We start from the raw sequence: 122,355 nt of genomic DNA, 5'->3' as shown, positions 1-122,355 counted from the left end.
AGTAGAGTTAAGAACCTAAGATGGAGGTTAGGCCTAAAAGGTTGTCTAGCTGTAGACAGTAGAGGTAAGAGAGGTGGTATTGTTTTTATTTTGGGATGAAAGCATCCAGGTTAATTTATTATCGATTGAGGAGCGCTATATCGATGTGTCAATTGTTGATGATCCTAATGGAGCGCCCTGGAGGGCTACTTTTATTTATATGGAGAACCCCACGTTGCGGACAGACACTGCATGTGGGAGATTCTGCAGCGTCTTAAAACTAGATCCCAAGAACCATGGGTGGTGATTGGTGATTTTAACGAGGCAATGTGGCAATATGAGCATTTTTTGAACACTAAACGAGGGGAAAGGCAAATGGCGGAGTTCCGGGAAGCTCTTGATCTCTGTGGACTAACTGATTTGGGGTTTTCAGGTATTCCATGGACATATGACAATAAAAAATCGGGCGCACAGAATGTAAAAGTTAGGTTGGATAGGGCTGTAGCTACACAAGATTGGGCTAATCGCTTTTTTGATGCTTCAGTTACCCATCTAACATCCCCTTGCTCTGATCATTGTCCCCTTCTTCTCTGTGTTCAACAAGAACAGTCTCAGCGACGGGGAGGAAAGCAGTGCTTCTATGAGATTATGTGGGAGAGAGATGCCTCCTTGGGTGAGCGCATTTCTCAAGCATGGGAAGGAGAAGGCAGCAAGGGTGATCTCGGCACAATTAGTTCTGCACTCAGGGGTGTAATGAAGGCGCTGAAGGAATGGAGTTCCGTGCAGTTTGGTTCAATACGCAAAGAGCTGGAACGGCTCCGCGCTCTGCTTGCTGAGCAGCAAGCTAATGGGAATGATGATCTAGCTGTAAAAAATACAATTAGAACAATGAATGAATTGCTCTATAGAGAGGAGATGATGTGGCTGCAGAGATCACGCGTCTCCTGGCTAAGAGAGGGCGACTGTAATACAAAGTTTTTTCATCAACGAGCAGTGTGGCGAGCAAGAAAAAAAAAACAAAATCAGGAAACTCAAAGGGGCTGATGGAAACTGGTGCTCAGATCGGAGTACCATGGAAGGTATGGTTAATAACTATTTCAGCAATTTATATACTAATGACCCTTCAGTTTACCCGCAGGAAGTTGTGAGCTTGTTCGACCAATGCATAACGCCAGAAATGAATGAAACATTGTGCAAGGAATTTTCAGATGAAGAGATCGGTGACGCCTTATTCCAAATAGGGCCACTGAAAGCACCTGGGCCGAATGGGTTCCCTGCCCGTTTCTTCCAAAGGAATTGGGGGGGGGGGGTGCTCAAGAAGGATATCGTTAACTCAGTAAAACTCTGTTTTGCAGAAGGCCAGATGCCGGAAGGGGTAAATGACACAGCCATTGTGCTAATCCCTAAAACGTCTCACATAGAAACATTGAAGGATTATAGGCCAATCAGCCTCTGTAATGTGGTTTATAAAATTGTGTCAAAATGCTTAGTAAATAGGCTTCGACCGTTGCTGGAAACTGTTATCTGTGAGAACCAAAGTGCTTTTATTCCGGGCCGTTTAATTACTGACAATGCTTTGATTGCTTTTGAGTGTGTGCATGCCATCCAACAGGACCGCGCAGATCGGGATAAGTTTTGTGCCTATAAGCTGGATTTAGCCAAGGCGTATGATCGAGTCGACTGGAGTTACTTGCAACAAGTTTTGGTGAAGCTAGGCTTTCATCGTACATGGGTACAGTGGATTATGGAGTATGTTACCACTGTACGTTACTCAGTACGCTTCAATGGTGTCCCTCTGGATACCTTCCAACCGCCTCGAGGACTACGGCAAGGCGATCCGCTTTCGCCCTACTTGTTCCTTTTTGTAGCAGATGGACTGTCAAGAGTGTTGAAGCACAAGGAAATGTCGGGAGACATGCAAGGTTTAAAGGTATGCCGGCGTGCCCCTGCTATTTCCCACTTGCTTTTTGCGGATGATAGTTTGTTGTTCTTTAAAGCCACAGTTGAGCAGGCTTTGCAAGTGAAGTCTGCATTGGCAACCTATTGCAGTGCTACAGGGCAGATGGTAAATTTTGATAAATGTTCACTTATGTTTAATGACAAACAAAATGATAACACTATTGCCTCTATAAAAAGTGTGCTGGAAGTTCACAAAGAAGTTTTTGAAGCAAAATATTTGGGCTTGCCGACACCTGAAGGTAGAATGAAAAAAGAGAAATTTCAAACCATTACTGACAGAATGATTAAAAGGTGTCATGCTTGGGATGAGAAATGCCTGTCAAGTGCTGGCAAGGAAATTCTTATTAAGACTGTTGCTCAGGCGATTCCTGTATATGTAATGAGTGTGTTCCGTCTCCCTGGATCCACTCATGAAGCTATGACAAAGTGCATAAGAAAGTTCTGGTGGGGAGAAGCGCAGGGAAAGTGTCGAACACATTGGATAAGCTGGGATAAATTCACCAAGTCAAAAGGCGATGGAGGATTGGGATTCAGGGATCTTAAGCTTTTTAATCAAGCACTGTTGGCACGGCAAGCATGGAGGCTAGTGGATAGACCTGATTCCCTGTGTGCTCGGGTGCTGAAAGCGAAATATTTCCCTAGTGGCAACCTGATGGATACTACGTTCCCATGTGACCAATCACAGACATGGAATACATGGCTTAGAGATACTAAAGAAAGGTGTTTTATGGAGGATTGAGTCAGGTGAACATGTAAGAATATCGAGGGACACATGGATTCCACGGAGCTGGTCACTGAAACCCACTGGCAAGAAACGTTCTAGCCGAGAAATGGGTGTCCCAGCTAATTGAACCAAATAGTATGGAGCGGAAGGAAGAAGTAATTAAACAGGTGTTTGGGAACATGATGCAGAGCACATTTTGAGTATTAAGATCCCATCCAGGCCCATGGAAGATGTCTTAGCATGGCACTATGACAGAACCGGCTTGTTCTCTGTCAAAAGTGCTTATCGTTTGGCTCAGGCACTGGAGGAGGAAGAAAAAGGAGGGCGTCAAAGTAGCTCGGCAATTTCAGAGGGCAGACCATGCTGGAAGGCCTTTTGGAAGATTCCCATACCACACAAAATCCTTATTTTTGGGTGGAAAGCTATCAATAATGGTCTGGCTACCCAGAGCAACAAAAGAAGGAGAAGGATAGTCATGTCCAGCTCTGCGAGGTGTGTGGTGTGGAGACAGAGTCAACGATGCATGCTCTTATCAGGTGCTCACATGCAACGGCACTCAGACAAAGGATGCGACATGAATGGAATTTGCCGGACGAGGAACAGTTCAATCTCCTCACGCCGGAGAAGCTACTAGACTGGTTTTTGAACTTGGGAATTGATGTAGGTGCACAAGTTCTACTGCTGTTCTGGAGGACGTGGTATGTTCGAAATAAATTGACACATACTACAGACAAATTATCTATTGAGGGATCTACTCGGTTCCTTGGTAAATATTGGTTAGAACCGTGCAATGTCCGGCAACAGAAAAGCAGCTTCGATAGCAAAGGAAAAGAGCCGGTGCTGGACTCTCTGATTACAAAGAAAGAGGGCATGCCCATGGTGGCAGATACTTCCTGGGAACCACCCCCTGCTGGATGGCTAAAACTGAATGTGGACGGAAGCTTCTTACCTGAATCAGAGGAAGGAGGAATTGGGATGGTCATCAGAGATCAGAAGGGAGCTGTTCTCTTAACAGCATGGAAGTATATTAGAAAGGGTAGAGATGCAGAAGAGATGGAGGCCCTGGCTTGCAGAGAGGGTCTGCAACTTGCACTGGACTGGTGTAAGCAAAGTCTAATCTTGGAAACAGACTGCAGGTCACTCGTTGGAACATTGAAGAAGCGGGAGCGGAACAGATCGCAGCTTGGCTTCATCCTGGAAGAAGCACTGAAGTTGGGCGATCAGCTCCCGGAGTGGAAGATAATCCATACAAAAAGAGAGTGTAATGGCGTTGCACACGAGCTCGCTCAGTTTGGCGTTTCGCAGCTCCCACTGTTGTTGAGCAGTTGATTGCTCAGGATTGTAACTCTTTCCCTGAGTAATAAAAGCTTCTCTTTTCATCGCAAAAAAAAAACATATATGGAGTACTGAACCAGACACCAACTAAAGTAAAAGTAGAGTATAAAGCAAATGTGGAAAGCGTCAGATTTATTAGGCCCTTCACGTACGCGCGCGGCACGTAATGGCAACTAATAATGTCACGTACTCCTATCTATGCCCTACTTGGGCGTAAACTTGGACTTGATGCTCTCCACCACCCCGGCGTCGGTCCGGAACGCCCGCGCCAGCACGTCCGTCGGCACCGCCGGCGCGGCACCGAACAGCGCCGCGGCGGCCGCCTGCGTGCCGGGCAGCTGGCTGTCGAACGCCGAGACGGCCACGGCGGGCGCCGCCCCGACGCTGCGCTGGAAGTGCACGAGGCCGCGCGGGAACACGAACACCTCGCCCCGGGAGACGGTGCGGCTGAGGAGCCGGCTCGGAGCCGCCGCGGTGACGAAGCCCACCTCCAGGGTGCCCTCGAGGACGAAGAGGATCTCGGTGGCGCGCGGGTGCGCGTGCGGCGGGTTCACGCCGCCCCACGGCGCGTAGTCGGTCCGCGCCATGGACACGCCCAGGGTGTTGAGCCCCGGGAGCGTCTCCACGTCCGCCGCCGTCACCGCCGACCCCATCGGGTTGCCGGAGTACACGTCGGCGGCCTTGGCCAGCCCGCCGAAGAAGAAGTCCTCCGCCGTCACGTTCGCCTCGCGCTTGCACGGGAACCCGTTCACCCGCAGCGCTGCGTGACGAGCACAAGTTAATTACTGCTGCACGAAATTTTAGTAATAATATGGTGATGGATCACTCACGGCCCTGAAGGGATTTGTAGTCGGCGACGCAGATGTCCTGGAGCATGTCGGGGTCGCCGGCAACCGGCGGTGCGGCGAGCGCCAAGAGGACGACGGCGAGGAGAAGGGTGGTGAGCTTGTTGGGTGCCATGGTTCTCGTGATGCTTTGCTTGGTTGGTCCTAGATTGCTAGCAGCTAGCTGATCGGAGCTGTGTAGTACGAATGAGCTGTAGGTACATATATGTAGTTAAGGTCGCAAGGATGGAGCTTTCGATCGGTTTGATGCAAAAGATGCTAGTATTTATAGGTAGCCAGCGTGACCAATGGTCGATGGGTGTATCATATCGGTCATGTAACCAGCAGTTCGAATTAATAGTGTACGTGCTGCCCAAGTGGTACGGGAGGGAGGGGGAGAGAGAGAGAGAGAGAGAGAGAGAGAGAGAGAGAGAGAGAGAGAGAGAGAGAGAGAGAGAATTGAATAGTGTGTTACTTCTCACGTCAAGCATCAATTTAATCCAATTATTATCGAGTTAAGCAATGGATTGATAGCTTCCCCGGCCCTACTTAACTGATCGATCGGTCCCCGGCCGGTTAGTTTGTACCGGCATTTTTCTACAAACTTGTACGCTTTATATTCAATTCTTTGCACGTCCACATACATATTTCGCTGTGCAGACATTCGCGTGACTCATCAAGGTACGTGAAATAGACATATAGTATATACGTAAGTGGTTTATGACATGAAATCGACCCTAAAAGTAGACGACGAATCCCATCAAACATTGCTTCATCAGTTTTAATTATATTCACTTTTCAAGTGTTTGATTGAATCCAAATTATTTTTCAGTAACCTTCCTTATGGGCAAATAATGCTTTTATTGCAAACACGGTTGCAAAAACTCTTTTGGAGCCATTCCTTTTGTTTTCTTTGTAAATTCCCCCCACGACAACTATTTTAGACCTACAACACATACTGAGGAGTTTGTACGTGCACCCTTTTGAGAATGAATTTGACGAAGGTACAAGCAGTGAAGCACAAATCAGAAAATGATTAGCAAGGTAGGTTTTCAGGGCTGTACGAAATCCTTTCTTTTCTTGCATTTCTGTTTCATTTTAGTCGCTTGTCACCAGCTTGACAATGCATGCCAAATTCTGATGGCTGTCGATCTTGCATTTCTGTTTCATTTTAGTCGCTTGTCACCAGCTTGACAATGCATGCCAAATTCTGATGGCTGTCGATGACATGTACTCCTATTTTTATTTACATATCACATTAGGTTTGTCCTAAATCAAATTTGGCTAACTTTGATCAAATGTATAATAATGCCGAATTTTTTTCATTGAATCCACGATGAAATATTTGTTGATAGTGCATATGTTGGATAGTATAATTGTTGCTATATTTTTTCTATAGACTTGAACAAAGTTAGTTAAGTTTGACTTAGACAAACTTAACACGGCATTTTAATAAAAATGGAAGGAGTATATAGTATTGTAGGCTAATTTCACAAGAACTTGCAACCAAACTATGAAATATTATTATGGAACCGTTGACCGGTTTTCAGATGAATATTGTGGGGAAAAAAACAACAGTAAAATAGAGACAATCGGGGCATTCATCATTTTCTTGAGTTGATGGATAGAGTAGTATGTAGCACACCTTACACAAATGGTTCACGCCGAAATTGAAGAGCAACAACAGTGAAGTGTCGAGGCCCCCATGAGGGCCAGGCCATGCTTGACCACACACGAAACAACCCAACCAATTATTGACACAAGCCCTATCGGAACGAAATCATCACCATCTGCATGGCAGTAGTAAGTGCCTACATGGGTGGAAACTTGGACTTGATGGCCTCCACGAGGCCGGCATCGATCTGGAACGCCCTGGCCAGCACGTCGGTGGGCACCGCCGGCGAGGCGCCGAAGAGTGTCTGGGCGACGGCCTGCGTGCCCGGCAGCTGGCTGTTGAAGGCCGAGACGACCGCGGCGGGGGCGCGGCCGTTGTTCTTCTGGAAGTGGACGAGGCCGCCGGGGAAGACGAAGACCTCGCCCTTGCGGACGGTGCGGGCGTAGAGCCTGTTGGCGGTGGTGATGAAGCCGACGTGGAGGGAGCCGTGGAGGACGAAGATGATCTCGGTGGCGCGCGGGTGGGTGTGCGGCCGGTTCACGCCCCACGGCGCGAAGTCGATCCGCGCCATGGACACGCCCAGGGTATTGAGCCCCGGGAAGCTCTCCACGTTCGCCGCCGTCACCGCCGAGCCCGCCGCGTTGCCGGTGTTGCCGGGCTTCGCCAGCAGGCCGGAGAAGAAGTCGTTCGCCGTCACGTTATCGTGCCTCTTGCACGGGAATCCGTTCAGCCTCAGTGCTGCATGCCGATCGACACATGCATGCAGAATAATGTCATCAGAGTTCTGACGCACCATTAGTATTTAGGGGTATTTACAATAGGGACTTCTGCATGCCGGAGTACATGTTTCATGGCATTTGACCAGTTGGTGTCATCAGAGTTCTGACGCACCATTAGTGAGTGTCGCTTTAATTTGTGCGCTCGATATGTATAGGCATCGTCGTACTAGTTGGTCAGCTATTACACGGTCGATCTTAAACCTACGCATGCAGATCGAATTGAATGATATCCATGCCTTGCTATTATTAGTGCGTGCTTTGATCTTGGCATCTTGTACTGGCCGTGTAAATTAGACAGAGGGTGTAGCGCAAAAAACATATTGCCGTGGCAGAAACTGCTAAATTAAATACCATTCTTATTAAGTCTTTGAAACCAACTTGTTTTTCAATAAGCATTATTATTTAAAGTAAACAACTCATTTTTCCATAAGCATCCTTAACGACAAATTCCTTTGTTGCAACTGTCATCAATCAAAGAGTATACTGCAGACCTTTTACTAGTGGATATCGATAAAGATAAAAGAGTTCAAAGCTGATTCATAAAAAAAAAAGCTGATGCTAAGAGGGATACGGGGAGGAGCATGTGTTTGGGAGTCAGGGATACGGATGTTGACAAGGTGAAGAAAGATACGTGCTTGTAACAGGATCTGAGCTTTATATATTTGTGAGCAGTAGCGGATCTAGCGGTGGGGCGGGCGGGGCTATAGATGGCCAAATGGGCTGGGTCAAATGGTCACACTAGGCACGACACGAAAAAAACCCTACCCTAACCCAGCCCAGCCCACGACCTACAGGGTTAGGGTCGACCCGACATGATGCATAGGGTAGTGCCTGGGTCTAGACTCCGACCCATAGTGCTGACCCTGACCCGACACGACCAATGGATCTTACCCGATTAGACACGACTAATTTTGTTTCTAGCATAATTTGGCCCATACTTACCCACCCAATCCTAAATTTCTACCCATTTTAAAGCCCATCCAACTCTCTACTGTACATCACTCCCTCTCTTTCTCCCTTCTCTCTCCGCCCGCACCCTCTCTGCCTCTCATCTCTCTCCCCCCGCACCCTCTCTTCGTGTTGGCGTGCTCAATGGGCCGGCGTGTTGGCGTGCTCGATGGGTTAGATGGGCTGGCCCGGCACGATCCAGCGACCTTAGTGACGTGTCTCGGCCTCTGGCTCAGCCCATGAACCAGCCCAACACGACACGGTTAATTAAGCATGCCTAAGTGGGCTGTGTCAAAATTGGGTTAGTGTCAAAATTGGGTTAGTGTCGTGTTGGGCTGGGCCACACATTTGGCCATCTATAGGCGGGGCTCCCCCCTACCGCCGTGATTTCCATAGAGCCTCTCCTAAGCCCCTCCTATAAATTTGAGGAGGAAGAAGAAGGAGGAGAGGAGGGGCGAGAGGAGGAAGAAGAGGAAGCAACCCCTTCTGCTGGTCATTTCTGTGTTCGCCACTGTTTGTGAGTTAGCTTTATTTATATCTTTGAGTTAGTTTTATGTCTGAAAGTTCATATCGTTGCCGCTGCTTCAGATGCATCGCGTGCCCGCCTCCTTCCTACCCTACGGTCAAGAATGGCATCGACCGGCGCTCGCGTCTCCGTCTCCATCGCCGAGACCGATCGCCTAATCTGCTCTACCGTCGGGGCGAGTAGAGGTCGCCGTTGCTAGGCGGCAATCAGTGCGCGCGGCCTCGTCGGCTCCTTCGGCGCCGCCTTGCAATATTATTAGGGGTCCCTTTTAAAAATTCGGATCGCGATTATGGATCCTCTTGTAAATTATTGGATCACATATTTTCACAAAACCCCCTATTTAGGGGTATTTTTATAAATTTTCGTATCAAACAGTTTTAAAAAAAAACACCTGCTTGCTTCAGGAGTCACGCCCGTTAGCCCACCGGCGGTGACATATATAGTACTTGTCTGTTCCAATAAAAAATGCATATGTATCTTGACAAGTCTATGTGCATACCCAGAATAAGTGGTTTACTCAAAAGTTGAAAAGCAGCAACAGTGAATAAGTGTGGAGGCCATGCAGGACCACACGAAACAACCACCCAATGTAGTAACCAGTTGACTTTATTACAGCATACAAGCAACGTGATGATGTACTGACGGATATATATAGCCAGCGTATGTACAGTGGCGGATGCAGGATGAGAGGCAAGGGGGGCTGAAACAATGGAGATGTTGATTTATGTGAAAATTTAATAGTAATTTAATGCTTTTGCTACAGTGTTTTACGTATAATTAGGAGAGCTTAGGGGGGCTGGAGCCCCCTAGCCCCCCTGCTGGATCCGCCGCTGCGTATGTATATACGTATATCAAACGCGGGGCCTACTGGGGGCGCGGGAACTTGGACTTGATGGCCTCCACGAGGCCGCCGTCGATCTGGAACGCCCTGGCCAGCACGTCGGTGGGCGCCGCCGGCGAGGCGCCGAAGAGTGCCTGTGCGACGGCCTGCGTCCCCGGCAGCTGGCTGTTGAAGGCCGAGATGGCCGCGGCGGGGGTGCCGCCGTTGTTCCTCTGGTAGTGCACGAGGCCGCGCGGGAAGACGAAGACCTCGCCGCTGCAGACGGTGCGGGCGTAGAGCCTGTTGGCGGTGGTGACGAAGCCGACGTCAAGGGAGCCCTGGAGCACGAAGATGACCTCGGTGGCGCGCGGGTGCGTGTGCGGCGGGTTGACGCCCCACGGCGCCAAGTCGATCCGCGACATGGACACGCCCAGGGTGTTGAGCCCCGGGAGGTTCTCCACGTTCGCCGCCGTGACCGCCGACCCCGCCGCGTTGCCCGTGTCGCCGGGGCTCGCCAGCAGGCCGGAGAAGAAGTCGTCGGCCGTCACGTTCTCCGGCCTCTTGCACGGGAACCCGTTCAGCCTCAGAGCTGCGTGCATGTTTAATTTATTATCGATCGATCATGCATACCATACGCGCATGCATGGTATATACGTCTACAGTTGGCAGCTAGAAATTAATAAATATATATAATGGTCACTTACGGCCGTTGAGGGATTTGTAGTCGGCGACGCAGATGTCCTGGAGCATGTCGGGGTCGCCGGCGAGTGAGGGCGCGGCGAGCGCAAGCATCAGGACGGCGGTGAGGGGAAGGGTGGGGAGCTTCTTGTTGGCCATAACTAGCTAACGCTGGCCAAGGCAATGCAAGTAGCTAGCTGTGGGTAGTTACAAGCAAAGCAAGCAAGTAGTGGAGGTGCTGCCTGCTGTGTTGATGGTCTGATCTGAGGGACGGAGAAGATGTATGGGAGCTGCTGGTGTTTTATAGCCAATCGAGGCGCGCACCTAATTAAGAACAAGGTTAATAATTCAACCGATACTGGCTGTAAGAATCCTTGCAGCTATCTCTCAGTCTCAGTCCACTTATACAGTAGTTAGTTCTTCATCATTAATATATAATTCACTTGTCTCTCCTATTACAAAGTTTTTTATTCTTTTGTCGAAACCGACTGTAAGCTTACAACCCTATACTTCTATCCCGTCTTCTCTCTCCTCCATCTCAGCATTTAGCATGTTTATAATATATTATAATACTTACTCTTAATAAACTACTTACCATTAACTAGCTAGCTACCGTGTGTAATGAACACATTACATTCATTACATGACGGACGGATCATGCATCATCATTGCACTTGCATTACATGGACGCCACACCATGCATGCACACGCATGTGACTATCAAGTTTAATTAATTGTAAAGACGATATGCACACACAGTGCAAGGTAGCTAGGCTCTCTCGACCAGCACAGGCTGCACAGCACAGGTCGTAGTACGGACGTTCTTGGATTGCCCCGTTGGTTTTCTATCACATCCATTCCAAGCAATCCAATAATCCAACCCAGCGATCTCTCTCGATCACCTCCGTGTTCTCTCCCTGCGTCTGTTTCCGGCCAACCATTGCACTGGCCGCTGCTACTACTAAGATTATATTTGGAAAATCTTCGTGATGACTTAATAATGCCAACACACTATAAATTATCTATCTATTATCTTATTATTTGGCCAACAAACGGAGCCTCCACGTTCGCTCTCAAGGCCTAAAAATTCCCACGTTAATCGGAGAAAAATAGAAATTTAAAAATTATCCACCACTGCCATTATGATAAAATTAGCCCAAAATACCCCTGTGCCTAATTAAAAATCACACATCAATGCCATTATAAAAAATTAAATATAAAATACCATTTAGCTAACAACAATTAATCAAAATAAAACAAAAATAAGAATAATTATATGCATAATATTATTAAAGCTCAACAAAATCAAATTGTTATTATAGGTAGATCATATTTGAATTGTTTTAACCGACAATAAGATATAATTTACGATAATGAACAGAGTGATGTATAGTAAAAAATAGTATAATCTTTAAGTAAAGATACAACGATATGCGAATTTTTGAGCTTTCAATACTAGCCGCGCAAATGCGCGGGCTGTACGCCTAGTTATCTTATTATTTGGCCAACAAACAGAGCCTCCACATTCGCTCTCAAGGTCTAGAAATTTCCACGTTAATCGAAGAAAAATAGAAAAATAAAAATTACCCACCACTGCCATTATAATAAAAATTAGCATAAAATACCCCGTGCCTAATTAAAAATCACCCACCAATACCATTATGAAAAATTAAATATAAAATATCAATTAGCTATGTATCAGTTACAAACATATACTATTAATAAAAAATAAAGCTAACAACAATCAATCAAAATAAAACAAAAATAAGAATAATTATATGCATAATATTATTAAAGCTCAACAAGTCAAATTGTTATTACAGGTAAATCATATTTGAATTGTTTTAACCAATAATAAGACATAATTTATGAAAATGAACAGGGTGATGTATGATAAAAAATAGTATAATCTTTAAGTAAGAATACAACGACATGCGAATTTTTAAATTTTTAATACTAGCCGCGCAAATGCGCGGGCTGTACGCCTAGTTATCTTATTATTTGGCCAACAAACGAAGCCTCCACGTTCGCTCTCAAGGCCTAGAAATTCCAACATTAATCGGAGAAAAAAAAGGAAACTTAAAATTACCCACCACTGCCATTACGAAAAAATTAGCCTAAAATATCCCTGTGCCTAATTAAAAATCACCCATCAATGCCATTATGAAAAATTAAATATGAAATACCATTTAGCTATGTATCAGTTACAAACATATACTATTAATAAAAACTAAAGCTGACAACAATCAATTAAAATAAAACGAAAATAAAAATAATTATATGCATAATATTATTAAAGCTCACAAAATCAAATTGTTATTATAGGTAGATCATATTTGAATTGTTTTAACCAACAATAAGAAATAATTTACGATAATAAACATGGTGATGTATGGTAAAAAAAATAGTATAATTTTTAAGTAAGAATATAACGACATGTGAATTTTTGAATTTTCAGTACTAGCCGTGCTAATGCGCGGACTATACGCCTAGTTAAGATTAAGATCTAATCTTACTCGATCACGGGCGCGCGCGCACACACTACTAGCTCGTTTGGATTACTTTTTAAGTACTAGTATCATTACTTTGGATTGACTTTTGTAGTAATTGCATGACGCAGACATGGCGCGTACTACGTGCTATTAAACCGCGAAACTTGCATTGCGTCCTCGTTTATTAATTGTCGCTTCGAAGCTCTCCATCATCGTTCGTCGAGAAAAAAAAGTCATATATGGTAGCTACATGTACACTACATTAACTATATATATATATGGTAGCTACGCGTGGCCACATCATGCATGCATGTATAGCATCATGCACGTAACAAACGTTAACTTGATCATCTATCGTATACCGTACGTCTACAGTCCTTGCATGTGTCGTCTAGGCATCTAGCCCTAACCGTACCGTACCGTACCCTAGCCACCAGCCACCATTGCCGGCTCCTATTAATTAATCGCTGAGGTGCACCAGTCCTCCATACACGCACCGCGTGATGCTTATTAATTCGAGTGGTTATTACCTAACTAGATGCGCGCAGTATAGTACTGTTTATATGTGGACAAAAAGTAATTGTGCTTTTAACACCGCTACTGTTTGCATTGTACAACAATTGTGGTCAGTAATTAACCTAGGAACATTTAGAACTAGGAGTACGTACGTAGGAACATCGTCCACACATGCATGTCCTTAGTTTGGAGCTCTCAATTGTCATCGTTCGTGCCAATTAAAATCAATATAAATGTCCTTTACACATTATTATATTACAAGTATATAACCTTTTACGCATCAAGGCACGCTCCTACTACATATACTCACTGAGATTGTTTTGAAGGATTTTCTTTTTAAAAAACACGATGGAGATGCTCACTTGTATATATCTATGTTAGGTTCTAAGTAGCGAAGCCCACATAGAACAGGAGAAGGTTCGATGGCACAACAGAAGCAGGATGCGAAAATGTGCTCTATTTTCTTCAAAAAAATCAACCTTCTAAAGTGAAAACAGGAGGGTGTATTTATACTCCCGACCTCTGTTACATGTTTCCCAAAATACCCCTACCTAATCGAAATCTGCGATGGTTATTCCTCAGGATGTAGGCAGGTGCGGGCCGGCCTGGTTGCCTGCAACCGCCGTCCTGCAAAAATCCCATTCCAAACACCTGCCACAGCCCGTATTTTGCAAATGGGCCTCAAATGTGCAGCCCACCAAGCCCAGTGGGTTCTGCAGGGCAGCCTTCTTCCTTTACCCCCCCTGTGCATCGGGGGCTCGCGGCGACGAGCAGACCATCGGCATCGCGCCTTGCGCGCCGCCGCCGCCGCCCCCTCCCTCCCTCCCGGCTCCTGCAGTCCGCGCCGCCTCCTCCCTCCCTCCTGCAGTCCGTGCCGCCTCCTCCCTCCCTCCTGCAGTCCGCGCCGCCCCCTCCCTCACTCCGACGATGCAGAGCTCTACAAAATCCGTGGCGTCGCCCTCCCTTCCTACCTCCCTGCACTGCGCGCCGGCCATGTCCCTCCCTCCCTCCCCTGTAGTCCGCGCGGCTACCCTAGCATCTGTACCCGCGCCGTCCCGTGCGCACCAAGCCGAAGCACGGCCGCCTCTGATTCATGGCGCCGCCATGCCCTCCGGACCCGCGCCGCCATTACCGGTTCAAGAACGGGTAAGTTAGTTTGTGGATGCGTGGGTTCTTAGATGGGTGGATTCTTTCTCTAGATTTTTGAGATCCTAGATTTAATTTATATATATATGACAATACGCAGTTTACTGAATTTTTGAGGATCCATTGGAAGCATGATAGGTTAGTTTTCTGTGGTCCTGTGCAACTGGCCAAGAATCGTTACTTAGGGCCTGCTTGGTTCAGCTCCAAAATTTACCTTGCCAACATGAGGGCATGCCAAATTTTTTTGCCAAATCTTGGACAAGATTTTTTGGATGGCACTTGGTTTGGTGCCAAAATGTGTCAGCCAATATTTTGGCCACCGATTGGTTTGCTATTAACATACAATTGCCAATGCCCATGATTTATGCTATCATATAATATTAAAACATGCAGCTTGCATAACAACAGTTCATTACTGATAATATTTTTACATATAATACAAATGAGTTCATCAAGTGCAGCCAACATTCATCTGAGATCAGCACAAAATAATATCCCCTATGTTAGGAGTACATGTTTCTTGACCACCTTCGACAGTTCTACACTAGCACAAGTTATAGCAACATGTTCCTACCGTCATCTGACAACACATGCAAAATAGCTTAAGCAAAAGCATGGATATGCTGTCCACTTAGAGCACCTCCAAAATACCACATGCTTCAGGATCCATACTCACTCAGAGCTGCCATATTCACCTGCATACTCACTCATTTATGTATATAAGTTGTTAAAAAAATGTCCATGCAGTGCTGAGAGTTACCTCAAAATGGATGGGATTGCTTCAGTCATGCTACCAATGCAAGTACTAATAACTGAATTTTCCCTCGTAAGTTACTACCCTGTTTTTGCCAGTGGCGGCACATTAAACATTAATTGCTAGCTATTAGGTCATGTTAGTGCCACTGGTCCACTCTAAATTGATCTGGATATTACATAATTGCTGTAAGAGTTTGCTGATAATAAAAGCCTGCAAGACTGCTAGATACAATAAATGAGCTTTTAGATTGTTCTCCCTAGCTGATGGTAATGTTGCATTTTCTTCTTTGCAGATGGAGTTGGCATCACAATCTGTACCTGAAGAAGTTGGGGGCTCAGGTGGCGCACATTTGATCAGCTCTTCAGCAAAGAAGCATAAAAAGCCTCCTGCTATGGGAAATCAGAAAAGGCACCTGGTTGCAAAGCGGGCAGAAACGAGTCAAAAGAAGCAATCGGCTAAAAAACGAGTGAATTCTCCTACAATGGGAAATCAACAAAAGTACCCTACAAGCTCTCCATTAAAGAGGCATGCAGAAATAAGTAAACAGAGGCCTGCAAAGCGGTTCAAGTCTCCAATGGTGGGAAACAAATCTCCGCTGGTGATAAGGTCTCCGCTAGTGACTGGTTCTCCAATGATGAGGTTGGTTGTGTCACCTGTGGTGATGGGGCCAAGGTCGACATCACGCAGCCCGACGAGTCCTGTATTGGCACCACATGCTCCAGAGAGGTCCCCATCCCGTTCCACATCGCCATCGCCAAACTTGGATGATCAAACAATATCAGTGGATAATCCTGGTAATAATAACTAGACTAGCTTCCATGTCATGCTTTATCACTATCTAATCAATGTGATTGTCTAGCTTCCATCCCATGCTTTCCACTGACATCTCTCTTACACCAATGCTACAGATAATTCCACTTCTTCCAGAAGCAAACCACGCAAATTGAGATTTGAAATATGGAATGATATGGATCCTATTTACAATGGTGGAAAACTTATGCAAGCGCGATGCAAGCATTGCAATGAGGTATTTGCTGCAGCCCGTAACTCAGGAACTAGTCACATGCGTAGACATTTGGTTGTGTGTGAACCAAGGCTTAAAATGCATGATATGGTTGAACAATTGAAGTCTTCAGAACTGTCAACGGAGACAACAGTTCTAACAAATTGGAAATTTGATCGCACAATCACTAGGTGTGAACTTGTTAGACTGATTGTTCTTCATGAATTGCCTTTCTCATTTGTTGAATACGATGGGTTCCGTAGCTATTCACTCAGCTTGAATCCCCTTGCTGAAAAAGTATCTAGGGTAACAATAAAAGAAAACTGCATGGAGGTTTATAAGAATCAAAGGGCATCACTAAGAGATATGTTTAAGGATTATAATTACAGAGTCTCATTGACAGCTGATTTGTGGACTTCCAATCAGAATAGTGGATACATGGTAGTTACGTGTCATTATATTGATGATGAATGGCGAGTTCAAAAGAAGATAATTAGGTTTTGTGTGGTGAATACACCGCATGATGGTTTTAACCTATACAGTGTGATGCTACAGACACTTAGGTATTACAACATCGAGGACAAACTTTATAGCATTACACTTGACAATGCAAGTGCAAATAAGTCAATGATGGATCTGCTACAGCTTAATTTGGTGAAAAAGTCTTTGTTGCATTGCAAAGGAGACCTGTTTCATGTTAGATGTGCCGCCCATGTTCTCAACCTTATAGTACAAGATGGGCTGCAAGTGATTGAACTTGTCATTGATAATATTAGAGAGAGTGTGAAGTACATCAAGAGTTCTCAATCTAGAAAGGAAAAATTTGAGGAGATAATTGTCGAGATGGGCATATATTGTAGGAGTCGGCCTTCACTAGATGTTCCAACGCGTTGGAACTCAACGTGTGATATGTTAGAGTCAGCTTTCCCATTTCAAGAGGCTTTTCATGAGTTAGCAGAGAAAGATAAAGACTACCTATACTGTCCAACAGCTGAAGAGTGGCAAAGAGCTTGTGCAGTTTATAAGTTTTTGAAGGTATTCGAGTCAGCAACTAGAGTTGTTTCTGGTACAAGGTATCCTACCTCTAATCTATACTTTCATGAAATTTGGAGTGTGAAAGTAGCATTGGAATCGAAAGAATCAAGTGGAAACAAAACTGTTGCATCGATGGTTCATCGAATGAAGAACAAATTTGCTAAATATTGGATGATATCATACTTATCTAATTGCATACCAGTAATACTTGATCCACGGTTCAAGTTTCGGTTTGTTGATTTTCGCTTAAAGCAAGCTTTTGGAGACAACGCCAGTGTTCATATTGCTAAAATAGATAGAGCAATAAGAAGTTTGTTCAATGGTTACTCATCTGAAACGGGAGAGTCCTTGCAGTCTTCTACTCAAGGAAATGGCACTGCATCTTCATTAAAAGGTCACTGGGCTGATTGGAGTACACATGTGAGTGCTGAAAGTAATCAAGTCACCGGGGAACTCGACAGATATCTTCATGATGATCTATTTCCATGTGACGATGACAGCTTCGATATCTTGCACTGGTGGAAGATGCACACAACAAAGTACCCTATTGTAGCTCGTATGGCCCGGGATGTATTGGCTGCTCCTGCATCAACGGTACCTTCTGAATCTGCGTTCAGTACAGGAGGCCGAATCATCTATGACCATAGAACTAGGCTGTCAGGCAACACTGTGGAAGGTTTGATTTGCTTTCAGGACTGGCTTAGAGAATCAGGTTATAATTTACTACCTTTTTGAATTGGTTTATTTATTTGAGATTAAAAACATACTAACTTTTAAATTCTGCAGGTTCATCTTACTTTGACATCATAAAGATTAACAGCTCCAGTAGCAGCATTGAAGAGCTTGGAGTTGCATGATAACTTGAAAGACAAGGTCAGTCTCTGCTGGTGAAACTTTTGTAAACTGTTGGTGAAACTGTTGTAAATTTTTTTATTGAATCTGTCATTTGTGATCACTATTCACTATAAATGCTGGCAAAACTAAGCTGCCTTGTTTTCTTTTCAATGAGATCTGTCTTCCACAAACTTGAGTTATATTTGATATCTGACCCTTTGCCATGTGTTTGTTTCATCACAGGATGGCACTACAAACTACTTGAAAGGACTTATGCTGGTCTTGTGTTATCTGATCGTTGCTGCCAGTTTCTTTGTTCATGTTGATCCGCAATCAAGTGAGTAGCATTTTCATAGTTGGTCATGTTTTTTGCTACTTTCCCTATTCCAGTTAGTTTAGTTAATTTACATGTAAGAAACTAATGAACTGTGCATGCCTTTTTGCAATATACTGTGCCAATTTGTTTTGGCATCTGCAAGTATGCAATAGACATATTCAAGTATACATAGGCTAGCTGCAGGGGCATCTCTGAACATCTGTGCTTGTTCATGGATTTGCATGACGTCAGCACAGAGATTGCCTAGTATGCAGTAAGATGCTCGATCAAAATTAACTGAACATTGCGTTAGGAACTGCATGAGCTGCATGCTAATGATGCTGTAGCATTTGCCATTTCTTTTGTACTGCTTGTCTTGGAACATTGAAATGAACTTGCATTTATGCACAAACAACACAAGATTCCAGGTTTTGCTACTTTCCCTATTCCAGTTAGTTTAGTTAATTTACATGTAATGAACTAATGAACTGTGCATGCCTTTTTGCAATGTACTGTGTCAATTTGTTTTGGCATCAGCAAGTATGCAATAGACATATTCAAGTTCTTTTCCTTCTAAATATTTCAGTTACAGCTCAAGAGGAGGAAGTATATCAAGATTGTTTTCTTCTGAAGATTTTGGTGATCCTTGCACTACGTGGACACTTGACTACTAGAGAAGGAAGTGTTCTACCCGGAAGAGCAGAACGGGCTTCTTTTTTTCCTTTTTTTGGAGATAGAAGAGCAGAACGTGCTGAAACTACATTAAAAACTCTGGAGCCAAGCTGTACTTCAGTATCCCATTCACTGTCTTTGTTGTGATAATCAGGAAACCTTCTCCATTGGTTATCTCCTTAACGTTGATGCAAAGTGTTGCGCATCTTGTAAGATTGTTGCACAATATTGAATGTTGACTCTGACCTTGTGGATGATTTCTCCTAATTGAGTGCCAAGTCTTATCTAACTTGCGGTTGCGGCGGTTGACCAAGTCTTATCTAGCTTGCGGTTGCGGCGGTTCAGTGCCAAGCCTTATCTAGCTTGCGGCGGTTGCGGCGGCCTGCAGGTGTCCGGCAAGGCCTAGCGGGTCAACGCAGGATGAAAGTTTTTAGCACACGGGCTCCTGCAGAGCAAGCCGCATGTGCGCGCGGCAGTTGCGGCGGCCTGCAGGCCCTCTGCAGACCGGCCCGCTTACATCCTGAGTTATTCCGGTCCAATGGACATTTCCAGAGCTTGGAGTGGACAAACTGACTACCCCTAAGAACTCACGCTTCTCATGTGATCACGAAGGTGACCTCAGGCCTCAGGCTCATGTTCCTCACGTGTCATCACCTTCGGGCGGTCTCGAGTAGGACATAGCATCTTCGAAGGTCGCAGAATGATTCTGTTGCCTTTCGGTGATCGCCCAAGGACCTTCGACCATCGTACCGTGAGGTCTCTGTGCAACGCCGAGCTCTGTCCTCAGGTTTGGAGGTTCTAGAAAACCTCCATCCCTTACGAGGAGGTCGCCAATGACCTTCGATCGTTCATGTGTTCCATCCTGCAATGAGAAACGATGGAGAGAAACCATTTCTGAGGGGGTTATGTCACCGATCGGGTTGTTGTCATGAACTTTGGTGCACTCAAGAGCTCCACATAACCTTTAGCTAGTCCCCTTCGGAGGTGGCAATCCCCAACATCTACAAGTGTACTCAGCTCTACGAACGCGCACACATCAACACGTAATCTTTGCGAGTACCTCCAAAAGACGACCACGGTACATTAATATTGACAAGTCACCATATATAGGTGTTTCGCTACTAATGGGTACTTCCCCTAACACAAAAATAATAATATCATTTATTCACTGGGTAAATCCAGAAAGAACATGGCACGTGCTAGCAGCTAGAATTTGAAGCCAAGTGGATAAATTCTACCATAAGAATTTTTTTGTTTGATGCCTCAACCCTCCAAGTACAAGCTGTAGTATCTAAACTCACGCACAAACTCACACCACCACACTCACGCCCACACGCACACACGCTGTGCGTAAGCTAGACCTACAACCTATAGTTAGGAAATTTCACGTGGCTGAGAGATATCTGAAATCGACACCAGACTTCGAACGTGACGGGCACGTCACCCTCATTGTGGCGCATCCACACGTGAGGCAACAGCTGCAGTACCTGCAGGAAGAGAAAATGGGGGAAAACCCCTATGGGAATCGTGAGTTGAGCGGTACTCGAACCCACGACCGGCAGCTCCACCACCCGGAGCACTTGCCAAACGAGCTACGGCTCGTTCCCTCTACCATCAGAAATCTGACCGTATGAGGTACAATTAGGGGTTTAATTAGGCAACGACTAAGATTGCGTGCACGGAAACCTTCAAATTATATTTCTGGAACTGAAAGCAAACGAAAGAGTAACTATATAAAGGTAGCTCCTAAATATAGTTGCTTGCACGGGATCATGACGTGATGCTGCATTCACATTTTTGTACCGAAAAGTAAGGATCAAAATTGACTACCTAATTTCCTGAACATGTCCTTCTCCTAATTAACGACCTTAAGATGACAAGGCACAAGGCAATTGCCAAGATTATTACACTCTTGCTGATTGCTGAGATTAGACACCTAGCAGCTCATATTAGTCAGGACACATTGCTCCACACGTCACATTTTCCAAAGAGAATTGGTACAGGCCTGCTGCCTAATAGCATACTCCCTCTGTCCGGAAATGTAGGACATTCTAGAACTCAAAATTTGTCCTCAAATATAAGGCATTCTAGATTGAAAGTGGACCCAATCATCTTAATTGTGCATCATTTTCAGATCTTTCTCAATATAAAGACATGCATACAACCATGTAGAGGAGGTGCATGTGGGGGAGCTTTATGAGAAAATGACATGCTACCTTAATTAGAACATATTTAATGACCCAAATAGAGTTCCAATGCATAATAATTAAGGGTAGAAGAGTCTTTTCTACACAACCATAATTTGTCCTAAAAACTATAGAATGCCCTACATTTCAGGACGGAGGAGTATACATATTGCTCCACACATCATGTTAATTAGGCTCATTAGATTCGTCTCGCGATTTATAATTCATCCGTGCAAAATATTTTACAAATAGATTTCATTTAGTACTTTGAAATAGCAAGATTCTGTTTTAAAATTTTTACCCTAAAGATCTAAATACGGCCTAGATTATTTATTGGGCCTGTCTTTCACATTGAACTAGGCGTATAGCCCGCGCATTTGCGCGGCTAGTATTGAAAGTTCAAAAATTCGCATGTCGTTGTATCTTTACTTAAAGATTATACTATTTTTTTACTATACATCACTCTGTTCATTATCGTAAATTATATCTTATTATCGGTTAAAACAATTCAAATATGATCTATCTATAATAACAATTTGATTTTGTTGAGCTTTAATAAGATTATGCATATAAATATTCTTATTTTTGTTTTATTTTGATTAATTGTTGTTAGCTAAATGATATTTTATATTTAATTTTTTATAATGACATTGGTGGGTGATTTTTAATTAGTCACAGGGGTATTTTGGGCTAATTTTATCATAATGGCAGTGGTGAGTAATTTTATATTTCTATTTTTCTCCGATTAGCGTGAGAATTTTTAGACCTTGAGAGCGAACGTGAAGGCTTCGTTTGTTGGCCAAATAATAAGATAATAGATAGATTGTGCTGGGTAAGGCCCAACCTCCACATTGGCTCGATCAGGTCCCCAACTGTGAAAGGAACGAACCAACTGACCATATCGCAGATCGGCGATGGCCATGGACGCCAAGATCGGCAGGTTCTTCGATGCCGTGGGTTCCTTCTTCTCCGGCGGCGAGAACATCCCTTGGTGCGACCGCGACGTCATTGCCGTACGTGCCGAACCGATTCACTCTCTCTCAACCCCCCCCCCCCCCCCCCCGCCGTACTCCTCACCCTCTGTCGACGTCGACGACGACCCTAGTGGCCTAGCTCTCTCTCAGTTCTGTTGGTTCAGGCAAAATGCAGGCGCTTCCTTTCATCCATGTGTTTGTTTAGCCTGTTGATTACACAATGCTCGATACAATTATAAACATCTTGATCGAGGTCGTCTGATGGATCCGTCAATTCGCTCTCCCGTCCATCTATTTATCTAGGGATGCGAGAGGGAGGTCGCCGAGGCCGCGACCGAGGAGCACGAGAAGCAGAGCATCATGAGGCTGTCTTGGGCGCTCGTGCACTCGAGGAACCAGGACGACGTGCTCCGCGGGATCGGCATGCTCCAAGGTACGCTGCGCCGGGCGCCGGCCCTGAATGGAGTTCATGCTGTTCACTGTTCAGATTGCATCCGCCTCCGATCTGCCTCTTGGTCACCACACCACATTTCTCTGCCACTGTACATCCAGCATCTCTGCTTGGTGCTGAGGAATGTTGAGTACTCTATTCTATTTGTGATGAGTGAATTGTCAACCGTGCGGTGTGATCGTGCGCTTGGTCTTTGGATTGCAGGTACACGGGCGTCGAGTGTCGACGGGAAGCTGCCGTGGAGGTGCTGTGACCGATGGACCGTGCGGTGGACGGCGGTGAAGGGCAGCCGGGACCGGAGCTCGGACCGGGCGGCAGCTGTGGCGTCCACTCCTGAATCGAGGGCGCAAGCGGCGACGGAAGGCGGGTTTCTTGGTTTGCGCCACAAAACCAAGGAGGCGGACGGCGGTTGAAGACGCCAAGTCGTGGAGGCACGGGCGTCGGTCTCGGGACTGACGGAGGCGACGGGCGTCGACGCCGTCTAGGGCCTCGCTGCGGGCGAGGAGGTGACGGGCGTCGGGCGGCGTTTAGGGCCGTCAGAAGGCCGAGGCGGGAACGGCGTCTAGGGCCACGGCGTGGAGGCGGGAATCTTCCCGCGCGTGAGGTTTTGGCGGTTTTCTCAAAACCGGCCACCTATCCGGGTTTCGCGGACCCTCCAAAACCGCGGACTGGATCTTCATCAAGACGGCGGCATCGCGGAGAAGACTTCATTTCGAAGAAAGAACCTCGGCCGTCGGATGAGATCGTTGTACAGGGGGTGCTGCAGGCCAACCGGTCTGACCGGTCCCTGGCACCGGTCTGACCGGTCTAACCAACCGGTCTGACCGGTCCAGCGTACCGGTCTGACCGGTCCCGCGGGTATAAATACCCCTTCTCTTGTGTTAGGTTAATTGTGGCTTTTGTAATCTGTTCGTGGACTCTCTGTTTCTCCAGGCCGCCGCCCCTGCGTCTCCCTCCCTCTGTTCCTCTCGTTTGAGTTGTTTTTGTCCATGGATTGTTGAAACCTTGTAAGGGATTTGATTGGGAAAGGAGGCCCTATCCTCCTCGTGCCCTCTGAGCTTTTGATTTGATTCAATCCCCTGTTTTTGTGCCTTGTGCAATGGATTTTCGATTTCGTTTTTGGCACACTTGATTGAGAGGAGGCTACGAGTTCTTTGCTGTGATTCTCATGCTCCCAACTCTGATCTAAACCCTCTGGAATCACTGGCGTGTTCGAATCCGAGTTCTTGAGTGTTTGAGAAAACCCCAATCCCTTTTGATCTCCCCCATAATTCTCGCGTTTCGTTGATCTTTAGGACGAGATCTTTTGGGGATATGTTCACGGGGTAGGGGCGAAGCAATCCCCCAAGTTTCACCGATTTTCGTAGTCGTTTGCTCGAGATTCAGTTCGGCGTCTGCCTTTGTGCGCGCTACCAGGCTTCTCCGCGCACCTCCCACAGGCAGGTGGTGAAACGCATCTTCAGGTATCTGAAATTCACCCCTGAGTTTGGTCTTTGGTATTCTGCGGATTCTTCTCTGGTTTTGGTGGGCTTTTCTGATGCCGATTTCGGTGGGTGTCGGTTGGATCGCAAGTCGACATCCGGCACTTGTCAATTTCTCGGTACATCGTTGGTGTCTTGGTCCTCTCGCAAGCAGGCTAGCGTAGCGCTTTCTTCCACAGAAGCTGAGTATGTTGCCGCTGCTAGCTGCTGCTCCCAGATACTTTGGATGAAACAAACCTTGCAGGATTATGGCTTGAGTTTCGGTAGGGTTCCCATCTTTGTAGACAACATGTCAGCCATTAGCATTGCAAAGAACCCTGTCCTACACTCCAGAACCAAGCACATAGACTTCCGATTCCATTTCCTGCGAGACAACCATGAGAAAGGACACATAGACTTGATCCATGTCCCTTCTGAGAGGCAAACTGCAGATATCCTCACCAAACCGCTAGAGCAGGACACCTTTGCTCGCTTGCGAGGGGAGCTTGGGGTTTGTTACCCCTTTTGATCACTGACTTTTGTTTTGGTTAGCTTGGTAGGTCTTTGTTTTGCTTCTCTTTGTTTTCTAGGTTTGGTAGTTGCATTGTGCATATACATTGTACATGTTTGCATTTTGCATTTTCTCACTTGCACTAGCATTCTTGTATACATTGCTATGATCTTCTAGTGCCTGCTAGTGTGAGTTGATAAACTTGATCATGTATAGCTTGCTCCATTGTGTATATGACATCATCTGAGTTAAGCTATTTTGATTTGAAATTCTGAAAACATGATCACCCTGTCTTGGTTACTAGCATGTTAGGGCGTGTTGATATGCTTTGCTATCTTATTTATGCTAGTGTGGCCTTTCGTTCAGCAATTCATATTTGAAATGATCTAGATCTGATAAAATTGCTTGAACTGTTCTGGAAATGGATGGAAAAGATCCAGGTGGGATTGCTTGTCGCACTGATCGAGCTTTCGGGACGGCTCACTTTGCACTTGTGAGAACCCGGGCAAGGCTGTGCATGACTGAAACGAGTGCTTTAAGCTTCTGATTGTCTTTTGGCATAGGTTTGGCCTCATTGCTAAGTGAAGCATGACAAGCTTTCAACCCCTGGCATTAAGAATTGATTTGAGATAAAATTGATTGAAAAATGAATGTTAACAACTTGTTCTTGGCTGAGTTTGGCTCACCTGTATGAGTTTGAGTAGCACTGCTTTCTATTCCGTACTTGTTAGTGCTAGATCATGGGTGATGCTTTTATTTCTCCTAAACTGAACTTGCCTAGCTCTAGACTGATTTGATATACCCTGTTGAGTTAGATGCAGGTCTGGTTTATGGATGCACACGTGCTTGAGACTAGATGTTGCTCATATCTTTGTATCCCTGAATGCTTTCACTTACACCTTCTGCATTGTATTCATGGCATAGCATCTGTTCAGGGGGAGTTTTTGCTTCAGGGGGAGCTTTAGGTCTTTTTAGGCTTGATGTGTGCATGTGCCAACAAGGGGGAGAATTTTGAGAGAAGTGATCGAACAAGGGGGAGACTTGTTTGATTTTTGAAAAACTTGTTGTGCACAGGGCCTTGAGAGTGCATCATTTTTGAAAAACTTTGCTTGGGGAGTTTCTGCTTTGGTTTTGGCTCCTGGTTTTCTCGTTTTCCCTCTGCTGCTTGCATGACTGCGTCGAGCATTACCTCTGTCTTTGAGGAGTCATGTTTTGGCTTTTGATCGATTGCGTCGAGCCGTTGCCCTTGTCTTAGGGGATCGATCTTTGCTTGAGTAAGTGACTGCTCTTGCTTTTCTGAGTTTTTTTGTCACTTGCTTGAGTTCTTCTCTTTCGTGCTTCTTTGTTCTTCTTTGGTTTCACTTCTCTTGGTTCGTTTGTGGTGTGTTGACAATACACTCATCAAGGGGGAGATTGAGGAATGTTGAGTACTCTATCCTGCTTGTGATGAGTGAATTGTCAACCGTGCGGTGTGATCGTGCGCTTGGTCTTTGGATTGCAGGTACACGGGCGTCGAGTGTCGACGGGAAGCTGCCGTGGAGGTGCTGTGACCGATGGACCGTGCGGTGGACGGCGATGAAGGGCAGCCGGGACCGGAGCTCGGACCAGGCGGCAGCTGTGGCGTCCACTCCTGGATCGAGGGCGCAAGCGGCGATGGAAGGCGGGTTTCTTGGTTTGCGCCACAAAACCAAGGAGGCGGACGGCGGTTGAAGACGCCAAGTCGTGGAGGCACGGGCGTCGGTCTCGGGACTGACGGAGGCGACGGGCGTCGACGGCGTCTAGGGCCTCGCTGAGGGCGAGGAGGTGACGGGCGTCGGGCGGCGTCTAGGGCCGTCAGAAGGCCGAGGCGGGAACGGCGTCTAGGGCCACGGCGTGGAGGCGGGAATCTTCCCGCGCGTGAGGTTTTGGCGGTTTTCTCAAAACCGGCCACCTACCCGGGTTTCGCGGACCCTCCAAAACCGCGGACTGGATCTTCATCAAGACGGCGGCATCGCGGAGAAGACTTCATTTCGAAGAAAGAACCTCGGCCGTCGGATGAGATCGTTGTACAGGGGGTGCTGCAGGCCAACCGGTCTGACCGGTCCCTGGCACCGGTCTGACCGGTCTAACCAACCGGTCTGACCGGTCCAGTGTACCGGTCTGACCGGTCCCGCGGGTATAAATACCCCTTCTCTTGTGTTAGGTTAATTGTGGCTTTTGTAATCTGTTCGTGGACTCTCTGTTTCTCCAGGCCGCCGCCCCTGCGTCTCCCTCCCTCTGTTCCTCTCGTTTGAGTTGTTTTTGTCCATGGATTGTTGAAACCTTGTAAGGGATTTGATTGGGAAAGGAGGCCCTATCCTCCTCGTGCCCTCTGAGCTTTTGATTTGATTCAATCCCCTGTTTTTGTGCCTTGTGCAATGGATTTTCGATTTCGTTTTTGGCACACTTGATTGAGAGGAGGCTACGAGTTCTTTGCTGTGATTCCCATGCTCCCAACTCTGATCTAAACCCTCTGGAATCACTGGCGTGTTCGAATCCGAGTTCTTGAGTGTTTGAGAAAACCCCAATCCCTTTTGATCTCCCCCATAATTCTCGCGTTTCGTTGATCTTTAGGACGAGATCTTTTGGGGATATGTTCACGGGGTAGGGGCGAAGCAATCCCCCAAGTTTCACCGATTTTCGTAGTCGTTTGCTCGAGATTCAGTTCGGCGTCTGCCTTTGTGCGCGCTACCAGGCTTCTCCGCGCACCTCCCACAGGCAGGTGGTGAAACGCATCTTCAGGTATCTGAAATTCACCCCTGAGTTTGGTCTTTGGTATTCTGCGGATTCTTCTCTGGTTTTGGTGGGCTTTTCTGATGCCGATTTCGGTGGGTGTCGGTTGGATCGCAAGTCGACATCCGGCACTTGTCAATTTCTCGGTACATCGTTGGTGTCTTGGTCCTCTCGCAAGCAGGCTAGCGTAGCGCTTTCTTCCACAGAAGCTGAGTATGTTGCCGCTGCTAGCTGCTGCTCCCAGATACTTTGGATGAAACAAACCTTGCAGGATTATGGCTTGAGTTTCGGTAGGGTTCCCATCTTTGTAGACAACATGTCAGCCATTAGCATTGCAAAGAACCCTGTCCTACACTCCAGAACCAAGCACATAGACTTCCAATTCCATTTCCTGCGAGACAACCATGAGAGAGGACACATAGACTTGATCCATGTCCCTTCTGAGAGGCAAACTGCAGATATCCTCACCAAACCTCTAGAGCAGGACACCTTTGCTCGCTTGCGAGGGGAGCTTGGGGTTTGTTACCCCTTTTGATCGCTGACTTTTGTTTTGGTTAGCTTGGTAGGTCTTTGTTTTGCTTCTCTTTGTTTTCTAGGTTTGGTAGTTGCATTGTGCATATGCATTGTACATGTTTGCATTTTGCATTTTCTCACTTGCACTAGCATTCTTGTATACATTGCTATGATCTTCTAGTGCCTGCTAGTGTGAGTTGATAAACTTGATCATGTATAGCTTGCTCCATTGTGTATATGACATCATCTGAGTTAAGCTATTTTGATTTGAAATTCTGAAAACATGATCACCCTGTCTTGGCTACTAGCATGTTAGGGCGTGTTGATATGCTTTGCTATCTTATTTATGCTAGTGTGGCCTTTCGTTCAGCAATTCATATTTGAAATGATCTAGATCTGATAAAATTGCTTGAACTGTTCTGGAAATGGATGGAAAAGATCCAGGTGGGATTGCTTGTCGCACTGATCGAGCTTTCGGGACGGCTCACTTTGCACTTGTGAGAACCCGGGCAAGGCTGTGCATGACTGAAACGAGTGCTTTAAGCTTCTGATTGTCTTTTGGCATAGGCTTGCCCTCGTTGCTAAGTGAAGCATGACAAGCTTTCAACCCCTGGCATTAAGAATTGATTTGAGATAAAATTGATTGAAAAATGAATGTTAACAACTTGTTCTTGGCTGAGTTTGGCTCACCTGTATGAGTTTGAGTAGCACTGCTTTCTATTCCGTACTTGTTAGTGCTAGATCATGGGTGATGCTTTTATTTCTCCTAAACTGAACTTGCCTAGCTCTAGACTGATTTGATATACCCTGTTGAGTTAGATGCAGGTCTGGTTTATGGATGCACACGTGCTTGAGACTAGATGTTGTTCATATCTTTGTATCCCTGAATGCTTTCACTTACACCTTCTGCATTGCATTCATGGCATAGCATCTGTTCAGGGGGAGTTTTTGCTTCAGGGGGAGCTTTAGGTCTTTTTAGGCTTGATGTGTGCATGTGCCAACAAGGGGGAGAATTTTGAGAGAAGTGATCGAACAAGGGGGAGACTTGTTTGATTTTTGAAAAACTTGTTGTGCACAGAGCCTTGAGAGTGCATCATTTTTGAAAAACTTTGCTTGGGGAGTTTCTGCTTTGGTTTTGGCTCCTGGTTTTCTCGTTTTCCCTCTGCTGCTTGCATGACTGCGTCGAGCATTACCTCTGTCTTTGAGAAGTCATATTTTGGCTTTTGATCGATTGCGTCGAGGCGTTGCCCTTGTCTTAGGGGATCGATTTTTGCTTGAGTAAGTGACTGCTCTTGCTTTTCTGAGTTTTTTTGTCACTTGCTTGAGTTCTTCTCTTTCGTGCTTCTTTGTTCTTCTTTGGTTTCACTTCTCTTGGTTCGTTTGTGGTGTGTTGACAATGCACTCATCAAGGGGGAGATTGAGGAATGTTGAGTACTCTATCCTGCTTGTGATGAGTGAATTGTCAACCGTGCGGTGTGATCGTGCGCTTGGTCTTTGGATTGCAGGTACACGGGCGTCGAGTGTCGACGGGAAGCTGCCGTGGAGGTGATGTGACCGATGGACCGTGCGGTGGACGGCGATGAAGGGCAGCCGGGACCGGAGCTCAGACCGGGCGGCAGCTGTGGCGTCCACTCCTGGATCGAGGGCGCAAGCGGCGACGGAAGGCAGGTTTCTTGGTTTGCGCCACAAAACCAAGGAGGCGGACGGTGGTTGAAGACGCCAAGTCGTGGAGGCACGGCGTCGGTCTCGGGACTGACGGAGGCGACGGGCGTCGACGGCGTATAGGGCCTCACTGCGGGCGAGGAGGTGACGGGCGTCGGGCGGCGTCTAGGGCCGTCAGAAGGCCGAGGCGGGAACGGCGTCTAGGGCCACGGTGTGGAGGCGGGAATCTTCCCGCGCGTGAGGTTTTGGCGGTTTTCTCAAAACCGGCCACCTAGCCGGGTTTCGCGGACCCTCCAAAACCGCGGACTGGATCTTCATCAAGACGGCGGCATCGCGGAGAAGACTTCGTTTCGAAGAAAGAACCTCGGCCGTCGGATGAGATCGTTGTACAGGGGGTGCTGCAGGCCAACCGGTCTGACCGGTCCAGCGTACCGGTCTGACCGGTCCCGCGGGTATAAATATTCCTTCTCTTGTGTTAGGTTAATTGTGGCTTTTGTAATCTGTTCGTGGACTCTCTGTTTCTCCAGGCCGCCGCCCCTGCGTCTCCCTCCCTCTGTTCCTCTCGTTTGAGTTGTTTTTGTCCATGGATTGTTGAAACCTTGTAAGGGATTTGATTGGGAAAGGAGGCCCTATCCTCCTCGTGCCCTCTGAGCTTTTGATTTGATTCAATCCCCTGTTTTTGTGCCTTGTGCAATAGATTTTCGATTTCGTTTTTTGCACACTTGATTGAGAGGAGGCTACGAGTTCTTTGCTGTGATTCCCATGCTCCCAACTCTGATCTAAACCCTCTGGAATCACTGGCGTGTTCGAATCCGAGTTCTTGAGTGTTTGAGAAAACCCCAATCCCTTTTGATCTCCCCCATAATTCTCGCGTTTCGTTGATCTTTAGGACGAGATCTTTTGGGGATATGTTCACGGGGTAGGGGCGAAGCAATCCCCCAAGTTTCACCGATTTTCGTAGTCGTTTGGTCGAGATTCAACGTTTGAATCCAATTTCTCGGGGGTTTTCTGGGTGCTACCGGTCAGACCGGTAGGCACGACCGGTCAGACCGGTCCAGCGCACCGGTCAGACCGGTATAGCGCACTGGTCAGACCGGTCCAGGCAGCTCAGTGCTGCAGATTTTCCAATTCGCTTCCAATTTGCTTTGTGGTTTCGCTCGCTCGTTCTAGGCCTTTTGCGTTGGGTTAGCTTTTCAATAGCTACTCCATACTTTAGTCAGAACGCTTGAGGGTTTGGGCAGTTTTGGGATATATGCCGACGATTCGAATTTCGAAGAAATTTTGATCGGCTCCCATTCACCCCCCCTCTGGTCGCCGGCTTCGGTCCCACAATTAGTATCAGAGCTCAGTTGAGGTTTTCAGTACTTTAACCGGTTCGAAAACCACTCGGCGACCATGGCGAGTCTTGGTAAGATCCCGGTGTTTTTCGGCGAGGATTATGCCTACTGGAGGGTTCGCATGAGAGCCTTCCTGCAGAGCATGGGAGCCGAGGTCTGGGAGATTACCAAGAACCAGCTTTACGAGGTGCTGGCTGTTCGGACCACGCCTCTTCAGGTGACCCAGCACGAGGCTAACGCCAAGGTCGTCAATGCCTTGTTCGCTGGCGTTTCTCGTGCGGAGTTCTCACGCGTCCAGGGTTTTCAGGAAGCCCACAAGATTTGGACGTGCCTTGAGAACTACCACGAGGGTACACCTCAGGTGAAGGCCAGACTGTTCGAGACTCACCGGCGTGAGTACGAGAACTTCACACAGGAGCCGGGTGAGAGCATTGACCTGATGTTCAGTCGTTTTCAGTCGATTGTGAACAAGGTCAATGCGAACAGATCTGCTGATGCCCTTGAGTACACAGAGCACGAGAAGGCCCTCAAGTTGCTTTACGCACTTGATCGTTCTGTGTGGGATCTCAAGGTGAACACCATCATTGAGTCTGCTGGCTATGAGACTCTGACGGTGAACGAGCTTTTTAGCAAGCTCAAGGCCACGGAGGTGGATAACCAGACACGAGCCAAGCTCAATGGTGCCCCTCCTTCCAAGAGCGTCGCTCTTGTGACTGGCCCAGGTGGATCGAGCTCTAACGCTAACTCTGCTCTTGGTTTTTCTCTTGCCTCTTTGCCTTCTGTTTCAGATGAGCAGCTGGAGACGCCGGGCGACGACGACTTGTGCCTCCTCATCAGCAAGTTCCTGCGCGTCTACCACAACAGGCAGAGGAAGAAGAACCCCGGGTGCTACAACTGCGGCGATCTGAACCACTTCATCGCCGATTGCCCCAAGAAGTCCGGCGGTGGCCAGAACAACTCCTTCGACTACTACCGCCACCGCGACCGCGACGAGGGAGGCTCCAACAAGGAGCGTCGGCGCCACAAGCACCGCAGTCGTGACCGGGGAGGACGCTTCGACAAGGAGTCGCTCAAGAAGCGCTTCCAGTACAAGGCCAAGAAGCGGGAGAAGGCCTTCCTGGCGCAGCTCAGCGACCTCGACAAGAGCTCCGACACCGACCGCTTTTCTTCACCGACCTCCGATGACGACGGCAAGAAGAAGAAGAAGAAGCGGGACAAGGAAGCCACCGGCTTCATCGGCCTTTGCTTGGCGGCCGGTCGGCGCAAGAGCTTCTGCACCATGGCGGGCGAAGCTGATGGTGCTCGTGCGTCTTCAGGTGGACACGCTACACCGATGCACTCCGGCTCTTCTCCTGGATCCGAGAGCGATTCAGAGGTAAACTCCACGATCGACCTGCTTGATACAGAGGTTAGGGAGTTGTACGCCGCTCTCGACAATCAGAGGAGGCTGCTTAAGGAAGCAGCTAGAGAGCGCAGAAAGCTTAGGGCTGAGCTGGCTTGTGCTAGGGATAAGTCTAGTGAGGATGAGTGCGCTGGCTGCATATCTCACATGAACGATCTTGTTGCTCTCCGTGCCAAGCATGATGAGAATGTCGCGAACCTAGATGTTGCTAAAACTTCGCTTTCTGACGTGTCTCATGAGCTAGCCAAGGCCAAGCATGAGCTTGAGCTTGTCAAGGACGCTCCCATTGTTAGTGATGTGCTTGAATGCGATGAGTGTCCTATTTTCAAGTCTGATCTAGCTTCTTTGCAGTCCAAGTTTGCTACTGTTGTTTGTGAACTAGAGGAGCTTAGATCTAGGCCTGTTTTGCTTGGCGCTTGTAAGATTTGTCCCACGCTTAGGTCGGAGCTAGAGGAGATTAACGCGTTGATAAAGTCTTTTGGAAAGACTAAGGTCTTAGAGTCTAGCCCACCTATTGACTGCTCTGTTTGCCCTGGTTTGATTGCTGATTTAGATAATCTTGCGGTAGAGAAAGCCAACTTAGAGAATGAGAATACCTATCTTAGGGCGATTCTGAGTTGGGTTTCTAGTAGTGAGCCGCAGTTGGGCATGATGATTAAGCAGTTCAAGCGTAGTGATGGCTTTGGGGTCGGTTACACGTACACGAAGTCAGACTTTGACAAGTTGTACGGTAAGATTGGCAAGGCTGCTGGAAACACTGCTAGCACGAGCACGCACGAGCACGCAGCCTTCGCTTGTTGACCCCGCGGATGGTGTGCTTAAAGAACCACCGAAAGCACCTCCGCAGAAGCAGGTTTGGGTTCCAAAGCCCAATGAGCTGAGGAACTCCCTCGAAACGCTCCCTGCTGCCACAGCCCAGGTTGCCCAGAAGAAGAGGGCTGCTCCTCCCCGTCCGCAGGCTAGGCCTCCACCTCCCAAGCGTGAGGTGAGGTACCACTGCGAGTTCTGTGACAGGGAAGGTCACCTGGAGGAGTTTTGCTTCAGGAGGAAGCGGGCTGTGAGGCGAGAGCAGGAGAGACGGAACGCGGACATGTACTCTGCTCGGGTGCATGGTCCTTCTCGGCGTGGTGGTAGGCAAGATGCTAGGGCGCGCCGTGTAGGTGGAGGTCAGGGAGACGGTGGTGGTTACCGTGCTCCAGCAGGTGGTCGCTTTGCCGGTCGTGCTCTTGGTCGTTTTCAGTACGGCTATAGACCACGGGACCGAGGCTTTGGAGGAGGTTTTGAGGCTCCACGCTTTTCTCGCGGTGGTGTTCGTCAGTCACGCGGTAGACGGGATGAGGGATACGCTTTGTCTGGTTTTGCTAACCCTTCTGTAGAGCAAATGGCTCGACACTGGTTTGCTTCTCACTTTGCTAACCCCAGTGTTGAGACATTTGCTCACCCTTTGTCTCACTACTGATGTGCAGGTCGGAGGCTTGGAGAACAGGTGGATCATGGACTCCGGTTGTTCGCGCCACATGACCGGAAATGACAAATGGTTCTCCAGCCTCACCCCGATGCGCTCAAAGGAGTACATTGTGTTCGGGGATAATGGAAGAGGAAAGGTACATGGACTTGGCGCTGTTCGGGTTTCTGATCGCTTTACCCTGAGAGAAGTTGCTTTGGTTTCGAATCTTGGTTTTAATTTGCTCTCTGTTTCGCAACTTCTTGATGAGGGGTTTGAGGTTCGCTTCAAGGAGGGCTGTTCGCGTGTTTTGGATTCCAGGGGAGATTTGGTTTGCCGGATTACACCTCGCGATCGAGTTTTCTTGGTTGACTTCTCTGGAACTCCTTTTGGCCCTTCTCATTACTTGATGGCAGGTTCTTCTTCTGATTTGTGGAGGTGGCATAGGAGACTAGGACATTTGAGCTTCGATTTGTTGTCGAGACTGAGCTCACTTGGCCTGATCCGAGGATCGCCCAAATTGAAGTTTGAGAAGAACCTTGTTTGCCATCCGTGTTGCCACGGGAAAATGATTGCCGCTTCTCATCCGCCTGTTAATCAGGTGATGACTTCTCACCCTGGAGAGTTGCCACACATGGACACTGTTGGTCCTTCCAGGGTGATGTCTGTTGGTGGGAAGTGGTACGTGCTTGTGATTGTGGACGACTTTTCTCGCTATTCTTGGGTCTTTTTCATGAGAACCAAGGATGAGGCTTTCGAGTTTGTTCGAGACTTGATCTTGAGATTGAAAAACGAGCTACCCCAGGCCATGCGAGCAATCCGCTCTGACAATGGCACAGAATTCAAAAACGCTCGTTTTGATGCATTTTGCAGTGATCAAGGTCTTGAACACCAGTATTCTTCTCCCTACACTCCACAGCAAAATGGAGTTGTAGAGCGGAAGAATCGGACGCTGGTTGAGATGGCGAGGACGATGCTCGATGAGCATAGGACTCCTCGCAAATACTGGGCTGAGGCGGTTAACACCGCTTGTTACGTGTCCAACCGCATTTTCTTGCGTGCTTTCATGCACAGGACTTCTTATGAGTTGCGGTTTGGACGCCAGCCCCGTGTTGACCATCTCAGAGTTTTTGGTTGCCGGTGTTTTGTGCTGAAAGATGGAAATCTTGATAAATTTGAGTCTCGCTCGTCTGACGGTATTTTTCTCGGATATGCTTCTCACTCTAGAGCGTACCGTGTGCTGATTATTGATACTAACATCGTCAGAGAGACTTGTGAAGTCACTTTCGACGAGACTGCACCGTGCAATTCTTCTGTCTTTGAAGTTGCAGGAGATGACGAGCTCGGCACCTCCATCTTTGAAGATGAGGAGGAAGAAGCTGCAGATGGCGAGGCTGTGGCTACCACGCGTGCTGTGGACCCAGCTATCTCTGCTACGAGCTCGGATGATGACGACGGCCCCGACCCGACTACGTCTACTTCCCGGGGGCTGTTTGAGGAGGTGACTCAGGCTACACCAGCTGCACCTGAGGAGACACCAGCTTTGGTCGAGGAGGAGGCGACTTCGACACGGGAAGCACCGCGACACATTCAGCGTCGCCATCCACCTCAACAGATGCTAGGTGATCTCAACGAGCGAGTCACCAGGTCCAAGGTAACGAGTATCGCTGGCTTTGCTCATTCAGCGTTTGTTGCCTCTTTTGAGCCCAAAGATATTAGACATGATCTTTCTGATTCTAATTGGGTCAATGCCATGCATGAGGAACTTGAAAATTTTGAAAGAAACCAAGTTTGGGTTTTGGTCGAGCCTCCACCTGATTGTAATCCCATCGGAAAGAAGTGGGTTTTCAAAAACAAGCAGGGTGAGGATGGTTTGGTTGTTCGAAACAAGGCTCGTCTTGTTGCCCAGGGGTTTTGCCAAAAAGAGGGTATTGATTTTGAGGAGACTTTTGCCCCTGTTGCTCGTTTGGAAGCTATTCGAATCTTTCTTGCATTTGCTGCTTCCAAAGATTTTAAAGTTTTCCAAATGGATGTGAAATCTGCCTTCTTGAATGGTTTTATCGAAGAAGAGGTTTATGTGAAGCAACCCCCTGGTTTCGAAAATCCCAAGTTTCCAAACCGTGTTTATAAACTTCAGAAAGCTCTTTACGGTTTGAAATAGGCGCCTAGAGCTTGGTATGATAGATTGAAAACCTTTTTGCTGGCTCAGGGCTTTAAAATGGGATGTGTGGATAAAACTTTGTTCCTCATGCGATCTGGCACTGATTTTCTCTTAGTTCAGATATACATGGATGATATTATCTTTGGTGGCTCTTTTCACGCTCTTGTCTCCAAGTTTTCTGAGCAGATATCCAGGGAGTTCGAGATGAGCATGATGGGTGAGCTGCAGTTCTTCCTCGGGCTGCAGATCAAGCAAACTCCTCAGGGCACTTTTGTCCATCAAGCCAAGTACACTAGAGACTTGCTGCGGAAGTTTGACATGAGCGACTTGTCTCCTCAGCCGACTCCGATCAGTACATCTACGGCGCTTGATGAGGACTTGGATGGCGAGGCGGTGGACCAGAAGGAGTACAGGAGCATGATCGGCTCACTCCTGTACCTGACGGCGACGCGACCGGACATTCAGTTCGGCGTCTGCCTTTGTGCGTGCTACCAGGCTTCTCCGCGCACCTCCCACAGGCAGGTGGTGAAACGCATCTTCAGGTATCTGAAATTCACCCCTGAGTTTGGTCTTTGGTATTCTGCGGATTCTTCTCTGGTTTTGGTGGGCTTTTCTGATGCCGATTTCGGTGGGTGTCGGTTGGATCGCAAGTTGACATCCGGCACTTGTCAATTTCTCGGTACATCGTTGGTGTCTTGGTCCTCTCGCAAGCAGGCTAGCGTAGCGCTTTCTTCCACAGAAGCTGAGTATGTTGCCGCTGCTAGCTGCTGCTCCCAGATACTTTGGATGAAACAAACCTTGCAGGATTATGGCTTGAGTTTCGGTAGGGTTCCCATCTTTGTAGACAACATGTCAGCCATTAGCATTGCAAAGAACCCTGTCCTACACTCCAGAACCAAGCACATAGACTTCCGATTCTATTTCCTGCGAGACAACCATGAGAGAGGACACATAGACTTGATCCATGTCCCTTCTGAGAGGCAAACTGCAGATATCCTCACCAAACCGCTAGAGCAGGACACCTTTGCTTGCTTGCGAGGGGAGCTTGGGGTTTGTTACCCCTTTTGATCGCTGACTTTTGTTTTGGTTAGCTTGGTAGGTCTTTGTTTTGCTTCTCTTTGTTTTCTAGGTTTGGTAGTTGCATTGTGCATATGCATTGTACATGTTTGTATTTTGCATTTTCTCACTTGCACTAGCATTCTTGTATACATTGCTATGATCTTCTAGTGCCTGCTAGTGTGAGTTGATAAACTTGATTATGTATAGCTTGCTCCATTGTGTATATGACATCATCTGAGTTAAGCTATTTTGATTTGAAATTCTGAAAACATGATCACCCTGTCTTGGCTACTAGCATGTTAGGGCGTGTTGATATGCTTTGCTATCTTATTTATGCTAGTGTGGCCTTTCGTTCAGCAATTCATATTTGAAATGATCTAGATCTGATAAAATTGCTTGAACTGTTCTGGAAATGGATGGAAAAGATCCAGGTGGGATTGCTTGTCGCACTGATCGAGCTTTCGGGACGGCTCACTTTGCACTTGTGAGAACCCGGGCAAGGCTGTGCATGACTGAAACGAGTGCTTTAAGCTTCTGATTGTCTTTTGGCATAGGCTTGACCTCGTTGCTAAGTGAAGCATGACAAGCTTTCAACCCCTGGCATTAAGAATTGATTTGGGATAAAATTGATTGAAAAATGAATGTTAACAACTTGTTCTTGGCTGAGTTTGGCTCACCTGTATGAGTTTGAGTAGCACTGCTTTCTATTCCCTACTTGTTAGTGCTAGATCATGGGTGATGCTTTTATTTCTCCTAAACTGAACTTGCCTAGCTCTAGACTGATTTGATATACCCTGTTGAGTTAGATGCAGGTCTGGTTTATGGATGCACACGTGCTTGAGACTAGATGTTGCTCATATCTTTGTATCCCTGAATGCTTTCACTTACACCTTCTGCATTGCATTCATGGCATAGCATCTGTTCAGGGGGAGTTTTTGCTTCAGGGGGAGCTTTAGGTCTTTTTAGGCTTGATGTGTGCATGTGCCAACAAGGGGGAGAATTTTGAGAGAAGTGATCGAACAAGGGGGAGACTTGTTTGATTTTTGAAAAACTTGTTGTGCACAGGGCCTTGAGAGTGCATCATTTTTGAAAAACTTTGCTTGGGGAGTTTCTGCTTTGGTTTTGGCTCCTGGTTTTCTCGTTTTCCCTCTGCTGCTTGCATGACTGCGTCGAGCATTACCTCTGTCTTTGAGGAGTCATGTTTTGGCTTTTGATCGATTGCGTCGAGCCGTTGCCCTTGTCTTAGGGGATCGATCTTTGCTTGAGTAAGTGACTGCTCTTGTTTTTTTCTGAGTTTTTTTGTCACTTGCTTGAGTTCTTCTCTTTCGTGCTTCTTTGTTCTTCTTTGGTTTCACTTCTCTTGGTTCGTTTGTGGTGTGTTGACAATGCACTCATCAAGGGGGAGATTGAGAAATGTTGAGTACTCTATCCTGCTTGTGATGAGTGAATTGTCAACCGTGCGGTGTGATCGTGCGCTTGGTCTTTGGATTGCAGGTACACGGGCGTCGAGTGTCAACGGGAAGCTGCCGTGGAGGTGTTGTGACCGATGGACCGTGCGGTGGACGGCGGTGAAGGGCAGCCGGGACCGGAGCTCGGACCGGGCGGCAGCTGTGGCGTCCACTCCTGGATCGAGGGCGCAAGCGGCGACGGAAGGCGGGTTTCTTGGTTTGCGCCACAAAACCAAGGAGGCGGACGGCGGTTGAAGACGCCAAGTCGTGGAGGCACGGGCGTCGGTCTCGGGACTGACGGAGGCGACGGGCGTCGACGCCGTCTAGGGCCTCGCTGCGGGCGAGGAGGTGACGGGCGTCGGGCGGCGTCTAGGGCCGTCAGAAGGCCGAGGCGGGAACGGCATCTAGGGCCACGGCGTGGAGGCGGGAATCTTCCCGCGCGTGAGGTTTTGGCGGTTTTCTCAAAACCGGCCACCTACCCGGGTTTCGCGGACCCTCCAAAACCGCGGACTGGATCTTCATCAAGACGGCGGCATCGCGGAGAAGACTTCGTTTCGAAGAAAGAACCTCGGCCGTCGGATGAGATCGTTGTACAGGGGGTGCTGCAGGCCAACCGGTCTGACCGGTCCCTGGCACCGGTCTGACCGGTCTAACCAACCGGTCTGACCGGTCCAGCGTACCGGTCTGACCGGTCCCGCGGGTATAAATATCCCTTCTCTTGTGTTAGGTTAATTGTGGCTTTTGTAATCTGTTCGTGGACTCTCTGTTTCTCCAGGCCACCGCCCCTGCGTCTCCCTCCCTCTGTTCCTCTCGTTTGAGTTGTTTTTGTCCATGGATTGTTGAAACCTTGTAATGGATTTGATTGGGAAAGGAGGCCCTATCCTCCTCGTGCCCTGAGCTTTTGATTTGATTCAATCCCCTGTTTTTGTGCCTTGTGCAATAGATTTTCGATTTCGTTTTTGGCACACTTGATTGAGAGGAGGCTACGAGTTCTTTGTTGTGATTCCCATGCTCCCAACTCTGATCTAAACCCTCTGGAATCACTGGCGTGTTCGAATCCGAGTTCTTGAGTGTTTGAGAAAACCCCAATCCCTTTTGATGTCCCCCATAATTCTCGCGTTTCGTTGATCTTTAGGACGAGATCTTTTGGGGATATATTCACGGGGTAGGGGCGAAGCAATCCCCCAAGTTTCACCGATTTTTGTAGTCGTTTGCTCGAGATTCAACGTTTGAATCTAATTTCTCGGGGGTTTTCTAGGTGCTACCGGTCAGACCGGTAGGCACGACCGGTCAGACCGGTCCAGCGCACCGGTCAGACCGGTCCAGGCAGATCAGTGCTGCAGATTTTCCAATTCGCTTCCGATTTGCTTTGTGGTTTCGCTCGCTCGTTCTAGGCCTTTTGCGTTGGGTTAGCTTTTCATTAGCTACTCCATACTTTGGTCAGAACGCTTGAGGGTTTGGGCATTTTTGGGATATATGCTGACGATTCGAATTTCGAAGAAATTTTGATCGGCTCCCATTCACCCCCTCTGGTCGCCAGCTTCGGTCCTACAGGTGCGACCACCAGCCCTTTGCAGGCGAGGGAGAAGCTCTACCTGCTGGCCGTTGGGCACTACAGGAACGGCGACTACCCCAGGAGCCGGCAGTTCGTGGACCAGTGCCTGGAGGTTGTTCGCTTCATCCATAACATCTCTTCTTGCTGTAGGAGGGGGAGCGCGCGCCACACACAGAGTTTTAACACCGGGGTACAATGCAATGCATGACTGAATTGCTACTAGAAGTGCCTTAAATCTGTAAGAATGCCAAGTTGCTAACCACCTTGTATTATCAACCATAATGTCTAGATAGGTTGCTCACCTAAAGTTTCGAAACCAAAACCCTGACGCATAATAATGGAGGGCACTGCTCCGATCCTGATCTAATTCAGCAACCAGTGATCTGGGCAACCAGAGTTCTTTGATAGAAATTGATAGTCTTATCTTAGCGTGGCCGACTAGCCTCATTTCCTAAATGGATGGCCAAGAACTACAGCAACTTGCAATTCTTGGAGATTTTTCTCAATATCTGAATTAATTTAATCAGTTTTATTTCGTGTTTTGATGTAGATCCAACCTGATTGTAGACAGACCCTGGCTCTGAAGAAGATAGTGGAAGATAAAATTGCTAAAGGTGAGGCAAAAGTTAGACCAATTACCAGCAATGCAAATGTTCTTATTCCGTTAGAGCATCTCCAGTAGTTCCCCAATAATCCTTTCCCAATAACTGGTATTGGGAGATGCCTCAATAACAGTTTATGAATTATTGGGGGAGTTGATTTTGCAGTTTCTCAATACTCTTGTCCCAATACAACAATATATTGGAAGAGCATAAACCCTCTTTTTATTTGAGGGGAGATGTGGTGAAATATCGGGATATCCCAATAGTTATTGGGGAAAGGGGATGTATTGGAAAACTGCTGGAGCACATTCTTTTCCCAATAATAGGAGATTACTTGGGAATGGAGGACTGTTGGAGATGCTCTTAGTCATTCTCGATGACCTTTCTTTGAATTCTATGGTTGTTTATATTGAACTGATATACAGTCAAGACAGAGGATCCCTAATTGTTATTCATTGATTTTTTTTAAAGATAACAAACAAACATTCATTGATGCAGATGGCGTTATCGGTATTGGAATAGCTACAACTGCTATTGGTGTGCTCATTGGGATCGCAGCTGCTGTTGCTCGAAAAAACTGAGATGGTTTTATTTTCATAGCTATTTTTAGGATACTATGTTCTCTATCCTCACTCCACGGATCAAGTTTATTGAGTTCATTTTGGTCTTCTTATGTAAACCTCAGCACGCTTCCGGCTTCCTTCTTGAGTGATACAATTGTGTTCCTGCTTCCTTTCAACAAAAGAAAAGGTAAACCAAGCATACTGTAACTAGTTTTCAGTACAATTTCCCAAAGACTTGTCACAAATGGCCAACGATTAGTATGTTTTTGGTTAATTAATCACAAAATTACTGTGGCCAAATGAGGTTGTGGTGGATTATATATGTTGTTGGCAATTTGCCAAAACTGTAGGAAAAATTTTCTCAAAAAAACTGTAGGAAAATTGAAGGTAATAAATATATTTGAAAACTGTTAGCCACTGGGGAAAAATACTAGTAATACTACAGTATTTTATCTTCAAATTAATAATCTATTAAATTGGATCAGGTCCGGCCCGGAGTGTTTCACCGACTTCGTATCGGAATTGTAGTTTCCGTCTCTATTTATTTAAGTGCGTGCGTGCTGCAGAGTGCAGAGTCGACGAGTCGTATCAACAAGGAATCTCATTCTTGCAGCCGCTGCTCGCCTCGGGAGCTCGCTCTTCTCTTACGAATCGTATCATCGCCGATCGATTTGACGTGCCTCGGAATACAATGATGGCCGGGGGGAAGCGGCAGCGGAACCCCGCGTCGTACCTCAGCGACGACCTCTTGATCGAGATCCTCGTGCGGCTGCCAGCGAGACCGCTGGGCCGCTTCAAGTGTGTCTCCCGGTCATGGCGCTATCTCATCTCCAGTCCTGTCCACCACCGGAGGCTTGCGCACACTGACGCCGCGTCGGGCTTCTTCTACCAGCGTGTCCCCGACGATGGCTACCCGCGGGTCCGGGCGCCGGTGACGACGGACTTGAGTTTCACCGCCCTATGCCCTCCCGATGGAGAAGGAGGCGGAGGCTCGCCGTCTCCGTTCCTCGATCAAGCCTTCCCGTTCCTGCCTTGTTCGAGCAATAGAGCCCGGACGGAGCTGCTGGACTCGTGCAACGGGCACCTCCTCCTACGCTGCCACTGCCCCTCCGACGACCACGAGCTGGCCTCTCCGCCGCTCTACATCGTGTGCGACCCCGCCACCCAGGGCTGGGCGGTCGAGCTGCCCGTGTTCTTGCCGGAGCCTAGTCGTCGCAGAGGAGACCTCGGTTTTGTTCATCATCAGCAGCGGCTGGAGCAACAGAGGAGAGAGCATCCGCCCTGCCACTCTGGCCTTCGACCCGGCCGTCTCCCCGCACTTCCACGTCTTCGAGCTGGTGGAGGACGACGGGCGGCGGCGCTACAGCTCTCGGTACGGCGCCGCCGTCAAGGCGGTGCGGATCTACTCATCCGAGACCGGCGAGTGGGTTGTCAGGAACAGCGAGTGGAGCTACCGCATCTCTTGCGCCGGCGAGAACGCCTGCTTCAACGGCAGCGAGTGGAGGTATAGCCTCGCTTACGCCGGCAAGCACGCCTACCTCAACGGCTCCCTTCACCTCACCACCACCGACACCGAGAACGGCTTGGTGGTGGTCGCGTCGGTGGACACCAAGGGGCAGACGTGGAGGGCCACCCGCGTGTGCCCGGCAATACACGGCGCCCCCGGCGTCATCGACCAGTCGCAGCGCCGCCTGCTCTACGTGGACGCCGGCTCGGTCTACAGTCTCGAGGGTGGCGGCGGTGGCTGTTGGGATTAGTCCCACATTGGTTGTAGGAGGAGAGTTGAAACAACATAAAAGTGGGGGAGTCTCTCACCTCTTAGGGCTAGCTTTTGGGGTGTAGCAAGACTTCCTCCGGGTGTGCGCCCATTGGGCCGACTCTCTTGGTTTTTGGGCCGACAATTGGTATCAGAGCTGGGTCCGCAATCTCCTGTACCCGTGCACACTCGGGTGGTGTAGGCCCGAAGCCCAGTGACCTGTGGGTGTGAGGCCCGTGTGTGCTCGTGTGTCGAGCCGGTCACTGGTGGACTGTGGTGTGGGCCCAGTCAGTGCTAAGGGGCACCAATGTGTAACGGGAGAGATTGTTGGGATTAGTCCCACATTGGTTGTGGGAGGAGAGTTGAACCAACATAAAAGTGAGGGGAGTCTCTCACCTCTTAGAGCTAGTTTTTGGGGTGTAGCAAGACTTTCTCCGGGTGTGCGCCCGTTGGGCCGACTCTCCTGGTTTTTGGGCCGACAATTGGTACCAGAGCCTTGTATGCCCAAGATCCTGCGCTACTACCTCGAGCAAGAAGACATGGCGCTGGTTCCGCAGGGCGCCGGAGGGAGCTCGATGTCCATGGCGTACCCGGTGTTGTCGCCGGCGGGGTACACGGCGTGGGCGATCAAGGTGGAGGCGATCCTCGACGCGCAAGGCCTCTGGGAGGCTGTGTCACCGTCGGGCAATAGCGTGGTGAACGCGCACAAGAACAAGACGGCGCGGGCGCAGCTACTGCAGGCGCTGTCTGAGGACATCCTCATGCAGGTGTCGACGAAGAAGACGGCGAAGGAGGTTTGGGAGAGCCTCAAGACAAGGTTCGTCGGCGCCGATCGTGTCAAGACGGCGCGCCTCGCCACGCTCAAGGGGGACTTCGACAAGCTGTGCATGGTGGACGGGGATGCGCTGGACGACTACGCCGGGAAGATCAGCGGCATGGCCGCGAAGTTCTCCGGCCTCGGGTCCATGCTCGACGACGCCGCCATGGTGAAGATCCTGCTCGACACCGTGCCTGATCACCTGTACCCGGCGGTGGCGGGGATCGAGTAGTTCTGCGACGTCGCCACGATGACGTTCGAGGAGGCGCTCGGGCGGCTGAAGGCCTTTGACGAGCGGTCGCGGCGGCGCGCGCAGATCACTGGCGGACAGGCGCCGTCTGGTGGTCACAGTGCTGGCGGGAGTCTTCTGCTCACGGAGGCGGAATGGAAGGCGCGGCACAAGGCGAAGTCCGGTTCGGGAGGTGCTTCAACTGCGGTGTGCGCGGTCACTTCGCGCGCGATTGCCGCAAGCCGAAGAAGGAGCAAGTCATGGCTGCCACGGCGGACGTTGAAGAGGAGGCAGCGCTGCTCTGAAGATTCGGCGTAGGAGGCGCTGGGTTTAGGGGGAGATTGTTAGAAATAAACCCAGCTTCGTGTGGGTGCACGGCTGGCGGGTGGCTCGGCCTGATCTGTGTGCACGCGGACGACGAGCTGGTAGTGCGTGTGTGTTGATCGTGTGGCGATTTGAGCCTGTTAGCATGTGCACGTCTGTGCGGCGCGTGTGCAGTTGAGTGAGTCTTCAGGGTAGCCAGCTTCTAGGAAGTGACTGCATGTCGATGGGATGGATGGATAGCTCTGCATGCACGTTGGAGCGTGGCTTGCGGGCGGAGTATGACCGGATCGTGGGCGTTGGTGCGCGTATAGCGTGCGGCCGGCATGCGGATCAGCGACAGAGTCGTTGCAGCGTGGAGTACGTGCTCCCAGAATCCGCCAGCTATAAATCCTTGTACTGCCCATTTGTGTTAGATAGAAGAAGCATCAGAGTGCAGCGTGTGTGCGCTGTGGCATTTGGGCGCTACTGCTTGTCTCCTGCTTCTGTTCTCGAGCGTTTGAGTTTCCCACCTCTGTTCGTTTTATGCTCTTGAGTGTTCTGTGTGTGTGAGCGCTAGATTTCTAACAATTGGTATCAGAGCTGGGTCCGCAATCTCCTGTGCCCGTGCACACTCGGGTGGTGTAGGCCCGAAGCCCAGTGACCTGTGGGTGTGAGGCCCGTGTGTGCTCGTGTGTCGAGCCGGTCACTGGTGGACTGTGGTGTGGGCTCAATCAGTGCTAAGGGGCACCAATGTTTCATGGATGCAACGGCGAGCAAGTACCAGTTTTTCCCGTATGTACCATTGTACTTGCAAATTGCAATAAGCATTGTATATCAAGGTTGCCTGGGTGACATTGTAATGTTGATGAATGTGTAGAAGATCGAATATTCGAGTGTATGGTTGTCTGAAGAATGAGTGTGCAGACTGCTTAATTTGAACAATGAACGGATGTTACAACAACCTGTCACTTATATTCGTCTGTTCATAATATTTCCCTTTGCTCACGAATGATTAAACCCTTTGCTTGGATATACTAGATGAATGGAGCATGAATGAAATAGTGTAGTTCTCATGTCAATTCCGTTTGGGAACCTTTGGAGGGAGCCAGACGTGCTTGGCAATGGCTTTATTACCTAGCTCCCCGCGCGCTTATTCTGACAGGGTTCGTGCAGGCCTCTGCCTCCTGGTTGAATTGCTGCTACTGCAGTTTCTCGATCAAATCAAATCAATATGAAATTTTGCTATATGGTTCGGCGATCCGCTTCACATATGCATGTTTTTTGCTAGAAATTTTGGGAAACCTTGTACCTACTACTGGCAAATGAGAACATCCCGTGGGCGCGGGGTGGTTGTTGTTTCATTTACAGACCACCCCGGACTGATTTTTCCGTTCTCCTCTCTCCATCTACAGATCACATAAGACATTGAGATTTGTGGGATCATGAGGGACTCAATTTCCCCTCTCTCTGATTTTTTTTGTGATTTTTGTAAGCCTGAGCTACCAGCAAATAGGCATGGAGATTATTCCTTATTCGCGACGACGGGTAGACGGTTTTTTATTTATCGTCCACCCCAAGCAAAATTTTCTCCATTCATTTCTCTTTCCACAGATTACGTGAGAGTCTGAATTTTTGTATGGGGTTTCTAAGATTAGTTCCGCGTCCCATTGATTTTTTTTTTTAGAATTTTTCCGCATCTGTGCCGCCGGCAAACAGGGCTATGACGGTTGCTCAATTCACTGACCGGCTGCGCCGAAGTGTTGACCGACATTGGGGCTTGACCGCTTTGTTCGGGGAGACGGGAGTCCCGGCCAAAAGCTGGGGGAAGGTCACGAGATAATTTTATGAATAACCCGTGTATATACTTTAGCTGTACGACACCCCCTAGATTGGATCGCGATTAACAATCACGATCTAATCCGGGCATTCATCGACTGTGTTAGATAACTTAGATCTTTTGTGCGGCCCAGATCGAGGCGGTGGGTGAATTGGTCACGGTTTTTTTGCGCACAGATCCTTAATGACGACTAGTAGAGTGCACATACGGCACGCATGTGTTTAAAAAAATTATGACAAATAAGAATTTTACATTTATGGAAAGGCATGTGCGGCACCAACATATTCAATACAGCACCACAATAACTTTTATGGACATCGAGTTTTCAAGAAATGTTGAAAAAAAGAATTTTTATTGACATCAAGCATTCATGGAGCAAACCAATGCAAGAGATCGCCTAGGAGTGCCCTCGCGATCAGCACCGGCATGGCGTACCGGTCGTCTCTGAATATGCCTGGAATTTTGTTTGCTGCACACCATGCAAAGCTTGGTGAGGATGTTGGGGAAACATTCGGCCATTAATTGTTACAATGCTGAACGATCAACTGTCTGCAACCAATAAAGAGTTTGCAACCAGCAATAAATGAAATTTTAGAAGAACATCTTGAAGTTACTGTTTAGTAACTGATACTAAATAAAATAGTAAGAGTAACAATAATCATGAAAGGTAGCTGATAGATATTTAGCATTAACAAATGCACATTAACAAAATTAGCAAGATTTTCTAATTAGATCGACCAAACAGTGTGCAAGACAATGAGTATTGCAAATAAACTTACCCAATCAAAATCAGATGGCACGTTCCATTTTTAAGTTTTTAACTGAAAAATGAAATGATAGTGATGACGATATACAGAGCACACATTCAGATTATTTTATTATGTTCATAAAAACAAAAGCACCATATACAGGAGTATAAAATCTTTGATACAAACTTCCAGCATATAATACCCCTATTTCACAGTAAAAATGTGTGCTATGCAAATAATTTGCATGTCGTGACCAGATAGAGTCGAAGCAATTCTTGAATAGACAATAGTGTCATGGATTTTTATCTGAAACAGCACAGCACCCGTGCATTGGAAATCAAAAGAATAATCATGCATGAGCTATGCATCCACTATTAGAGATATGTATAGTTGACTTGACCTTGTACTCTAAGTCTTGTAGACTCTTGTACATCAAGCCGTCTCGGCTATATATATGAAAGGTCACACCCCATTCAGGGTGTGTGGTGTTTGCCCAATCTCTATCTCTCTACATCCACCATGTGTGTGTGTGTGTGGGGGGTGGGGGGGGGGTGGACCAAGGCCTCACCTGGTTTGTGCACATAAATCACAAGCACCAGGACAGATTTTGGCAGGTATAAAAGGCAGTCATTATTAAAACATGTCATCCAAAAAAACAATAAAGATTAGAAGTGACCACCTTCAGAAAGTTCAGAGTACAAATATAACAATTCACAATTACAACCGTTTGTCCTACAAATAAATATGGTTATCAAAACTGAATGTAAATAAACAAGAGTGCTATCACCACTACCCATGTATGCAAGCTGCAGCTTGTGTGATCTACTCTCATCCAATTGTGTCACCCAAGCACTCTTCGATCTACTCATATCCAATTGTCATGCACAAGCACGAAAACATGTAGCTTTGATTCAAGAAAGAAGGGAAAAATGGTCACCTTGGCCGGTAGGAGAGAAGCTGTGCTTGAATACGAAGATGCGGCCATTAGTGCCGGAGACTTGAACCAAATGATTATAGGCCCTAGATCATCCATCTCCCAACACGTGTGCAGTATCGCTGGAAATGACAGAAATTCCCCATGGCATGAAGCAGGCAGCAAATGAAGCACAACATGAAGACAATGGCCCAAAATAGCATGCAAGGGAAGCACACATGTTTGGGATTTATTGGGTGGTCCAACACTGAAATCAATTCCTTCCACTTGCAGGAATGATTAGTCAAAGCATCGCAACTTGCGAACCAAAGGAAGCATTCTACATGAGGGCAACAAAGAAAACTCATATCATATCTAGCTCCGTCTCCTTGGAATGAGGAAATATCTGCTGGTGTTACCATCATCATAATTCATACAATATAAACAAGCATGCACAAGTGGACACAATGATTTCCTACTTACTTGAAACATCATAGGATAATTATGTCCTTAAAGTATGGCACTAACACCATGCAATTTGTCCAACCAACATGCTTTACCAAATGTATTTGAAGTACTTTGATCCACGAAACTGAAAATGAGTTCACAAGTGTAACCTGACATATAAAATTTATATATTTGAAACCAACACCCAAATTTATGCAAAATGAACTGAGGTCATGGGGATTACCATCTGGTTCTTAGCTCAGAGCATGATGATTCAAGAACATCCCCACATGATGACATGACCATCGATCCTGATTACCCTTCCAGCTCCATCCGCTTACACTACAGCAAGAAGCATCAGAAATCTGAATATTGTTGAATAGAAGTGATATTATGCTGCATCCCATTCAGAAACCATCTACCAAATTTTGAACATGTAAAGATCATGACAGAAAAATACTAAACAAAATGATGTGCTGAAAACCACACCAGGGGATGAGTCGATAATGCAGAACCACTTCTCCTCCGGCGGCGGCACGACCACTTGGCTCGGCTCCACGCCCAGTGGCGCCTCCTCGACGCAGAGGCGGCCGGTGTGGGCAGCGCGGGGGAGCGAGGCTGTCGCCTTCCCGGATCCGGCCGCAGCCTCTGCCGACCGCCGCGCCAGCGCAGCGTGCTCCCTTTCTTCCCCGCGGGATCCCGAGGCGACGGCAGCGGCGGCGGCTAGGCGCAGCACCTTCCTCCAGGTAGCCGTCGACCCCCGCCTTGCTTTACAAATATTGAAAACCATTATCCTTGAAATTGCAAAACTGCTAGGTACAAGGTAGGACCATCCACAAGCATTACACATTAAGATTGTATATATTTTTTTTTGTGGGGCACATATTAAGATTATTTAGTAAACAAAAAATATCCTCAAATGTAACTTTGATGTACTCTTTTTTCTAGCTTTACTTGGAAGCACATAATTAGGACTAAAATACAACGGACTATTCTAACTTCTGATTTAGACAAATCCTCAAAAGAAAAAAAAATAGATGTACATGCAGCAACACACATGGAAATTATAAATATATTTTTGCTGACATTTGGGGCATGTACCAGAACGACATGAATAAAACAATACAAATTTCGATATTGATGCATGCAAGATTCAAATATCAATGCACACAAAAATCTGCACTTTATGAAGCCACTACTTGGTGCGATGTCTGCTGCCTTTTCCTCCACGAAAGCCACAAAAAATAGAACAATATTTATTTATACTCATAACAAATATATATAGAATTCAATAATCTTATTTTGTTTATTTCCCAAAACAGAGAGAACCAGCTACAAGCACTGTTCATTATAGCAAACATCACAGGTTTGTTCACAAACAATTGCCGGTTAAAATATTGCATTGTCAGAACTCAAACAGAACAAATATTTTTCACAAATAGAAATGTAAGGTAGTATTTGCTAGCATCTTCTTTCATACCTAGTCCATTTTCCTGTAACAAAAATCGAGTTCCCAACATAGAACAAAAGGACCTCAAGCAAGTGCGGAGCTGGTCGGTCACTTGACACCCTGGCCAGGCATCCCAACATCTAACATCAAGAATTATGAAAAACAGAACGAAATAAATAATATTGCGAAACAAAAGCTAACGAAAAGTTCAGTCATCGGCAAAATTCTATCCAATTTTTTTTCCTTTCATTAACATTTGAGTAGAAGCTAAGCAGTAACTATTAGCAAAGGCAGGGCACTCATTTGCAATCTGGGAGCTAAGCTAGATATATATTTGGTAAACTTTTACGTGTATATGTATAAAAAGCCCGAGGTCCGACAGCCCAGCACAAGGCATGATTTTTTGGCCTGGCCCAAACTTTGCACCATTTCATTGTTCACAACCCTAAAGAAGTAGTCTAAACCTGGACTAAATAGGCTAGTGAGAAACTATCTATCTTTCAAAACATACACCTTCAAAGACCACAACTCCACCAACTGGAGTTACGGAGAAGAAAACAAGGACCCCCTAAATTGTTCATAGTTTTATGAAGAAGTACATCCTGTTTGCAGATTATGATGTCAAATGTCAATCAATTATTGACTCAATAACAGAAAGTGGAACACAGGAAGAAGAGCCAGCCACGGCCTGCCAGAACTCCGAGCACCCATGGGTACATCGACAACCATGGCATTGTGGAGCCTGTAATTCTTGATCTTGTTAATGGAACTTCAAATGTAATATTTATCTATTGCCTTTTGGAATTAACAACACAATGGCAGTGTTCTACACAGAATGAACATCAAGTCTGCTATAGGCCATTCGTTAGCTACTTTGAAGGTCCTGAATTTTGCGCGAACATGATGTCTATAAATTCTACCTGGCCATTTTTTATCTAACTATTAGACCTGAGTTGGTCAGTCCCCAATGTTCAGTAGAATTAGGCAATTTGGGCATCTAGAAGATTTCCCTTTGCTTGCTCGATCAACAATTAAAGCTACCAATTTCCGCATGTGGGAACAATCGCGCTCAATTGAAAGCAATAGAAATGCAGCATTGCATACCTCCATCCGTCCAAGGCTGCTGTCGCCGCTTTTCATCCTTGACAGAAGAGGATTAGATGCCTGTCGATCGAAGCCCCTCCTGGAGCACCGGGACGATGGGGCTCCCTGTGCGCCATCGCTGTGAGGCTTCCCGACCTTCTCAACCTCGTAGGCGGCATTGCTGCCAAGCTTCTGCAGCACAGCTCCGGCAGCCACCGGCATCGGTGGGTGGCCGCGTCACCGCCGACCCGCCTGAGCTTCGAACGAACAGCCATAAGATTCGTCGGATCTAGGCGCCTCCTCCACTGCTTGCTGCGGGATTCAAGGGAGAGGAGAGGATGGGGCCGTAATTGGCGGCTCAATTGAGCTGTGGCTGCACGGCCGGCCGGCCGGCCGGCCTTCAGCCCCCTCGGATCCGCTTCTTGGGTGGCAGGGCGCAGAACACGGTGTTGACGTTGCGCGCGACGGGGAAGAAGGCCCTGCGGGCGCGCTGATAGCACCGCGGATGATGGGAACTTGCGCTTGGCGGCGGGTGGCGGCGCCCGCAGCCTGCTCCCCTCCGGCAGCAGCGTCGTGGGCTCCGCCCCGTGATCTTGGTTGCGAGGGAACCGCCAAATTAAAATTCTAATTAACCTAATTAAGCGTAATGATCGTCATTTGAACACATTGGCTTAATGATTTAATTTGGCGATCTTTTCTCAACCCACGTCCCGATCGAAACAACACCGATAGTCCCACGCGAAAGTGGGCGTAGATGATACAAACACGACATACATTTGAAAATACAACAATATATACAAGACTCAACCGTAAGTTTTACAAACCAAATTTAAAACATACATAATTTATAAACTTTACATTACTGAACTAAGGTTCGAACAGAGGTAAGAGTCTACGACTACCATACTTGTACGCCGAGGCGACCCCTAACTAAGTATCTGGCTCCACCACCTCCCATCTCTGTGTCCCGACGGATGAACTTAACGCAGTAGGGGCAGAAGTCAACGTCCGGGTGCACTGAAATAATTGTGGCAACAAACACTGAGTATACTAATACTCAGCAAGACTTACCCGACCAGTGGGTATAACTTAACCCACTTATCTAGACATGTAAAGCTTTTGGCTGGTGGTTATTTTGCAGAAAATAGCGACTAAAGTAATTCCTTAATTTCCATATTTTAGCTCCAGATTCTATATAATTTAACTATAGCCCATTTTTTGCTTAAAACCAACTATAGCAAATATAGTGGTGCAATCCATAATAGTTCAATGTGTTCCTTAACATATATAAATGAATATACTCATCATTCCATCGTAACACTACGATGCGACGCAGTGATCAAGGTGCTCATATCCGAAAGCGACTGACGGCGAATTGATTCGATTTAACCTTGCAAGGTGGACCTAACAAACACGGCACGTGTTTGCCCCGTCGGACTATACGAGCCAACCATTCCCCTCCCCGCCTCGAACTACAGGACCGCCCCACCAGCGTATAGTCAGCCGAGCTCAACGAGAGACCACCAAAAGTAAATACATGCATCCCAATTCTCCGCGACTACTCGACTCGCCCTAAGGGGTGCGAATGAGTCCTGTACTTTCGAAGTGAGGCAGTACTCGGCTTACCGGTTTCGACTACCTCCTACTCCCGGCATGTGGTTAGTACAGTTAAAACATGATCAGCAGGGCCAACAACGTCTCGGTCCTTAACTGACACAGGCGGAACTACACCTCTCCCGCCCGGTCTCAGATTCTATTCATTCTTTCATTCCAAGACTTTTCATCCCAAGATGAATAACTCATATATGGAACATAAAATTATCCTATATCTCGCGAGTAACCAAAAATTACTCGACTTCTACCGAACCCTATCTAGCATAGCATTTATATCGTCCTATACATACTAGTATAACTCAAGGAAACCTGGAGTTCATGCAACTAGGGTTTCAAACAACTCCTAAATATAATGCACAAGTAATAATTACATAGATAGGTGTCATAATTTAAATTAATAGAATGTGCACCGGGGCTTGCCTTCGGGCTGCTGCTCAGAGCTGGGGTCAGACGGGCCTTGGGCCGGGTTCTCACACCTCTCCTCCTAGGCTTGTTCCGGCTGCTCCTGCGGTGCCGCAATTACATCAAATACGACGCCCTCAGCTGCGGATGCTACACGTATGCATATGAAATGATTGAGTGCAACTCAAACTATGTAATCACTATACCCAACTGAAAGGTCCTGCGGGCTGTCCGCAACCAAATGGCGGACCGTCCGCAGTTCAGCTTCGCAGACCCACCAGAACCAACTACCTCTCTGGACAAATTTCTAGACTGACTGGCGGACTGTCCGCACCTCAGTAGCGGACTGTCCGCAACACACTTTTGCAATCCCACCAGAACCAACTACTTCTCTGGTAAAATTTCAAATCTATACTGTCCGGCCCTCCTTGGCGGACCGTCCTCAGTGCACTCTGCCAATCCACCAGAGACGACGACGTCTCTAGACAGAATTTTAGACTCTACGGCGGACTGTCCGCTCTCCAGTAGCGGACCGTCCGCAGTTCTACCCTTCTAAACCCCACCAGAGACAACATCGTCTCTGGACAAATTCGAGCTCTACGGCGGACTGTCCGCTCTCCAATAGCGGACCGTCCGCAGTACAATTCTGCGAAACCACAAGAGACAACATCGTCTCTGGACAACTTCTAACCTGACCTGCGGACTGTCCGGCCCTCCTAGATGGACCGTCCGTAGTTCATATCTTTTAACACCGCGCGACAGGCGACAGCAAGCACGGCGGCGGCCGTTCACCGGCGCCGGCGGCGCACAACGGAAGGGGAAAAAGGCCGAGGAGCACAAGGAACTCACCACGAATCCATTCCCGCGGTCGGTACGGGCGGGGGATGACTGGAGAAGCGGATCGACGGTGGAGCAAGCTTCAAGCGGGCTCCAATGGTGACCGGCGGCGGTTGGGGCGATTCCGGCCGGGAGAAGCCAGGCTGGGGGTTGGGGACGGTGGAGGAGGTGCTAGGGATGATGCTCGCGCAAGGAATCGAGGTGTGGTGGCCGGAGGAGGGAGATCGATGGAAGAGGGCGACGATGGCGCGAGAGCACGAGCGGAGCTCGTCTCTGGTAAACGTGAGGAGGAGGAAAGAAGATATGACAGGTGGGTCCCACAAGGAGGTAATATATCTGGATGTTAACTGGGCGGACCGTCCGCTGTTTTCCTGGGTGTTACATTGGCCTCCGGCCGCGAGCGAGGCCGCCGACTCCGCGCCCAGCGGCCGCAGCTTGGGCCGCACCGCCGTGCCCGCAGGCCCCGCCTGCTCCTGCTGGTCACCATGCCGCCTTGCCCCACCGCCGGTCGGCCAGATCCGCGCGCGGGTGGCATAGTCTTCGGTGGCGGGCAGTAGGGAGCCAGGGAGGGGGAGTGACACGGGGGACCGGGGGGTGGGGGTGGGGGAGGATTGCCACGGGGGAGGAGGAAGTGTGGCGCAGCGGTGGGGGGCGCCCAGGGCCGGAGGAGCGGGGGACCGGGGGAGGCGCATCGCGAGGGAGGAGGGGGCGCCGGGGGTAGGCGGAGTCACGGGGGAGGCGCGTCGCCAGGGAGGCGGCGGCTTGATTGGCGCCTTGCCGCGGGGGAAAACGTGCGCTGCGTACTCTCGATCACAACCGCCGCGGCCTCGCGATGACACTACGCCTTGCCATGGGGAAAACGGGCAACTTGCGGTGATTACGGCGCTGATGGTCCGCGATGACGACGACCAATGACAGAACGGGTACAAAGGGCGGGTATGTAGAGGCGCGGTGAAAAAAATGGTAGTCGACGGGAGGGGGCGCGGGATTTGCACAGGGCGTGCGACGCGAGTCCGTCTGCCTGTGCCTTTGGTCGATCAATTTTGCTTCCAGGTGGGCTAAAAAATATTGGGTTGTGAGGTAGGTATGGGAGTTAGTCTTTGTGAAAAAAGTTCCAATTTTTTTAAATTCTTATAATATAGATACACAGCGATTTTGATCCCTCGTCACGGTTGCGGGGCCCGGACCAGTCTATGTGGCCGGAGGCGGAGACCACGCGTGGTCTCCGCCTCTCCGGACTCCTAGCCGCTCTTCTCATCGAGCTCGCCAGCTTGGCTCGGCGACAAAGGCCCAGTTTGGTTTTCCCTCTCTTCTAGCACGCATGTTTTTCGAGAAGAAAATCTCACATGCATGGTGGCCTAAATGAAGTCTATTTGTAAAATCTTTTTAGGGATGGGTGTAACTTTTCGCGACGAATCTAATGACGGTAATCAATCAATGATTTGCTACAGTGATGCTACAGTAACTATCCTCTAATCGCGCGGTCAAAGGCCTCATTAAATTCTTCAGGGTTCCTAACACGTTGGTTTTGTAAACTGATTTTGTTTGACACCATAATTAGCGGTTAAAGAACGTGCTAGCCCATTCTAGAGAATAATCACCCGTGGGCTGCCTGCCACCAACCATGAAGATTTTTTTTTTAAATACGGCAGGAGCACTGCTCAATTATTTAAGGAAGCACTGCTCAACCTGTCAACCATGGGCAGCGAAGTCAACGTCAGCGCGTCGCCGTGAACAGCGAAGCTTTGCAAATGGATTGACACGACGAGCAGCCAGCAGGCCACTGACGGCCACACAAGACACAACCACGCGCTCGCGCCATGGACGCAGTTGTCGTGCCGCTCCTCCTCCTCCTCCTGGCCGTCGCCGTCCTTCTCCGTCTGCGCCTCCGGCGGCGCCGTGCGTCTGCGGCAAGCGCGGGGCGCCGCAACCACTGCCCCTACCCGAACCCCGTCCTCGGCAACCTTGTGCCCCTCATCCGCAACTTCCACCGCTTCCTCGACTGGGCCACCGACCTCCTCGCCGCCGCCCCAGCATCCACCATCGAGGTGTGCGGCGCGCTCGGCCTCGCCAACGGCGTCGCCACCGCGGACCCGGGAGTCGTCGACCACTTCCTGCGCGCCAATTTCCCCAACTACGTCAAGGGCGCGCGCTACGCGGTCCCCTTCGCCGACCTCCTCGGCCGAGGACTCTTCCTCGCCGACGGCCGCCTCTGGAGCCTCCAGCGCAAGCTCGCCTCCTACTCCTTCACATCCCGCTCGCTGCGCCACTTCTCGGGGCGCGTGCTCCGGGCCCATCTGCACCGCCGGCTTCTGCCTTTCCTCGCGGCCGCCGCGGACTCCGGCGAGCCCGTTGACCTGCTGGACGCGCTCAAGCGCTTCACCTTCGACAGCATCTGCAGAGTCGCGTTCGGGGTCGAGAGCTCGACGCTGCTCGAGGCCGCGGGGGATGGACACCGGCACGAGGCGTTCTTCAGGGCGTTCGACGACGCCGTCGAGATCTCCTTCACGCGCATGTTCCACCCGACGACCGTCGTGTGGAAGGCGATGAGGCTCTTTGGCGTCGGGAGCGAGCGGCGGCTCCGCGAGGCCATCGGCATCATCGACGAGTACGTCATGGCGATAGTGGAATCGGAGGAGCGGCGGCTGCACGGGGAGGACCAGGACGAGCAGCACTTGCTGTCACGGTTCACGGCGGCTATGGAGGAAGAGGGCGACAACGAGCTCGGTGCCATGTTCGAGTCGCCGGAGGCGAAACGCCGGTTCCTTCGCGATATCGTGGTCAGCTTCGTGCTCGCCGGGAAGGACAGCACGTCCTCCGCTCTGACATGGTTCTTCTGGCTCCTCGCCGCCAATCCGCGCTGCGAGCGGCGCGTGTACGAGGAGGCGTCGCGCCACGGAGACGATCGCGGCGCCGACGACGACGGCGGCGACGGCTACGACGAACTGAAGGGGATGCACTACCTGCACGCCGCGATCACCGAGGCGATGCGGCTGTACCCGCCGGTGCCCATCAACTCGCGGGTGGCGGCCGCGGGCGACGTGCTGCCGGACGGCACGACGGTGCGCGCCGGCTGGTTCGCGGACTACAGCGCGTACGCGATGGGGAGGATGCCGCGGCTGTGGGGCGACGACTGCCGCGAGTTCCGCCCCGAGCGGTGGCTGGACGGGCGCGGCGAGTTCGTGGCGGTGGACGCGGCGAGGTACCCAGTCTTCCACGCGGGCCCGCGGGCGTGCCTCGGGAAGGAGATGGCGTACGTGCAGATGAAGGCCGTGGCGGCCGCCGTGGTCAGGAGGTTCGCGGTGGAGCCGGTGCGGGCGGCGTGGATGGAGGCGCCTCCGCCGTACGAGATGACGGTGACGCTGAGAGTGAAGGGCGGACTCCCTGTGCGGATCAGGAGGCGGGACGGCGACGCGGGCCGGCAGAAGCTAGCTGCCCAGCTCACCGTGACACAAGAGTAGACTGGCGGCAACTTTGATTGGTCCATCGATCAGGGAGGGAACACAGAACACAGAAAATATGATGAACCTCAACCAGAAATTCCTGTGAAATACACACACCTTTTCAAACATAGGTATTCCAGGTCGAGTTGATATGTGATGTCTTTTTTATGCGAAATATATATGCGATATGAAATTGATGAACAAAATTCCAATCGACACGAATATCACTCTGCACGTCGACCAGAGGCATATACGTGGAACATTCAGCTGAAATTCAGTATGCCCTCATTTCAGATAGTGCGAGGTACAGTCAGAAACATCACTGAAAATCAGTTAACCGCTACATTTGGAGGGGCGGATGAAGCAAATGAATGCCCTTTGGTTACATTTGGAGGGTTGCTTACATACATATCCTCAAGATAAGCTGGATTGGTATGCCTGCCACCCTTGGATGCGATACTCCCTCGCGGTCTCTGCAGGGTTACTGGCCTTGATAATCCCTCGCCCGACTATGATTATATCACTGCCTCTATCATTAATGACCTGTATCACACAGTGTTGCAAGTCATGAATACATGTAGAAAGGTGAATTCCATCAAAAGAAAAGGCCTGAAGCTTTCAGACCCAAGCGAAGACTATCGAAATTCCTTCCGAAGTATTTCCACTTAAATTAACAAGGGCCATTACCAGGATTGAAAATGGAACAAAGGATTATATGATGCAGGCACCAAAGAAAGATCATGCACACATGAGAATGGGCCTGATGATTCATCTTTGTAGCGCACAATTGCATCATATGGCAAGACCCAAGAGACAATTGCATCATATGGCAAGACCCAAGAGTTTGTGTAGAGGATAAAGAATATGCATGTGTCCAGATGTGTCCGGATATGTGGTACATTTTACAGACTACAGTTAAATGCAGTCAGCTAAGAAATTTACTCTTTGTTTTTTATTTTTTTAATAACACCAGTCTTGTCTCAGAGGCTCGTATGACTCGACTAACAAGAAGAACAACTAAGCTACTCTTATGACATTACTTACAGAGTATTTAGCCAGTCTTCTATAATATGGATAAAGAGGAAACATACTATTTTTCAGTCTGCGAGCTCAAAAGGGATATATACTAACAAACAATATCTTGATTTTTGTTTACAGTACTGCATAGCTTCCATCCTTAATCTAGCAATACTCAGCAATTTAAGAATATATTATAATGCATATAGCCAGCATGGTTCCGCTAGGCGCTAGGCGGATTCTAGGCGGTGACCCGCAGCCTAGAGCCTAGTCGGGATTAATCGAGCCTAGGCGTTTCAAGGCGGCTTGCTAGGCGGTACCATATACGTACATATACATTCTTATATACATCATATATACCTCTAAAAGAAAAAAACAGAGGACCACTAAGCCTTAAGAGTCAAAAAATAAGCCCATCAAAGCGGCCCAACGGCCCAACAGCCCACCTCCCACCTTATCTCCTCCCCTATCCTCCTCTCCATCTCCTTCCCGACGCCCCTGCCTCCTTCCCTTCCCAACGCCGCCGCCCTGCCTCCTCTGCGCCGCTGCTGCCGCCCTGGCTCTTCCTCCGCGCCTGCCCCTGCCTCCTCCTCCGCTGCCGCCGCCGCCCGTACCTCCGCCGGCCCGTCCCCTGCTTCCTCCTCCACCGGCGCCCTCCGCCGGACGCTTCTCCACCCCCATCGGCGCCGCCGACGAGCTGTGCCCGCCTAGGGGTCCGCCTACCCCCCCTAGGCCAGGCGACGGGCCTCGCCTTGCGATTAATCGCGTGGAATCGCGCCTAGGCGAGCGCCTAGCGGAACAGGGATAGCCAGTATGATCTGATGTACTTTCATATGGTCAACTGATACCAGGATTTGAAGTGGTGCCAGTGCCACTGCTTTCTCTAGAATTCTCAAAAATTGGTAACACCATATAACTAATCTACTAAGTGAAAACTTGTGAAGGATTAAAGATAGGATATTTGAACAAAACACTCCAGGAATCACACGAACAAATTGCAATAACACAAGCAGACTCACAGAATAAGGAGTGTTATATTGTTGCCCAATAGCATCTCCTCCAGCTGCCATCTGAACTCCAGGAGTGGCATGAATAAACGCTGGGCTCGATGGCGCGGCTGACCAAGATGCAGGATTCACTGAGATAAATCCTATTACAAAGTCAGAATGTTGCTCGGCAATCTTTACAGCTGCAGCAGTGTACTCTCCACAAGCAAGGCTGCCAGCTGAGCTCATTTCAGCAAGCAAAAGTAGTCCCCTTCCTTTAGGCAAACCCTTCAATGCCAGAAACATTTACTCATTATCTTTAACTCGTATTTTATTTAGTTCATTAGTTGCAAGGCCTACAGTGTGCAAGTCATACGGTACCTTCAGCTTCAAGCCATCGACAATACCAGGTCCAGGAACTATATGAGCATTAACAATATCTGCCCAGTCTAATATGCGAAATATTCCTCTGAACCAAAGTAAGAAATCACTAATTATGTCACACAACTGCACAAAAGGAAAATAAAGAAATATTTATAATTCTTTTTCCTCACCCTTCAGATTGCATAGTTACTGTGTTTCCTATGTCAGCAAACTTGCGGTCTTCAAAGATCAAAAAGCTATGCTTCTCAGCAATCTTCAGTAGAATGTTAAGAATCAATGAAATAAAGAATAAGTTGTGCAACTCTCAATAAAACATCAGAGAAGAACAGAAAGGTCCTGTTTTAAGAGAACATACCATGCGAAGCTTGACACCAAAATCTGGTGTAAAATCAGACAAGATATCAACATGAGTTTTAAGCATACAAATCTCCGGACCAACCTACATAAGAATTGGAGAACGAAATTAAATATTGAAGTCTAAACAGGAATGAAACATCCAAAAATGAGCACCAAAATAAGCACAAAATAATCAAAAGCGTTGAGCAAGTGAATTTACTGTTAGCATATAGAAAGGCGGTGTAAATGAACAGCACATGACGCTGCAAAGTAATTTTACAATCTAGGCAAGCTCAATGAAGAAAATGCATCACCTCGCAACATGATACATGAAAGGAAATAACTGCAACCAAACACGGAAAACATTGTGAGAAAACGGGAAAGCTGTGATGGCAAAAATAAAACAGTACTCGACAAACTAGTCTGCAGAAGAAATAATGGCATGGTACCATCACTCACACCAGTTCAATCGGTTCATAAGGAAGAAAGGGTGCCAACTGACCAGAGGAGCATATAGAGGTATTCACACAGCCCCCAAATTTGCCTCTTATTAGCCACTCAAAGAACACATGGATTAAGGCTCAAGTTTGGAGAAACCACATTCAGTTTCACCTATATTGCAGGATTTTCATCTCTATACCAGTCAAGGCCTCAAGAGTATAATAATCTAAAATCTAAATTTAAGTGCTACTCCTAGATTCTAACTAATTCCTCTAGCAAGTAGTAAGTAGCAAGTAGCAAGTGCCAACCTACAGAAAGAAACAAAATAGTGCCCGGCATGTATACCTTGTCAGCAAGCTCAAGGAGCTCCTTAGCTGTCCCAACATCCGCCGCAACGCACAAATTGCTCTGTTTCGCTTCCATCGTCTCGAAGAGCTTCCTTCCCATGGGGTTGATGGCTAATCCCGCCCTCTCAGCAAAGGACTTCCTGGCCGCCTTGGGCTTAACAGGCACCCCCGGCACGGCCACCTTCCTGTTGGCATCGAGGAAGCGCCTCACCTCCCCGGCCTTCTCCTCGCTCACCTTCCCGTGCCTGAGCAGCACGGCGAGCATCTCGGTGAGGGTCATGAGCGAGTGCAGCGTGACCCCGCTGGCGGCGAGGTTCTCCCTGCCGCCCTGCTCGCGGTCGATGACGACGACGGCGTCGGCGACCAGGAGGCCCTCGTCGCGGAGCGGGCCCACGGTCTCGAGCACGGATGCGCCGCTGGTGACGAGGTCCTCGACGATGAGCACCGCCTGGCCGGCGCTGAAGGTGCCTTCGATGGACTTGTTATCGTAGCGGCTGAGGAGCATCGGGACGGCGGCGGCGACGGAGAGGACGGCGGCGAAGGGGAGCGCGGTGTAGGGGACGCCGCAGAGGAGGTCGTAGGGGCGCGTGGGCGGGAGGGCGCGGAGGAGGGAGGCGACGGAGGCGAGGAGGCGCGGGTGGGAGACGAGCACGCGGAGGTCGAGGTAGATGGGGGAGGTGATCCCCGACTTGAGCACGAAGGAGCCCAGCTTGACGGCCTCGACGGCGTGGAGGTCGAGGATCAGGGCCTCCTTGGCGCCGGCGTCCATGGTGTGACGCTGTGACTGGTGACTGCTTGGATAGGGGCTGACGACTGACGGGGGAGAAAGGCGGCGAAGAGCATTTTCAGCAGCCTAGTTGGTGGTGTTGAAATGCAAGCCGACAAAGTCCACCGCCGCGATAGCGATGTCGCTCTCTAGTCAAAGCATTTTCCTCACGGTGTTGCTGCCTCAGTGCAGACGCAGGCAATCGCGGCGGCAGCGCAGTCCACCGGATTCATGCAATTTATCCGAACAGCACAGCACATGTGGCGTGAAATTGATCAGGAGTTTCACAGCTAGAGTGCACATTCTGGTACTGTCTGACCCAGCAAAGGCATCACAACACCAAACCCAAGCAACAAGAACGGAACCAACATTACGGAAATTATTATTGTAGCAACTAGCACTAGCAGACAATGTGTGTCCATTTACTGGGCATGGAGCGCAGCGACGACGGGACCGTGCTCTTCTTACACATCAGTTGGATTGCACCCTTATACTCGGGTGTTTAAACAGGCTCACAACAAGCTGGTGCGGTAGGATTGCCACCCCTGGAGGCGATACTCCAATGCCATCTTAGCAGGATCGCCCGCTTTGATAATCCCGCGTCCGACTATAATGATGTCACTGCCTCTGACGTTTATGACCTGTATTGCAAACCCCAAGTTGCAGGTAACACATATCAGCTCATACTCGTGTTACAGGGAAACAATGCCTCAATTTTTCATAAACCACGGAAGGAAATCAATACTATTGTTTGTATAGCTAAGTCCATTCAATGTCATTACTATAGCATATTTCAAGCTATGCAGTGTTGCACAAATTGAACATATTACTCCAATGGTCTTCTATAATGGTATGTTTTAAACATTAAAACATTGTGATCAACAGCCACCAACAAATATGATGCTTTCAAGGTTGTAACTCTGAAAAGCTTCTTAAAACTTAGCAATTCAAGACACGTCAATAGAGCAATAGGCACCCAAGCTAATTGTATAGGCACTGTTGTACTTACAGCTTGAGGAGTGTTGTATTGTTGCCCAAGAGCATCTCCTCCAGCGACCAGCTGAACTCCAGGGGTCGCATGGATAAGTGCTGGGTTTGAAGGTGCTACTGACCAAGATGCAGGATTTACTGATATAAACCCGATCACAAAGTCAGGATGCTGCTCAGCAATCTTTACAGCTGCAGCAGTGTAATCTCCCTGAGCAAGGTTGCCAGCAGAGCTCATTTCAGCAAGCAGAAGTAACCCTCTTCCTTTAGGCAAACCCTTCAATGACAGAACACAACAGATGCCGTGAGCACTACAATTAATCAGCTATTATCATCTGCAACATCAATTTAATTCTTTTTAAGTCAACATTAATAGTTTCCATGCAAGTAATATATATAAAGCATAAGATACCTTCAGCTTCAAGCCATCTACAATCCCAGGTCCAGGTACTATATGTGCATTAACAATATCAGCCCAGTCCAATATGCGGAATATTCCTCTGAACCAAAGTAAAAAAAGGGGTAAAAATTATAATAAAGGGTATAAAGAAATAAGTGAACGATATAAAAACTAATCTTGTTTTCTTACCCTTCATATTGCATGGTGACTGTATTTCCGATGTCAGCAAACTTACGGTCTTCGAAGATAAAAAAGTTGTACTTCTCAGCAATCTTCAAAAAAAAAAGTCAAGATAAATTAAATAAAGAGGAGACATGTAAAAGCAAGCCAGTATAATAGCATCGTAAAATGCAAACATCTTTGGTATGTTGGACAACAACTCTGGTGGTTTATCAACCAAAATCTGGTCTAAGAAACTGTCTGGTGGTTTATCAACCAAAATCTGGTCTAAGAAACTGTGAGATCAGATTATCTTCATATAGGTAGACTGCTCCCAAAGGGGAAGGAATATGGAAACCATGGCAGTGAGGGCATTGAATGGGTCAAGGAAACTTTTTATCACTGCCAAAAAAAAAATAAACATACAACCGAATAACAGTATGAATAAAGACAGTCCTGCGATACTTGCATTTTCACTCCGGCCAGTCAGTGACCTAGTGTGGTGCAAAGACAGATGTGCGCCTACCTAATTCACATAAATAGAGCACACATAACACCCTTAATTGGGTCACTATACCAAAAGCCTAATAGCCCATCTAAGTCATACACTCCCTCTTGTGCCCTAATAATACCAGCCACCAGCACTGCCTTGGATCCTCATCCTCTCCACTTCCCCCCTATAATGTCTCCACAATCCCCACCACACCAGATCCTCCTTCAAGATGCATAAATAGCAAATGGGAGTAGGGCAAGGCAAAGCAATCAACGTCCAGCAGAAGAAGGGCTGCCACATGTTCAAAATCAGAGGGGAAAGGCATAGTGTTTACTCCTGGATGTGTTGATGACAGATAGGTAGCATCATCACAGCTATGATTATGCTAGACATAAAAGACCCTACATATGAATGAACAAAACAAAGATTGCATCATAATTCATAAGAGCACATACCGAGCGAAGCTTGGAGCCAAAATCTGGTGTAAAATCAGATAATATATCCACATGGGTTTTCAACATGCAAATCTGGGAACCAATCTGCATAACAGATAAAATGAGGGACTTGAAAACAGTCATCGTTCCAAAAGAAAATGTGAGAACAGGAAGGACACAAAGATTTTTAATTCTAAAGCTGGTTTACTATTTTTAGCATGTTCAAAAGACATGTAAACTGACAGAACAGAATTCTGTGACATAAAGATTGGATTAGAACACTCCATTCACAATGTGAAATGATAAGGACATATTGTAGCACAGTCAGTTCAAGTACTTTCACATTTCATGAGCTGAAATAAGTGTCTATCGCAAAATGATGTGCCCACAACCACAAGGCCTCTCAATTCGTGTTTCGCCTAACAAAATTTTATCTCAATTACATAATGAATAATTAGCCAATTATGTGTTTCCAATAGTTGTCTTATTCACATTGAAGTGCTTCAAGTTTAAGCCCTCTACCAAACAACATGAAAAGCCCAAAAATACTAGCCGACTAGGAATACCCAATAAACTATGTTATATATACCTGCTCGGCCAGCTCAAGGAGCTCCTTTGCTGTCCCAACATCTGCAGCTACGCACAGGTTGCTCTGCTTGGCCACCATCACCTCGAAGAGCCTCCTCGCCACAGGGTTGGTGGCAGATTTCGCCCTCTCCTCAAATGGCTTCCGAAACACCCTGGGTTCAGCAGGCACCCCGGGCACCGCCACCTTCCTGTTTGCGTCGAGGAACTGCCTCACCTCCTCCGCCTTCTCCTGGGTCACCTTCCCGTGCTTGAGCAGCACGGCGAGCACCTCCGTGAGCGTCATGAGCGAGTGCAGCGTGATCCCGTTGGCGGCGAGATTCTCCCTGCCGCCCTGCTCGCGGTCGACGACAACGACGGCATCCGCGACCACAAGCCCCTCGGCGCGGAGCGGGGCGGCGGTCTCGAGCACGGATGCGCCGCTGGTGACGAGGTCCTCGATGATGAGGACGGTGTCGCCGGCGCGGTACGATCCCTCGATGGACTTGGCGGTGCCGTGCGCCTTGACCTCCTTGCGGCGCATGAGCATGGGGATGTCGCGGTCGACGGAGAGGACGGCGGCGATGGGGAGCGCGGTGTAGGGGACGCCGCAGACGAGGTCGTAGGGGCGCGTGGCGGGGAGGGCGTGCAGGAGCGAGGCGATGGCGGAGAGGAGGCGCGGGTGGGAGACGAGCGCGCGGAGGTCGAGGTAGATGGGCGAGGTGATGCCGGACTTGAGCACGAAGGAGCCCAGCTTGACGGCCTCGATGGCGTAGAGGTCCAGGATGAGGGTTTCGAGCCCCGCGGCGTCCATGGCTAGGATTTTCGCGGCGGCGGGGGTTTGGGGGCTGAGGTGGGGGCGAAAGGAAACCGAGACAGACGGCTGCGGCGGCGGCGGCGAAGTGAGAGGTGGTGGTGGCTTTTATTGGGGTCTGCGGAACGCCAAACGCGAAGAGGGGAGCGATCGATTGATGCCGTTGCCGGTGGCTTGTGGCTAGGGGTGGCCCCGGAGCTTTGGATGGACGGACAGGATGAGAGAATAATATGTCCCGGAGACGTTGCAGAGAAAAGGAAAATGCGCCCGTCTGAATGCAAATGCGTTTCTCAATTGTGAAAATTGCAAATGCGTTTCAACTTTCAATGAAACCCTTTTAGTGGCCGTTTGACAATGTGTTTTATGCCCTATTTGTTTCCGTTTTTCTCAGCCACGCTTATAGATTATTTATAAGGTAAACAAAGATTTTTGTGCTTCTCGCTTTTTCGCTTCTCGTGATTCAAATCTCTGCAGTGAATTGTCCAATAAGTGAAAATAATCAAAGCATTTGGTGGGATTATTGCTTATTTCCACCGATAAGCCGATTATAATCGAAAACAATCAGGATCTATGTAAAACAGTGTGAGTTGTTTGCTGACTCCCATGTTTGGCATTTCACATCCAAGACATGTTTGGTAGTGCTCCATTTGATTCTGATTCTCTATGAGAGCTGAGTCTTTAAGAGAAGTAATTCTGTGGCTGAAAATGATTATCTCTTAATTCTCTAGTGCAAACTCTTAAAATCAGGAAAGAGATTCACTTCACAGAATAGGAAAGAAGCTACTTGTTTCAACTCCTAGCATCTTAGTTCATTTTACAGAATCACCAGAGAATCACTTCTCTAAAAAACTGTTTGACAGCAACTGCTAGATTCATCAGAGAATCTGCCAAATGCACCGGGAGATTTCGACGATCGAGTTCTAGCTGATCTCTTGCATAGTTCTTTTTAACAGGTCCGGTTAAGTAGCATGGAATTGTGTAAATAAGTACTTTGTGAGTTCTTTGTTGGATGAGAGCATCTGGTGGATTATCTTAAGTATGCTCTTGAGAAACAACGTTCAATATGACTGCACGTCAGAAAATGACACTACGCTGAATTGTATGGCTAAACGGGTAGCTACGCGTAGCTTGCATTATCAAATGGTAAAGCAAAAGCTCCCGCTCGCTGATTATTCCGGGCATCACGCAAGCAATGCCTGATTCTAGGATATAGCAATATAGGCACCAAATAATAATACTGGACACGCACTTCAACAAGAACGGCCAGCCGGGGATGGTAGGTATATATATCTTGTTTTGTTGTCCACACATACACAGCACAGAATCAATCGCCGTTCTTCCTAAAATATTTGCAGCAGTTCAGTTCTGATGGTTGTTACAAACAGAGGCTCATGAACACAAATCAAGTGAAGCTGGACTTCTACCAAGCAAGCTAGCCTGAAACCAAGCAAGGCCGTGCTAAAATGGTCTTTCACTCATTCCCCAGGACAAGTCACAACTTACATCCTGCAATTCCTTCCCAACTCGACAGATATAATCAAATCTGGTTGAAATCTTGTTCGTGTGCCTCTGCTGTGTTGCAGAATAATGCTGGAGATCCTTTTTTTTCTTTTTTCTGCAGACGGCTATTGAGTGAGAGGGACGCACTCGAGCTCCATCTCAAGGTGGCCACGCTCAACATTCTGAAGCCTCACAGTGACCACCTGCTTCACTTTGCCGTTGACGATGGAGATGGTGCTGTCCCTCGGGATCCAGATGCCATCTTTTGCCATCCATTTGTTAAGCTGGGCAGTATCTGTGATAGTGGAGGCCTCATAGGCTCTGGCTGCAGCAACCAGCGGCTCGATCTCAGCCTCCCCCATCCGGTCGTCGGTGGTGAACGTATCCTTGTCCAAGACTTGCTGTCAGGAGGTTTCAAGCACGTATTATTATTCTGGTGACAAAGGCAAGCAGCTTGCATGTCCCATTGATGTTCTATATATATATATATGTGCGTGTGTGTGTGTGTGTGTGTGTGTGTGTGTGTGTGTGTGTGTGTGTGTGTGTGTGTGTGTGTGTGTCCCTGAAGAAACAGCAAACATTACTTACCAGCTTAAGCACCGGTATTGGGTCGGGTATCGATAGCATAAGCCTCTCATTCCATACAGGATTCAAGCTGCTCTTTACCACCTTCGTTTTCATGGACTGCAAACACGAAAAGGAGCTGGGAATCATGAAACAAAACAACTCTGCAATCTGCATACCTAGCAGCATGCATTCTTGGCGAACGGAGTTGCTTACCTGGTGTCCTAGGTTAATAATAACATAAGGATCGCTTGACATCACATCACGAATAGCTAGATTTGTGCCTCTTATGACATCGACCTTCATCAACCCAACAAATTCTACCATACCCAAGTCCGTTTACAAGACAGCAAATAAGATCGAGTCAAATAGTTTTCAACAGTTAATAAAGTAGACTAGAGTTAACCACCATGCATGAGTGAGAGTAATTGATCGTACTGTTTTCTTTACTGCTTTCGGCTCGTGTTCTGCTTTTCTCCTCCAGCTGTTCTTGAAAGAATGGCCTAAACCATGTCGACCTGAACCACTATGGTGCTGGTGACTCTGTTTGTCGTTGCGTCGTTGAGGGCATGACAGCTGCGGATTAGACAAAAATTGTTGAACCTCGTATTTTCGCCTGCATGCATGCAGATATCAAGGCGAAAGATCATGTATCCCCGGCAAATGTATATAAATAAAGAGATCTGTAGTGCAAAGGTGTCGCATAAGAAATCAAAAGAATGAAAAGTTGATAGGATAATGTATACCTAATAAAATCGCTGCGCTCCTCTGCTGAACAATCTTGCCTTGGCTTCGTGTAGTTTTCAGGCACAAATGCCTCATATCTCATGTTTACAGCAGCATTCCCACCTGAATCTGCCAAAAGATCAACTTGTTCGTCTGTCCATTCATCAAGCTTCACTGAAACCACCTGAGTAGACATATTTGAGGTCAATCCTCAGCAATGAATATTCAAAATTTCAAATCACTAAGGTAGATTCCAATGTGTTGTTGCTCTCACTGAATTCATGCACTTCATGGTGAACAACATGCTAGCTGGAAATAACTTCTTATAAAAGGAGTATTAACATCTTCCTGTTTCTGTGCCTAGACAATATCCTTTTTCCCTTAAAAAAAATCAGTCATCTAATCGGTTATGTAAAATTATTTGTGTCAAAACATTTGTGTGGTGATTTGGATGTCTCTGATAAATCATAACTACGACGGCTACCTTAATCAAATTATATAGCCTGAAAAATGGCATCCTCCTCTCGCAATGTATTTGACATTTTGGACATAGCAAAATTATTGTTTTCATATTTTCCAAAAACCTGCTAGAATTACAAATTATAATATTATCAACGTACTTTCTTAGATAAATCTACAGGTGTTACCTCCATAACTTACCTTGGATATGTGCTCCAAGACTTCTATGAGCTCCTGAACACTTGATGCAGATGAAAACACCAAAAGTCATTGATCTGCGAACATCAAAACCATTTGAGGAGTTAGTAATATGCATTACTCAGGTTATTCACTGTGGCAGTAAGAAAAAGGATATTTCTAGCACGAAAAGACCGGTAACACAAAGCATTATCAAATCATCACATTGGCTTATATGTGGATAACAGAATGGCCAGGAGAAGATTGGCACCCAAGCAAGATCTAGGAATTGACCTGGTGGAAGCAGGTTGATACAAGGCTGCGCACCTATGACCTATGTCCCACTTAGATTTTTTTCCCCACATTTTTAGCTTTCCAGCTCAGATTTAGTAAAGCAGAAATAGGAACATGCAATTCAATGCTTCTGTCAAGTGAACCGATACGTGATGTTTTTCAAAGTCAGTGGCGGATCCAAGATTCATGGACAGGGGGGGTGACATCCTTCTTCCTCCTCCAGCCCCCCCCTCTCCTTCTTTCTTCTCTTCTTCATCCCCTCATTCCTCCCCTATTTTTCCTTGATGTGCAAGCACGTAGGGGGGGCTGGCGCACCCCCAGCCCCCACGCTAGATCCGTCCCTGTTCAAAGTGATGCATAAATGAAAATAAAATGCTGCAACGAATAAAGATATTAGTAGAAGTGATGGATAAGATGGTGAACTGAACAAAGTAAAGAAACTACCTGGTTGATGTACACTGCATAACCGAGCAGAAAGTAAATCAAAAGGATCGGAAGCAGAAGGGGCACAACTACAGCATAGACCACTCCAATCAATATTGCAAGGGAAACGATGGGCACAACTCTGTAGTAAGGGAAGCCATAAAGATATGGCTCCTTGCTATGCCCAAGCGAATGCACCTTTAAGAATTGCCATGTTAGCAAACCAAACTGAAGAACTTCCAAAGAAAATCCTGGCATGCCATTGGTCAAAATGTATGTGATGAAGAAATCTGACTGCAATAGAAACAAGTTGACATAATGTAAAATGCTTCTTGTGTTCTGAACTTTACATTAAATTTTTCTGGCGGAAAGCTTTACAAGCAATAGCACATGTTCGCATTACCTGTGCAGAAACAGCACTAGCAAGACGGCTAGGGATGTCCTTTGGGTGCGTGAAAGATTCTCCTAGCTGATCGAGTAGAGAACCTGACAGAATGCTAAGGAAGAAAACATTTCCAAGCAAGAAGTAGAACACCATGTTGCAGGCCTTAATTTCCTTTTAGCTGTTGGCAATACAACCTTCAAACGATGCCATACCAAGCATCGCAAAGGGAACCAAGTATATAAAGCCATTTAAGATCATGCTCGGAAGATACCCAGTTACAATAGAATTCAAACCTGGTCTGCAAGATGACAGAAAAATCACCTGTGACATTATTGTGATAACCTTAAGTGCCAACTGAATCATAATATTAATTCGAAGTTTCTGACACTTACATAAGCTGCACAGCTCTCGCTGGTGGAAACCACCTTTTAATCTTCTCAAATTGCACTATCCCCTGCACAGCTGTCACAGGGATGGTGAAGAACACTGTTAGCAGAAATGCAGCAACGAAGACTCCGATTTTGTACATAGCCATGCGCCAAAATGGAATGGCCAAATTTTTCCATATCGTATCGTTTGGTTCAGGAGCATAAGTTGTAACTAATGAAAGTGGATTGACAAGTTGTTGCATTTCCGCAGCATGGGCAGCATCCAACCGGGATTTGAATGTGACAAAAGCTACAGGTACCTCCTACAGTTGAAACTAACATTAAAATTCATTTGGAAATAACCGTTGGGCAATACAAACTATTAAGGGATATCCTTCACACAAGTGAGTAAATAATACACAATTACTACCTTTTGTTTAAGCATATTTTCACATTGTAGGAGGCGGATAGCCTGTTGTACATCTTTCAGTTTTTCTTCTTGTCTCTGAATATTTATTGCTTCTGATGTAAACTTGAACCAAATCCTCTGCCAAATATTACATTTTCTGGTCTCTCTTTTCCTCTTTATCTGTTTGTCAATGGAGGATGTCAACTTCTGTAGTGATGATTAGATGGTTAGCAAATAAAATCTATTATGCTAAACTTGTTTTGGCTGAACAAGGGAAAACTAAACTGTTGTAGTCAGTTGCTTAGATGGTTAACCAAAATATAGCATTAGTAGAAACCAACGTCAGTTGCTTTTCCATAATGCTAGAAAGAATGTAGTCATTAGACATGAACTTGGCTACCTCTACTTTAAGAACAACGGATAGCTTCAACTCTATTCTTTTTTCTCGATCACACACCCCGAGGTTGTTAGACTAGTATAAGGATAAAGTATATGACAAGGGCAAACAACAGCACTATAACAGCCTAACTTCGATGCTTAGAATTTCACTATAAATATGACCACATTTCCATGTCTTGATAACCTGCTAGTCTGTGATAAATTAGAAGCACTGCACCAATCAGCAATCTACTCACCTGCAGTGCCTCAATATTGCCTATGTCATGTACAATTTGGTACGATTGGTATGTCTGATAGTGCTTTGAGAAGAAGTGGTCAACATAACACCCATAAGTTCCATGATCTGGGCATGTCGGAATTCCTCAAACCAAAATGGTGTATTGGTCAGGTCTTTTGCCGTGATACTTTAAGTGTTCAATTCTTCTCCTAGTAATTTCTTTGTATTCCTGCTTCAATAAAATTGAAGATTTCAGTGACAATATAACATCCGGGTTATCCATGCTTCAACATTGTAGCTCCAAGAAATTAATTGAAATGTTTTCAGAATCACTCACCTTATGAAGCAAATATACCACATGAAAGGATATAAAGCAAAGGCATGAAAAATGAACCCAAAGCCTGTCATGCAAAAACATAGAACAGTATCCATTACAAGATCAGTACCATTTTCACTTGGCAGACAGTAGCTTTCAAACTCCGATTTCACCAGCTTACTCTAACAGTCTCTAACTACATCTAAAAAATCGTATACAAGATCAGGATAATAATGTAAAACATCATTTCACATGATCAGAGAGCAATTACACTGACGTGCTTAATTTATGGACTGAAACACTACTCGAATTGAATATTATAAGGAATGTCATGAATGTGAAAGTGAAAAATTCAGAGTAGAGCTAACCTATTAGATCCCTGTGTCACATTGGTAACCGTGAATAGTTCCATGGAATTCGATCTTCTGATGTCAGATCGACCTTCACAAGTATAATTTGTTGGAGCAAGGACCAATACTCCCACGATCTTCTGAAAATGTTGTGGGGGTTCTAGGGGTACCCACAGCCGGGTGGCGGAACGCACCCGCCTATTCCCCGTGAGGGAGTACTCGGGGAAGTACTAGGCGATGGGGCTGAATCTATGCTCAGTCAAGGACTCAAGAACACACGATTTAGAGTGGTTCGGGCCGCCGGAGCGTAATACCCTACGTCCACTGGGAGATGTATTGTTCTTGGTGGTGTGTATGAATCTATCCTCTGCCGGCCTTGGCTCTTGCCCAGCCTGAGGTTTTCTAGCGGCGCCCCCTCCTTTTATAGATCAAGGGGGAGCGGATACATAGAACGTTGATGCCCCGACAGGTGGGCCCAACGTGACTGTGGCTACAGTGGTAGCGAATCTTTCCTCCGATATGCGTACTGCTGCTCCTCTGACTCAGGGGGGGTCTTCTCTTGTCCCATCAGCGAGGCGCCCGTTGGAGTAGCGTAGCTTGCGGCGTAGCCTGCTGAGGCTATTATGTAGGCGTCATAATGGGCGAAACCGAGCCGTCGTATCCATCTGCTATGGCAGACTGGCAGGCGCGGCGTGGGCGGCGCCAGCGGCTCCACTACCTTGGTAATACGCGATCAATAGTGCCTCCTGGTCAAAGAATCGCCTCGGCTTCCACTGTATCAATGCGGGGCGTCCACCTACCGCAATAAATGCAGTGGTGGGTGAGGCTTTGTATGGAGACCAAGCGCCCTTGTATACGTGTCCGCGCCGGACCACCCAGAGGTAGGGCGTCGACTTCTTCCCTTAGCGAGGGGTCCGGTTACCATACAAGAGGTCCGGGACCCTATGAGGGGTCCGGGACTTCCGCGGGGGTCCGGACCCTTCGGGAGGTCCGGAGCCGCGGCTGTTCGGGCTGCCCGCCTCCTCCGGGACACGCGTTGTTCCCGGATCTTTCCCAGTCGTGAGGCAGGTCCGGGACCGTTGCCGAGAGAACAGAACTCCGGACCACAGGGGTCCGGCTGTTTGGACGTAGTCAAGGATAACTACAAGGCCCTTGCCTAGACACAGCAAGAGGGGGTACCCCAGTCCTGGGGTACCGACAGTGGCTCATAAAGGGCGAAGCCGAGCCGTCGTATCCATCTGTTACGGCAGACTGGCAGACGCGGCGTGGGCGGCGCCAGTGCCCCCACTACCTTGGTAATACGCGATCAATAGTGTCCCCTGGCTAGTCAAACGCCTCGGCTTCTGCTATATCAATGCGGACGTCCACCTACCGCAATGAATGCGAAGGTAGGTGGACCTCAATATGGAGACCAAGGGCCTCATACACGCGTCGGCCCCGGACCATCCTGAGGCGGGGCGTCGAAACCTTCCCTTGGAGAGGGGTCCGATTGCTATGCGGGGGGTCCGGGACCCCGCGGGGGTCCGGACTCCTCGGGAGGTCCGGAGTCCCGGCTGCTTGCGCTTGAGCGCCTGTCTCTCCGGGGACACGTGGCGTCCCCGGACCTTCCCCGGCCGTGGAACGGGTCCGGACCATTGTCGGGAGGACAGGACTTCGGACCGCAGGGGTCCGGCTGTTTGGTTGTAGTCAAGGATGACTACTAAGGCTCTTGCCTAGACACAGCAAGAGGGGGTACCCCAGTCCTGGGGTACCGACAGTGGCCCCCGGGCCCACCTCGGGAGAGGTACGAACCCGCGGGTGGGGCCACCACCGTGATGTGTTCCTACGCAACTTGATTGCGTTGGTGTGCTCTTGGAGAGTGCGGGTGCCCCGGACCCCTGAGGCCGGTACACCTGTTGCCAGGCTCAGGTACTAGAGCGCTCTCCTCAGGGCGACGAGGGTGTAGGCTTAGGGTACGGAACCAAACTAAGCGGCTACACAGACCTCGGGTCGCTCAGGGAGCAAGCACCACTTCCCGGACCCGTTGCTGACAATCCGATGAAGCATGTTACCGGACCTCATAGTAAGGTGCAAAGAAACCAAGCCTTATACTAGAAGAGAGCCCGGGACCTCTAAAGACAGCAGTCCTGGATACTAGAGTACTTGTAACAGGGTAGTGAAGTACGTAAACTTAGGGTACATTACCAGGCTAAGCCACGCGGAGCTTCTCTACCCCAGGATACAAATACCACTTCTCCAGAGCAGGTCCTTAGGGGTCCGGACTGCCTTCCAGCTAAAAGGGGTGTCTTCACCTGACCACAAGCCAGCAACTTAACTTGGATTGTTAGCAATAAGGGAAACTCCGGTCAAGAGGAAAGAATAGTTAAACCAAGGCGAATAAATATAATCAGGGTGGAGCCTAGGTAAAACTGAGAAAGAAAATCTCCTTTATTATTGTGGTTGTCACGGTATACATCGGAGGTCGGGATTACGAGGTCGGACCTCCACCGCTCCGGACCGCTTTTGCCTGTTTGTGTGATAGGGCCAGAGGTCGGGTTTACAAGGTCGGACCTTGACCGCTCTGGACACACACGTAGACGCCACGCTATTACAAAGGAGAAAATCTCTCATTCCTTTCTTAGGAGTAACCTACGGCTGCATGCTATACAGCGCGTGAAGGCGCCCTGGATGTGCCTGAACCGCATCATCCAGCATCACCTCGGGAGCTCGGGGGACCCCTCCTTGCCTAAGAGCTGTCACATGCTTACATGGCATGAGGCAAATTCTTTGGCTTTGAATGGGAGAGGCCCCCAGCCGTCGTCGTCGTCTGCCGATGGAAACCAGACGCCCTTGCGCAGCAGATGGACCGGACGTGGAGCGCGGAGAGGTGCGGTCGTTCGCCGGCTTGTCCTTGGTGCTAGCGCCAGGGGCCCCCGCGCGAGGAGGCGGGGTCCTGTCTGCAGCAGCACCGAGCAACGCTGAGGTGGATCTCCGGTGCTGGAGACGGCAGGACGACACGGTCCACTTCCTCCGGGATGGCCGTCGGCTCCAGGCTCCATGTTGAGAGGAAGCCTTGAGCCGACACCATGCCACCGCAGAGGAGGTGTGGCCGTTGCTTGAGAGAAAACCTTGAGTCGACGTAGGGGCAGCAGCGCCCAGTGGCGCCTCCGCTGTGCGCCGCTACGCCGGCTCCGAGGTGTCGCAGTGGCGACGCACAGCAGGCGTCGCTGTCGTGCGCCGCCGCACCGAGGGCGTTGCTGCGCCGGTGCCAAGACAGGTGGAGAGAGTGTGGCCCTGCCTTCCTTCATCTTCAGGTTCGTCGTTGCAGAGGAAGAACTCAGCCCAGAGGCCTGAAGATCCAACCTACGCCTGACTTCCCCACGGACGGCGCCAAAAATGTTGTGGGGGTTCTAGGGGTACCCACAGCCGGGTGGCGGAACGCACCCGCCTATTCCCCGTGAGGGAGTACTCGGGGAAGTACTAGGCGATGTGGCTGAATCTACGCTGGGACAAGGACTCAAGAACACACGATTTAGAGTGGTTCGGGCCGCCGGAGCGTAATACCCTACGTCCACTGTGTGTTGTATTGCCTAGACAGACTCAAGCTCTCGCACCTTCTCACTCTCGTGGGAAGGCAATACAACACACAGTGGACGTAGGGTATTACGCTCCGGCGGCCCGAACAACTCTAAATCGTGTGTTCTTGAGTCCTTGTCCCAGCGTAGATTCAGCCCCATCGCCTAGTACTTCCCCGAGTACTCCCTCACGGGGAATAGGCGGGTGCGTTCCGCCACCCGGCTGTGGGTACCCCTAGAACCCCCACAACAATACCAAACAGACTCATAAAGTATAAGAGTAGAGATATGAGGCACCCTAAATCCTAGACACTAGAAGATATTAGAATAGTATCCTTAACTATTATTATACCCTTAAAATAATAAGAGAAGGTTATTACTTATTAGTGGGTCAAAATGCATGTTACCAAGATTAAGATCACCACAAGGTCACGTACCCAAACTTGAAGAGGCGGATGACGACGAGCGCATCGAGGCCGTGGCGCCGCAGCACGTCTTCCTCGGAGAGCCGTGGCGCCGCGCCGATCCACCGGAACGACGGGGTTAGCCGCCCGTGGCCGAGCGGCAGCAAGCCAGCACCACCATCGCCGGCGGCAATCCGCCGGGGCCGGTAAACGGGCGCGTTCCCCGGCTGCTTCTTGAGCATGGAGAAGAGTGAGAGCGCCACCAGAGCCAGCCCCAGGTTGATCGCCGCCGACGCCAGCAACCCCTCCGAAGGCACGAGGTGGAGAAAGGAGAGGGAGGTGGTGTGGGGATGGCAGCGCCTGTGGCGGAGGGGGCGGCGGCGTCGGCCGCGGTGGCTCTGCGGGCCGTGCTGGCGCGGGCAGGGAGAGCAGCGGAGCGGTCGGGGCGCGCAGGGGAAGCAGCGCGGGTTGTGGCGGTGGGGAAGACCAAGCCCGTCTCGATGCTGCGGCAGCTCTACGACGCCGGACATCGCTGAGAATTACGTGCAGGAGATCGTCACCAAGGCCCCCCAGGTTCGAATTCGGTCGAATTGTTCTTCAGCTTTGCAGGTCACAGCCCATCCGTCTGCTTGTATGTAGAAATGAAATGACTGATCTGCTGTGTTGCAGCTTCCGGAAGATATCCGGTGGCATTTCATTGGGCATTTGCAGAGCAACAAAGTGAAGCCACTGTTAGGTATGCATATCTGTTTCCATCTTGCAGACAATTGAGACACAATACATCCCTCAATTATTTACTAGCTGGTTAATTCGTTACAAGTTACGAAGTAAAGTTTGAATTATTTATGATTTTTCAGTAATAGTACAATGACGGCTTACTTGCTTTATTTACCCTGTAATGAAAAAGTAGTACATTATCCACTGACAAAACACATATTTTTTGCCAGCACTAAACCATTTATACTTTCAGACACTACATTGCTTGCTCTTAGTACATCTTCTCTTTTTTCAGCTGCTGTTCCAAATCTTGACATGGTTGAGGGTGCAGATAATGAAAAGGTAAGTAACAAAAAACAAACATGTGTTCTTTCTATGACCTGAAGCTTTTATGTCGTGTTCCTGCTTATGCAGATCTAATGTCTGCAGAGAAGGAAATGGCGAAGATAATCTCTTGTGCTTGTTACACAGAATTGGATTCTTATATGGGTTACATGTAATTATGGATATCTGTATTGATACGTAATGTCCACTTTTTTTCAGGTTGCTAATCACCTTGACCGTGCTGTCAATAGCCTGGGAAGGGAGCCTTTGAAAGTACTTGTTCAAGTGAACACTAGTGGAGAAGAATGTGAGTAAAGAAACGATATTCAGAACTCTCATGTCTTTGTCAAATTCCTTTCCTTTAAGGGATTATGCATTTTATTGTATTGTTTTCCTTGATCTGGTACTTTCCTTTTCACTGCATTTACTATGCAATCTTTAAAACCTATAGTCAGATCATTACTTCAGAAGCATAGCTAAACTTATGTCAATTTCAATTAACTAGCTGCACGTTTACATCCATCTTTCACGTGATTATAACCCAATTCCTCCGAAAAACGTTTTGATTAATGAAAATTTTATTTATTCAGCAAAATCAGGTATCGATCCCTCCAGATGCGTCGAGCTTGCTAAGCATGTGAAACTAGCATGCCCACACCTGATATTTTCAGTTTTGATGACAATAGGTATGAAAGACTACTCATCAACTCCAGAAAATTTTATGGTGCCTATCCAGTCTCACATCATCACAAATAAGCAATCTGTGATTCTGTTTTGACTTTCATTACTTTTTGGTATGTCTGATTTGAAACCAGGCACTGGTAGATTGTAAGCTTGAAGTTTGCAAGGCCCTTGAGATACCGACAGAACAGTTTGAACTCTCCATGGGAATGTCTGGTGATTTTGAGCAAGCGGTATGCAACGTTGACATCTAATGTTTGCATAGGAATATTAAATCATATCCACAATATTCGGGTTTAAACACTATAGTATTCCTGGAACTCCATTAACTGCTGTTAACTTTATGCAGATAGAGATGGGCAGCACGAATGTGAGGATTGGATCAACCATTTTTGGGCCAAGGGAGTATCCAAATAAAAAGCAGAAGTAGTGAGATTCAACGCATAAGCATCATCTCAATACGCAATCCTCACAAGCCTGTGCCATCTCCCTCCTACTAACATTCTGCCATTGTAAGCATGACGCTTTGTAAATGCACATGTGAATATATATATATATATATATATATATATATATATATATATATATATATATATATATATATATATATATATGTAATATCTGCACATTTACAACACCATATACAACACTGTAAAGGGAATTTTTATGCTTGACTGGTGCTCGCCTGCAGATTCTAGAATTTTACTGTTGCTGCACATCATATGCTGATATGCTCACCTGCTCCATAGGGTTATAAAACCCGAAAAGAAGGATTGGGAACAAGTGTTCAACCAATCTAAAAACAGATGAACTAAACATGTGCATAAATAGGATCATTCGGTTGCACAACCTGATCGACCAATCAATCTTACATTATCTAAGCATTCCAACTAGACCTGGGCATGGGTCACCCGACCCGAACAACCCGACCCAACCCGCCCGAAAAAAACCCGACCCGACCCGACCCGAGCTACGTGGCGGGTGGGCGCGGGCCGTATTTTTTGACCCGCAACAATCAACGGGCCGGGCACGGGCCGTGATTTTTGACCCAAAACCCGACCCAACCCGAAAAACCCGACCCAAATGCCAAAAAAACCCGACCCAACCCAAAAAAAAACCCGACCCGACACGCCCGCGCAGGGTGCACGGGCCAACCCGACCCGACCCGGTGATAGGTACGGGTCGGGCGCGGGCCGTCCTATGCGACCCGTGACCCGGCCTTAACCCGACCCGAACCCGACCCGACCCGACATTTGCCCAGGTCTAATTCCAACTATCGAGCACACATTTAGCTGTTGATTGGTTCAAGGCGTCAAGCTCGGTTGACGCAGGAGCCACGTGCAGGTGCAGCTCGACTCAGACGACGGGTCATCAAGGCCTAAAGGTTGCGCCGCCACCGCTAACCTGGGTTAGGGGGAGCCGCAACGAGCCGCCGCCCCTCCCCCCACCGCACCGTCGCCGGAACGCCGCCGCTCGCCCAATCGCTGCCGCCGTCTCCGTGTGAGGCGTCGCCCTCCCTCCGCTCCCCTCCCCTGCAGCGGGTCGTGCTCGCGCCGAGCCGACGGCAAGTACCCTCGCCGCCGCTACCCTCGACGGCTGGAGGCACCGCCCCTTGCGCCCGCCTCCGGCCCAAGCGCCCCCGCCTCCTTCCTGGCCCAACCGGGGCCTCTCCCGCCTCACCGCCGTCTCGCCGGCTACCGCCGCCGGTCCGGCGACTCCTTTAGGTCCCGAACCCCGCCGGCGAACTCTTCCTCTTCCGGCGACTCCTTTAGGTCCCGAACCCCGCCGGCGAACTCTTCCTCTTCCGGCATCAGCAGGTGAGATCGATTTTTCTTCCTTTTTTCCCCCCTTTTCTCCCCCAAATTTTGCTGCTATATGGGGATCAACTCGCGCTTCGACTGCAGGTTGAGCTCGCGAATGGCCGGCCCCGGGGATGTAGAGGGCGTGACCGCCTCCATGGGGGAGCTAAGAGTAGAAGCAGCACCTTCATCAAGTGAGACTGAAATCGCCCAGCATGGTGCGTGTCCCTGACAAGGGCAATCACTCAATCAGGGCAACCCATGTTTTGTTAAATCAGTGATAACTGAGGCCCGACTGATAAATTCTTCTTCGTACGACTAGTTGTTACTTGATTAGAACTTAGAAGTGCCGCTTGCACTAGTATTATCTCTCGTTATGATTAGTTGGTTTCTGCAAAAAAAGAAAAGAGAGATAATTTGTTCAATTTTGTCACAGCTAATGGTCGTGATGTTGCCGCTGCCGAAGATGATGACATATGGGATGATGCTTCAGATTCTCCTGGGCATGCTTCTAACTTAGACAGAGAATGGATTCACAGGCAGAACCAGTTTCATAAGGTATACCCTAGAGTTTATACGGGTTGCGGTTCTTAATTCTAATTGTTCTTCTGCAGTTTTCATTGATAGCAGGCATGATTAAAACCCTTTTCTTCCAATTTTACTCTAGATGGGCTATAGGGATGGTATGACAGAAGGGCAGAAAGACTCTGCCCAGGAGGGCTTCAATGTTGGGTTTAGGCAATCTGTAAACGTTGGCTACAAGTGGGGCCTTGTTCGCGGTGTTACCAGGTATATCGTGCTAAGAATATATTTCTGGTACTGCCATTCTCTTCAAACATTCCCTCTGGTTTTAAGTTTCTTGTTCGTTTGTTGTCCTTCAAGCAGCGCAATAGCTAGCCTTCCTGACAACTTGAAGGAAAAACTTGTGCCTGATGCCCAGTGTAGAAGAAAAATTCTGGATGTGCACACATCTGTGCAAGAAATGTCTGCAGATGATGCACTCCAGATGTTCCTTGAGAACATCTGTGAGAGTAATCATGCTTCAGATGACTTGCATGCAACATTAACTGCAGATGGAGCTACAGAATCTAATAGGATCAAAAGCCTATCAAATGATCTTGTGCTATTGTTGCATGAATGCCCAGATATTAAGGTAAGTGAAGAGTTGGCATGAGACTAGTGAACAAGTTGGCCTCGAATTGCATCCACCAAGAGTCAACTAAGTCTGGCAGAAACACCACCACAAAATTCCCAGATTACTGAATGCCTGCCAGGGCTATGTGTGGATGTTATTCAGGGATCTAATTTTGGATGGAGCAACTCAAAAAGCTTGAACCTCAGTGATGTAGCACTCAAGTAGTTTTGAAAAGATATGTAAACTGTAAATCTTGAGATTTTATATGGCAATCATCCGTTCTTTTGCTGTATACTACAGAGTATTGTAACTGTAACCCCTATAAATTATCAGTTTGAAATTTGAATACAGTAGCGATGTTTTTCTTCCTGAATATTCCTAACCACATATTCCTGGTGACGTACAGAATCTGTGATAATGGTTAGTCTCAGCGCAGGAAATCTTGGCTGAAGCTTGAAGCATTCTGGCGTGTCTAAATCTCTCATGGTCTAAATTCTTAGTAATCGGTTAGGCTGCATGGGAAGCCATTCATTACCTTGCCCCTTTCATGGGAAGAATTTACGCACCATTTTTCCATGTTGTATGTAGCCAAAAATCACTAGTGAATATAACTGCATTGATCTTGTAATGTCTACAAGGACTGTCCTAGTGAAATTCCAGCTTTTACACATCAGTTTGCTTTACCCAAGCATACTCAATTTTACCGAACAACGAAACTACTCATCTGTGGCCTATTATAGCGTTTTGCGCTGACGTTCTGAATGGCCAATGATAGTTTGACAGCACAGAATGTCGGTGCTGGCCTTCTTCTATTACAATTTAATACAAGTTCACAGCGGATTGGTGATTGTCTTCTTTAAACCTGGTGGTTAGATCATCAAGATGAGCGATGCTCTTTCAGTTCGTTATGGTTGGTGGGAGCATCAATCCTTGTATCCGTTGTGACTTGCTCTTTCCGTACGTGTGCCACTTATCCCAGATAATGCAAATGCTTGATCTACCGTTGTTGTTTATCCGTTGGAAGCAGTTCTTGGTATGCTTATCCATCAATGCCATTCATTCTTGGTGATGAATCTCTCATATGCTCTACTGATTGGTTTCTCCTGATCTGAAAACACCAGCCATATGAATTGGTTGACTGGAACTTGAATGGTATTTATTATCACTAGAACATGGTGCACGCTTTGCGCGTCCTATCATCTAACATTAACCCAATACATATATGACTAATCAGTTAGGTTGAACTATACATCTCAGTATTTTTCTTGTCATGTAGGGTATTGTAACAACACTTATATGATCTAACCGTGGTTCATCGCAGGGCATTGGAATCTGATCTGCATATTAAAATCCAAGTCAATATTTGGTCTAAACTACATGGCTTTATCCAGCTTCTGGTTGTGTATCCGAAACGAAAAAGTTTGGAACTATGGGTGATATGTAAGCTATAGGCCACGTTAAGTGGTGCAGCGAGCAATAAAAAAAATGAGGAATATCCAACGGGAAGAAAAGGGGAACTGGGGTAAAAAAAAAAACAACTGCTATATATGGAATTATGGAGGCATCAAGACCCAAACACTGGAAATAAGATGATTCACGCACAGGCAAACTTAAATATTGGGCATATAATTGGCACAAAATGTACGGAGGCATCATCATCATTCCTGCTGTGATATATCTCTGTTACGGAGACTGCACAACAGAAAGTGGAAATGTATAAAATAACTGAACTTGGTACAATCTGGCCAAAACATGAACTATATACTCGCTAAATGTACAGATCATATTAGAATAGCTAACCTTCTTTCCTTGATCATCCCCTGACCGCACACTGCCTAACATTTCATTGCAGCTGTCCATATATATGCTAGCATCCATATAGTTATAAATAATGACTACAAAACCTACATATGCTCTGAAGAAAGGGCTGCACATTCAGATCTTGGCAGGTAACCATGAGCAAACTTGAGGAGCTCATGGATACAAACCTAGGCTGGCATTACAACAATACCTGAGATTGATGAAATGATCAAAGTACAATTATAAATCAAAGTACAGTCAAATAAAAAAGATGAAATGATTTGTAGATATCAATTGGTGGACATAAAGTTTAAAGAATAAAAAATAAAAAGTGGTGAGAAAAAATATATAAACTACATGATCCAAATTTGATTCATCAAAGAGCTTCCCAAATTTATGGTACCCTGAAAAAAAAATATGGTACCCTGAAGTAGAGAAGCAGGATCCATGAGCTACCCCAGGTAGCATAATAAAATAAACAAAAATACAGAATTAGAAAGTGAGTAGGAAGCACAAACCTTGTCGTGAGTGTAAAAGTGGAGGGTGGAGAGGCAACTTAGCAAAACTGCAAGCACATGACAGGTAAACAAATGAACCTCAAAGATTTTTCACATATCAAACGGTGAACAGGAAAAAAACTTGAGTAATGATTTAAGATATAAATTAGCAGAAAGATATGAAAGAAATGCATTTACTATTTATCACTAACTAATTTTCTTTAGTAAGCTCAGGATTATCATTCATTGGTGAAATGGTACTTGTCTGAATCTGCAAGAATGAAGGATGGTTTAAGTAGGACTACCGAGCGAACTATAAAACCAGATTCATATTTACCTAAAAAACTATCAAATTTCGCATTGGACTACAAGATCCCATCCAGCCTAGAGAAAGTACGAAATATCCACTCTTCAGGACTCCCTCGCCGTCGTAGTGCTGAAGACTGCAGCTTTGCAGTCAGGCGGAATGGTGATCGAGCAATTGAATCAGACTTTCGCAGAACACAGGGTTGGCGCAAACATAAGTGGCACTTACATTATCACAATAGATGACTGGAGTGGGTGAGATTGGCCAACGTCTCCATTAATATGGAGATTAGTGAGTCTCATTAAAACCCTTTTTAAGCAAAATAAACCTCTTGTCCCTTTTTCAGATCTGTCATAAATGTGGCACAGGCTCCATTCTTCAACATGAAGACATGTCTGAAACAATTGATCAATAAATTGAATATCTATTTGAACTGACGAAGAAACAGTAGGAGCTAACCTTGGTGGCTTGATGCACGTACTGAGAAAATTTAAAACCTTCATAGGTAACCAATTACTTCCTGTACAAATTGGGAGCACCCATTTTCAGCATCAACCAATGTTGTTTATTGTCAGACCAACCAGTGCCTCATCAAGCTAAGGATCTAGTACTGGTAGATTTACATTTACACTTTAGGACTGATTACTATTTTTGTAAATATGAAACAAAGAAATATTCCTTAAGTTAGAACAGTTTGGCTAATAATATTTGCGTACTGGACAAATACAAATTAGTCTTCCCAACAGTAAATAAAAGTAGGATTGGAAACTAATAATCATTGATCGCACCCAACATATTGAGCTCATGAAGAAAGACAATCACATAATAAAAAGAAATTTGCAATGCCCAAATAAATTCAATTGGCTATGCAGATCTATGAAATATCTTAGTCACAACTCACAAATAACTCGAAGAATCGAGTTTTAGACATATGGCTAGAAATTTGAGAAGATACCGATTTGTACTAATGTACATGAACATCACACTATGAAATATATGAATCTGTGGATTAATAGCTTAATGGTTGGAGGTCCAGCGAGGCTGCGCAGCAAGGAAACGATATTAGAATGATCTGAGACATCCGTATACAGCAGCTGCTAAATCTGAAAAGAGTACAAGCAAAATGCCTGTCATTGGCAGCTAAGGGAGGCTTAGGTTAGTCTGCAGATTTGGAAAGCATGTAATAAGTAAGCATTTCCTTAGTAATAGCCACCACTTTCCTCTGAACTGGAAAGAAACAGGCTAAGATAACACACATCCTATTTGTGTGCAGCTATCTGTCACATCTACTTCAAAACCATTTACCATCACTGTCACTACTCACAAGATATCATCTCCTGAAATCTAGGAGCAGAAAATATAAATGCCACATCTTTTTCCTCAACTATATTTCTACTAAAATCAACACTAAAATGTTCTATGGCTCAAGTATCAGTCCGGAAAAGTCAGTAGCTAAAAACCCATTTACCTCTAAGAATAGCATCAAGTGCACTATATTTTGACATGTAATGGACCTCAACATCAAGCCATCGCAATATCACATTAAAAATGTTCCAGGCCCATTCCTCTAATTACCTCAACTTTGGCACTTTACCTCCTCACCACCTAGCCTCTGTTCTAATACAAATTTAGCACAAAGAAAACATCCACAATTCAGAACTTATAGCAATAAATAACAAATTCTTTTAGCATTTGCGTTTCAGTTGAAGTGCATTGGGAGTTCTCAAGAACCATACCGCATACAAAGCGGACAAGAAGCACCATGTCAACTATTAGCTGCAGCAATATAGAACAGGTCTGTAGCTAAACAGGATAATCATTTTTCATAGAACTGATATCCTAGACACAATCACACATATATAAACAAGCTCTGCTTAGTTATCTAACTCTCTGTTACCTTGCATCAACATCTCAAACGATGCAGTCTTTCAATAGTAGGTACCGCAGCCAACGCGAGGTGAAGTTGAAGAAACCTGCAATCATGGACGAACAAGATAGCTGCAGTTACGCATGGGGACATTTCATCAAGCAACTTGGAGGGAGGTAGGGATTTCTCCTTACCTGGGATCTGAACTTGCACAGGGATGAGGACGGCATGATAATAGGAGACACACAAGAAGTTCACAAGAAAATCAGTGCCATATTTACATGAATTAGACTGACCAATAGTTCGCAGTAAACATCCATATATGGACATCGCGCACCATCTGAGCGGAAACAAATGTCAGCCAATAAGAGCTTTATTGATCTGTCTGAGGAATAGTACATCCCAACATTCTTTCGAGTTTGCAAGTCTCCTACACTCATTTCTCATCACTAAACTAGAGCATAAGAGACGTATGTACATGCAATAGGTCTTGCACTAACCCAACTCAGTGAGCTCCTAGCAGCTCAACTACCCGATAAGAAAACAGTGACAGTAAGCAGCTCTCTGCTCCCTATTTGTTGAGCAGGTCTCTGGCACTAATATTGCAGTGACCGTTGAGAACCTTCAGATTATGATTAGTCCAGCTACCCACAAACTGCAAGGCAGATAAAATAGCATCAGAAGTTGAATCAACAATTTGATACAAGGCAATTCTAGTATTCTAGAAGAATTTCCTCCTGTTCCTTACCTCTGAAACGCTCAGCTGCAGGCTTGAGAAGGCCTAGTAAGAGTGTAGCTTGCCTTGTCACCGTCTTGGTGTAGCTGCTTCTTCTCATTGGCAACTGTGGGTAGAACGGTTTCAAAGGCCTGCACAAGCATCTCCACTTTCCTCTTCCGAGCACGAGCTAATTTCTGCACAGCCTTCCGAAGAGCGTAATCAACCATCCACTCCTCAGCTGTCCTCCGATCCTCCACCATCTGATGCCTGAGATCAACTTTCTCTGCCTCTCGACCAGTTGCTGCTGGAAGAAAATTTGGGGGCTTGGGTTTGAAAGGACGCATTTGCTCTCCAACCTCTTCAGATGTTTTCCTCCTCCTGGTAATACTCAGCTTGCTCCTCTGAGAGGATGTTGCATCAGCACAATCAGAACTAACATCTTCGAAGCTTATCCCACTGAGCGCGCTGGAAATAGTATCAGCTGATGATTCCTTTGGAGTATTGCAGACACTATCTGCAGAATTGCCACATTGTTCAGCATGCATCAACAATTTCTTCTAAGGAGAAAACTCTGCTTTATATTGAAAGCGAATGAAATCAATAATTGCTTCTCGATTCCAAAATGTATATGAGCAATAGGATTGAAGCAAACATTGTCAGAAATTTCACCTTGAGGAATGCTTGTTTCATGTTTAGCATCCAGCTCTTCAGAAATGTCCGACTTGCAGGCACCAGAGTCTCCGTCTTGGTGATCCACCAAAGCAGCCTCCTCCCTGCGGCGGCGATGCTTGGACGTCCCCAACAGCTCGACCGAAGCATCTGAAATCACATCACTGGATCCGCAAGAACCGTCCACCGAAGCACCCGAACCTTTCGCCCTGCCCTCCGCATCATCCCCACTGAATGAGAGGAGAATGCAATGCACAGTCGTATTCCTCATCAAGATGTTGTACATATACACGGGCAAGCGCAGCGAGCGCGCGCGGAAGCCGCGGAACGTGGTGACCGTGGCGTGCGTGGCGAGCATGGCGCGAGGCGAGCGTGGCGAGCGTGGTCCTGGAGATCAGGAACGCCTAACTGACAGCCGCGAGGCAATCTAACTAGAGCGCGTGGAGCTAGCCACGTTGACACCCCCCGCAGTTCGAGCGTCGGTTACAATGCTCAAACTGGTACAAAAATCATCAAACAATGCCGAAGGCAACCCCTTGGTCATGATGTCGGCGAGTTGCTGTCGAGTCGGGACGTGGAGGACGCTGACGTCGCCGACGGCGACCTTCTCGCGAACAAAGTGGACGTCCAGCTCGACGTGCTTCGTGCGGCCGTGGTGCACCGGGTTCTCGGAGAGGTAGACGGCAGAAACATTGTCGCAGTAGATGATTGTCGCCGTGTCCACCGGAACGTGAAGTTCGCCAAGAAGATGGCGTAGCCAGCAGCATTCAGCAGCTGCGTTGGCCACACCCCGATACTCCGCTTCGGCACTTGATCGCGACACAATAGCCTGCCTCTTGGATGACCATGACACCAAGGAGTCACCGAAGAACACACAGAACCCGGATGTGGAGCGTCGTGTATCAGGGCACCCGGCCCAGTCGGCATCAGAGTAGGCAATAAGGGACGGCGTCGTCGATCGGCGTAGCTGAATACCCTTGCTGGTTGTGCCACGAATGTACCGCAGGATGCGTTTGACGAAGCTCCAATGCACATCACGTGGATCATGCATGTGCAGGCAAGCTTGTTGAACAGCATATGAGAGATCGGGACGCGTCAGTGTTAGGTACTGAAGCGCGCCCACAATGTTGCGGTAGAACGACGGATCTTGGAGAGGTGCACCAGAGGAACTTGAAACCTTGGGCTTGGTGTCCACTGGAGTTGGGGCAGGCTTGCAGTCGACCATGCCGGCGCGTTCCAGGAGCTCATCCGAGTACTGGGTTTGTGATAGGAAGAACCCACAGGAGTCGCGTCGAACTTGAATGCCGAGGAAGAAGTGCAAGGGACCCAAGTCCTTCATGGCAAACTCATGGCGCAGTTGCTCAATCAGTTGATGCAGAAGAGCTGAGGATGACGCGGTCAGCACGATGTCGTCGACGTACAGAAGTAGATGAGCAGCTTCGGAGCCCTTGGAGTACACGAATAGCGAGCTATCGGACTTGGAGGCAGTGAAACCCAGCTGGATCAGATGTGTGGCAAACCTTTGGAACCATGCTCGTGGCGCCTGTTTCAATCCGTAGAGCGATTTCCGAAGGAGACACACTGCATCAGGTTGGGTGGGATCGACAAAGCCGCTCGGTTGTTGACAGTAGACTTGCTCCGTGAGATCGCCATGGAGGAAGGCGTTCTTTACATCGAGTTGATGCACTGGCCAGTCACGAGCAGCAGCAAGGTGCAGCACGGTGCGAATGGTTGCTGGTTTGACAACAGGAGAGAATGTTTGGTCGAAGTCGAGGCCGGGGCGCTGAGAAAAGCCACGGACGACCCAACGCGCTTTGCGACGCTCCAGGGTTCCGTCGGCATGGAATTTGTTCTTGAAAATCCATTTGCCAGTGATCACATGAGCACGGGGTGGACGAGGTACAAGGTCCCATGTCCCATTGCGTCGCAGAGCATCAAACTCCTCCTGCATTGCCTGAAACCAAGCGGCATCACGCAGGGCAGAACGCACAGAGCGCGGCACGTCATCGACGGTGGCGACGTTGGCGTAGCGGGGGTTCGGCTTGACGATGCCAGCCTTGCGGCGAGTGACCATCGAGTGGCCCGGAGAAGGCGACCCCGGCGAAGACGTGGCGGTGGGCTCGGGGGAGATCACCGGCGATGCCGTCGCTGTCGGTGACGGCGCGACGTCGAGCACCGGAAGAGAAGATGAAGCAGGATCCAGTGGTGGCACAGCGGCAGTACGCGTCGACAGGTGCGGTGGATCGTGGTTCGACGACGACGACCGCGCGGGGTGTGGGGAGGACCGTGCGATCGGTGATGTTGCCGGAGGGTGGGCCACCGTAGGTGATGATGGTGCACGAGCAGCACGACGTCGAGACCGCACGGGCAGCAGGACCTGCTCAACCGGAACAGGGGGTTGTCGTGGAGAGGAAGCAGGGACCTGCGACACCTGTTGAAAGGGAAAAACTAGCTCGTCGAAGATGACGTGCCGAGAGGTCAGTACGCGGCGAGACTCCAGATCGTAGCACCGGTACCCCTTGACATTGTCAGGATAGCCAAGGAACACGCATGCGCGAGAACGTGGTGCCAGTTTATGTGGAGTGGTGGCGGTGGTGTTGGGGAAGCACTGGCAACCAAACACACGGAGGTGGGAGTATTCGGGTTCGTGGCCAAATAGGAGAAGGAAGGGTGTGGCATGGCTGCGCGGGGTGCACGGGCGTCGGTTGAGGAGATGCGTTGTTGTGTGCAACGCATCAGGCCAGAACGACGACGGCACGGAGGCGTGGATGAGCATCGTGCGGACACTGTCATTGAGTGTGCGCAGGATGCGCTCGGCACGGCCATTTTGCTGCGAGGTGTATGGGCAGGAGAGACGAAGGACGATGCCATGAGCAGCAAGAAAAGAGCGAAACGCCTTGTTGTCGAACTCCTTGCCATTGTCTGTCTGGAACGCAAGAATTGGGCGACCGAACTGAGTTTGCACGAACGCATGGAAGCGAATGAGTGTTGGCAACACATCGGATTTGTGTTTGAGAGGAAACGTCCAGACGTAGTGAGAGTAGTCGTCAAGCACCACAAGATAAAATTGGCAACCAGAGTTGCTGAGGACCGGCGAGGTCCAGACATCACAGTGCAAGAGACAGAAAGGATATGGAGAAATATGTAAAGATTCATTGAAAGGCTGCCTAACATGTTTGCCGAGACGACAAGAGGTACAGGCATGTTTTTGAGAAGGAGTACAGGTAAAATCTAAGCTATGAAGCAGGCGGCGAAGAGCTGGATGTCCCGGGTGGCCAAGACGAGCGTGCCAGAGATCAACAGAGGCATGGAGGCCGTGTGAAGGTGTCATGGATGCGGGCACGGGGTAGAGGTCGCCGCTGCTATTACTGCGGAGAAGAACCTCCTTGCTGCGAAGATCCTTTACAGAAAAACCGAGAGGGTCAAATTCAACAGAGACCTGGTTGTCCCGCGTTAACTTACGCACGGACACAAGATTCTTAATCAAGGAGGGAGAGACAAGTACGTCACAAAGACGCAAGGGAGAGGAAGATGTTGGCAGGGTGGATGTGCCAGCGCAGTGCACAGGCAAGGAAGCACCGTTGCCAACAACAATGCGAGAGAAGGAGGGATAGGTAGAGGAAAGCATACCCGCGTTGCCGGCCATGTGTGTCGACGCTCCGGTGTCGAACACCCAGTCATGGGCACTCGGTGGAGAAGGCTGGAGCGTCAGACCGGTGAGAGCCTGATAGAGCGCAGGAGGAAGAGTGCCGGCCGGTGTGTGTTGTGCAGTCAGGGACTGCGTGGGCGCCGATCCAGGGCGAGTGCCCAGAACGCCAGCGCCGGGCACGCCGGGAGGAAGTTGTCCAATGGGCCAGGCCTGGACTACGCCGGTCCAGGGATTGACCCAAGACGTCACGGCGCCGCCACGTGTGGGCACAGGAGGAGAGGCGGTCGGAGGTGCAGACGATGCACCACCAGTGCGCCCTGACTGCTTCTTACGCTTGCGAGGGCGAGCGGAGCCGCCGTTGGAGCCGCCGGAGGAGGGGTTGGAGTTGTTGGTGACGCCGGCGGGTGCATTGGTAGGAGCGCCGGCGGGGGTGGTGGAACGAGCCGTGGAAAGGAGAGCAGTGGAGGCCGTCTTCTGGGCACGATCAGCTATCCATGCTTCCTCTTGGTGCAGGAAGGAGCGAGCCTGAAGAAAGGGCATCGTGGATGCGGAGATCGTGGGCGCGCAGTGGGCGAGCTTGTCGCTGAGGCCACTGAGCAGTGTGATGACGAGCTCCTGATCGGTGAGGGGGGATCCAAGATCGCGGAGGACGTCGGCGACGCGCTTGATGTTGGCGCAGTAGTCGGTCACAGACAGATCGCCTTGGCTGAGGGCGTGAAGACGCTGGCGAGCCTGGGCGGTGCGCTGGATGACGTTGTCGAGGAACTGTGATCCGATGGTGGACCACACGGTGTAGGCGTCGTCGTTGGGTTGAATCACGGCGGAGAGCAGCTCGTCGGAGAGGGTGGAGTAGAGCCAGGAGACGATGCAGATGTCAATCTGGATCCACTCGGGGTTGTCGAACTGAAGGCGGGCATCGACGGTGCCGTCGACGTGATCCATGAGTCCGAACTTGCGGAAGGCGATGAGGAAGAAGGTGCGCCATGTTCCGAAGTTGTCGCCGCCGAGATCAAGAACCACAGAGACGTGAGACTTGATGTTGATGAGCTGCGCGGTGGTGGCGGAGATGGCTGTGGGCGATGGGGCGAAGGGGTTGGTGCCGGAGGAGCTAGAGCTCGACATGGCGGCGAAGGAGGGTAGAAGGAGAAGCGGAAGCAGTTGTTGAGGACCGGAGGTCGTCTGATACCATGAATGAGAGGAGAATGCAATGCACAGTCGTATTCCTCATCAAGATGTTGTACATATACACGGGCAAGCGCAGCGAGCGCGCGCGGAAGCCGCGGAACGTGGTGACCGTGGCGTGCGCGGCGAGCATGGCGCGAGGCGAGCGTGGCGAGCGTGGTCCTGGAGATCAGGAACGCCTAACTGACAGCCGCGAGGCAATCTAACTAGAGCGCGTGGAGCTAGCCACGTTGACACCCACAACTCAGGTGATCAAACATGACGTACTCCATCCGCCTCACCATCGCGTCCACCTCCTCCGTGGAGAGATCGCTGCAGCTCACGTCCGAGCCCGCCGGCGGCGCGCCGGCGCGAATCTCGACGAAGAAGCCATCGCCCGCGCCGTAGTTGGGCCTGCGGAACGGGGAGGCGCCCTTGAGCTTCATGCTCTGCTGGGTCTTGATCAGCCGCCTCCGCGAGGCCACGAAGCTGCTGAGGGGGGCCACGGACGCGTGGACGTGACCCTTGAGGGAGCAGTAGCCGTACGGGCAGACGTGCGCCCCGCCGGCGCCGGGCCCCTTCAAGGTGGAGGAGCACGTGGCCCGGCCCACGCGCGGCGCCGCCGCCGTGAACACGACCTTCGCTCTCACCGGCTCCCGCTTGGGCGGCGGCGCGGCGGGGGCCGCCGCCCGGCCGCCGGTGCCGGCCTTCGCGTCGGAGCAAGTCGTCGCCCTCATGTAGCCGGGGAGCGGCGCCCGGGCCATCACGCCGCCTCCCCTGCCCCCGGGATGACCCCTGGCCGGCACGGCGTCCCCGTCGGGAACGGCGCCGGGATCTTTGGGCTTCTTGCGCGCCTGCTTCCTCTGCTTCATGGCGGCGGGTTCCTTGGAGTTCTCCGCTTGCTTCTCCGAGGCGAAGGCGGCGAGGGGGAAGGGAAGGGAGGTGACGGGGCGAGAAGGGGAAGGTTTTGGTGGAGCTGTGGGGTGGGGTAATGCCGATGCGAACAAGGAAGGTGGTGATCCTTGCGGGATTTGGATGGGTTCGTTGGGCTTCCTTCCGTTGGATTCGGAGGCCGGCGGCGGCGGCGGCGGGCGGCTTGGCTTGGCTTCGGGGCTTTTGGAATCGTCGAGGAGGGGGCGGAATTTTGAATGCTCGCCGTATCTTGTGTGGGCGAGGATCCTGTGCACCCGGTTTTGTGGCTGCCTCCCTTGCTGTGTGCTTCCTACTGCTCATCCCAACACCACACCCCTAGTCCTAGCACTCTGCTCCTCTGTTGGCCTGCTCAATTTTGTTAGCTGTTTTCTGGGGAGCTAATTAAGAGAAAATCCGTTTCGTTTTGCTCTACTGTTGCTAAACTTTAATGGCAGTATTGCATAAAATCCTCTTTATTGGGCATGCATTAATTATGTACTAGAGGGTTACTTTACAGTTTAATATATCACACTAATTGTTTGGTAAACTAGTAAAATGTACGTGCGTGTAGTTTTAAATAATAGTAATAAACAAGAAAATTACTATTTAAAAAACTATTAAACATACGTAAAGAGCAAGCTATGATCACCATGTAGGCAAAACATCTCTCTGCATCACTAACACATATCCTCGTCTGATATCTTGTGTAGCATATCTATTAACATGTTGTGGTGTTAAACTGTAATGTCATTATCTCAAGCAACACATATTAGCAAAACAAGGCTAGGATCAGGTAAGACTCAAAAAACCAGCATGTTACCCATTAAAACTACAAGCATATGTGCAGAGTGAGCTAAGACTCAAGCAACCTTTGCCATGATTAAACTAAACCAGCCAGACAAACAACTACAAGATCGGTAGCCAATAGTTTTATGTAAAGTAATTGTGGAAAGAAAGTAATTGTAGACAGACAAGCAACTGAATAGTTTTATGTTTTGCCAAGAAGGGGAACGAGATAGCACATGTCATCGTACGTACCATGGCGACGAGATGGTGGCGCTCAACGGCGGGGAACAGCGCCATTGCGCTCGACTCTGGAACAGCAATAAGAGTACCGTGGGGCAAGGACGCAAGGTCCAACGAGGAGGGGCACAGCGCCATACCGCCCCAGAGCAGAGGGTAGGATCCCTCTAGCCTCCTCCAGACGCAGGGAGACGATCGCCAGTGGACAGGGCGGCGGTGATGGGGTTGGGGTTGCTGGAGCGCGATGGAAGCCCGAAGCCCCCACGCTGGGCTGTTTTTTTTCTTCTTTTCATTCAATCATTCTTCGTGCGCGGAGCTCGCAGCCGCCGCCGCCGTCCTGCACTCGCAGCGCCTCCTCTCCTCAATGCTCGCGCCAAGTTCACGGTCGTCGCCGGCGTTCCGTCTCCCGGCGAAGCACCTCCTCTCCCTCGACGCGCGCGGAGTTCGCAGCCGCCGTCGACATCTCGTCCCCAGGCACGGCACCCCCTCCCCTCAACGCACGCGCGGAGTCCGCGGCTGCTGCCGACATCTCGTCCCCGCAGCGTAGCACCTCCTCCTCTCGACGCGCACGGAGTTCTCGCAGCCGCTGCCGGCATCTCATCCCCGGTACCACACCCCCACCCCTCAATGCACGCGCGGAATCCGCGTCTGCCGCCGACATCTCGTCGTCCCTGCAGCGCAGCACCTCCTCCCCTCGACGTGAGCGCGAAGCTGCCGCCGGCGTCCGCCATCATCTCGTCCTCGGGGCGCAGCACCCGCGGTGTCTATTTATCGCGCGCGGGTGGGAGCCGTCGCGTCGCAGAAGGCGCCGGTGCCCCTGTTCATCTTCTTCCTCGAGCAAGGGGTTGGGGGACGGCCGCCGGCGGGGTTGCACGCTAGGGAAGGGGAGGGTTGGCCGGGGAGGGATAGTAGGTGGGCGGAGGGTGGTGGAGGGCGGCGGCGGCCTTTAGGTTCCGGGTTGCCGGGACTCCAATGGCCACCGGACCTAGAGGAGGGGCCGGGGGGTGGCGGCGGCCCGGCGGCGGAGGTGGTTCGGCTGGCGGAGGGCGCAGCAGCGTGGGAGCGCTGCCGGCCGGCCGGGGCCGGACCTCCGGTGGGCGGTGCCGGCGGCGAGGGCGAAGATAAGATGACGCGGTTGTGGCTAGGCGGCGTGGCGGCGGGCTCGGTTAGCGTGGCGGCGGTGGAGGGCGGCAGCGGAGGCGGCGGAGGCCGCCGGAGCCGGGGACGGCGGGGGCGGCGCTCGATTCTGCGATTGGACGTCTTCCAATCGCAGAAGGCGATGAATAGACGCCCCCCCCCCCCCCCCCCCGCAGCACCTCCTCCCCACCACGCGCGGAGTCCGCGTCCACTACGTTGTCTAGAAAAAAAAAACAGGGTAGGTTGAGCGGGTATGGGCGGCGGGTAAACTGAACGAGCGGTAACAAAAATAATCTGATTTTGGCTGAAACATATCCTAACTCGCAGTTTTAATGGGTCTCCACCCCCTCCCATCTCTTTGAACCCTGCCAGGCGGGTCCAGCATGAGAGGTAAAGTGGGTCTGATTTGGATGAGAAATATTTTCAATTGTTTTCGATCTTTATAGTATAGAGAGATATAAATAGACTTAGTATATGTATAGTAGTATATAACATTCTTGAACTACTAGTAGATGGGAGCACCTCTTTCAGATTCTCCGCCTATCCTTCAAGAACTATTTGATCGCTGAAGTTGTATTAAAAACGTTTCCATGCAAGGATTTTTAGATACATGTGTAGACAAATTATGTTCGCCAGATATACTATATATTCCTTATTGTTTTAGTAGGAAATGCCACTTTGCTACGAGTATCTTAGTTGATATCGGTATGGGCCATCCAATCTTTAACATTAACTAAAATGAAATGGTGTGAGTTTATTTTACACGAAAATAAACTTGTGTTTTAACCTACATTTCCAAGGCGAAGCTCATGCACGTTCTAGGTGTTTCGAATAAAATTGTACTACGTCAACTACAATAACCCTATTCTCTTTTGAAGTAGTATAAGCTCATGTCTGTTTTGAATTGCAAGTTACCACACAAAAAAAATGGGTGATCCAAACTTTCAAAGTGGGTGAACCAGTAGCCACCGAACCACAGACATGAATGCATTTGTGCCTGGGGTGGGGGCGGCCCACGGAAAGTCACGCACAACACGTGACCAGGGTTTTTTTTTTCCCGACTGCTCCGGTTAAACTGCCGCCCTCCGGTAGCGGTTTACCGGACTGGTTTGATCGGAAACCGGTGGAAATCGGTGAAATTCAAAACCAAATTCAAAAGCGCCTGTTTAACCGGTTCCGATCAGCTTACCGACCGGTTTACCAGTCCGGTTAGACCGGTTACCGGTCGGTTTGACTGGTAACCGGTCGGTTTGAGTGGTAACCGGTCAAATTCAATTATTTTCTTTTTTGGTTTAAATTTAAATGCCCGCAAAGTATACTAAATGAATATTTGTATAACATGTTTTAGTCTAAATGAACCCTCCAACTCTCTTTTGTACTACTTTTACATTGTATTTGTATACTTTTATACGCATGTTTTTTTGTTTAACTTCAAATGCTCGCAAAGTATACTAAATGAACGAATATTTGAAAAAATTTGACACCATTAGATTCGTCGCAACTTGAAGTATTTTAGGAATTTTTTTGAGAATTTTTCATTTTTTTAGATTCAAATTTGAATTTTGAATTTGTGCCGGTTGGGTACCGGCCGAAACCGGAACCAGCTTGGACCGGTTTGACCAGTTCCCAACGGTTTTTTTAACCCTGCACGTGACTACGCAACGCTCGCCGGCTCCAAAGTCCAAAGTCCGATGCCGTTTTTATCCAAATTGAAAACTAACCGGATCACACGCCGAAACAGACAGATCCATCATCGAACCTCGAAGAGAATCAGAATCTGGTCTAGGAGAAGTAGAAAAGTGGAACGATGCAGCAGATGATCCGCAGCACGCACGAGTAGGCGACAGCAACACGGCAAATTACTGATGTCTGATGGGGCCTTCCTGTCTGGTTCTACGTATTGGCTTGCAGTTTACAGGTCCATCCTGTATGTATGAGCAGCAGTCACACTGAGACTGGGGAGCCCAATGTTGTTTGCGGATGAAAAGAAAACTCATTCGTAACACCTGAGACTGGGGAGCCCAATGTTGTTTGCGGATGAAAAGAAAACAGAACACCAGATGTATAACAAATTAAAATCTTAAACCCTTCTCTGATTTTTTTTATAAATTAATTCTTAACCGTGTGTGTCGGTTGCACAGCTGCTGAGAGATCAGGCTACAGTATGTGACAGTTGTAGTTGTTGACGCTCAGCTCTGAGGGGAGGGAAGAAAAAAGAAAGAAAGAAAGAAAGAAAGAAAGAGCACTGCACGCTGTTGTGGACTTGTGATAACAGAATTCCCTCTTCCAGGCCATGGGGAAGAAACAGTAGAGGCATGCTAGCTCGTGTATCGATGACGAGGCAGGCAGTTGGTCAAATGAATCAGGTTGGGTCAAACAAGGTGGTAATAAAAAATAAAAAAAACATGGGTTAGTCAGCTAGTCTCAGGATATGAAAACAATTACTAGCAATAATATTGCTCGAAAAAAAATTACTAGCAATAATAAGAATAAATGCATTTTTTTGCGAATAAAGAATAATGCATTGATGCGCCGGCCGAGCCGTCCTGCACAAGAGAAAGAAAGGGTGGTGAAAATTCAGCAGAGTAGCAAGCCCATCTGTGATTCAGTTCCGTGGGTACATAAATGGCAGTTGGCATTTGGATTGGCGAGAAGAAGAGGACGAAGCATGAAGCAGCTGTACCAGGCCTGGCCATATGGACGATGGCCACGAGCGTGGCGTGGCTGGCGTACTCCTCCTCGATGATTCCGATGACCTATTCCACTGTTCAGTTGTTCGCCGGCAATGGCGCCGGAACGTACATACAATAGATAAATGAATTAAATTAGCATCCGTTTGTTAATCAGAGCTATGACCAGCTGTTAGCTAGCATGAGTAAGATCTGAAAGTACCGTACCTGCCAAAACCTGTGTGCGTGCATGGACGATCTCGAGGGTGTTTTCCATCCAGTTTTTTTTTCTTTTTTGTTTTAGGGGGATCCAGTTTACACCTGCCGTTCGCGTCTGTGCGTTCTCCACGAAAACGCACAAGAGCGGCCCAAGTTACATAACCCAGGCCCAACATGCCCTGTCATTAAAATTCTAAACGGCCCTTTTTGCCCCAGCTGTCGCACCATCTCTCCAATAAACGTCTATTTGACGGCTATATTAGCTCATCTTCCCAATAAGTGTCTTGTTTTCAATGATGCGTTTCCTGTATCCTCTTAGCAAGAGGATTAGTAGCACCTCAGGATCTTATTCAACTTCCTGTGGGAGTTAATATTTTAGAATTTAATGATGTTATGCTTTCAGGGTAGGCGATGTTCCCGTCGACAACAAGGTGTCTGTGGTAACTTCGTTAATCTCGAGATTATATCAGTTGAGCACGTTGCACATGTGCATTCATAGGAGTGAGTGTGCGTACGTTGTGAGCGTCCGAATTGTATTATGTAATAAAAAATAATCATGTAGCCTGCTAGGCTATAAGTGGAAGAGTAATAGCCATATCAATAAGATACACATGATCTCAAGTTTAAGATTCAGTTGTTAATAGCCTAGTAGGCAAGGATATAAGAGCTATAGATAACCACCCAAGCTACTAATTCCTTACAATATTCAATGAGATATGTTTTTTTCCTCGAATACGCAGAATAGCTGCGCATTATTGTATTAAAAAAGAAAGGAGTTTGAGGATTACAACCATGCACGGCAAGCCGTGAACAATGGCGTGCCGAGATGCCGACCCGTCCCTACAGGCTTAATTACACAAAGCAATACAACCTAGAAAAGGGGAGAGGAAATGGAAAAGAGAGGTTCTTTGCTCCAGCCTCAATCCAGTTCTCATGGAGACATGGCTTTATGTTCAAGAAATCATCAAAGAAAGCGTTCTTTTGATACCAAGTCAAATTAACAAAGTTGCAACCAAACTCATGCATCCCGCGCAAGACAAAAGGCGGCTGCGTTTGTTATTCCGGCCAACCATACGTGACCGCTTGCTTGCAATACGTTATCCATGAACGCAAATAGTAACTCAACATTCATCGACAGATTATTTTATATTTTTGGTTCAAGCTAGCGCACGCTTGATTACTTGGGCACCATTGACTTCACCGTCGACACAAAGAAGTCCTTCCTCGCGGTGAAATGGGCGAGCAGCTTCTCCCTGTCCGGCAGGCATTGCTTCACCGCCTCCTGGGAGGCGTACTCCTTGGCCCACCGGCAAAGGTCCGGGTACTCCTCCTCGGTGACCAGGCTCACGCCGGCGACCTCCTCGAACACGGACAGCCAGTGCGCGAACCCGCTGGCGGCGATGTCGAGGTAGCCCACGGCGTCGCCTCCGAAGAAGCGCTTCCCCTTCACCTGCCCCTCCAAGAGCTTCAGGTTCTCCTTGATCTCCTTCACGAACCCCTTCTGGACCTCGCCCTCCGTCCACAGCGACAGCCAGAACGGCCTCGAGCACTGCTCGTATCAAGGAACGAACGAACAGTAAAACTTTCCAAGTGTTCGCTTCGATCAAATCTTGTCAGCTTGATGAAAGAAACATTCGGCGTCGACCAGTAGTGTGTGTTACCTTGTCGTCGAGGAAGCGGCCCCAGAATCGGGCGGTGGCGCGGTCGAAGGGGTCGGCGGGCAGGAGCGGCGGCCCCTCGAACGCCTCGTCGACGTACTCGATGATGACGAGCGACTCCGGGACGGCACGGTCGGCGTGGAGGAGCACGGGCACCTTCTTGTGGATGGGGTTGCTCTTGAGCAGCAGTTCGCTCTTGTTCTGCAGGTCCTCGAGGATCAGCTCGTAGGGCACGCCCTTGAGGCGCAGGGCCACCTCGGCGCGGTGGCTGAACGGGCTGTCCAAAGCGCCGATCACCTTCACCGTCATGCCGCTCATGTTCGCTTGCTTCGTTGACCGTGGTGTTTGATCGCCTGGTTTGATCAGTCTGATGTCTGGCCTGCTGGTATTTGTAGCGCCTGGCTCTTCTCCAGGAAGACTAAGTCGGTGCTGAATCTTCACCCGGAAGAATCATTTTTTTCTTTTTGTTCTACCAAGGTCCTGTTCGTCAAACCAGGCGTGTATGTTTATGAGCCCGAAGCTTCTCGACTGTTTCTTCCCTCAGCTTTGACTCTGTTTATGTGTGCCCATCTCAGTGGCGGAGCCAGGATTCAATGATAGGGGGGAGTGATAAGATAAAATGAACACGCTCGTAGTGCGACAATAATTTTTTTTAGAACAATAGGCTCGTAGGTGGGTGAGATACCGATCCCTTGCCTGCTCGAAAAATAATTTTGGTGCAAACTCTTGTCGTGTGGAGCCAATCTTAAGTGTTGATATTATTAAGTGATGGTACTAGAAAAAGAGGCTAGGAGTGAGGGGCACTACATGGGTGCTATATTCCTAACAAAGTAAGAGTAAGGGGACGTTGCGAGATAGGGTCATGGTGGGGTCACGTGTCGAGCGTCGGGTGGCAAGGTCTTGGGGCGTCGACGCGGGAGTAGCGGGCGGCGAAAGTAAACTAGGGTTAAATGTTTGGATATTTAGAAACCAGAGTTAAGTTGACATAAGAATATATTTATTAACTATCCATGATATCTAAAAGATTAGGTATAAACAAATTATATCAGCTAAAAGACTAAAAATGATAATGATTACTCAAAGATCATACTTTGTGAAATATATAGTTAAAATATATTGACACAAGTAATAAATAAAAATCAATTTTATATGTCTGCACTAGATTAGTGTATTCTTTAATTTTTATATTTATACAATCATCATTATATATATATAAATATATATAAATAATAGTAGACTTACAACAAGCATAGGGGGCCATGGCCCCTGCCAGCCCCCTGCCTCCGCCACTGGCCCATCTCTTCCCGTTTCGTACTTTGGGAGTTAACTAATAGTTTGCTACAGCGACTAGACTGTTTAATTTGTATGGAACTGTTGTGTGTTCTCTCTTTTTTTTTGGAAAAAAGGAAGTTTTATTGATCTTAGACAATTACATCGAGATAATACAATCATACTAAGATCCAACCCGGCGTCTGCATAACCAGGATGACACACACAACCTAAAGAGTAAAAGGAACAAAAGAGCGACATGACAAAAAATCATGCCGTAGCAAACTACAACATACAATTTCATCTTTAGCTCCTTGCCTCCTTCATTACCATAGCAACAACTGGATTTCGAATGAGGCTCCTAAGACAACGCCACCAACGTGAAAACGGTACGCGCACGCACCGCCATTATAGTCACCCAACCAATTAAGGCCAGATCATAGGTTTTCACCGTAGAGAGCAATTCTTTGGAATCCAAACAATGCCTTCAGCAAAGCCATTGCCAGGTACAACCAGTTAAGGTCAGATGTTGCAATTTCTTCCTGGCACCGAAGAATTAGTACCGAACAAGTACCATATAGACAAAAGTCACCTGGTGCTGCTCCCCCTTCTTGCCAAGCTAATGCTACCAAACAGACCAGACTTGGCCCACTTCAAATAGCCACGAATTACAAGTCTAGCAAACCATCTGTAGCCTCGTCTGCCTCGAATACCATGCTATAAAGTGGCCAATATAGCTACATGCATAGTCCACCGAAACAAAGTGCAGATGGAACCCGTCTTCGAAGTAAGAGAATCCACAGATTGAAACCAAGATGACACGAGCCTCTGGAAGTGCGTGGAAGACACAGGCGAAAATAAAATGAAGATGTCATCGTCTGAAGTAGTTGCGAAACCCGGAGCTAGGCTCTTCGTCGTCGAAGCCGGAGGCCCTCACGATGAGGAACCGCGAGAAGGATCAGCGTTAGCGTTGAGACTCGTTGCCGCCAGGATTGGCCGCGCCAATCCCGCCCAGATCCGTCGCGAGGAGGCAGCATCGACAGCAATTCACCCGCCGCCGCCATCCTCGGGTAGCCCAACGAACAATGGCCATCACGCCCAAACCACCGAGCCGCCTGCTAGGACCGGCCTTGTGCGAATCAGCTGGGGGAGGAGCCGGATCCGACCTCCGTGGTGGCAGATCTGGGGTCCGCCGGTCCCCATGGCCAGAAGGCCGGATCTGCAAATAGCACGTACGATGCTGCCCTTGGAAGCTTAAACGAGATGTGGGAGGAGCTCAACAAACGGCGGACAAGTGCCCCGCCGCCGCCGCCGTCGCGGCCATCCGGGCTTCCGGGGGTGTGCTCCGACGGCGGCCGGACGGCAAAGGCGCGGGAGTGGGCTGGCGCGCGGTGGGGAGCGTCGCCCGAGTCTCTCGTACAGACGACGCGGGGGCTCAACAAACGGCGGACCGTGGGTTAATGATCAGAGGACCCTTAGCTCGGGACCCTGACAGACTGACACGGCAGTCTGAGAGCTTATCGTTCGTGAGAAACCAGTATAGTTGGCCAAACGGGTTGCACGGCACGGCGCGTGCACGGACACGGCGGAGCACGACACGGTGGAGCACGACACGGCGGGGTACAGCGACACGGTCGTGCCGTGCCACGTAGTGCTGCGGTGCCGAGGTCGCAGCCCGGGCATGGCACTACGGAGGCTTCGCCGTGCCGTGCCGTGCCGCGGTGACGCACCGTGCCCGTCGTGCCAGCTCGATGCTGGCCGCGCTTGAAAAACGAGGAGAGCTCGAGGTCGAGGATGCCGGCAAGCCGCTAGCCGCGCGAGCGCCCCCGCGGACCAGGCCGCTCGAGCGCCGCCGGCACCGCCGGAGCTGCTGACTGAGACAGAAGGAAGGATACGAGGGTGAGGACTGAGGAGTCTAGTGGTACGGCGCCGGCGTATGAGGAGTCGGGAGGGAGCCTGGGAGATGGATTTTTATTGGTAGGGTTTTGATCCAACGACTGTAAATTATCTAAAGATATCCAACGGTAGCAAAATACTGTAAATCATCTAAAGATATCCAATTGGCCACATCGTGCCGGCCAATTAACCGGGCTGTGCCCGTGCTAGTGCCGCGGGCCGCTTCGCCGGCACAGGCACGGCTCGGCACCTGGCACGGGCACGGGCACGGCACGGGCCCGATTGGCCACGGGCCGGGCCGTTCTCGGGCCGTGCCAGTGCTGGCCCAGCGGGCTCGGCCCCTCTGGCCAACTATAGAAACCAGGCCAATGACGTACTGTAGCCATGAGCCAACAGCCCTAATGGATTCGATGTATCTATAGCTCGTGATGTAGTAAGCTGAGCAAAAACTGATTAAGATGGATTCGAACCGCCTAACACATTGCAAGAGGTGGTGATCTATCAAGGTATGTTGGAAGGGGGCTCTCCAGCTTCATTTTATATGTTCAGATTAGCACTCTTTTAGGCTTGCTAGCTCATATGAATGAAATCCGGATCACATTTCGCCTCGGGTGGTCGCGTCGCGTGCGCCTTCGTCCGCCTGGCCGCCCCTTCCCGGCGTCGTGCTGTGGCCTCCAGGCCCTGGCATCCCCTTCCTGTGGCTGGGGGCTGGGGGTTAGGGCTCCTTCCCTTGGCCTATGCCCATGGTCACCGTGGGTCGTGGGGGTGCCGCTGCCGGTTGGGGCCTCGTCTGTTGGCGCTACCGTCGGTTGACGCTCGTGGCGAGCGGACTTCGTCTCGTTCCCAGGAACTTCGAGCGAAAGCTCTGTCCAGTGCTGTGCTGGGCCAGCAACAACGGCGCTTGCGGGCATCATTCCCCTCCCTGGAGGTGTTGTTGTGATGTCTTGGGAGACGTCGTCCCTCTGCCTCGTCACTGCGGTATGGTCTTCCTTTCGGCGCTGCTTGTGGTGGGTCATCGTCGCTGGGGTGGGTGCTCTGGGGTGGAGCTCAGGCGAAAGCCTATGCCTGTTCGCAGGCCGATGATGGCGATGCCTTCGGGCGCCGTTTTCCTTCTTGGAGGCATCATTCGTTCGCTCCATTCCCTCGCCGTGCCCCCCATGGCTGGTCGCCTGATCGGTGGTTCATCCTGTATACCTGCCTCGCTCAGTTTGCACTGTCGCCCTGGAAGCCTAGGTCGTGGCGGATGCTTTGCTGCCCTGGTTCGATTTCTGCTTTTACTTGCAGATGGTGGTTCGTTGGCCCTGGCGGATACGTTGCCGCTGTGTTCGTGTTGCTTGGTGGATGCTTTGCCACCCGTGGTTACTTCGAGCTTGGCGGATGCTTTGCCGCCGTTTCTACTCTGGCGGATTCTTTGCCGCCGTGGTTGTGCTTTTCGGTGGATGCTTTGCCACCGTCTCCTGCTTCGTGGTTGCGACAGTACTTTGTGCAGGTCTTTGTGACGGAACTGCCAAATTAAAACTCTCAATTAAGCGTAATGGCCGTCATTTGAACACATCGGGCGCATTAGCTTAATGGTTTAATTTGACAGTCTTTTCTTAGCCCACGTCCCGATCGAAACAACACTGATAGTCTCATGCGAAGGTGAGCGCAGATGGTACAAGCACGTCAAATAATTGAAAATACAACGATATACACATGACTCTGCCATAAGTTTTACAAACCCAGTTTGAATACATACATAATTTATAAACTTTACATTACCGAAACTAAGGCTCGAACAGAGGGAAAAAGCCTATAACTAACACAAGGGTACACCAAGGAGACCTCTGACTAGTGTCTGGCTCCACAACCTCCCATCCCACTGCGTCTCGACGGATGAACTTAACGCAGCAAGGACAGAAGTCTACATCTAGGTGTCCTAAAATAACATTTCAACAAAAACCCTGAGCAACTAATCCTCAGCAAGACTTACCCGACTATTGGGTATACTTAGCCAATATATCTAGACATGCATAGCTTTCTGGTTGGTGGTTTATTTTGCAGAAAAGCGTCTAAAAGTGAATCTTTAATTGCAATGTTTTAGCTCAAGGTTCTCTTTATACTAATTATCCGCTAATGTTTGCATAACACCTAGAGCAAAACGTGGTGAAGCATTTAAGTAACAATCAAAAATCATAATCATCATATATCATTAATGTTCCACCTCCTCACTACGATGCAACAAAGAGATCAAGGCCCTCATATCCGCGAGACACGGCGAATCGATTCGATTTAACCTTGCAAGGTGGACCTAACCAACACGGCACGCATTTGCCCTGTCGGACAATACGAGCCAACCATTCCCCTCCCCGCCTTGAACTACAGAACCGCCCCACCTACATATAGTCAGCCGGGCTCAACGAGAGACCACCAAAAGTAAATACATGCATCCCAATTCTCCGTGACTACTCGACTCGCCCTAAGGGGTGGTGATGAAGTTTTGTACATTCGATGCGAGGCAGTACTAGGCTTACCGGTTTCGACTACCTCCTACTCCCGGCATGCGGTTAGTACAATTCAATCTCCGATCAGCACTGCCAACAATGGATCGGTCCTTAATCGACACAGACGGACTAAACATTTTCCGCCCGGTCCCCACTTCCATTTCCTTTCATTCTTAAATTCATTAGCTCGTATTGCTGAAATATAGTGACACCCTATATCTCGCGAGTAACAGGAAATTACTCGACTTCTACTGAACTCAATATAGCATAGCATGTCTATCGTCTAACAAATACTAGTATAGAACTCATGGTACCTAAGGGTTATGCATCTAAGGTTCCATTCAACTCCTATACTTTAATGCACAAGAAATAGATATATCTATATATATTGTTGCATAATTTGAAATAGGGGTTATGCACCGGGGCTTGCCTTCGGGGTGTTGCTCAGAGCTGGGGTCAGACGGGCCTTGGGCCGGGTTCTCACGCCTCTCCTTCTGGGCTTGATCCGGTTTCTCCTGCGGTGCCGCTATCACCTCATACACGACTCCCTCGGCGGCGGTTTCTACATGCACGCATATGAAATGATTGAGTGCAACACAACTATACAATCACTAAACTTTGAAATGAAATGTCCTGCGAACTGTCCGTGCCCAAATGGCGGACCGTCCGCAGTACAATTCCGCAGACCCACCAGAACCAACTACGTCTCTGGACAAACTTCAAAACTATAGGGCGGACTGTCCGCTCCCAAATAGCGGACCGTCCGCAGTTTAACTCCACAAAAGCACCAGAGGCAACGATGCCTCTGGACAAATTTTAAACTCTACGGCGGACCGTCCGATCCTCCTTGGCGGACCGTCCGCAATTCACTCTGCCAACCCATTTGAGACGACAACGTCTCTGGACAAAATTCTAGACTCTACAGAGGACTGTCCGCTCTCCAATAGTGGACCGTTCGTATTTCAATTCTATGAAACCATCAGAGATAACAATGTCTCTGGACAACTTCTAACCTGACCTGCGGACTGTCCGGCACTCCTAGGCGGACCGTCCGTGATTTATATCTTTTGACACCGCACGCCGCCACCAGTGAGGTCGGCGCGGTGGCCCGACCGATGGCGAGGCTAGCACTACCCCATGTACTGGAAGAGGCGCACACGGGCATGGATGATGCACGCGAAGAAATCAAGCCAAACCTAGTCGGCGACGTGCGCCTCGTGGCGGTAAAAATGACCTCGTCGAGAACGTGCGTGAAAACAACGTGAATGAGGAGGAACGAGGGGAGCACTAGCATTATCGGCGTACGGGGATGGCCAGAGGAGAGCTCGAGGGTCGGCACGTGGTGGCGACCGACGAACCTCAGTCATGGAGTAGTTGAAACAGAGCCGTCGCGGACCGTCCGCCGCCCCAAGCGGACTGTTCGTGAGGCAGGGTGTTACAATCCTTCCCCCTAAATGAAATCTCGTCCTGAGATTTAAAGTGAAGTTGCTAATTGAAACAGGAATGAAAAGTTAAGTACCTCGATAAGCTTGCAGCAACTCAGGACACTTGGATTGAACAAATTCTTCCGTCTCCCAAGTAGCTTCCCGCTCAGAGTGATTACTCCTTTGCACCTTGTAGAAGTTGCTGGTTTGAGTTCGAGTGACCCGGGTCTTGTGATCGACAATTTTTATTGGATACTCTGGATAGACAAGATCGGGCTCCAGTTGCAACTTCTCTATGTCAATCACCTTTTCTGGAACACGGAGGCATTTCCGGAGCTGAGAGACATGAAATATATTATGAACGGCAGATAATTGGGTAGGAAGTTCCAGACGATATGCTACCAGCCCACACCGCTCAATGATAGGAAAAGGCCTAACGTAGCGAGGGGCGAGCTTTCCCTTCACACCAAACCGTTGGACCCCTTTCATTGGAGATACCCGCAAATAGGCATGATCTCCCGCTTGGAATGAGACTGATCGACGTTTCTTGTCCGCATAACTTTTCTGTCGAGTTTGGGCTATTTTTAAATTTTCCTGTATAAATCGGACTTGTTCTTCCGCCTCACTAACCATATCAGGTCCGAAAAAATTTCTTTCACCAACTTCTGACCAGTTCAATGGGGTTCTACATCGTCGCCCATATAGCGCCTCAAAAGGAGCCATCCTGATGCTCTCTTGATAGCTATTGTTATAAACAAACTCAGCTAAGGGTAGAGATTCATCCCACTTCTGACTGTAGGTGAGTGCACACGCTCTGATCATATCCTCTAGAATCTGATTAATTCTCTCTGTCTGACCATCTGTCTGAGGATGATAGGCCGAACTACGGATCAGTTGAGTACCCAGGGCGGCATGAAAGTGCTCCCAGAACCGGGCAATGAATTGGAAAGCAGTAATGATAGATATGTCAGAGATACGAGGAATGGTACCCCGTACCTTGGTGAAGCGCGAGATGAATGCCCGGAGCGTCTCTCCGGGTTTCTGCCTCACGGCGTGGAGGTGAGCCTCCACACCATGCTGCTGGTACGCACTAGCGAAGTTCGCAGTGAACCTCGCACAGAGCTCCTCCCAGGACTGAATCGTCCCAGGAGTAAGGTTCATGAGCTAAGTCCGGGTTGGCCCAGTCAAGGCTACATGAAAGTAGCTCGCCATGACGGCATCGTTACCACCAGCTGCTGTGATGGTGGTAACGTACACCTGCAGGAATTTCGACGGATTAGTGGTACCGTCGTACTTCTCCGGCAGGTGCGGACGGAACTTGGACGGCCATGCCACCGCGCGAAGGTGATCTGCCAGTGCAGCGCAACCCACCCCAGCCACCGGGGTGCCCGCCTGTATCCAGGCGTTTCCCGGAGGCTTGGGTGCCACTGCATCCAAGTCGACGTTGAGGTTGCGACCCTCAATGTTGAGGCGGCGTTCTCGCGCCCTTTCCACGAAGATGCGGGCATCCTCACCCGCACACCTGCGGTTGAGCTCCGCCCGTAGGTCTTCTGTTCGTGCACCCCTTACCGTGGGGGGGCGCACGGACGCCGACGCACCGCCCTGGCGCCGGTGGTAGGGTACCACCGCATTGCCAGGCGGAGGTCGTTGCCCAGTCCTTACAGAACTGGGGGAGGTCTGAGCCAGATGGAGGAGACGGTCAACGTCGTCCCTCCACTTCCTCAAGGCGTCTGGCGAGGCTGCTGCAGCCGGGAGGTTGCGAAGCAACTCCCTAGCTGCCGCCAGTGCTCCGCCGCTCGCAGCTTGTGAGGGGGCCCTTGATGGGCGCCCTGACTCTTGCCGACATGCAGCGCGCGCCGCTGCCGACGGTGGCTGCTCCACGAGCACGGTTGCCCCAGGCACAGGAAGGCGAGAGGCGTGTGGCGCGGATGATGCCACACCCTCCGTCATCTCCACGTCGTCGTCGTGGTGGGAGCGCTCAGCCACCTGAACCACGGAGATGAGCAAGAGATGAACTAAGACCAGCTAATGATCCCCCTACCTGGCGCGCCAAATGACGTGGTGTGCAAACCCACAGTCGGGTGGCGTAGTGCACCCGCCTAAACCCAGAGGGTGAGTACTCGGGGGTTAGCTAGGATTAGCTCAATCTCGATGGAAGAACACGAAGAACACAGCAGGTTTAGAGTGGTTCGGGCCGCCGGAGCGTAATACCCTACGTCCACTGTGTGTTATATTGCTTGTGCTCTCAAGAGGTTGAGAACAGGGTTGTTCGGCGTGAAACCGAGCTTGTGTTGTGTCTCGAGCTTAATCTGGCTTTTGCTAGCACTCCAGAGAGTCTGTAGAGAGCTTCGAGCACCTCCCTTTTATATCTCAAGGGAGGCGCGTACATGGCCGTTGGGTCCCCGACAGGTGGGCCTAGCGATGTAGTATAAAATAACATACTGTACAGACATTATGGCTTTGCAGGCGACGGAGATCTTATTCCTGGATTTCCTTGCTCTGTTCATGGGAATCTTCCGTCCGGCATAGCCATGCCTCGTCTTGTCGAAACGGCGCCAGGATGTAGCTTGCGGCGCTGCCTGCAGCGTAGCTGAACGAGCCGTGTCGCTTGCGGCGTAGGCAGTATGATGAAAACCTATTGTGATGTCGTATCCATTTAATGCGGCAGACGGGCTCTGCGGGGATGCGGCACATGCGGCTGCACTGTGTACCTCGGTAATATGCGGTCTACAGTGAGGCCTGACAAAGGCTGCCCCGCGTGATGCAGCGGCAGAGCACGCCTCAACCACCCGCATTGAATGTGGTGGTGGGCGAGTCTTCCAGTGGAAGACTCGCGCCCGCGCTTGCGGGACACGTGGCGCCCCCGGACCCCGCCCCGGCGGTATGTTGGTTCTACGCACGTGGGAGGTCCGAACGAACGCGGGGAGGTCCCGGACCCCTATGGGGGGTCCGCGCCCTCGGCTGTTGGCGCGGAGCTTCCCCTCCTCAGGGACACGTGGCGTCACCAGACCCGTCCCAGAGCGGGGAGCGGGTCCGGGGCCGTTGGCCCGGTGAGGTAAGAGCCTGACCCGTGGGGCCCGGCTGCTCCGCCCCTTATGGCGTAGTTTCGGATGACTACGCAAGTCCTGCCTTGCTACAGTAGGAGTGGGTATCCCTGTTGCAGGGTACCGACAAACCCATATCGAATCATACCCCTTTGATGTTTTGGGTAGGCCGACAATGAAATCCGTACTGATATCCTCCCACTTCCATGAAGGGATATTCAATGGTTGCAGCGGACCGGCTGACCTCAAGTGACTTGCTTTAACCCTTCTATATGTGTCACACTCAGACACATATTTAACAATTTCCCGCTTCATCCTCGTCCACCAAAATTGTTGTTTTAAATCTTGATGCATTTTATTGCTGCCCGGGTGAATGTCATATCTGGAGAGATGGGCCTCATCCAAAATTTGTTTCCGAAGCTCAAAGTCCTTAGGTACCACCAATCGATTTCCAAACCATAACACCCCCTCATTATCCTGATGAAAACATTGGACCCTTGGATCACCTTCACCGAACCTTTGTCTAATCTTGTCCATGCCCAAATCATTTTTCAGAGCAGTAATAATCTGATCCCGGAGTGTTGGAGTGAGAGTAAGGTTGGTAAGTGTACCCTCAGCTACAATGGTCAAATTCAACTTCTCCATTTCTTGGCACAGGGTTGCATGCACCCCTGTGACTGAGATGCAACTGCAACTGGCTTTGCGACTCAGCGCATCGGCTACAACATTAGCCTTGCCCGGGTGATAATTGTGGCAGAACCACCTGAATTATCCCAGCTCAAGTGCGCAGGCTAGCACCATAAAGGCAACACTAGCTCAAACGCACTTCAAACGGAACAATTCTTGGTCTGTCGGGTAACGTCCCGATACAACCACCGGTTCTCGGATCGAACAAGCATACCCTGCACGAAGGTGAGTCCGGAGATATTACAACCACAAGTTTTGCATCACATGCATAAAAGTTATTACAAACCAGTTCTAAAACATTATTACAAGTACAAACTTTAAAAAGCAGTTATACAAACCATAAGGGTAAAGTTTCAGAGTTTAAACAGCAGAAGATAAAACACGACGGCTACAACACGTCACAAAATGGTACCAAGCTAGCCCAAGCAAGGTATCACTCGCCAGGGTTATTGCCGGCCGAAGACGTATCCCACTCGACAGACCAGGCAGGAGGCAAAGAGCAGGGATAGGTCAAGCTAGCGATCTGCTCTTCGAAACATAAACCTGAAAAAGGGTTCAACAGCAAGGCTGAGTATTCTAATACTCAGCAAGACTTAACCGTCAACGGGTATACTTAACCCACTTTAGCTAGACTATGCAGGGTTTGTGAGGCTCTGGTTTTCCTTTTTGCTGAAAAGCAATAAAGAGTTGGTCCTTACTTTCAAGTTTTAGACTTCAAGATTCTAGTTGATTAACCATTCTATGTAAGCAACTACTATCCAATCATGGTAGAAAACTAAGCTAACATCAAGGTTGATAAATAATATTGTTGCTCTTATTACTCTGTGTGACAAAGGGATCAAGCAGTCTCATTTCATCGTGAGAGGCGGACGATTCTGAATCGAAATTCAACCTTGCAAGGATAAACCTAGCACACACGTCTGGAACACCGTCGGGTCATTCCCAAACAACCGTTGACCTTTCTTTCCGACTTGTGGATAGGAACACTCTCCCCGACTACAGGGCTCCAAGGTCCACCCATGCCCGGTCCACCCTTGTCCCTTGAAGTCGTAGTGTTGCACAACATAAAAATAAAACCTATCCCTAAGAGAGAGTGTCAGGTATATCCACTCCCCGGTCCAATCGGCTACTAGGCTTGCCGCGTACCATATTTACGGCATGTGGCTAGTACTTTCAAAAACTTAACCACCGCTACCACACAACGCGACCTTAGCAAGTTCATCAACACAGACGGGATCTCACATAATGAAGCATCCCCTCATAAGAGAGAACTTAAATGTGATACAAAACACCAGTCCCAGGAGGCTGATGCCACATTTATTACATCAGATGGTTCAAAACCGTACAAACCTTGGAGGACACTCGATACAGATAATAATAATGATTAACCAAGCTACGACATAACACCAGACCGCAAACCACATGGGGTCTAGCACAGGCTCCGAGTATTGCGACAGCGGAGGCATCTCGACAGGGATGATTCCACAGGCAAGATTGGGTGTAGAACGATAACCCTACTCAGCGTCATCTGGCACGAAGTCTGGGTCTTCTTCTGTAAAAAGTAAGAGTGGGGTGAGTACAAACGTACTCAGCAAGTCCAACCATACCCATGGAGGGGGTTAAATCAGAATAACATGCACAGGTAAAACAAGGATAAGGTTATGGCTTTAATTTGCGAAAAAGTTAAATTTTATGCAGGGGTTCATTTAACCAAAACATTTTGGAAAAACAGTTTTTGTTTTGAGAGACACGGAGTTTAAGTTTTAAACTGCTACCGGACTCCCCGTCCGTCGTAGCACACGGCACAACTGCCGGACACCATTCCAAAACAACTCACACCAGCCCATCCCAATGAAACACTAGTTATGTGACCACACCGTAACTCGCCCAATACCGTGGGCACGGCTATTCGAATAGATTCTTAACTCTGCAGAGGTGTGCAACTTTACCCACAAGTAGGATGCCACAACTCGAACACCGTCGTGTCGGTGTAGATCCCAACATAGCCATTACCCACCATAGCTAAGCCTGACTAGCCATCACGGGATGCACCATGGGGTCATCGACCGTTCTCTTAGGTATAACCGGGCATAAGTCACACGGAGCTTATCCCTTTTCCTTAGTCACCCGTTGCTCTCAGCTCTCCTGATGGCTATCACACCAACTAGTGAGATTTATGCTACGCCGTTGCCCATTCAACGGTCGAGTGGTTTGCACGATAGTGGAGTTAGGTGAGATGACACACCAACTCGGTCCTTAGACACGACAAGATGGATATCTCCATTCTTTGCCCTGCCACACAGGCACAAGCACACCAATCGGCAATTCACACAGAAATGCCGTCCATCCCGTCTATACTCATCTTTCGAAAATCCACATTTTATCCCTTCCCACACACACACGTTTTCTTTATAAAATAAATCGTATTATGAGTAAAGTCCTAAGCGTTCTAATATTGATTAATGTCCAAGCAAAATCAGACATTAATCTAGGTAGTCAAGGAATGGTCATCACAAATCAAGGGTGGCTATCCAACCATGTTTTCATGCAAGCAAAAACATATGCAGTTTTATAAAGCTGGCCATTGGGTTGTATTTATAAAAATTAGGACAGAAACATGCATCAAAGGATGGGATTGAACTTGCCGTCTTCAAAGCCTTCCGGGATGTCCTGTCCTTCGGGCTCGGGATCGCGAAACGGGTCCTCGTTCACCTGCTCACAGCACTGCTCGTCAACAGGTTCTCCTTTGTTCACTCCGTGACCTACAGCGCACCCAAACAAGCACACAATCAACACACAGAAAGTAAAGATTTTATCGCTGAGCTCGAATCGGAAGCACATAAAATATGGGGCATGGAGTGATATTTTTGGGTGTGCTTTTCATGGCATGGTCAAAACTATATTAAGAGAGGCGTGGTAAAGTTTTGGGTAGATCCGAGGTTGTTAGGCGCATAAAATGATAGGTCAAGGGAGTGTTTAGGGCCTAAACAGGGGTCCAGGGACCTAATCATAATTAAGTTTAAGAAGGCAGGGGCTTGGTTTGTATTTTGGAAACTCCTTGGGTCAATTTTAATAGAGTCAGGGGCTTATTTATAAATATTTTCATAAGGTGGGAGGATCTGCTTTGAAATATAATAAAAGCTAGGGTTTCTTTTGCAAAAAGGTCAAATGGTGGGGGGGGTTCCTTTACAGAATATAGGAAAGGGGAGGGGGTTTTAGGCTAAATGGCCCTTTCTTCCTCCTCTCTCCACGGGAAAACAGGGGAGGCGGTTAGTGGGCGTCGGCGGCACTCCGCCGGCGGCCCTGGGCCTCGGGAACGGCCGGAGGAGTGGTGAAAAGGGGAAGGGCGACGTGGGAGGTCGATCCCCTCTCTTGATTTGAGGAATGGTGGCCTGCAGGGGCGGTTCTACGGCGACGGGCGGCATTAGGCGGTGGTGGGCGTGGGGGCGGCGCCACGGAGCTCGTCGGCGGACCGACCCTGGGGGAAAAGGAGGAGGGGATCTCGAGGATCCCAGAGCCTACCTTGGCTCGGCCGAGGTGCTGCGGAGAGGGGTATCCCGCGGTGGCCGGCGTTCGGGAGTGGCGGCTATGGCGAATGGCGGCGCTAGGAGGTCGGGGAAGCGGCTGCGGAGCTCGGGCTGGGGATGTGGTGCGGAGGAGCGGCACCGGGGCCTTTATAGGCGCGAGAGGCGGTGGAGGTTTGGCGGGATGCGGCGGAGGCCGGCGACCGAGTTAATGGCGGTGGGGCTGGATTGGTTCTATGCGGGCGTCAACGGCGGGCGCGAGCGTACGGCGATGGGACACGACGCCTCGACCAGGCGGCGACCGCCGCAGGCAGCGCTGTGCCGAGGTCGCCAGCGATGTGCGGCGTCAACGGCGGCCGGCCAGCGTCTCGACGTTGTGTCGCGCCGTGCTGTACGCGTGCGCGCGGGAACAAGGGGGCAGCGGGCGGCCGGCTGGGCGCGTTCGCGTGGCCAGGTGTAACGGCGGCCGAGCGGAGCGAGCGCGCGCGGGGGAGGCAAGCAAGCGTGCGGAGCAGAGCAGGCCGTGCGCGGCGGGGCACGGGCGCAGGGCGAGTGGGACGGACGGCGCGGTGCGGCCGGCACGGGCGTGCGCGAGCGCGGCCGGGCGGCCGTGGTGGGCGCGCGCACAGCTCCGGTCGCCGCGGCGTGGTGTGCGGGTCGGCGCGCAGGAGAGTGAGGTCGGGGGGTGGGCCTGGTGTGCGTGCGGCGAGCGGCGCTTGAGGCGTGCTCGGGAGCGAGGCAGAGCAGAAGGGGGGGAGGCCGAGCGCGCGAGGTAGGAGGGAAGAAAAAGAAAAAGAAGAAAAGAGAAAAAGAAAAGAGGGGAGAGAGAAGGGAAAAAGGAGAGAGGGAGAGATTCGCGGCAATTTCGCCGCTGGTGACAGTGACGCTGGTCGGGCACGCGCGTCTGTCGCGGCCGCGTGCCGCTGTCAGGCGTGATGCTCGGGTCAGGGCGAACAGGGTGTTGTGTTCGGGTGTCGGGTCTTTGGGGAATCGGAAGATCGGGCGGAACAGGGAAGTTCCCGAAAAAGTTAGGGTTAAGGTTTTTGGGCTCAACGACAGAGACTCGATTTAGCGAACGATTTATCTTAGCGGATTTTTGAGATGTTACAAACCTACCCCACTTAAAATGAATCTCGTCCTCGAGATTCGGCTGGTTCCTGAATAGGTGGGGAAATTCCTTCTTTAGAGCGTCTTCGCGTTCCCACGTTGCTTCTTCTACACCGTGTCTGCTCCATTGGACTCTGCAGATTCGCACTTCAGAGTTTCTGGTTCTCCTAGTGACAGTATCCAGAATCTTGACCGGTATCTCCTGATATCGCAAGTCTGGCTGCAGATCTATTGTTTCTACTGGTACATGCTCTGCCTCGGGTACCCTCAAACACCTTCTTAATTGCGAGACATGAAACACTGGGTGGATATCTGACATTTCCTCCGGTAGCTCTAGGCGGTAAGCTACTGCTCCAACTTTCTTCAGAACTCGGTATGGTCCAATGTATCGAGGGGCCAATTTTCCCTATACCTGAAATCTTCGGGTTCCTCGAATGGGTGATACCTTGAGATACACGAAATCTCCTGGGTTGAAACTTATTTCGCATCTCTTCTTGTCGGCGTAGCTCTTTTGTCGGGACTGGGCTGCTTTCAGCTTTTCTCTAATCTCGGCAACTCTTTCTTCTGCTTCCTTTATGAGTGCGGGCCCAACTAGGGCACGTTCTCCAACTTCTGACCACATTAGTGGTGTTCTGCACTTCCTTCCGTAAAGAGCCTCGAACGGCGACATGCCCAAGCTTGCTTGATACCCGTTGTTGTATGAGAACTCGGCATAGGGTAAACTCTGCTCCCAATCCTTGCTGTAAGTGAGAACACATGCTCTCAACATGTCTTCCATAATCTGATTCACCCTTTCTGTCTGACCATCAGTCTGCGGGTGATAAGCGGAGCTAAAGTCTAGTTTGGTGCCCATGGCTTTGTGCAAACTTTTTCAAAATCTAGAGGTGAACTGGGTCCCTCTGTCTGAAATAATACGACTGGGCACACCATGCAACTTCACTATATTTTCCACATAGAGCTTGGCCAGCTTCTCTCCGCCGTAGTTGGTCCGTACGGGTATGAAGTGAGCTGCTTTAGTGAGTCGGTCCACTATTACCCATATGGAATCATGTCCTTTCTGGGTTCTGGGCAAACCTACCACAAAATCCATCCCTATTTCATCCCATTTCCAAACCGGAATGGGTAGGGGTTGCAACAATCCTGCCGGCTTCTGGTGTTCAGCTTTGATTCTCTGGCAAGTATCGCAATGGGCGACAAATCGTGCAATATCTGCCTTCATCCCATTCCACCAATATTTCTGTTTTAAGTCCATATACATTTTGGTGGATCCTGGGTGAATGGAGTAGGCTGAGTTGTGGGCTTCATCCATGATTATTTGCCGGAAATCTCCTTTCTGGGGCACACAAATTCTATCTTTATACCACAACGTTCCCCTATTATCCACTCTAAAGTCTGGTGCCTTATTTTCTCCGGTTTGCCTCCGGATTTCCATCAGTCCCTTGTCCGATCTTTGGGCTTTCCTGATCCTTTCTTCTAGAGTGGATTGAACGTTCAGCACTTGGCTGGAGCCTCGAGGGATAATGTGCACATTTAATCGTGCCATTTCCTCTCGTAAATGGTCATTCTTGGGCCCGTAGGATTTCCGACTGAGGGCGTCGGCTACTACGTTTGCTTTTCCCGGGTGGTAATGGATTTCCAAATTATAATCTTTAACCAATTCCAGCCATCTTCTCTGCCTTAGGTTTAAATCTAGCTGGGTGAAAATATACTTCAGGCTCTTATGGTCGGTATAGATTTCACACTTATTTCCAATCAAATAATGCCTCCAAATTTTAAGTGCGTGCACTACAGCTGCAGGCTCCAAATCATGGGTCGGGTAGTTTTGTTCATGGGTCCTGAGCTGACGGGAAGCATATGCAACGACTTTCCCATCTCGCATCAGTACACAACCTAATCCTTGCCGGGAGGCATCACAATAGATGACAAAATCCCGATGAATATCCGGCAGGGTTAGCACTGGGGCTGTCGTCAATTTTCGCTTCAACTCCTGGAAGCTCCTTTCACACGACTCCGTCCAGGTGAACTTCTTCTCTTTCTTGAGCAGCTCTGTCATGGGCCGGGTTATCTTAGAGAATCCCTCAATAAATCTTCGATAGTACCCAGCTAATCCGAGGAAACTCCTGATCTCGCTGACATTGGTTGGTTGCTGCCAATTGGATACTGCTTCGACCTTTTCGGGGTCCACTGCTACTCCTTCGGCGGTCAGAATATGACCAAGGAAGGCTACTTTCTCTAGCCAAAACTCGCACTTGCTGAATTTGGCGTATAGCCTATGCACTCTCAGCTTTTTCCAAAACTACCCTCAGGTGCTGCTCGTGCTCCTGAATGCTCTTCGAGTAAATAAGTATGTCGTCGATGAAGACTACGACAAACTTATCTAACTCGTCCATAAACACTTTGTTCATGAGATTCATGAAATAGGCAGGTGCGTTTGTCAGCCCAAAAGACATTACCGTGAACTCAAACTGCCCATATCTGGTGACAAAGGCTGTCTTCGGGATGTCGCTCTCCCTAATCTTGAGCTGAAAATATCCGGATCTCAGATCGATCTTGGAGAAGTACTTGGCGCCTTTTAACTGATCAAAAAGATCATCGATCCTGGGAAGGGGGTACTTATTTTTGATAGTAACTTCGTTCAGTGCTCGGTAGTCTACACATAATCTCATACTTCCGTCCTTCTTTTTGACAAATAAAACCGGGGCTCCCCAAGGAGACGAACTTGGCCTGATGAAGCCAATTCGTTGTAACTCCTCTAGTTGTTTCTTTAATTCGGCTAACTCAGAGGCTGTCATCCTATAAGGTCTCTTGGCTATAGGGGCGGTTCCAGGAACAAGATCAATGACAAATTCTACGTCCCTATCTGGTGGCATACCGGGAAGTTCTTCGGGAAAGACATCGGGGTACTCATTCACTACCGGGACTTCTTCCAGGGTCTTGGTTTCCATACTGAATACCATCGGGTTTGCTCCACTTTCCCGGGTGTGACAGGTCACTCGGACCCCCTCTGGGTTTGTTAGATGTACTACCTTGTCCGTACAACCTATGAGGCCATTGTGTTTGCTTAGCCAGTCCATTCCGAGAATCACATCTATCCCTTTTGACTTAAGTACTACTAGGTCTGCTAGAAACTCTACCCCACTTAAATTGATCCTTACCCGTAGACAACCCAGTTGACACCTGATGTCTCCTCCGGGCGTCCGGGTTAATAGGGGTGTTTTTAGTAGTACTGTAGGTATTTTATGTTTCTCCACAAAACTTGAGGATATGAATGAGTGTGATGCTCCAGAATCAAACAGTACTGTTGCAAGAGTTGAGCTGACTAGGTACTCACCGAGTACTACGCCCTGAGCTCCTTGAGCTTCCTGCGCGTCGATGTGGTTGACGCGGGCTCGTCCGAAAGACTGCTAGGATTGCCTCTGCTGATTGTTGTTGTTGTTGTTGCTGTTACCACGGAGGGGCACTCGGTTGACACCGGTCAGAACTGGTTTGGGTCCGTTCACTGTGTTGGAGAAAGCTGAAGTAGCCGGCTTGTTCTTGGCATAGGGGCAGTCGGCGATGAAGTGACCCGTCTCACGGCAGTTGAAGTAGGCCCTCACGTTGCTGTTGTTGGTGGTGACCTGGCTTGCATTACTCTGCGGGGCCCTCATGGTGTTCTGGCTCCTGGGCTGGATGTTAGGGGCCCGTGGTCCTGTCACTTGAGACTGAGTTTTGTACTGCATTGGAGCTTGGGACCTTGGTGCGCTGCAGCTGAAGCTTCTGGGCTTCTGGAAACGATCTTGCTGGCGTGCCTTGTTCTCCAAAAACTTGCGCTTGTTATTCTTTATTTCATCGATCTTGGCCCTCTCTGTGAGGATTGCCTTGTTCATCAAGGTGTTGAAATCAGAATAGATCTGAGGGGTGAGCAGGGTCCTGAGTTCTGGGTTTAGTCCCTTCTTGAACATATCCTGCTTCTTCTCGTCGTCGTTCACTTCTTCTGGTGCATATCGAGACAGCTCCATAAACTGGTGAGTATATTCTTCCACCGACATACTCCCCTACTGAAGTGCGCGGAATTCATCCGCCTTGCGCTTCATGGTGGCCGAGGGGATGTGATAACGGCGGAACTCCCTCACGAATTCATTCCAGGTGATGGTGGAGGCATCTCTGGCAGCAGCACAGTAATTTTCCCACCAGGCTAAGGCAGTCCCGGTGAGTTGATGTGCTGCCAGAAGGACCTTGTCCCGATCCTGGCACCCAAACGGCTCGAGCTTCCTCTGAATCACGCGGAGCCAATCATCTGCATCCAAGGGGTTGCTGGATCCGGCAAAAGTGGGTGGCTTGGCCCTTAGAAAAGCTGTCAGCTTGTCATTAAAGGTCTGCTCTCGTGGCTGCCTGTTCACTAGAGCGTTGGCCAGTGTCTCCAGTATGAGAGTCTGGTTATGGATTATTTGTGCCAGGTCCGTGAAGGGTGGAGGGGGTGGCAGTGGCACTTCATTATTCTCCCCTCTGCCCTGGCTCACTTCTTGTTCTACAGGCGGAGGGTTCTGCCCATCCGGCTGCACTCCCATGCGGGAGGCTCTCGTGACGCTCCGGGAAACCATCTGCAGAACGAGTGGATTGAGACTAAGATTAGGTGATGTTTAAGTTGTTTTAAGTCGTATTTTTGAAAAGGCAGTATCTATTTACTGCCGGCAAGCACACAATCAACAAGCACGCAACATCACAAACAACGAGCACAAACAACTTTACTACAGCAAGGGTGATACAACGCGGGGCAATGCCAAACGCGTGCTACACGACCGGGTACACAACTTCAAAAGAAAAGGGGCACAGATCTCCTTCGGACCACATGGCTTCATCCCTTGACGATCCCTAGCACTTTTAGGCGAACTCATCGGCTTGAGTGGGTTCCTCCCTCGGAAGAGAACTCATGTCTTCTCGAGGAATGAGCGGTCCGTGCCCGCCGTCCTCTAGATCTCCGTTTTCCCGGGGTTGCGTAGTGGCTTCTCTTGCGGCGGCGGCCGTAGACCTTCCAGGGTTCTCGGGTGGGGCTAGGGGGTTTCCAACGAGTAGCCCCTATCCTACGATGGGCGTTCCGAGCAGAACATAGTCTTCTCCTATTGCCGGGACTGGGGTTCCACTTCTAGTCCATTCCAACATGCGCTGGTCCCGGGCTTGCCTGAGGCTCTCCTGAGCAACTGCTTCACTGCTGACCGCGGCTGCGGCTCTTGCCTCGGCTTGGACTGCTCGGATCTGTTGCAGTCTTACCGCGAGCTCTGCTTGCTCGGCTCGATGGGTCTGTTCCCTCAGCAGGTTGGCTTGTTCTTCAAAGAGCTAATCCAAGGCGGCTAGGTAGGTAGTCACTTGGTACAGAGGGTTCTCTTCATGGCGACGCCGTTCCAGACTTCTCATTCGGGCTTCCCAAACCGGAGTTCTGATGGCTGGTGGAAAGAACCTCATTGGTGTGGGGGCGAGGTGTCTTTCGAAAATCCGGCACAAGTAACGAAGTGCTTTCCTGACAGCTAAGGGATAGGTGTCCTGGTGCCTAAACCCTATAGCAGTCACTCGCCATGACTGGATGTCGGGGTAGCGGTCACTTCTGGCGATGACTAGGATCACCCTGCAGCGGAGAGTGCCATGATGCTCGTACTCTCTGCTGTAGTACCTTGGGCGTTCCGTGACACCAAGGCTCTCCAGGGCGTTGATCAAGAGGCTGGGGAAGCCAGGTGCAGCTTGGCAGTCTCCCTGGGTCCATCCTTCCTCAGCCATCTGAAAACAAAGATAGGGTGAAAAACTCGCACAAATATTTGAGGTACACAAAGGGAGTAGATGATATTTATTATTACATCATGGTGGGGTACAACTTCATGGTTACACGATTATTAGGGCAAGGACTCTAGCTTAGGGGCTACTCCTATCACGGAGACTCTTCCTCGATCCTAAGAGGGCGCTTCTTCAGCGGAAGATACCGATCCATTGCGTCATCATTGGTCTGAGTACCCTTATACCAGTGGGTTTCCATGGGTTCTTCTTCCTCTGTCTGAGTACCTACATCCCAATGGGTTTCCATGGGTTCTTCTTCTTCTTCTTCTTCCTCTATCCATCCTCCTATTCCCCAGCGAGCCTCATACCTCTGCATCCGAGCTTGGAGAGCGGCTAGTGAATTCTCGGCACGTGTGGCTCTTGCCTTTTGCTCTTCCAGTTCTGCCTCTTTTTCATCCATTTGGACTTGGAGGGCGGCTAGGGAATACTCGGTGTGTACAGTTCTTGTCCGTTGTTCATCCAGCTCCTGGGGTGCCTTTTCTGCTCTGTGTACTTGTTGCTTCAGTTGTGCTGCTTGCTCGCGGTAGAGCTCATCCAGGCCAGTGAGATAGATGGATAGGTGGGATACTGTGTCTTCCAAGTCTTCTTCTTCCTTTCCGAGTCCTCTCATCCGGGCGATCCAAGTGCGTCCTCTTCCTTCAGTCGGCGGGAAAAATCCCATAGGAGTCCTCTGAAGATGGTGCTTGTAGATCACACGCAGTCGTCGCAGGGCTTTACGGGCGGCTTTTCGATATGTGTCCGGGAAACGAAAACCAGTGGTGGAGATGAACCAGGGGTCCACATCAGGGTAGCGGGGGCTTCTTGCTATGAAGATCATCAGATCACACCGAAGAGTGCCCTTGGAGTCGTACTCCCGGTAAAGAAACTCTGGCGGATCCACAACTCCGATGCGTTCCAGGCTGAGTATCAACAACTTAGGAAGGCCGGGCTCTGCGAAACAGATTCCGCCGATCCATCCATTGTCAGCCATCTGGAACAAGGCAAGAACCAGTGGTAAGTGTTTGTGTGAAGAAAGGATTAAGGAAGGAATAAACCTAGTGTGGAAAGGCCTAAAACGGGGTTTCGCTCCTAGGGTCACGCCCTACGGCCAACCTACGGCTCTGATACCACCTGAAGCGTCCCCTCATAAGAGAGAACTTAAATGTGATACAAAACACCAGTCCCAGGAGGCTAATGCCACATTTATTACATCAGATGGTTCAAAACCGTACAAACCTTGGAGGACACTCGATACAGATAATAATAATGATTAACCAAGCTACGACATAACACCAGACCGCAAACCACATGGGGTCTAGCACGGGCTCCGAGTATTGCGACAGCGGAGGCATCTCGACAGGGCCGATTCCACAGGCAAGGTTGGGTGTAGAACGATAACCCTACTCAGCGTCGTCTGGCACGAAGTCTGGGTCTTCTTCTATAAAAAGTAAGAGTGGGGTGAGTACAAACGTACTCAGCAAGTCCAACCACACCCACGGAGGGGGTTAAATCAGAATAACATGCACAGGTAAAACAAGGATAAGGTTATGGCTTTAATTTGCGAAAAAGTTAAATTTTATGCAGGGGTTCATTTAACCAAAACATTTTGGAAAAACAGTTTTTGTTTTGAGAGACACGGAGTTTAAGTTTTAAACTGCTACCGGACTCCCCGTCCGTCATAGCACACGGCACAACTGCCGGACACCATTCCAAAACAACTCACACCAGCCCATCCCAATGAAACACTAGTTATGTGACCACACCGTAACTCGCCCAATACCGTGGGCACGGCTATTCGAATAGATTCTTAACTCTGCAGAGGTGTGCAACTTTACCCACAAATAGGATGCCACAACTCGAACACCGTCGTGTCGGTGTAGATCCCAACATAGCCATTACCCACCATAGCTAAGCCTGACTAGCCATCACGGGATGCACCAAGGGGTCATCGACCGTTCTCTTAGGTATAACCGGGCATAAGTCACACGGAGCTTATCCCTTTTCCTTAGTCACCCGTTGCTCTCAGCTCTCCTGATGGCTATCACACCAACTAGTGGGATTTATGCTACGCCGTTGCCCATTCAACGGTCGAGTGGTTTGCACGATAGTGGAGTTAGGTGAGATGACACACCAACTCGGTCCTTAGACACGACAAGATGGATATTTCCCTTCTTTGCCCTGCCACACAGGCACAAGCACACCAATCGGCAATTCACACAGAAATGCCGTCCATCCCGTCTATACTCATCTTTCGAAAATCCACATTTTATCCCTTCCCACACACACACGTTTTCTTTATAAAATAAATCGTATTATGAGTAAAGTCCTAAGCGTTCTAATATTGATTAATGTCCAAGCAAAATCAGACATTAATCTAGGTAGTCAAGGAATGGTCATCACAAATCAAGGGTGGCTATCCAACCATGTTTTCATGCAAGCAAAAACATATGCAGTTTTATAAAGCTGGTCATTGGGTTGTATTTATAAAAATTAGGACAGAAACATGCATCAAAGGATGGGATTGAACTTGCCGTCTTCAAAGCCTTCCGGGATGTCCTGTCCTTCGGGCTCGGGATCGCGAAACGGGTCCTCGCTCACCTGCTCACAG

At 49.0% G+C, this 122,355-nt stretch overlaps 14 protein-coding genes and 1 pseudogene across 36 annotated transcripts; 6 read left to right on the top strand and 9 right to left on the bottom strand.

Moving 5' to 3' along the window:
- Nucleotides 1-4,016: 4,016 nt before the first annotated feature.
- On the bottom strand, nucleotides 4,017-5,123 carry LOC120676988 (germin-like protein 1-4). Its single transcript, XM_039958332.1, has 2 exons — nucleotides 4,828-5,123; nucleotides 4,017-4,757 (listed from the first exon to the last, which is right to left on the bottom strand). Exons 1-2 carry the CDS (start codon nucleotides 4,955-4,957, stop codon nucleotides 4,201-4,203), a joined length of 687 nt encoding a protein of 228 aa, XP_039814266.1. The 5' UTR covers nucleotides 4,958-5,123; the 3' UTR covers nucleotides 4,017-4,200.
- Nucleotides 5,124-6,421: 1,298 nt separating this feature from the next.
- Nucleotides 6,422-7,232, bottom strand: LOC120675135 (germin-like protein 1-3). The gene has a single exon (XM_039956217.1). The coding sequence runs from the start codon at nucleotides 7,230-7,232 to the stop codon at nucleotides 6,633-6,635; it is 600 nt and encodes a 199-aa protein (XP_039812151.1). The 3' UTR covers nucleotides 6,422-6,632.
- A 1,949-nt stretch (nucleotides 7,233-9,181) lies between these two features.
- On the bottom strand, nucleotides 9,182-10,449 carry LOC120671848 (germin-like protein 1-3). The gene is made up of 3 exons (XM_039952103.1): nucleotides 10,214-10,449; nucleotides 9,528-10,098; nucleotides 9,182-9,353 (listed from the first exon to the last, which is right to left on the bottom strand). Exons 1-2 carry the CDS (start codon nucleotides 10,344-10,346, stop codon nucleotides 9,554-9,556), a joined length of 678 nt encoding a protein of 225 aa, XP_039808037.1. The 5' UTR covers nucleotides 10,347-10,449; the 3' UTR covers nucleotides 9,182-9,353; nucleotides 9,528-9,553.
- Nucleotides 10,450-15,377: 4,928 nt separating this feature from the next.
- Nucleotides 15,378-19,225, top strand: LOC120671826. Its single transcript, XM_039952076.1, has 6 exons — nucleotides 15,378-15,892; nucleotides 16,007-16,125; nucleotides 17,491-17,848; nucleotides 17,923-18,009; nucleotides 18,214-18,307; nucleotides 18,873-19,225. The coding sequence occupies exons 1-4, from the start codon at nucleotides 15,391-15,393 to the stop codon at nucleotides 17,991-17,993; spliced, it is 1,050 nt and encodes a 349-aa protein (XP_039808010.1). The 5' UTR covers nucleotides 15,378-15,390; the 3' UTR covers nucleotides 17,994-18,009; nucleotides 18,214-18,307; nucleotides 18,873-19,225.
- Nucleotides 19,226-22,010: 2,785 nt separating this feature from the next.
- Nucleotides 22,011-41,907, top strand: LOC120674310 (mitochondrial fission 1 protein A-like). Its single transcript, XM_039955482.1, has 6 exons — nucleotides 22,011-22,157; nucleotides 22,422-22,551; nucleotides 22,671-22,682; nucleotides 39,872-39,984; nucleotides 40,423-40,486; nucleotides 40,973-41,907. The coding sequence occupies exons 1-6, from the start codon at nucleotides 22,059-22,061 to the stop codon at nucleotides 41,053-41,055; spliced, it is 501 nt and encodes a 166-aa protein (XP_039811416.1). The 5' UTR covers nucleotides 22,011-22,058; the 3' UTR covers nucleotides 41,056-41,907.
- LOC120675134 (F-box protein At5g07610-like) lies at nucleotides 41,732-42,794 on the top strand. The gene is made up of 2 exons (XM_039956216.1): nucleotides 41,732-42,228; nucleotides 42,284-42,794. The coding sequence occupies exons 1-2, from the start codon at nucleotides 41,732-41,734 to the stop codon at nucleotides 42,792-42,794; spliced, it is 1,008 nt and encodes a 335-aa protein (XP_039812150.1).
- Nucleotides 42,795-46,209: 3,415 nt separating this feature from the next.
- Nucleotides 46,210-51,217, bottom strand: LOC120675172. 20 transcript variants are annotated; one of them, XR_005675237.1, is made up of 5 exons: nucleotides 50,643-51,217; nucleotides 49,569-49,678; nucleotides 48,578-48,856; nucleotides 47,666-48,430; nucleotides 46,210-46,528 (listed from the first exon to the last, which is right to left on the bottom strand). XR_005675237.1 is itself a non-coding variant. In XM_039956274.1 (5 exons), the coding sequence occupies exons 1-4, from the start codon at nucleotides 50,841-50,843 to the stop codon at nucleotides 48,343-48,345; spliced, it is 678 nt and encodes a 225-aa protein (XP_039812208.1). In that variant the 5' UTR covers nucleotides 50,844-51,217; the 3' UTR covers nucleotides 47,388-48,258; nucleotides 48,333-48,342. The 20 variants fall into 20 exon arrangements, 7 of the variants coding, with proteins under 7 accessions (XP_039812208.1, XP_039812207.1, XP_039812209.1 ...); XR_005675240.1 differs by having other exon boundaries at nucleotides 46,210-46,448; XR_005675238.1 differs by lacking the exon at nucleotides 46,210-46,528 and adding an exon at nucleotides 47,388-47,589.
- A 3,934-nt stretch (nucleotides 51,218-55,151) lies between these two features.
- On the top strand, nucleotides 55,152-57,118 carry LOC120673560 (cytochrome P450 94A1-like). The gene has a single exon (XM_039954455.1). It carries the CDS (start codon nucleotides 55,295-55,297, stop codon nucleotides 56,933-56,935), a length of 1,641 nt encoding a protein of 546 aa, XP_039810389.1. The 5' UTR covers nucleotides 55,152-55,294; the 3' UTR covers nucleotides 56,936-57,118.
- Nucleotides 57,119-57,168: 50 nt separating this feature from the next.
- Nucleotides 57,169-61,336, bottom strand: LOC120673562 (uridine 5'-monophosphate synthase-like). Its single transcript, XM_039954457.1, has 6 exons — nucleotides 60,427-61,336; nucleotides 59,660-59,743; nucleotides 59,475-59,557; nucleotides 59,302-59,389; nucleotides 58,954-59,208; nucleotides 57,169-57,460 (listed from the first exon to the last, which is right to left on the bottom strand). The coding sequence occupies exons 1-6, from the start codon at nucleotides 61,195-61,197 to the stop codon at nucleotides 57,332-57,334; spliced, it is 1,410 nt and encodes a 469-aa protein (XP_039810391.1). The 5' UTR covers nucleotides 61,198-61,336; the 3' UTR covers nucleotides 57,169-57,331.
- Nucleotides 61,337-61,434: 98 nt separating this feature from the next.
- On the bottom strand, nucleotides 61,435-65,167 carry LOC120673561 (uridine 5'-monophosphate synthase-like). Its single transcript, XM_039954456.1, has 6 exons — nucleotides 64,257-65,167; nucleotides 63,689-63,772; nucleotides 62,771-62,853; nucleotides 62,594-62,681; nucleotides 62,204-62,458; nucleotides 61,435-61,835 (listed from the first exon to the last, which is right to left on the bottom strand). The coding sequence occupies exons 1-6, from the start codon at nucleotides 65,043-65,045 to the stop codon at nucleotides 61,707-61,709; spliced, it is 1,428 nt and encodes a 475-aa protein (XP_039810390.1). The 5' UTR covers nucleotides 65,046-65,167; the 3' UTR covers nucleotides 61,435-61,706.
- Nucleotides 65,168-66,294: 1,127 nt separating this feature from the next.
- LOC120673564 (probable ADP-ribosylation factor GTPase-activating protein AGD11) lies at nucleotides 66,295-71,769 on the bottom strand. Its single transcript, XM_039954459.1, has 13 exons — nucleotides 71,651-71,769; nucleotides 71,304-71,367; nucleotides 70,986-71,195; nucleotides 70,372-70,557; nucleotides 69,966-70,264; nucleotides 69,592-69,871; nucleotides 69,210-69,482; nucleotides 68,496-68,569; nucleotides 67,856-68,019; nucleotides 67,548-67,725; nucleotides 67,326-67,448; nucleotides 67,134-67,229; nucleotides 66,295-66,946 (listed from the first exon to the last, which is right to left on the bottom strand). Exons 9-13 carry the CDS (start codon nucleotides 67,936-67,938, stop codon nucleotides 66,671-66,673), a joined length of 756 nt encoding a protein of 251 aa, XP_039810393.1. The 5' UTR covers nucleotides 67,939-68,019; nucleotides 68,496-68,569; nucleotides 69,210-69,482; nucleotides 69,592-69,871; nucleotides 69,966-70,264; nucleotides 70,372-70,557; nucleotides 70,986-71,195; nucleotides 71,304-71,367; nucleotides 71,651-71,769; the 3' UTR covers nucleotides 66,295-66,670.
- A 4,132-nt stretch (nucleotides 71,770-75,901) lies between these two features.
- On the top strand, nucleotides 75,902-77,986 carry LOC120673565 (annotated as a pseudogene).
- A 698-nt stretch (nucleotides 77,987-78,684) lies between these two features.
- LOC120673566 lies at nucleotides 78,685-80,619 on the top strand. Of its 4 annotated transcripts, XM_039954463.1 has the most exons (6): nucleotides 78,689-79,036; nucleotides 79,085-79,129; nucleotides 79,217-79,329; nucleotides 79,548-79,669; nucleotides 79,779-79,900; nucleotides 79,997-80,619. In XM_039954463.1, exons 3-6 carry the CDS (start codon nucleotides 79,230-79,232, stop codon nucleotides 80,283-80,285), a joined length of 633 nt encoding a protein of 210 aa, XP_039810397.1. In that variant the 5' UTR covers nucleotides 78,689-79,036; nucleotides 79,085-79,129; nucleotides 79,217-79,229; the 3' UTR covers nucleotides 80,286-80,619. The 4 variants fall into 4 exon arrangements, with proteins under 4 accessions (XP_039810394.1, XP_039810397.1, XP_039810396.1 ...); XM_039954460.1 differs by having other exon boundaries at nucleotides 78,685-79,036; nucleotides 79,779-80,619; XM_039954462.1 differs by having other exon boundaries at nucleotides 78,689-79,129.
- Nucleotides 80,620-85,064: 4,445 nt separating this feature from the next.
- On the bottom strand, nucleotides 85,065-92,816 carry LOC120673563 (calmodulin binding protein PICBP-like). The gene is made up of 4 exons (XM_039954458.1): nucleotides 91,173-92,816; nucleotides 86,105-86,331; nucleotides 85,466-85,949; nucleotides 85,065-85,372 (listed from the first exon to the last, which is right to left on the bottom strand). Exons 1-3 carry the CDS (start codon nucleotides 91,784-91,786, stop codon nucleotides 85,477-85,479), a joined length of 1,314 nt encoding a protein of 437 aa, XP_039810392.1. The 5' UTR covers nucleotides 91,787-92,816; the 3' UTR covers nucleotides 85,065-85,372; nucleotides 85,466-85,476.
- Nucleotides 92,817-97,840: 5,024 nt separating this feature from the next.
- LOC120675613 (probable glutathione S-transferase) lies at nucleotides 97,841-98,905 on the bottom strand. The gene is made up of 2 exons (XM_039956818.1): nucleotides 98,536-98,905; nucleotides 97,841-98,423 (listed from the first exon to the last, which is right to left on the bottom strand). The coding sequence occupies exons 1-2, from the start codon at nucleotides 98,848-98,850 to the stop codon at nucleotides 98,052-98,054; spliced, it is 687 nt and encodes a 228-aa protein (XP_039812752.1). The 5' UTR covers nucleotides 98,851-98,905; the 3' UTR covers nucleotides 97,841-98,051.
- Nucleotides 98,906-122,355: the final 23,450 nt, after the last annotated feature.

The sequence above is a fragment of the Panicum virgatum genome, chromosome 5N, assembly GCF_016808335.1.
Source record: "Panicum virgatum strain AP13 chromosome 5N, P.virgatum_v5, whole genome shotgun sequence".
Taxonomy (NCBI): Eukaryota; Viridiplantae; Streptophyta; class Magnoliopsida; order Poales; family Poaceae; genus Panicum; species Panicum virgatum.
The sequence above is the reverse complement of the archived record's forward strand: the minus strand, read 5'-3'. Positions and strand labels throughout refer to the sequence as shown.

Bases quoted from the DNA above. Each gene is read 5' to 3' on its own strand.
- LOC120671848 (XM_039952103.1), bottom strand. From the start codon at position 10,346: ATGGCCAACAAGAAGCTCCCCACCCTTCCCCTCACCGCCGTCCTGATG. The intron at 10,099-10,213 runs GTAAGTGACCAT...ACATGCACGCAG, and splicing joins CTACAAATCCCTCAACGGCC to CTCTGAGGCTGAACGGGTTC.
- LOC120671826 (XM_039952076.1), top strand. From the start codon at position 15,391: ATGGAGTTGGCATCACAATCTGTACCTGAAGAAGTTGGGGGCTCAGGT. The intron at 15,893-16,006 runs GTAATAATAACT...CCAATGCTACAG, and splicing joins AATATCAGTGGATAATCCTG to ATAATTCCACTTCTTCCAGA. The intron at 16,126-17,490 runs GTATTTGCTGCA...GAGTCCTTGCAG, and splicing joins GATGCAAGCATTGCAATGAG to TCTTCTACTCAAGGAAATGG.
- LOC120675172 (XM_039956272.1), bottom strand. From the start codon at position 50,843: ATGCCGGTGGCTGCCGGAGCTGTGCTGCAGAAGCTTGGCAGCAATGCC. The intron at 48,857-49,568 runs GTATGAAAGAAG...ATATTTGTAAAG, and splicing joins GTTACAGGAAAATGGACTAG to CAAGGCGGGGGTCGACGGCT. The intron at 48,431-48,577 runs GTGTGGTTTTCA...TTCTTGCTGTAG, and splicing joins CATTATCGACTCATCCCCTG to TGTAAGCGGATGGAGCTGGA.
- LOC120673564 (XM_039954459.1), bottom strand. From the start codon at position 67,938: ATGAGATATGAGGCATTTGTGCCTGAAAACTACACGAAGCCAAGGCAA. The intron at 67,726-67,855 runs GTATACATTATC...GCATGCATGCAG, and splicing joins GAGCGCAGCGATTTTATTAG to GCGAAAATACGAGGTTCAAC. The intron at 67,449-67,547 runs GTACGATCAATT...GCTGTCTTGTAA, and splicing joins CGAAAGCAGTAAAGAAAACA to ACGGACTTGGGTATGGTAGA.
- LOC120673562 (XM_039954457.1), bottom strand. From the start codon at position 61,197: ATGGACGCCGGCGCCAAGGAGGCCCTGATCCTCGACCTCCACGCCGTC. The intron at 59,390-59,474 runs GTGAGGAAAAAG...ACTTTGGTTCAG, and splicing joins GTAACTATGCAATCTGAAGG to AGGAATATTTCGCATATTAG. The intron at 57,461-58,953 runs GTGAGTCTGCTT...TGTGTGATACAG, and splicing joins AATATAACACTCCTTATTCT to GTCATTAATGATAGAGGCAG.
- LOC120675135 (XM_039956217.1), bottom strand. From the start codon at position 7,232: ATGGTGCGTCAGAACTCTGATGACATTATTCTGCATGCATGTGTCGAT.
- LOC120675134 (XM_039956216.1), top strand. From the start codon at position 41,732: ATGGCCGGGGGGAAGCGGCAGCGGAACCCCGCGTCGTACCTCAGCGAC. The intron at 42,229-42,283 runs GTTCTTGCCGGA...GTTCATCATCAG, and splicing joins TGGGCGGTCGAGCTGCCCGT to CAGCGGCTGGAGCAACAGAG.
- LOC120675613 (XM_039956818.1), bottom strand. From the start codon at position 98,850: ATGAGCGGCATGACGGTGAAGGTGATCGGCGCTTTGGACAGCCCGTTC. The intron at 98,424-98,535 runs GTAACACACACT...TGATACGAGCAG, and splicing joins GCCGCTTCCTCGACGACAAG to TGCTCGAGGCCGTTCTGGCT.
- LOC120673560 (XM_039954455.1), top strand. From the start codon at position 55,295: ATGGACGCAGTTGTCGTGCCGCTCCTCCTCCTCCTCCTGGCCGTCGCC.
- LOC120673563 (XM_039954458.1), bottom strand. From the start codon at position 91,786: ATGAAGCAGAGGAAGCAGGCGCGCAAGAAGCCCAAAGATCCCGGCGCC. The intron at 86,332-91,172 runs GTGTCAACGTGG...CTCATTCAGTGG, and splicing joins TTTGATCACCTGAGTTGTGG to GGATGATGCGGAGGGCAGGG. The intron at 85,950-86,104 runs GTGAAATTTCTG...GCAATTCTGCAG, and splicing joins TGAAACAAGCATTCCTCAAG to ATAGTGTCTGCAATACTCCA.
- LOC120676988 (XM_039958332.1), bottom strand. From the start codon at position 4,957: ATGGCACCCAACAAGCTCACCACCCTTCTCCTCGCCGTCGTCCTCTTG. The intron at 4,758-4,827 runs GTGAGTGATCCA...CTCGTCACGCAG, and splicing joins CTACAAATCCCTTCAGGGCC to CGCTGCGGGTGAACGGGTTC.
- LOC120673566 (XM_039954460.1), top strand. From the start codon at position 79,230: ATGGCCGGCCCCGGGGATGTAGAGGGCGTGACCGCCTCCATGGGGGAG. The intron at 79,330-79,547 runs GTGCGTGTCCCT...ATTTTGTCACAG, and splicing joins GACTGAAATCGCCCAGCATG to CTAATGGTCGTGATGTTGCC. The intron at 79,670-79,778 runs GTATACCCTAGA...ATTTTACTCTAG, and splicing joins GGCAGAACCAGTTTCATAAG to ATGGGCTATAGGGATGGTAT.
- LOC120674310 (XM_039955482.1), top strand. From the start codon at position 22,059: ATGGCCATGGACGCCAAGATCGGCAGGTTCTTCGATGCCGTGGGTTCC. The intron at 22,158-22,421 runs GTACGTGCCGAA...CTATTTATCTAG, and splicing joins GCGACCGCGACGTCATTGCC to GGATGCGAGAGGGAGGTCGC. The intron at 39,985-40,422 runs GTTGTTCGCTTC...GTTTTGATGTAG, and splicing joins TCGTGGACCAGTGCCTGGAG to ATCCAACCTGATTGTAGACA.
- LOC120673561 (XM_039954456.1), bottom strand. From the start codon at position 65,045: ATGGACGCCGCGGGGCTCGAAACCCTCATCCTGGACCTCTACGCCATC. The intron at 63,773-64,256 runs GTATATATAACA...TCTGTTATGCAG, and splicing joins TCCTTGAGCTGGCCGAGCAG to ATTGGTTCCCAGATTTGCAT. The intron at 62,459-62,593 runs GTATCTTATGCT...CTGTCATTGAAG, and splicing joins TAGATGGCTTGAAGCTGAAG to GGTTTGCCTAAAGGAAGAGG.